The 144,179-nt window shown below is 29.5% G+C and overlaps 5 protein-coding genes across 14 annotated transcripts; 3 read left to right on the top strand and 2 right to left on the bottom strand.

Moving 5' to 3' along the window:
* Window positions 1–6,409: 6,409 nt before the first annotated feature.
* Window positions 6,410–17,801, bottom strand: LOC107451252 (uncharacterized). The gene is made up of 5 exons (XM_016067295.4): window positions 17,425–17,801; window positions 15,514–15,711; window positions 14,320–14,453; window positions 11,006–11,272; window positions 6,410–8,704 (listed from the first exon to the last, which is right to left on the bottom strand). Exons 1-5 carry the CDS (start codon window positions 17,485–17,487, stop codon window positions 6,502–6,504), a joined length of 2,865 nt encoding a protein of 954 aa, XP_015922781.3. The 5' UTR covers window positions 17,488–17,801; the 3' UTR covers window positions 6,410–6,501.
* A 213-nt stretch (window positions 17,802–18,014) lies between these two features.
* LOC107451246 (SPRY domain-containing protein 3) lies at window positions 18,015–38,459 on the top strand. Of its 2 annotated transcripts, none has more exons than XM_043043054.3 (10): window positions 18,015–18,154; window positions 19,752–19,863; window positions 21,336–21,536; window positions 23,558–23,705; window positions 25,971–26,156; window positions 26,948–27,097; window positions 27,180–27,237; window positions 29,871–29,933; window positions 32,297–32,490; window positions 36,750–38,459. In XM_043043054.3, exons 2-10 carry the CDS (start codon window positions 19,808–19,810, stop codon window positions 36,882–36,884), a joined length of 1,191 nt encoding a protein of 396 aa, XP_042898988.2. In that variant the 5' UTR covers window positions 18,015–18,154; window positions 19,752–19,807; the 3' UTR covers window positions 36,885–38,459. The 2 variants fall into 2 exon arrangements, with proteins under 2 accessions (XP_042898988.2, XP_042898989.2); XM_043043055.3 differs by having other exon boundaries at window positions 18,135–18,462.
* A 10,737-nt stretch (window positions 38,460–49,196) lies between these two features.
* Window positions 49,197–83,799, bottom strand: LOC107451244 (uncharacterized). The gene is made up of 2 exons (XM_016067282.4): window positions 83,634–83,799; window positions 49,197–51,798 (listed from the first exon to the last, which is right to left on the bottom strand). Exon 2 carries the CDS (start codon window positions 51,731–51,733, stop codon window positions 50,312–50,314), a length of 1,422 nt encoding a protein of 473 aa, XP_015922768.3. The 5' UTR covers window positions 51,734–51,798; window positions 83,634–83,799; the 3' UTR covers window positions 49,197–50,311.
* On the top strand, window positions 60,972–139,748 carry LOC107451227 (uncharacterized). 9 transcript variants are annotated; one of them, XM_071186181.2, is made up of 18 exons: window positions 60,972–61,067; window positions 104,091–104,151; window positions 106,949–107,041; window positions 108,147–108,212; window positions 116,021–116,281; window positions 116,903–117,140; window positions 118,083–118,243; window positions 118,329–118,464; window positions 119,027–120,301; window positions 122,638–123,034; window positions 124,882–125,010; window positions 126,350–126,456; window positions 128,157–128,223; window positions 129,726–129,807; window positions 131,238–131,427; window positions 133,412–133,552; window positions 134,760–134,872; window positions 139,101–139,748. In XM_071186181.2, coding segments are annotated over exons 4-18 (3,369 nt in total). In that variant the 5' UTR covers window positions 60,972–61,067; window positions 104,091–104,151; window positions 106,949–107,041; window positions 108,147–108,210; the 3' UTR covers window positions 139,171–139,748. The 9 variants fall into 9 exon arrangements, with proteins under 9 accessions (XP_071042282.2, XP_042898990.2, XP_071042276.2 ...); XM_043043056.3 differs by lacking the exon at window positions 60,972–61,067 and adding an exon at window positions 97,908–98,131; XM_071186180.2 differs by lacking the exon at window positions 60,972–61,067 and adding an exon at window positions 98,180–98,308.
* Window positions 69,665–79,275, top strand: LOC147804970 (uncharacterized). The gene is made up of 2 exons (XM_087151548.1): window positions 69,665–70,060; window positions 79,258–79,275. The coding sequence occupies exons 1-2, from the start codon at window positions 69,665–69,667 to the stop codon at window positions 79,273–79,275; spliced, it is 414 nt and encodes a 137-aa protein (XP_087007674.1).
* Window positions 139,749–144,179: the final 4,431 nt, after the last annotated feature.

The following is a 144,179-nucleotide window of genomic DNA, read 5'->3' as shown; positions in this document are numbered from 1 at the left end:
GCTACAAGATCCTAAATGGGAAAGCGAGTTCTGTCCCATGTCTGCAAAACCTCCTGTTCATGTTGAACTGGTCCTAATATTCAAATATTTTGTTATGTTTGACTTATATAAACCTAACTTATATTGTAAAGCATAAGTAAATCAATATTAAATTTCAGATTTTGAGATATTTCATTTAAGGTGACGGACGAAATATGATGGGGGAATGGCGTTTACGTTTGTAGTTTTGAACCGAAAAGGAGCTATAACTATTCTCTCTTCCCAAAAGAATATCACCGTTTTCGAGTGCTTGTTAATTTCTTTATTCTGTTCCAGTGGTTGGAAGTAGCGCACTACAAGTCGTGAAACTACTGTAGTCGCTACTTTTTTTCGTAGTTTGTAGTACAGTGGTGTTACTTTTTTTAAAAAAAAGCAGTGTAGTGAACAGTGCGATACAAAGAAAAAAAAAACACAGTAGTTGCAGATTCCTGACAACTTCTTTCTGCGTTAGTTTAGTAAAGAAACAGGGTTCTAACACAACGAACTTTTAGAATTTAAAGGGTACAAATCATCGTGGGTCTGTCAGTGCAATTTTGTATGCCCCTTTGACTGTGAGTTAACAAGAATTGTGTATTTAGAGACACATGAAAGTAATATTTCAGCTAGCCATTACGAATAGAATAATAAATAATTAATTACTTGGGTCACACTTTCACATGCAAATGTGCTTCATTTTTTAGAGGAAATAAAAGAGCATTAAACATTTCATGAAATTACTATTACTTGATAATTTCCTAACATTTCTCAAATTAAATATTCGCTGTCGAGAAAGGCATAAAAAACTGAAGGTTTATATGAACAAATAGGAAGATAAAAAATGTTTTAGAATACAAATACTGGCTCGTGTAAACATGAAGAAATATTTCTTAATGATTTCTTATTTTTACTGTAAGTCAATTTTTTTTTATTCAAATCCATTTTAGACGTAGGTGTAAATTAAGCTCGACTCCTTAAAGTAGTGAAATAGCTATTACATTTCGAAAGCAGCTTGCTGTCACTACCTTTAAAAAAAAAGTAGTTGTAGCAGTTGTTAACTACATTTGTAGTAAAGTAGTTATAGTAAACTACAAAAAAATGTAGTTTTTCCGACCACTGCTCTGTTCATTAGGTTTTCGGTCCAGTTCATGGCGTGAGAAATCTCGAATCCTGGCACTTTTGTACAACATTATGAAACCAAATATACTACGTTCGTCACACTATATCAGTTAATTCTCAGTAGCTATTTACGGGTGAATTTACCTAAATTAGTTAATCCATTTTTAAGACTGATAGTGTGGAAATCTTAAAACAGGTGCTGTGCTTGGCCTTGTTAAGCTTAGTGCAAAAACAATGCCCAACAAAAGATGACCACTTGTAATTTAATTCTACACACATAGGATTACTAGACAATTCAACACACAATGAAAGTTTTAAAAGGGAAATATTTTATTGTTTGATGTTAAAGTAGGGTAACTGAAAAATATATTATTTGAATAAAAAACTCGCTCTTTATGGACGTGCAGCATTAATAAAACATAAAATTTGCGCTTCTTAAAAAAAAAAAAGCCTTTCAGTTAATGCGGATTAGAACGAAACTAAGTATTGTTTTAAAAATGTCAACCAATAACGTTTATTTTATTTTATAACCGTCGTTAAACAGCCGAACCAAATTTTGAGTTTAGGGCTACCAATGTTAAACTCTGTAGCCTTGTAGTTCATTTACGTCGCACTAGAGCTGCACAATGGGCTATTGGGGACGGTCTGGGAAACATCCCTCAGGACGATCCGAAGACATGCCATCACAATTTTGATCCTCTGCAGAGGGGATGGCACCCCCGCTTCGGTAGCCCGACGACCTGCACGCGAAGTCGAGCACTTTACGGTAGTACAGTTTAACGAGGACCAATACCGCCCACCCTCGGTCCCTACGCAGGCTGATCCAAGTGGTCACCCACCCACACACTGACCGCAGCCAGTGATGCTTGACTTCGGTGATCTGCTGGGAACCGTGTCTGAACGATCAGTCCACTGCGGGACCTGTAGCCTTGTAATTTAGAAAACAAGGGATCCCTAATCAAGTAGTAGGAGAAATTTTTGCTTTCGTGGTGGTCTTTTAGATGGAACTAACCCGCACTTGCGTTACACAGAGAGGTAAACCTCGAAAACCTCCCATAATTAGCCTGGAAGCAAGGGGACTCAAACCCATGATCGGTCCACCGCTGTAGTCAGTGGAAGCCGGTTCTGGAATTCATATCGACGAGCCATCGCTGAGGTTCGAACCCGGTTAACTTCATTGGGAGGCGAAGGCTTTATACCCTAAGCCACCACGGCTCATTTATTTTTGTTGCCAGTGAGCAAACAAGGATCACATGTCCTTAAACCTAGGAAAATCTGCGAAATTAATTTTCATTTTAACACTGTCAGGTGCGCATTAGCATGGAAGATCGAATCTCCTTTAGATTGCCTTCTTCCTTTAAATAAGGCAGACATTTCTTGTTTTATATAAATTCTCACCTCACGAAATAAAATTTGGTTTTCTTCCTATCAAATTAAATTTTCTCTAAGCACTAAAGCAGAAAAGGATGGTCATTTTAACTGTTTAAACACCGAATTAATAGCGTTTTAATAAACAGATTCATCTAAGTAAAAAAATTTATATTTCAAGAGTATTTGAAAAAAAAAAATTTCAATGCATAAATTCATTCTTTTTTATTTTACATTTTAAATAGTGCACATGATGTAGTGTAATATATTGTGTAAAGTAAAACAAAAAATCCACTTCATAATAATCAACAGATAAAGTTTATTCTACATATAAAAATATACTCATTGTTTCATGACAATTGTATCTTAATTCAAATATAAGTCAAGTTTTCATTATAATAACAATAAATAAAAGGACAAAGCCAATCACTTTTGAAATAATTATAATAAATGTCTTTATGTTGAAATAATTATTATAAATATATTGGTAACAGAAAGAAGTATAATGATTTATTTTTAGAGTGATATAGAATATAATTTTGATTGTTTATGTCATTTTTTGATATTCTATGAAATGCAAATAAAGTTACTTAACTAAGATACTACCTAAATGTTTCCAAACTTTGTTACAGTAATTTGCTTACATAGTAATCCATTAATATATTTTAAAAGCTTATAAAACAAAAAAATTCACTTTGAATTGTATTTCTCAGAACAGTGTTCTTCGAAAATTAAAGTGATCTACTAAAATTGAATTATTATTAAAAATGGCTAATAACTATGAAATATATTGAACAATGTAATGACTACCTATTTAATTTCAGAAATAAAAGAGCAACAAAAAAATCACTGAAAATACGAAAACAAAACTCCTTAAAAAAAAAAATTTCAGTTTAAAATTAGCAAAAATATTGAATCAGGAAAGGACAAAATAAATATATTAAGAAAAAAAAATAATAATAATTTTGTAAGCCCCTATTTTACTCAAAAAGTCATATAAGTAAAATATTTCACTGTTGAGTTTTGCTTCACAATTTAACATTACAAAAAACGAAGTTGTTCAGGAAAACAAACATGTTGCCCAGAACTCAGTTTGAAAATAACAATAAAAATTTTAATAAATAAATGTATCACACTATAGAAATAGTTAAGTAAGTAGTTGTGCAGTTATAGTTTAGTAACTAGTTATATAAGAAGTAGGAGATAAAATTATACATTAGAAGCAGGTTATACAGAATACATATATCGCAAAAAAAAAAAAGAAAGAAAGAAAGAGAATGAATTTATTAATGATATTTAGATTCTAAATTAATAAAAGTAAAAGATTGAAATCAATGCTTAGACAATTTTTGAAAACAATTATTGAAAAAAAAAATGAGACAGTAATATTTAAATAAATTCATAATTTGTAGAATGATAATTTGTAACATACATGATTTACTTTGGCAAATGTTAGTTAAAAATTAGATTGAAAACTAATGCACAGTGTGCCAATAAATAAAAAAATTACCACTCTTAATGAATTACTTTGGCAAATGTTAGTTAAAAATTAGATTGAAAACTAATGCACAGTGTGCCAATAAAAAAAAATTACCACTCTTAATAACTTTTGATCTAATGATTGGATTTTCACGTTTTAGGAATCATTCTTAATAATTCGGGGGTGATTTCAAATATGCTAATTATTTAGTGCAGAAGATATTTTAAGTTGCGAAATCAGACACAAAAAGGGACTCTCTCTGAATAAACCTACTTTTTTTTCCGATGGATTCTTATTCCAAAGGTCCAAGCCTTGGACCCCCTAACTTTAATTTTATCGTTTGCGTATATCGTCATATCTCAAGAACTTATCTAAATCTAAATTTTAGTAAATTTTTACTATTTTTAATTACTTAATAAAAGTCGCAAAACTTTAGAATTTTAAGATACATAAATTTTTACATAATTTTAAAGTATCTACATTGGGAGGTCAAAACTTAGGACTGCTGTCCTCACCAAACTATTTGAACCATATTTTCCGAATCGCGACTACTCCCTATTGTTAAAGGGTAAGAAATTCAAATAAAAAAAAGGTATGTTTATTCTGAGAAAGCACATTCTTGCGTCTGATTTCACACCTTAAAATATCGTTTCAAAATAAAATAATCATACCTTAAAATATCAAAATAATTAGCATATTTGAAGTGACCCCCTTGAAAAATTAAAATGAGTTCTAAAATGTGAAGATTCGATCATTAGATCGAAAGTTATTCGGGGTGGTCCATTTTTTCATTTTGCGCACTGTATGGTGTGCAGAATACAAAAAAGAACACCACAATGATTTGAGGAGCTCACTTTAAATATGTTAATTGATTTGGGCACACAGTATTTTAAGTATGAAATAGGGCATAAAAATGTGTTTTTTTTCTTCCCCTGAATAAATATACCTTTTTTGGAAGAAAAAAAAAAAAAAAACAGATTTAGATTTTTGTTTCTCAAGACATGATTTCAATGGCCATGAGAACAGTAGAAAGTTTAGAATCTGCATTTATTGCATATTTTGCCATATGTTTCAGGAAATATTGAAATGAACAAAAATATTTTTGATCACATTTATTAAACTAATTTACTCAAAGGTACTTTTTGCAAGGCAAAAGGACCAGAACAAACAAAAGTGGCTGCTTCCACCTGTTCATTACTGGTATAAAGCAAAAAGACCAGGACTCTCTCTATCTCTTCCTGGTGACAGGCAAACCAACACCTGCTTATCCCGACTGGCCAGTGGACACCTGAAAAGTCTCGCATTTTCTGCAAATCAAAAGATCTTTCCTCTTTGCCCTAAATGCCAACAAAACCAGGCATCACCTGAGCACATCTTGAACAGTTTAGGGCTGGACTGGAACGACATTCATTCCTCTCCCATTCTGGTTTCGGATTTTCTTAATATCAACGGATTCATTGATCTGGTCTGACCCCGTCAGACCAGATGGGAGTTAGCAACAACAACAACTCAAAGGTACTTCCATTTAAAAATCATTTTTAATTATTTATTATTTTTCATACTTTATGTTACTCAACTTTAATTATAAGTAAAAAATGTTTTGAATCCTAAGGTAAAAAAGAATTCACATTATTTCAAACTATGCGATATTAAATGATAAAATCCGAAATTTGAATGCAATCGATTTAATAATTCTTGAGGAATGAGGACTTCAAAGAAGGACATTTTGACACTTCACCACTTAGAAACTATTCAACAAAATACATTCAAATTTTGGAATTTGTCATTAAAAATTACATATTTTAAATTAATGTAAAAATTTTTGTACTTTTCAACTCAAACATTTTTTTAAATGCAATTGCTTTGAGCAGTTATGTTTAAATTTAGAAATTTATCATTTGAAATTATGTAAATTAAATTAAAAATTAATGTAAAAATTTGTCTACCTTACAATTGAAAAATTAATTTCTAAATGAAATTACTTTTAACAGTTATGTTCTAATTTTGGAAATACTCATTTAAAATGATATAAAAATATCTTTGCAGCAACTGAAAAATTATTCTTTAAATGAAATTACTTTTAGATAAACGAGTTTAAAAATTGTGTGCAAAAATAAATTTGTTCTTTTAAATATTTAGGGTGATATGGCAAACTATAAAATAGCCAAATTTAACATAAAGAGTTCAAACTTTCTGCCACCCTCATGACTGATCTATTGGGACCATAATTTGTAAGTCAAGAATCCAAATTGCCTGGGAAAAAAAACATACATAAATATTTTTTTTTGGACTACCTATTAAAAGCCAACTTTTTCTGAATAATCAGAAAAATTAGGTTTTTCTGCCTGATTTTGTACCCTAAAATATCACCCACACAAATCAATTAACACATTTTAGGTCAAACCAATAAAATCTGATCATTTGACCAAAAGTTATTCAGACGCTAAATTTTTTTCTTATTTTGCACACTGTACACAATGATTCGTAACACTTTTAAAAATCAAATCTACATTTCGCTGTTATAACTGCTTCTTTGAGGTAGAATTTCTAAGAGTCTGTAAAGATAGTTTTTTTCTCTTCATGTCACCGATAGATTGAAAACCGATTAATTTATTATTGACTATTTTTCTCTTGAAGAGAGGGCTGGCCGATTTCGAAAACTTTCCAAAAGAATAGAGCGCATACTCGAGAGAAGAGTCCGCAGACAAATTATTTAAGTTCTTCAAAAAAGTTCCTAAAGCAGGCTTGAAAATTTGAGGTGATACCATCGTTCTTTCCTTTAATTTCAAGAAAATTTGGTTTAAAAGCTCTGTTACAGCCTGCTCGTCTGACGCTAAATTGCTAACGGAAGGGCAGGGTGGTGGCGGCGGAGGAGGGGCCGGAACGATCGCAGTTTCGGCTGAACCGTGAGGCAAATGGGAAATGTTATCTTCCATGTTTACTAACTGCTGGCTTAATTGGGAACTGACTGGATGATTTAAGGAAATGGATTGATGATTACTGCCGGCTAACTGGGAAAGTAAACCGTGTTGAGGAATGGCAACATCCTGCGAATGAATAGGAGAGTGATGATCCAAGACTGATGTTTCTATTAAAGATCCATTTTGCAAAGAAAGTGACGAGTTGGGTTCGTTGAGAACACTGGGATGACTTAACTCTGAGCTTTGCACCATTGTTGCACATGATGGATTTTCTTCAAGGAAAAAGTCATTGTCACCACATGCTTCCAAATCCGGCAATATCTCCGGAGTAGGACACGGCTCCTCCATAGCGGATTCAACCGCTTTTGTAATTATATCACTACTAGATTCACTTTCTATCGCTTGCCCCGTAGCCAAATGCAGGAGGGAGTTTTTCTCTTCGACCGTGTTAGGGGGGATGCAGTCGTAGATAGGAACTGGAAAGTTGCGGAACACCAGAAGCTGGTGTTTGCAAGGAGCACCAGATTTGCCTGTCCTGCACTCGCACATGCCTAGAGTAATGTCCACTTGATATGTCGTATCTTTCGTATCGTTGTGCACTTCGTATTCGTTCTCCGAATTCTGAGTAATCGTGTAAGCTTCTCGAGGCAGCTCGATAAAAAGAAAGCGAGACAATCGAACCGAATCGAAACGACTGTTGGCCAAATCGATGAGTTTTCTTTCGTAATAAGTATCGAGCCTCGACAAAAAATCTACGATTTGCAAGGGGTTGTAAGTCCTAGTTCGGCTTAAAATCGGATCTTTCAGCACTATCATAGCAGCCTCCCAAAAGAATGAGACATCAGTTGCTGCTTTAGGTATAATATAGTTTCTATAAACAAGAGACCATTCGTGCCTGATGCTGTACAGATGGTTTAAATAATCTAAACAACAAGAATAGGATTTCACTAAATTATCATTAATTACGTAAGCATAATTCATCTCCAATTCTTCAACAGTTTGGGAGAACAATATGACTTTGACTTTTGAAAATAAATGCGACCTGTGATCTTTCTTAATTGCATTTTTCCGATCGGAAAGGAAAGTCCACGTGGCTTGAAGGAGATGCGACAGACAAATTAATAACTGGGATTTAGGAAAAATCTCTTTTAGACACTGTCTTTCTGTTTCGTCGTCATGCGTGAAAAATATATCTGGACCATCCTTCTTATTGTAGAAACAGCCATTGGGCAATATTTGCTTCCATATCTCAAGAGCAGTCTTAAAATAAATACTTTCAGTGGACGTGGTAACTAAGCAACCAACTGGAATTGCGCCAATGCAGCTATATGTCACTAACAAAAAAACTCTGCAATTGTTTGATTCTTCCAATTCCCCATAGCTATCAATAAATATTATCTCACCACTATTCTTCACAAGATTATGTATACGATGCATTAATGGCGTGCATAATGCCATAACTGTATTATTTTCTATCAGTTGCATACCAGCAAAACCTCCACTCTCGCAAAACTTGCACAGCAAATCTTCTAACTGAATGGACATTTCTTTCAGATCAATCACTGAATTTTCCAGTCTACGTTTCTTTTTAGATTTTTTATCAGGATTGCTTAAAGAGTCTTGCGATAAAGTCGCAGAGTGCAAAGCATCGTTTTGGTGCGAGTTGAAAGAAGAATTTTCAAAACTCGAGAGAGTAGTCAATGGTTTTTTGTCAGGCAGGTTTGTAGTTGGATTATTTTGAACATCATCTTTCTCCCCATTACATAAGTTACCTTGCTTCCTTACTATTTTATAATAAAGCCTAAAAATAAAAAGCAAATTTTAAATTAATCAAATACTTTGCAAATGATTCATTGCAACTACACAAAATTTCACACAATGCATTTCTACACAAAAGGAATATATGAAAAAGTCTGATATAAATACACATTTCGAGATGTAGTTACAGATAAATTAATATAATTTCCCTACTAACACAGATATTCAAGTTAGTCATATGATACCAAATGCGAGCTTTTAGTCCCCAGTCTTTTTCAATTATTAGGTTTACATCCCCTTACACCTACCCATCACTTGATAGGAAACATGGTTAATACCTCCGTGAATGTAAACCTCCCGCAATTCCCAGAAGAAGAAGAAAAAAAAAAGAAGAAGAAAGCAATGCTTACCTGTAAGGTACGAGGACCCATGGAGTTGATATATTCACAATTAATCATCTATCAAGTGTCTGAATAAATGTTTCATTTATGTGAACACCTCAAAAATTGTATTTCTGTTTTCTTTTTTTTTTTTACCTCAGATGTATTAAATGCAGTCTTCAAATTGAAAAGAAAATAAAAGAAATTTTCAATGGCGAAGAAGCATTAAGAGCATTTCAGACCTCATTTCAGCTTGTAGAGTCTAACTTGTATCCAGATTAAAATATGCCACTGCCTGAATAAGCAGTATCATTTTCTCTTATTTCTTTGCAAAGATAAGGTGACAAGATCAAGATTGATTATTTAGTAGTGAAATAACCTTACAATATTCTTAGTTATGGATCAGGCAAAAAAATTTACATACTTTAAAAACGGTGAAAAGTTGCATATTTTTTTCTTGCAATTTAAAGCAGAAAAAGATTTTTTTTTCTCTCTCAAATGTAGAAAAGATAGCTTCCTGTTTGAAAAGATAGGAAATAACTTTTCATGGCAAAAATGACTGTCCACGTCCAGGTACGGCGAATGTACATAATGGGTTATTCATAGAAGATTCGAGGGGAATTTAAAATATGTCCTTATCGACAGGCTTCGGTTTTGCAAGCTTGTCCATAACAGGAGGTTGCACTGTATATGTTACTGGCAAAGTTTGAAACCCGGCATTCCATAGAATGCCTAGGCATTGTATATAATGTAGGATATTTTTAGGCAAGCTATGAAATATGAGAAGTATTACATACTTTCCATAGGCATTGTATATAATATCTAAGCATTCTATAGAATAAGAAATGCTATTTAGGCAAAGTATGAAAAAAAAACCTCCTGATGAGGTTATTATGTAAATGATTTGCATTTCTCAAAAATAGAAATTTTATTCTGAAAAAAATAATGAGAGTGCCATTAAAAAAAATGTTATTCAAAATGCATAAAGAAAAATAAAAGTTGTACAAAACATAATTGATGCCTTTCTTATTAAGGAAAACAAAATTTCCATATAAAAAGGGCAAAGTGCAACTGACAAATTCTGAGCTTAAGGCGCACATTAAAAGTCAGGAGCCTTGCCAAGTGATATTCGAAAAGAATTACAGATGTATTTTATACTTTGTCGGTTTATCATTAGATATTCTATAGAATGCCTAGGAAATGTGTGAAATATAAATCGTTTCATACATTGCCGGCTAGTTTTAGGCATTATATACAATGCCTAGGCATTCTATAAAATGCCGGTTTTCAAACTTTGCTGGTAACATATATATTAAAACAACTTTTCAGTAATTTATAATTCCAGTCTAGTTTAAAGAATAGTATTAGTTTCCAAGGTATACCAGGTATATGAAAACTAAAAAGCAACAATAGGAAGGAAAATAAAGTTAATGAATTTCTTCAGAAATTAAAATAAGAGTAACACGTAAATATTTTACATCAATGAGTATAGTAAAACTTTATTTTGAAATTATATAAAGAACTTTTAGAAATTAAGATAAAAATTTATTAATACTACTAAATAAAAAAAATCCTCGATTGTATTCCCAATTGCAAATAGTAAAAATTTTAAAAATCAAAGAAAATATGAATCATAAATCAAAGAATATAAGAATCAGGTCAAATATTCATATTTTTACATATGAATATTCACACTGATTCTTAATAAGACAAATGGATTTTAAAATACCATGTAAAACTAAAACAAAATAGATAGCTTTTTAATTGTTCTGAAAATCTTTTAATTTTCTTATATTATATAAAATTTAATTTGATTAAATTTTAGCTACTTATAACTCTTATTGCTTAACAGTTGTATTGGACAATTTTAGTTTATTCTATTTTATCCAGTTTCTACCCGACAAAATGCCAAACCCTAAATTAATTATGAATGAATAAATCAGTACTGACAAATGCATTCTTACCTATAACAGAATTGGGGATCCGGCAACAAAGCTCTATCGTGACATATTTTCTCAAAATTTTCACCATGCTCCAATAATAAATCATACTTATGCATATCTAAAGCTGTGGCAGGATTATGTCCAAACTTAAACAAAGTTAATATCTTTTCTTTCACATCAGGAAGGACACTTCGATGTTTTAGAATTTCTGGTGTAAGAATAGCATGGTTGTGGCAGAAATCCATCTGAATTACAGTTGGGTGGTCAGGTAAATGAGGATCCTTCGATCTATTTTTTAAAAATGATAATTTTTAGACTTTACAAACAATCAAAAGAGCAAAAGCAAATATAACAATATTAACTTACTGTTGTTATGGAGTTTCATTAAACTTGATATTTTTTAGGAAAACTGATTCGAAAATTAATTTAAAAAAAATTTAGCACTAACTTAATACATAATTTTTATACATATATTTTGAATATTCTTCATACACAACTTACATAGATATTTTCCCCTCTCCCTCTCTCTCAATATATATGTTACTGTGAATGACCGAAATCAAAGACACCAAAAATTAAGAAATTCCAAAGACTGAAAATCAAAATATGGAAATAATAAAATTAAAGCACAAACTGAAACAATTTGTACTTTAAAAAGATTAATATGAAGATATAAAATAGAATGCAAAAGTATAATACAATTATTAATTATGATTATTTGAAACTCTAAAAGAAGAATTTACAAAGTCAATTAACAGCACAATCTTCAAACTATAAATATGTCTACAACACTAAGACAATCAGACAGAGACTATGTAAATAAAAATTATTCACAAAAAATATGTTATTAAAAATGAAAGTTAATTTACACTTGCCATACAATAATATTTTTAAAGAATAGAATAAATTCTTAAGCAGCCTCAACTAGAAATTGTTGGAAATTATAATTTTTTATTTTACAAAATTTCTGTTAAATAAAGAAAATTAATTTCAATATTTAAAAATCATTTATTTGCTTTTAGCTTATATATCTGGAGAGTGACAAAATTTCTTTTACTGAGAAACTGTAACTGTAATTGAGTAGGTTTAGGAATTGAAATTAGTTATCCTTTTTCTCCTATCAACAACTTTTCACTTTTTTTTTTTTTTTAAAGAGAAAAAATCTAAAATAATCTGCAGTGACTGGGACAATCTGCAACATCAGTTGCCATGCAGAACACTTTTTGCTACCAGGTGTGTTATAATAAAGAAAACATTTAAACTACAAGCTGTGAAAGAAAAATTAGTAGTTAATACATTTTGTGCATACATGAAACAAGAAAATTTTAATTGTCATTTTGATGTAACAGAGAAACAGTTATGTATAAAAAAAGAGCATTTGTGAAATTAATTAATGTACAATAATAGATACAAATAATGTGGAAATAATATATATATTTTTTAAATTATGTGACAAGAGTGTGGCAATTTTTAAAAATTATGTGTACTGACTGCTGATAACCAAGTAAAAAATTAAAATAGAAAAAAAAGTTTATATATGAAAAAAAGAACACACTTTTCCTTTCCTTCTTTACTTGATTACAATTTTTCAGTAATTACAGAAAAGATTTTAGCTAAGTAACACTATATCCATGTACAACATCTCAGTCATTTTAAAAGTAAAGTTAGTCTAGAAGATGAACATTCATTCAAACTTTGGTCTTTGCTAAGTAAAAATTTAGCCTTAATAAAGCACAATTTTTTAACAATAAATTGAATTAATGCTCTCTTCTGTACTAAATTAGAAAATACAGAGAGCATTTGTTTTGTCTTTCTTGTAAATTTTGAGACTGCCTCCGCATTCTAGAATCTAGTTAAGTCCAGCTAAGCAATAATAGTCAGGGATAAGTGACTGAAGTATTCTTAGAATTGAAGTTACATCAGAAAAAACTAGTAAAAGAAGATATTTTGCTGAAAAATAAAAGTCATGCAGATATTTGACAATTATGCAACTAATTGCAACATTTGGCAACTGTGGACATTAAATAAACATCAAGTGATAAGCATCATAAAATATTTAAAGATAATTATATTCAAGTACCATAAGTAGAGAAAATCATACGATAAATTAATTGAGAACAGTACATTCAACACTAAAGTACAGTGCGTCCACAAAAAAAATAATGGATTACCTTGAATAACTTTTGATCTAATGATAGGATCTACACATTCTAATACTCATTCTTAATAGTTTCAGGTGACTTCAAATATGCAAAATAATTAGTGCAGACAACGTTTTAAGTTACAAAATCAGACACAAAAACATGCTTTCTTTGAATAAACATAAGTTTTTTTAAACAAATTCGGATCTCTGACAACCGAAATATGAGGGGTAGAGTCATAATTTGGGAAATGTGGTCCCCATAGTTTGGTCAGGAGAGCTATCCAAAGTATGGGCACCTTACTTTACGTATTTTACTCTTTTGTATTTCATGATGTAACAGGAACTTTTTAAGCAACTTGAAAGATTTTTGCACACAATTATAAAATTTGTGCACCCACAAACAATTGCGAGCTAAAATAAATTTCAGAAAATACTTAATATTGTTTTACTATTTTATCTAATGAATCACAAAAGTTTGAAAAGTCAGGTTGGCAATTTTTTACATCATTTTAAAGTATGTAAATTAACAAGGCAAAATACAAAATTTTAGCAAATTTGGTCGAATAGTTTCTGAAATATTGAATTTCTAAGAAGTTGTATGTTTAAAATTTTATTTTGCATGAACTATTCAACCAATTTTGCTAAAATTTTGTATTCTGCCATGTAAAATTACATACTTTACAGTGACGTAAACATGCATACTTTACAAATCAAAACTTTTTCAACTATTATTAAATAAAATAATAAAAAATATAATAAATATTTACAAAAATTTATTTTTGCATGGAATAACCTTTAGACAAAGGAATGTTATAATTGTGTGAAATTTTTTTTTAATTCGCTATAAAAGTTCTCAAGATATGGCGAAATACGCAAAAAGTAAAACGAACACTATGGGGTCTAAGCTTCGGATCGCTCTCCTGACCATGCTATGGTAACTATATTTCCAAGATTGCAGCTACCTCTACGTTTTGAGAGTCAGAAATTCGAATCCGATGAAAGAAGGCATGTTTATTCAGAGAAAGCACCTTTTTTGTGTCTGATTTCTTAACTTTAAATGTTGTCTACCCTAACTAATTAGCATGTTTGAGATCACCCTCTTAAGAAGGAGTCCTAAAACATGAAGATCTGATCATTAGAACAAAAGTTATCCAAGATGGTGCACAGTATATAGGTATAGATTAAAACAAACCTGCTCTTTCTTTCTGTTACAACTCGTTTTATAGTGATACACATTTTTGCAGGACAATCTGTATTTTTGCATGATTCTCTCTCTCTAGATTTTTCACTTCTTGGACGAGTATTGTGTTGACAACGCAAATCAATCTAATAATAAAAAGTATATTTAATAATAAATTACTTTAACAATCACATTAAAAGTTTATTTCAATACGTTTCCACTCATAGTAAATTTAAATATAAGTTTGAGATTGCACAAAAATAGAGAATTTAGATTTCTTGGGGGAAATATTTACTTCGCTCTATTTTCTGAAAAATAATTTTTTTCATTAAAAAATGAAACAAAGGCTTTGAATTAAATTAAATTTTTGAATTATATTTTTAAAGAACTAATCGTTTATTGAAAAAATTTCTTTTTATACATTTAACACTTTTTTTAGCTTGATTGACTATTTAAGGAATAACTTTATGACACAGTAGAACCTCAATCGATTGCTTCTCATAGAACCATATGGAAACAACATAGTATAGGAAATTATTAATGTGAGAAAAAGACCAACATAAACCACCATAAAATATAAAATAATGACTTAAATAATTTAAGAAAAGTAAGAAAAAAGTAATGAACTTGACTTAAAAATAAATAAATTTGCAATAAGTATTAAAAAAATTTCTAGCACTCAATTATACAACTCAAATAGCAGTGCAATACACAGGCTTTAGATCCTTAGACAATTTTATGAACTCATTTGCAAATCAGAACACTATTGCAGTCACAAACAGAATCTCTGTATCCCCTCTGTGAGGTACACTCCTATCTATATAAGCTTTACGACGAAACCCTGCAACTTTCAACATGATTCTTCCAGTAGAACTCCATAAATTTTATTCCTATTGCATTGAAACTTGGATTTTTTAGAACTATCATTTAGTTGCCATGATTATTGCCAAGTCAGCACAAAAACGTTGCCAAACAGAGTCTTCCATAATGAATACTTTATGCGTTATTTTCTCTCTTAATTACATTAGAATTACCTGACTTTCTTGCAAATTTTCAAATTAAACTGTTTATTTAGGGTTCACCTCAGATATTTAGTCTTACAATGAAAGAATATTCACAAAATTATACACACATTTACAAATTAGTAACAATATCGATGGGTGATAAAGAAAAGACATGGATGTCAAAGAAAAATAACAGAAATACCTTAAAAACATTTTTTGTTCCACAGTGAGGAAAAGTTCTTTCAACTCTCATAGTACATTTAGAGTGCATTTGAAAGTCTTCAAGCCATTTATGAGCATAAGTACTGTTCCTACCGTCTGTTCGAAGACGGGTCTTGAAATTAATATTGTCTCCATCAAAACTACAAACCACATATTCATAATCTCCAGGTAAAAATGACTAAAAGAAAAAAAAATTGTTTCATAAAGTTGGAATTTTAAATTATATTTAAAATAAAAATGAATAAAAATGGATATTTTAAATTATGTTTTACAGCAGTGATCTCACAATTAACTGCTAGAAGATTGTCACATTTCTGCAGATTTTATCACATTTTCAGTTTAAACTTTATTTAAAGCAATTCTACCCTTACATTTAATTTTGTATGTGAGACAAAAACAAGCATAGATAAGGTGCACATAAAAAATTAATATCATGAAAAAAACATGCAGGATTTAATTATTGGTCACCTTATTTTTTTTCTTCTTTTAAGAACAGAAAATTTAACTTTTTATCCATTAATTACTCTTACCTATTGCTTAAGCATATTAAACAATGTATATATGTTAAACATACAATTGTATGTTAACATTGTATGTTAAACATACAATATTAAACATACCTTAAAATAAAACATCAAAAATCAAATTGATTATCAATTTGTTTTCATTGATTACCCATTTAGAATGTCCACAAAGTACAGGATCAATTAATAGAAAGGGGCCAAGTTTGTCACTAATTGCAAAACACAGACAAGTAAATAATTATACCACCAGTTTTTCATCAATATACATTTAAATGATCTCTTAAATACAATCATCACATCAATTTATTTTAACCAGTATTTATTTTATGTAACATATTAGTTGAACTTAAATAAAGGTGACTTCCATCATTTAAATGAGTGAACCAATTATTATTTTCTTCCAAATACAAACGAGATACTCAAAATTTTGAGAGAATCCGATTTCAACAAAGGATATAATAATTTTAAAACATAATTCTCCTTATAATAACTGCGATTTTTGTATCAAATGATTTTGGAAAGTAGTAAATAAAGCTTAATTGATTTTATCCCACTTTTGAAATAAAGTGGGATAAAATAATTTGCATGTTTTCAAATCTGCGTTTAGAATAATATCAATGAAAACATTGTTCAACAATCACTTGCATAAATCCATGCAGAACAAAGCATTTAGTTCTTTTTTTTTAAAGTTAAAATATCAATTAAGTTATAAAATATGCATCATATATTGGACTGGCATAAAGCAAATAATTAAATTACATAACCAGTTTTCCTTATTTGATTGTGATTGGCATACATATCAGACGATGTATTGATTTAGAAATGCCCTTTGTTAAAATATACAAGAACCGATTCTAAGTAAAAATTTATTAAACTATGGACGAATGCATTTGACTGAAATTACATACTAATTTACCAGTTTCATTTATTAAACAGTTAATCTATTAATAAAAGTTCAAGGTATTTAGAAAGAAATTGTTCAAGAATAAGTATATGCACATTTGATAAACATAAAGTAATTAAAAATATGTCAAAGTTAATCCAACTATACATAGTTTGTTTTATTATGGTTCCATAAGTGCAAGTACACCAGGGAAAAACATTCATTTATAAATGTGCTTGCCTAAAAATATGAAGAACTTCAGTCTAAACCAGCTATGAGACCAATGATTAATCTAGGTACTCAATTTTTCCAGGCATAAACATACAACTTATTTTATTTTAATTTGATAAATGCAAGTTAAAGTATATCGGGTTGATATATTCAATGATAAGTGTATTTTATTGGGACTTGATACTTGGGTGCATCGAAATAAACACTAAAAAAGCAAATCTGCATTGAAAATAATTTCTGTGGAAGTAATTACCCGTAAGACATTGAAATGTTCAGTTTCTGGATTACAAAACTTGCATTTAGTAATAGTTGACATAGCTGTGAAGAATTAAATAATAACTTTTCATAATGATCTATGATTCTGAAAGCAATTAAATATTTTTAAAAGCCTTGGGGAGAGAGTTTTATTTGCAAGATTATTTTTATAATAACTCATAGTTAATTCCTCCATTGTTTCATAAATTATCATCCGATTCATAATATCATACTAGTAAAGAACGGAAACAATCTGAGAAATCATGCCAAAATTCTTCTATTTTGTAAACAAGCTAAAGAAAAAGTAAAACATAGAATTATTCCATTCATTTATTGGCCCACATTTGCTAAGCAGTTTAATGTGCTACTTTGATTGGTTGATATTCAGTCATGTGATTTAAAATGTGGAGTTCTGAAAGAGATTTAGTGACGGAATAGTTACATTTGAATAAATGCTTGTAATCTTTATGCACTTAACTTGTATTTATTTGCTAATTAGAATTTTCTTCCTAAAATATGTAGCTAAACGGTTTAAATTTTTTTTTATAATTGCTAGGTATTCTTTTTGAAAAGGCTCGTAAATAAATGTATTGATAAAAATTTACAGAAATAAATCTGATCTAAAACTGCAACTGCATATGTTTGCACAGCATGAAACAAAATAAAAATAAACCAGTGGGATAAAAAAGAAATTCGTCTTGTGGTTTTGTGCCAGATAATATAATGATGTAATAACTTTGTTTATCAAATGTATTTGACATTGACTTAATATTCATAATATGTTTTTCTTAACTTGTTACCTTAATCGATCGAATGTTGCCACTTTCTTTATTATTCATGTAGCTGAATTAAGATATTGATCTAATCATAGCAATGTACTACTAATACTAATGATGAAAAACTACGATTTTGTTCGTAGTATTTTTGTCATAAAATATTCTTTTTCCTATATTACTTTACGAGCATTTAGTTTTAGACTAAGCCATGACCATTGTCAGAGGAATATTACTTCTCAATACTATGTTTTATATTAATGGTATCTAATGTAGCTCTCGAAATTTTCTTTTAAAATATCAGTATATGGTTATAAATAATTTTATTATTGTAAATGAAATCTTTATGCATTTAAATGCTGACAATATTTATAATTAATTAAAACGTGCTTTGTTTTCTGGGGGAAGAAAACAAAAACAATAAAATCATTTACTGATATGTTAAAGTTGTTGGGGATATTTCCGTATCGTGATCTGTCACGCCGACTACAATCGCCAAAGTGCCAAATTGTTTTTAAACAGGAAAATTGAAAAAAAGAAAAAAAACATGTAGAAGTTTGCTGGGGGGGGGGGGGTATGAGTTATACATTAGAGTTGGTCCCTTTCTGTGATGTTTTTTTTTAGCTTTTGGCATTCCACTGCTCCGTAGTTGCCAAGACACGGTGATTATTCTGCCACAAATCACGATACGGAAATATCCTCTTGCAGTTGATACAAGGAGTATTTAAATAAAGTCACTTTATAATTTATTAAATGACTAATTTTGACAACTAAAGAATAATATTGTTTGCCATAACAATATAAATGTATAATAACAACTATAAATGCATGTAGACCTAAAATATTTTCTTTGAACACAATTTCATACACATGTTTACTGTTTGCAAACTCTATAGTTTTCAGAGTTTATTTTTTTCAGACAGCACACTTCTTTTTACAATATATATCTGCTACACACTGTGAATGTCAGACTTCAGGGAATTATGTTAAATGTTTATGAAAGTTTACGTGTTATTAATCGAAGATTTTCATATTTCATCATAATTGTGTACATGTCATATCGTTGAGGATATTTGCGTATCGTGATCTGTCATGCCGACTACAATCGTCAAGGTGCCAAATCGATTTTAAACTTACAAATTTAATTTTTAAAAAAACGTGTACATGTGTACCTAGTTGTGGCTACGAGTTATACCTTTCAAGTTGGAACCTTTCTGTGATGTTTATTTTTAGTTTCTCGCGGGTCGTTTCCAAGACTTGCCGATTATTATTCTGCAGATCACAATATGGAAATCTCCGCTAATCTTTATTGTAAATTTTCATTTAAGTTCTCTTTATTAGCTTTTTTTTTAAAAAATAGTTTTCAAGGCATACATTAATGGCTTAGTGAAAATGCATACGGAATAGTTAATTTATTCATTTCAAAATATTTGTAAAGGTGTCATTTTTTGAAAAATTCTTATACAAATTTGGTTTCTGCATTTTTTTTAATAAGCGTTTATTTGTATAGTAGGTTCAACAATTTCATTTATTAATTTTGTGTTTTGTACAGATGTACTTTTAAACTTTATGTACGAATGGATGGTGATTTAAAAAATCTCTTTATGGATGGCCGATCTATATTATAAAGCTGAAAGACTTGAGATTTTCGGTGATCAAATTAGGTAATTATAATTCTGTTTCTTAGTTCAAAGGCTTTTTTTTAAAGCATGTTTCTCCTGTGCCATCTTTATCTATTTTATTTATAATTTTTATTCCTTTTGTTTTCAATGATATTTGCTAACATATTATGATGTTTCACTTAATATTTTTAAATCTTTTTTTTTTCTTTTTGTGATGTAATGCAGTTTCAAATTTAAATTTTTCAAATCTCTTTAGTTTTATTTGTTAAAATTTTTTTAATAGCTTATAGCCTGGTAGCAGACCCAGATAAAATGAGAAACTTTCCATAAACAAATTATCTCCTTTAAAATGCTTTCTACATGCATAGATTAACTCTTATGGCTACTTTCAACCTTTTTGTTGCTATCTCATTTCAGTGAAATTTGTTTGAAAATCACAGACTTTTTTTTTAAAATATTTAATTTAAACTCTATATTGATTCATACCACAGGAATGAGTCTGGTAAAAAAAAAGAAGCTGAAAATAGAAATTCAAAAATTTTATCTGCAAAAACGCTTTTTAAAAAATTAAAAAAAAATCCTGAAATTTGGACAAAAAAAAAATGCATGAAAGGAAGCATTTATCCACAGAATGTTATCAACATTTTCATAAAAATATTGGTGCAATATTTTATTTATTTATTTAAATTGTGTGATTTTTAAATCACACGAATCTTGGCATTTAATTTTAAAAAATTGCGTGAATATGAATTTTGATGTTTAATTTTAAAATCGTATAAATGATAATTCTGATGCATAATTTTTAAGTCACTTGAACACAAATCGTAATAGTGACTTTTTAATTGTGTAAATATGAAACAACATTCTTCATCTTAAATTACATTTGCATTAGTAAGATAAGGCATAAGAATGAATCTTTTCTATTATCCCTGGGAATTCAAAAAAGACAAAAAATATTTGAAGAGGCGGATTTTTTTCTCTTTTAGTAATAGTAAAAAGTTTTCCACGATAATGACGAAATTCCCAAAAACTGTGTTCACATTCCTGTGGCAGAATTTTTTGGGCTTTCTGCGACTTCCCTAGCACTAATAATTTGCTTTAAAATACTTTTAATTACAACAATTACTAATTTTAAGTAACAGAAACGTTGTGTTTACGGAATTGTTGCTAAAACCTTAATGTTAATTTAACTGAAATTTTATACCATAATATTTAAAAAAAAGTGAATTAATACCTATAAAGTTTGTTATAAAATAAACAAAATATTAAAACATAAATGTTTAAAAAAAATTTATCAAGAGTTATTGAAAAGTTAAGCTTATTCCTTATCTGCAGAGAAGTTTCAAGTTATTCCTACTGTGAATGAAGATTGACTTTTTTTATATTTCACACAACAAAACATTTAAAAAAAAATTTACACTTACATTATTGTTTAGTTACTGTTATCTCCTTACAATTTTATGAAATTTCTTTCCTCATCCGAATTAATTGGACCATTTATCAAATTGTTACAGATATGCTCCTGATGAATCTGGGCGAGTTGGTATGTTCATTCATAATTTTGGTTTAAAACCAGAATGCAATTATTTTGAGGTACTCATTGAAGATATTGGTACTACTGGTGGAATTGCTATAGGCCTGGTATCTTCTAAGCATCCTTTAGATCAATATCCAGGTTATGTACCTGATTCTATAGGATATATAAGTGAGGGAAGGTAATTTATTTTAATATTATTTTCTTAGTACCCTATTCAAAAAAATTTTTGTTACTTCTTTTCATGTAATGATTATAGACATTTAAAAAAAAAAAGCCTAATTTGACTGTAGCAAACATTAAAAAAAAAATTCAATATTTTCTAAAATTTTACCTCTCTATATTTTTCTTGAATTTAACAATTTAAAATTTTAACAACTCAGTATCTAACATGAAATTGATCTTATATCATATCAGTGATTGACGTGTATTAAGCCATATTCATAGTAGGGATGCATCGAATATTCGGCCCTTTTGGTTAGCGGAATAATGGGCTAAATATTCAAATGAATGTTTGGCTGAATATTCGGCAAAGTATTATTCGGAAAAGTATTTTTTGATAATTTTTTGTGGGGGGGGGGAGGAATTTGAATAGATTTAACAAAGAATAATCTAAAATCATATTTTTTACTAGTATATATTATTAGAAATTTGTTTTTACACATATTTGTTAAGTTCTAAAACTTGTTCATTTGTGTTTTAAAAGAAAAATAGAAAAGCGAAATTTGAAGAATTGAAACTAAATTACTTTATATACTGAACCATGGGTTTTGTAATGGTGAATTTTTAAAAAAAATTAGATTCAGGCAAGTCAATTTTGGCCTTTTTTGTTCGTCGTTTATTTTCTCGAAATTGACAACTTTTTTTAATTACTTATTTATTTGTTTCATTTTTAATTTTTTTTCTGTATTAACTATAACGCAGAATTTTAATGGAGCATTTCTATTAAACACTATTCTTTCACTGTCACTTTTTTCCTGTATGGTAAGACAACATAGAAAACCGACAACATAGAAAACTGTGATTCTCAATGTTAAAGTTGTATTTCAGAATTTTCTGTTTCTAGTTAACTTTTTTCTTAACTTTTCTTTTTTATCAGCATTTTTTAGAGAATATATCTAATAAACGTTATTCTTTTATAGTTGATTTTTCTAAAAATATGGCATCATAAAAAAGTTAAGTTTAGAGTTTTAGCATTAAATCTTTCGTTTAAAAATTAAAAATGGTTTTGTTTTGGTTTCTGTCTAGCTTTTTCTTTTTCAGAAAGCTTTTGTTTTTTTAGACATTTTTATTGTGACACAGCCATTAAAAGGGTTTCTATTAGATATTAAACTTCCCTTTTTCTTGAAAATATTGGACAGCTGAGATGTTCAGCCTTTAAAATTTTCTTTCAAAAATTAAGATCAATTTTTATGTTTTCTTTTGTATATAATCTCTTTATGGGTGTTTTTATATTAGAGCTGCAGTTTTAAAAGCGTTTCTGATAGACATGACCTCTTTTAATGTTTAATGGATAATGTCTTTCTGGAAAATATTATTTTTAGCATTAAAAATTTGTTTTAAGGTCTAAGACGATATTTTTTCTATTTATCTTTTTTCAGCTCTACAACTTTAGTTTTTTGATAACTGTTAGTCAGTTTTTATTTATCTTAAATATTTCTAATTATTGTAATATCTAATTTTCTTTATTATCTTAAACATTTTTATTTTAAAAAAAATTTTCTTTACCCCATGCCAATAATGCAGCTAATTTTTGATTATTTTTAAATAATGATTAAACTTATTTAGATATAAAAAATAATATTTATTAATGTTTTTTTTTTTTAAAGTGTTTTCTGTCGATATTTTTGCCAAATATATTCATACAAATTCAGCCAAGGGAATATTCAGCCAAATCACTTCGTTTCACCCCTCATTCTCAGTGCAAATAACCTTTATTGCTAGACAATAAATACTTTGTTTTTTTGACAAACAATTAGACCTATTTATCTTGTTGTAAATATATGATAAGATATTTACAAAACATAATTATGACGAAAATTAGCCGCATTTGTTTTAATGCATATTTTTATTGTGTATGTATATTGATTGTGAAATGCAGACCCACAAATGCTTACACCTACATCCTGATTAAAAATATGAATTGCCATGATGATGGAACTCATAGTATAAAGGTCAACTGTGTTGCTTTTATTTCTTTAGGCTTTACAAAGACACACCTAAAGTGATTGGAATCGGTCCGAAATTTTATTGCCAAGATCGCTTAGGATGTGGTCTGAAGTTTAAATCTTCACCTGAAGATACTCAAGAGAATGAAGCAGCTGTTTTCTTCACAAAAAACGGAAAAGAAGTAAGATTATTTCTAATAGTGCAGTAGATATATTTTTGGTGATTATTGTTGAAGATCCTTGAACATTTCTTACGTTATTTGTTAAATTTCCTGTTTTAAACATGCAATTTTAGAATTATCGGCTAAAGATTCTTTTTTTTTTGTGCATTGAATGTTTGTAATTATTATTATTTTTTTTTGTTGAATTAATATCTATTTTGGATTGTTCTATATTGAAGCACCACACTGTAAGTTATTCATTGTTATCTTACTTATTTATGTGTCAATATAGTTTGAAAAAGTTCCTTGTGAGTTCTCTAAAAATAAAGAGATAGCAAACTACTGCAAAAGGTTGTTGTTGCAGCATGAGTAAGACAAGTTGTCACTTCATCAAATAAAAATAAATAAAAGAAATTTTCAAATTGTTAAGGGTTTTTAAATCTAAGAAATAGGTCCATAAAATAATAGCAACCAGGCAAATCAGCCTCCAAAGAAACCAATGTTTGATTTTATTCCCTAAATAATTTTTCAAGACATTAATAATTATATTTCCAGGGTTGTTCATTATAGACCTTAAAGGCATTAGATAGGTCACTATATCCTATCAGCAATATAGAGCATAGTATTTTACCCTAAAAAAATCGTTTTTTTAGAAACTTATAATATTTTATTTGTGTAATTTTTTTCATTTAAAAACAAATCTAATTCTCTAAGAAACATATTTCAGCTGAAACAAATAGTTCTCAGTTAAATTTGCACATTCTATAAATCAGTTTTTTTTTTTTACTCCTGCTGTGAACTGAACTTACTTAAGGACATGGTACAGTTCCCAATAGAACACTGAAGTCAAGCATCATTGGCTGCACTTAATAAGGGAGTTGCGACCACTTTGATCAACCTGCGTAGGGACGGAGGGTGGGCAGTATAGGTCCTTGTTAAACTGTTCTACCGGCTCGACTTTGCATGCAGATCATTGGGCTGCCATAGCAGGAGAACCATCCCTTATGCAGAGGATCAAAATTGCTATACAGTCAAACCCCGCTATAGTGAACATTCAAGGGACCGAAATTTCGGTTCACTATAACCGGGAGTTCACTATATCCGTTACGCAGGCAATTTCACTAATGGTTCCCAAACTCCTCCCTTTTATTACATTATATTCACATAAATGACTGAAAAATATTATGTAGTAGCAAAAAATATGTTATTTTTCATCACTCTTCGTCTTGCTTACAAAAAAAAATTTGTAATCTTTAGCTGATGAGCAATTCTCAACATCAGATATGGAAACACTTCCCGACTCTCAGATAATTTTTCCTGAATTTCTGTTATTCCGCTTTTTGAACCTGTCTAACCTGCCATACGAGCACATTAAAGTAGTTTCTATAGATGGTTTTAAAAATCGGTATATGTATTTATTTTGAAGTAGAAATTTCAAAATTATTTGCAAAGAAAATGGGGGGGAAATAGTCGAAGACAGAAAAAAGTTCATTATATCCAACTTCCTCACTTTTTTGGTTCACTATATCCACTAAAAATAACATTATACGTGTATAGCAAGGTACGGGGCCGAGCATTTCATTCACTATATCCGGGAGTTCACTATAAACCGTGTCCACTATAGCGGGGTTTGACTGTATTATGACTTCAGATCATCCTCAGGGGTGTTTCCCAGACTGTTGCCAGCAGCCCATTGTACAACTCTAGTGCGACGTAAATTAAGTACCTACCAACCTAGTACCATGGATTGGTTTTGAAATTAGCAATATTCTCTCATTTTATAAATCTTGCATGACCTATTAATTTTGTATTGAAATGATCAAAATTTTTAAAGCAACTGGGAAATGACCTCTCAGAAAGTTAAATAGCTGCCAGAAAACGGATAACAAAAACAATATGGATTTATCAGAAAATTGGGTGAATAGCAGACAAGCAGGGCAGAATTTTTTTATTTATTTTAATAACAAATCCCACCTTGAATGAACCCTGATATACTTTTGAACCTTGATATACTTGAATGAACCTTGATCTCATTCTTTTTTTTTTTTAATTTGATAATAGAGTATAGCAAAACTGATTCTATTATTTTATAAAATTTTGTTTATTGAAGTTTTTTAAAGTACTTATATTGGACATTTAAAAAAAAAATATTTTATGTCTTTTAAAAGTTTTCATTATGGATTTTATATTCTATTATCCATTTTAATTTCTTCTAATTCCTATTCCTCTCCTTTAATCTCAATTTTTAGCTCCTTACATAAAAATTTTAATACTTTTATATTTCAGATTGGCCAAACTGTTTGTACCATGCCAGCTGGTGGACTTTACCCTGCTGTTGGTCTTAATGCCTTTGGAGCTCAACTTTTTTACATTGGACGATCTAAGTGGACACCCGAGGAAGATATGTCTATGTGCATAGACAGTAACGAAGAAGAGTGGTCTAGATTGCATGATATCAAACTCAATGGCTCAGTGAGTGTCGAGTATATTAAACTGATGGGTTGGTAATATGAATGGTGTTTTCTACTCTAGGGTGCGCTGTCAGCTCTTGACTGCCTATACTTCCAGGTTACTCTTTTAGGTGTGTTTTGAAGCTATTTGGCTCACAATGTCATAATTGTGTTTTGAAAATCTCTTGAATAGTATTTCTTGTATATGTCTATTTGTTACCTGATTTATTATTTGTGTTTAAAAGAAAAATCAAAGACTTGTTGTTTCAATACATAACAATCGTCGTTTGAAAAAGGACTAGTTATAAAACATTTTTCACTTTGTTATCAATATAATATCTAAATGATAATTTGTAAAATGAACTTAATCTCACTGCTCAAACAACTTGCTGACTCTGAGGCACGATGGTGCACGACTCGCACTGAGAACAAACAGTTATAGACGAGTAAAAAGAGGCCAGATCAGAACTGCCGAAAGTGCAATTTCTTTCAAAATCTAGCAACCATGTCACCTTTTTTAACAATACGTCTCCAAAAAACCAAAGCAAACTTTCACTTCAAACACACCAGAATTACTTAATATCTTATGAAATACAGCAGATTTGAGCTCTGAAATTATTTCTCTTATTAAAATCATAATTATCTGCTTGAAAATATCACCTCGTATAATGAGCTGTAGTAAGCAGGTTGTATATTTTCTAACTGGAAGTAGAGGAGGTCAAGAGCTCGAGATTGTTGTTTACATTTATCTTGAAAACACCATCCATTTCTATAAGTGTTACCTGGTTTAATATGCTTGCTTGCTCTTTATAGATATTAGAATATGCCGGTCGAGGTAAAAGTATCATTGATGTTGGTTTAGCTCAAGCCAAATATCCTTTAGATACTACGCACCATTATTTTGAAATTGAAATTTTAGATCCAGGAGAAAACTGCTATATTGCTATAGGTCTAGCTAGAAAAGTAAACTATTTTTTTGTTGCTTGCATTTTTATAGGTAATAAAATAACAAATGTGTTATTGATTATAAATTAATTTTCATTAGGATTATCCGAAATACAGGCATCCAGGCTGGAATAAAGGGTCAATAGCTTACCATGCAGGTAAATTGTCATAAAACTATATTCTGAATTGTACTTTTATAATTCACTAATATATTAATACTTCAATGCATTAATGTCAATGCCACTTAGAAACATGTTCTTTAGAAACTGTTCAGGGTTCCCACGGTACTTGAAAATCCTTGAATTTTGTTGAAAAAAAATCAGGGCCCTGAAAAGTCCTTGAACTCTGCTGTAGGGTACCTGAAAAGTATTTGATTTTTTAGGAATTAAAATAATACTTATCTTTTTATAAAAAAGCAGTAAAAAAATATTAAATAAATTCGAAGGAAAATTATAGAAATTTTGATAGATGCAATTTTTAATGCTTGAAGTGAAAAGGTGCTAAAGAAGATTCCAAAACTTTTTTCTCCTAAATTTTCACACCCGATTATTGTTCATCTCTCTGATGTTTTGAAAGCTGAAATTTCTAGCAAATTTTAGGTTTTGTGGTCATAATTTTCGAATGATATATAGTGTTTAATGGATTTGGAAATGTGTTCAATGTGTTAACTCCATTATTACAACAGGTTTATATTGTTATCCTATTTATTCTTTTAATTTACGTACGAAGGGTAATTAATTTTTTAAAATTTATAACCAAATTTTTACGTTTAGTTTTTACTGCTAATAAATAAAATTTTGTTCTGCTGGATTCATTGATTATGAATAAACATTGTGATTCACATTAAACTTATTCTCGATTCACGGATTGGAATTCATATAAAATGTTCTATGAATTGCGATTTAAATGAAAGTGATTAATGAATCACATATTGAATATTACTTTAAAGTGATTTGCAAATTACACATCAGGATTCACACATCATGATTTCAATTTAAGTTATTTCTGAATCATATAATGTGATACGTATTTAAGTAATTTCAGAATCATGCCTAATAATTTTCATTCTAGTAGTTTACAAATCACGCTTTGCGATTCACAAAAGAGAGATAGAAGAATTATCACTTGCAATTCTCGTCAAAATGATTTAAGAATCACACATAGCTTTTCTATATTAAGCACCTTTCGATTCATAAATTGCAGTTTGCATCATAATGATTACAATTCACATGAAAACTATTAGCTAATCACACAACAGAATTCATATTGAAGTGATTTATGTATCACACATTTTGATTTACGTCTTGTTAGTTCGTGCGTTTTGTATCATTAGGTATTTATATTGTTCCGATTTAAGATGCATTAACCACAATTCAATTTAAATTTACAAATCACACATTGCGATACGTTATTAACGTATTCTTTGAGACTTACTTCACCTTTCTTATAATTTTGATTTACATATAGTATATCTAGATTCGTATAAATGCGATTTGAAAATAACGCTTAGTAAAAATTAATCAGATTAACAAAATTTTAAAAATTGCGCTTCACATTTTATGGATATACTTTAAAGAAAATAAAGCTTGATATGTCTTAATTAGTTTTCCGTAAAATATTGTTCTACAATAGATTTTATTATGTTCGAAATACATTACTCATTTTCTGAAGTAACAAAATAGTAATTTGTTATTAAAATTGAAACAGATATGTTAAATAGGTATATTTTGATATTTTATCTAATTATATACATTTCCTGTAACCTAAAATTTGATATAACATATTAAAAAGAAGTATTTATGTTTTATCAGCCGTGCAATTACGCAAACATTATAAATTATTTACTATGCTTGTTTAATGTAATAATATGCATTATTCATTCACTCAATTTCATTAATTCTAATTCACTTCATTAAATTTTTCAAAAAAAGTTTCACTGATGTTAGTTTTCAAATTTTGGCTTTTATCCCATGTCAATTGGAGTTTTTTTTTTTTTTTTTCAGTCTACTGGAATTTTTCAAAGTGGTTTGAAAACAGCAATTTAACTATCAGCCATTTGTATTATTAGATGATAAATTTAATAAATATTTTTTTGTTGTTGTCAAATAAGCATTGTGCTTTAAAAATATACAATTTCTGCTTCTACGTAATTGTAAAATCTAGTTGACGTGTAATTTAGCATATAATTGTAATATTGAATAGGTCCTTGAAAGTCATTGAAAAGTTCTTGAATTTTTTTAAAAAAATGAGTGGGAACCCTGCTGTTGCGAAAAAAAATTCCCGAACTTGTTAAATTTTTCCATTTTTTTCCACCTAACTATAAAGTTGGCATATTTCAGAAAAATGTTCTAAAAACAGACATTTTCTCAAAATGGCAATAAACTAGATTTCTAGACCGATTTTTTTTTTTTGTTGTTGCAGTTTTAAACTGATAATTTTATTAAGTTAATTTTATTGCTGATTTGTTAATATATTTACTGCTTGTCAAGTTTTACATTTTGCCATAGTAAAGTTTTATGTTATTTTTTATGCCATAATGTTTAAATAAAATATATTCAATCTGAAAAAAAAAAAAGGAAAATGTTAAAAACTTAATTCAAAATGTCAGCAAATTTTCAGTAGCAAGATTTTTTTTTTTTTGAGACAAATGTATGCTTTTATTACTTATATGCATAATACTATTAAATGTTAGGAACAATTTTTGCTTTTTCTCCTTTCTCAATATTCTTTCAATGTTTTGGAATGATTTGCAAATAAAAAAATTTTTAATTTTGTTTTTATTTTTGTGCAGATGATGGGAAAATATTTGTCGGTAGTGGTGTTGGAGATCCTTTTGGGCCTCGTTGTTATAAGGGTTTGTATTATTCTCTGAATTATAATGTTTTGAAATTCAATTCTTTTTGTAATGTGTTTTTATGTATAGTTACTTTTAGGAAAGTGCTTCTTTGAAAACAGCATAAAATAAATTCTTTTAATTTTTTATCTCCTTTATTTGAAAAAGAATCTGAATCTATCAATCATCTTAATAATGCAATCAAATATAAACTATGTGAATATGAAAGGAGACACCGATAATCAAATATTTTTTTTTTTTTAATTTAACAGGGTTCCCACGGTACTTGAAAGTCCTTGAATTTGGTTGAAAAATATCAGGGCCCTGAAAAGTCCTTGAATTCTGTCATAGGGTACTTGAAAAGTACTTGATTTTTTAGGAATTAAAATACTACTAATTTTTCTTCCAAAAAAGTAGTAACAAAATAATAAATTCAAAGGAAAATTATAGAAATTCTGATTGATGCAGTTATTAATGCTTGAAGTGAAAAGGGGTTAAAGAAGATGCAAAACTTTTCTCTCCTAGATTTTTCAGGCTCTGATGTTTTAAAAGCTAAAATTTCTAGCAAATTTTAGGTTTTTTAGTCATAGTTTTCGAATAATATATAGTGTTTAATGGATTTAGAAATATGTTCAATGTGTTAACTCTATTATTACAACAGGTTAATATTGTTCTTTTAAGTACAAAGTATAATTAATTTTTTTATCATTTATTATCAAACTTTTACTGTTAGTTTTTACTGCTAATAAATAAAATTTAGTTCTACAGGTTTCATTGATTATGAATAAACATCATAATTCACATTAAAAAGATTCTTGATTTACGGATCGGAAATCATATGAAATGCTTTACGAATTGCGGTTTAACTGAAAGTGATTAATGAATCACATGTCAAATATTACTTTAAAGTGATTTGCAAATTACTCATCAGAATTTATATTAGGAAATTGAATGAATGTATAATATGCTTTATACATTCATTCAGTTTCATTAATTCTAATTCACTTCATTGAATTTTCATGAAAAATTTCACTGATGCTGGTTTGTATTGTTGGAGTTTTTTTTTTTTTTTTTTTTTTTTGTCAATTGAAAATTTTTTCTAGGTGTTTTGAAACAACAATGTAACTATCAGCCATTTGTATTGTTAGCTGATAAATTTAATTTAAAAATATACAATTTCTGCTTCTACGTAATTGGAAAATCTGGTTGACATGTACTTTAGCATATAACAATAATACTGAATAGGTCCTTGAAAAATTTGATTTTAAGTCCTTGAAAGTCATTGAAAATGAAAAGTCCTTGAATTTTTTTAAAAAAATTGCGTGGGAACCCAGTTTAAATAATTGTAATTTAACTGTATTGAGATTTTGAAAGTTGGATGATATTCAGGGCTGCCCCCCCCCCCCCCCCCCCGCCATGGCAGAGGATGGCGACATTGTCGGTGAATGTTACTGAGTTCTTGCAGAAAGATTTTTCCTTTGGGAAGTAAAAAATTTTGGTTTTCTTTTCTGCAGAAATTTTCTAAAAAGTTTATCTTTTCTACAGAATTATATTCAAAATATGCCTTTCTCGTGCATCTGAGTGGAAAAAAATGCTTGTGATTTTTCTATTCTCATTTGAGAATAATGAAAAATAAAGAGTAAAAATGAAAAAAATTTCGTTTTCTTTCCTGCAACTGATCTTGAAATAAAAACACGCATTTAGTAACCTTTTCTTGAAGACTCCCTTTCGTTTGATTTTGCTGTCAATCATACCCCCCTATAATTACTGCTACAAATTTCAAAAATTTTTTAATGTGTTGATGATTTTTCAAAATGCCAAAAATTAAATAGTAGGGGGAAAGTGTTTTCCCCCTACAAAATGCAAGAATATCGCCCATGGTAGAATTTAAAAAAATAATTCATATTCAATTAAAAAAATTATTTTGTTTGATCCGAAAAGTTTTTTTTTTTTCTTTCATGATGACTTTAAATTAGTAACAGTATATTTGCTATTTTTAAAAGTGTCTTGCAGAAAGATATTAGTATTAGAATAAATTCTGCCACAGGGTCAGCTACTACGCTTTTATTCAAAATATTTTCTAGAGTGGTAGGCAGATAATAACTAAAGTTTTAAAAAATTTTGGTAATTTTGCAAATATTTTGAATGCCTTACCATAAGAGGACAAAGTGGGGTTTTATATGAATGTTTGAACCAATTACATGTAGTAGTGTATAAAATTTCATGTCTGAAAAATTAATAATAAAATGTGTACCACCAGTTACAAAAATTGGGGAAATTCTATAAAATTAGTCTTGAAAAATCATGAAAAAATTTTTACATTGTTCTGTAATGTATGCCATAGTTTTGACTACTTTATAGATTGTATTTAACTCTTGTTCTAGGTGACATAATGGGATGTGGAATTATGTTCCCCCGAGACTTTGTTTGTTACTTTGACTGTGATGAAACGAGTGAAAATGGTCCGTCTTCCTTAAATGCAGACTTCGATGATGAATTGTCGGGGTCTCTGAGTGAATCTGAAGATGAGGAATGGTGGAAAGCAAAAGAAAATATTGAATTTGGTGTTAACATACAGGTTTCTAAAATTAGATTTTCATAATCATGTTTGAGCAGTTTTTTTCATCATCAGTAGTTTAAAACGATAAATCACATGCCACCAACATACTAAAGCCACTGTTTATGAATCACCAATGCTGAAAACACTGCAAATACTTGCAGCAGTTATTAAATCCGAAATGTGTGTAATGAACTTAATTATAGATTAGGTGTTTGTCATATAGTATAGAAGATCCCACATTTAATAATTATATTGTTCGCGTTATTTTATTTAAATATCACTAGATATGCCAAAATGTCTATATACCACAAAAAAGTGATTCTGAAGTACTGTCAAACACTTTTTTATCTTTAAACTTTATAAAAAGTGGCTGAACGTATTTATTATTTCAACACCAATTTATTTGTTGTTTTTTTTTTTTAATTCCTATTACGTTAAAATGTATAACTTTAAACACATAAAAAATTTATAATAACTATTGAAAAATACAGTAGAGTCCCGATTATCCGAGCCCCAGTTATCCGAGTTTCCGCTTTAACCGAGCTATCAAATATTTCAAGGATTTTTTTTGTTCTAGTTTATTTTTAAAAAACCGCTGAAAAATAAATCTGAATTTTATCTTCCAAACACTCAGAAAAACAAAATCCAACAACTTGGTCTGATGAAAATATCGTTAATATCGTCAATAATGATAATGAATCTAGCGAAGATGATGAAGACAGTGATTATTAAAATCAACATATAAAAATCTCTCATACAGATGGACTAAAAGCTATCGAATGTACTATTGAATATATAGAACAACAAAAAGAGGCGACACCAGCCTTCCTGTTATCCCTAAAAAAGGCGAAAATTACTACAGAAAAGCGCCAAAGTTACGTAGAACAAAAAACGATTAAGGACTTTTTTTAAGTAAAAACTATTTAATTCTCGTAAAGTATGCTTTTTAAATGTTTTTAAGCAAGCTTTTTAATTATAATATGAATTGTATGTGGTATACTCGTATACATTTTGTATTTCTTAAATATATTACATTTACACCTTCTCTTTTTCTTTCCGTTTTTATACTCTTCGCTTTAACCGAGTTTTTCAGTTATCCGAGTCTGTTGCGGTCCCCATTAACTCGAATAATCGGGACTCTACTGTAATCACAAAACAAATAATTGCATTTCTGCAACATTATACAAAATTGCAAAACATTGATATTTGGATTTTTACAAAATTGTGAAAAACGTTAGAAAGATTCCCATAATCTAAAATTTGAATTAGAGTAATATTCCTGTGAAACAAGCAACAAATTGAATTTCTATTCTAAAAATCAACTCAGTGTCGCTATCTATTAGAAAAAGGTTAAACAAAATTTGTAGAGTAATATGTTGTAAGATTGCAATTATAGCTGAAAGCGTCCTTCAAAACTCTCTTTAGAAAATACTTCTTTTTGTCAATGGTTAGAAGGAGCTCACTGCAAATTGGTGATCAGAAGTAGCACATTGCAAGTAATGAAACTACTGTAGTTGCTACATTTAAAAAAAAAATGTAGTGTTGTGAGCATATATGGCAGTACTTTTACTTTCGTTACTTGTACCGCCGGTACAAGTAAAAAGTACGTACTTTTACTTGTACTTCGTTACTTTTTAAATTTAGTACTTTTACTTGTACTTTCGTTACTTTTTTAGGGAAAAAGTACAAGTATTTGTAACGGAAATGTCGAATGAAATCGTTACTTTTTTCTGAAACTCAGTAAGCTTTCTAAAAAATTTTAATATCTAATTATTCATAAAAATTTTATATTTCATATAAATTTTAATATCTAATTTTCAATTTATAAAATAACATTTTATATTTATTTGAAACATTTTTCATTCATTTAAATATGTTAATTAAAAATTTTGTTAACAATGTGTGCGCATTGGATGCTTTTTTAAATAATTTAAGTCACTAATTTCATATTACTATTACAAAAAATTTGGACACAAGTTTTACATTTTTTAACGTTAAAGTATTAAATTATAAAAACAATGCTTTATTTAATGGAGATGTAGAATGCATTAAAAAAAATCTAAAATATTATAATTTTTTTAATTTTGCAACAAAATATTTTTTTTGAATTATATTAAACGTAACATATATACTATTACGTAAACGTATTAGTTATTCATTTCATAAAATTTTAAAATGAAACTTTTGTTTATAATTTTTGGATTTAGTATTGCACATCGTGGATAATTAGTTATTAGTTATTTATTTCATAAAATTTTAAAATAAAACATTTGTTCATAATTTGCACATCATTACAAATCCAAAAATTACCATTATGAAATATTTTAAAATAAAAAAAATTTATAGTTAAAAACAAAATATAATTTGTAGTTTATTGGATTTATAGGGGTTTCCTGTATATGAATCTATTTTTTTAAAATTTATTTTCTAACATAAGTTGTAATGTTTATCAAATTTGTCGAACAAGGTAATTTATTTATAAAATAAAGCTTCCGAAAATAAAAACAAAATTAAAATTTTTTTTTATAGTTCTAATATTAACATAAATCTAAGCTCCTTTTTATATGTAAACAGATAATTTTGATTTCTGGTTTGGCTCCTGGGTATTTCAAATGTTCACTATTGCAGGAGCTTTTTAACATTCGAATTAGATTTTATTCCGTAATAATATGATTTCTACCACTTTCATCTTTTTTTTTTCATTTAAATAAGTTAACAAATATTTATTTTGAATTAGCAAATATAAATTTTTATTTAAATAAAAAAAGACTCTCTTTAAATTAATATAAACTAGGGAAAGAAGAAAGAGCTGTCGTTTTCGTAAATTTTGATATTCGTTTCTCATTAATCAACTATATTGAGGTTTATTAATTATAATTGTGTACTATAAGTCGCACCAACGATATTTTAAAGTTAGAGGAACTTGCTTACTCGTAAATATTTAAACAGTTTATTTCTTTTCTTTGAACCAGTTTTCAAATTTTAGATAAAATTTCTTTTTCGTGCAAATCCATAAAAAGTTTGATATTAAAATTATATTTGATTTTAAAATTATATTATACGATTATATTATAAAATTATATTATAATATTCTTCCGAATTTAAAAATAAATTAATGTCCATAACTTTCAAAATTAAAAATAATTAAATAAATAACAACAATTTTGCAAAAACATTAAAGAACATAGGAATATTATTCAATAAAATTTTAGGTTACTTTGAATTTTCAATTTCCTAGAAATGTACTTTTAAATTGTTACTTTTTTTGTTTAGTACTTGTACTTTTACTTGTACTTTTTAAAATAAGAACTTTTTACTCGTTACTTTTTTTAAAAATACTTGTACTTTTACTCGTTACTTTTTAAAAGTAACGTTGCCATATATGGTTGTGAGTAGTGTGATACAAAAAAATAACAGGGATTTGTAACAATTCCTGGCAACTTCTTTTAATGTTAGTTTAGCAAAGAAGCAAGATACAAACACAGCTAATTTTTTTAATCTGATGAGTACAAACGTATGCAGGGCCAGCAACAGATGCAATGAAAATTACTCTGTTGCTGAACATTAACAAGAATTATCTAATAAGAATCGCATATAATTGATATTTAAACTACCCTTTATGAATAATACTAATTTATCGCTTGGGTCACACTTTCAAATGCAAATGTACACTCGTGAAACATTGATGTTATTTCAATGTGCTTAATTTCTCAACAAAAAAAAGAGCATTAAACACTTTACGAAATTGCAAATATTTGATAATTTTCTAGCATTACTTAATTAAATATTTGCTGTCAAAAAAGGCATTAAAAATTAAAAGTTAAACGAACAAATTTGAACTAAAATGTTTTAGGTTCTGGCTTGTGTAAACATGGAGATACCTCCTAATGAGTCCTCATGTTTAATATAAGCCAATTTTTTATTTAAAACTATTTTGAACATGAATGAAAATTAAGATTCCCCAGTACAGTTCATTTCCTTAAAGTAGTTACTACATTTTGAAAGTAGTGAAGTAATCAGTACATTAAAAAAAAAATTGTAGTTTATTAAATTTGTAATTAAGAATTTTTAATAAATTTGTAATTAAGTGAACTATAAAAATAATGCAGTTGATAATAAATAATTTATTGAAAGATTTGGCTATGCAAGGCTGTTTATTTTATAACTGTCATTGAACGGCCGACCCAATTTTATGTTTACGACTACCAATGTTAAGAAATTGTGAATATTTTAATACCTGTCATAGTACTATTCTAATGAATGTGCACCCATTTCAGGTGTTTTTTACTCGTAATGGTAAAACCATTGGCCAGAAAGATGTATGCATTCCAAAGGGTGGATTTTACCCAACTATTGGAATGCTAAGCAGCGATGAGAAAGTGAAAGTCGACTTGCATCCTTTAACTGGTTGAAATTGTTTTTTCCCCTGCTGCATTATAGTTTTCAGGTGCTTTCTAAGTCACATCCTTCATCATCAGGTGCTTATTTTTCCCTCCTTTTTCATTCAGGTAATCAAATGTCGTATTCTGTTTCTATACCAAATATGTTTCACAGAATGAAGATTATTTTAGAATTTTATTTTTGTATATTTTGAGTTGGGGAGAAGAAATTGACATCTATTTTTTATCGTATTTGAAACCTCTAGTCATTAGAGTTTCTTAATTATTTTTGATTATGAATCACTAGTTTTATACTCTTTAGCATTACTTTTTTTTAAAGCAACAGGATGATTAACTACCATAATTAACCGAATTCACAGAGTAAATCTGCTTTAATTCAAATTTTTTCTGCGACTTAATGCAGCCAGACAGATATTATTGTTCTAAAAATTTCAGATTCATCTAACGTGCATAATTTTTAAATATAAAATCCTTAACAATTTACACAAAAACGTTATGTTGTTTAAACTTAAGTTCAATTTTATGCAGTGACACTAAAAATGGAATGAATTCTTTTACAGTTAAGTCCACCAAGTAATAGAATAACTTTTTGTTCTTTGTTTTGTTCTCAATTCAATTTTGTGGTTTTTATTATAAACAAGTTAACAGATATTTTAAAAAGGAGTCTCGGTGATTCCTACCCCAGTTTGTATATTTGCTTTATAAAAATAAAACTTAGATGCTAAGTTATCTGCATACGGATACGGTTGCTGCTGCTGTGCTGAAAAATTTATTTTGTAAAACAGATTGTGTAAACTTTTTCCATACATATGAAAAAGTGATGACCTGTTGCTTTAAAAAAAATCATGAATTTTTCTTCTTTAACTATTAATAACTTTTTAAAATTAAACTTTTACAGTTATTAATGTTTAACTTGACCTACGTAATCATTACAAATTTGGTTTAGCATCCTCAAACATTTTTTTTTAATCCAATCTTTTTATTAGTCAAAGAAAATAAAAATTTGTTCTTATTTTCTGAGGATTCAAATTTATGTAATTTTGTAATAATAATACTTGTTCTATTGTATAATCAAGTATCTTATTATGTTATTATGCAAAACATTTTTAACTGTTTGTAGTTTTATTTCTGTATATCATGGTAATCATTATTTTGCTCATTGAATAATGTCATATATTTTAACATAAGGGAACTTCTTAAAAGGTGATTCAAAAGGCAGTGTTCTAAATTCTATTCATATTTACGTTGTATGCACTAAATGTTCACTATTGATCAATATATTTTTCTATCTAACAAAACTATAATAAAACTAACACTATAAAAACTTTTTCCATCAAAATTTAGTTCATTGGATTACTTTGGTTAATTTATGAGAAAAGCTATTGGCGTTTATTGCTTGGACAATTATTTATTTCACTTGTAGCAGTGGTTGGAAGTAGTTTCGCCCCAAGTAGCGAAACTACTGTAGTCACTATTTTTTAAAAGAAGTAGTGTAGTGAGTAGTGCGATACAAAAAAACAGTAATTTGCAGCAATTCCTGGCAACAACTTTTAACGTTAGTTAAATAAAGTTCAAACAAAAAAAAAATTTCGAATCTGATTGGTAAAAATCCCAACAGCGTGCGCAATCCAAATGCCTCCTCTGTGGCCGAGCATTAATAAGATCTACGTCTGATGCTTGGAGAAATTAGTCGAGTTGTTCTTAAGAAATCGAATTTTAAATATCTCACTTTTTTAAAATTTGATTTCACAAGAACTATAAAGTACATTTTTGTGTCTGATTTCGTTACTTAAAATATTATGTGCATTAATGAATAAGCATATTTGTGGTCACCCCTTCAAACCATTCAGATTGAGTCCTAGAACATGAAGATCCAATCATTAGATCAAAAGTTATTCAGGATGATCTGTTTTTTATTTTTTGCGCTGTACTTTATTTCTTGGATATAAAAAGCATTGATGACTCAAATCACAAGTATTTGATAATTTACTGGCATTTCTTAAACTGCTGTCGAGAAAAGCATAGAGTTTGAAAGTTAAAAGAACAAATTTGTGAAAAGTGCTTTAGAATAAAAAACTATTTTGTGTAAGCATGTCTTCTAAAAGTAGCAAAGTAGTGACTACATTTCAAAAGTAGTTTGTAGTTGCTACATTTAAAACAAAGAAGTTGTAGTTAACTAGAAAGAAAATGTAGTTTTTCCAACCACTGACTTGTAGTAAGAAAATATTTGAATACCTGAAAACTATTTTAAGATTAAATAAGTTTTTGGTTCTTACAAGAAATTAGGCAAGGGTCTTCCTCAAGAAATTGGTTAAAGTTCTTACTTAAATCAATTTCTTGTTTCAATAACAACACAGTTTCGTATGCAATCTTTTGGACATGCATCCAAGCACTAAATTGCTTTTTCTAAAAATCTTTCACCTAGTAATTCAACTTTTCAAGTAATGCTATTTGTCTAGATTATTATCAGGTAACCTTCTTATTTAAACCTTATATTTATTCTTATTTGTTAACAACTAAACACTTTAAAAAAAATTATTATTATTTTTTTTTTTTTGTAACATTGGGTCAGTTATCAGGAATGTCCAGAATTGGCATCTTTTGATTTTAAAATTTTTTTAAAGATATTTTATAAATCTTTTGCAATAATTTACATTAATTCCTGTTTATAGACAGTATTATAAATTGACTTTAACATTTTGACTGTAAATTAAACTAAATCTTGTTTTTTTTTTTTTCCAACGACAAAAAACTGGATGTATTGGCCATTTTCCTTCTCCTAGTACGAAGTAACCTTCATGTGAAATTGGAGAAGGCATGTCACCTGGGCTGTGTTGAGGAATGGTGTTACTCATTTACCCAGGGAGCACGTATGCATTAAAGATGCCAGGGAAACGAGTAACACTACTCCCCAGCTTAATTGTTGTCACAGCTTAAAGTTTAGAGCTGTCTTGTGCTTTTCACCTTTTGAGAATTTCTTCTAAACATATGCAGTTTTTTATAAAGTTGTTAATAAACTTTTGCATTTAAAGCTACTTAGTAGTGTGTTATGTCGCGAGATAATCATGATAATTTTGTTGCCAAAAATCGGTTGAAACTTCATCTCAATACGATTGAGTTACACTGATTTGAAAAATTGCCAACCGTCAAAGCTTTGCCACTCAAACCCTTCTGAGTCCATACTAAACAGTTTAGAAGAAAACTGTGCTAATAATTACAGTGCTGAGGGTTGGTTGAGCTGTTTCAGTGAGTTTTGGAAGCATTAAAAAAAATCAAATTAAAGGTAGTGTACAGACATACAATTGAGATTTCCTGCAATGCATTTTTAATTCTTGCCTAATTTTATTTCATTGTGAACTCTGCCAGATTAGATGCAAAGTGTTTCAGTTTGTAAAATAGTAAAAAAAAAATTTCTTTATTTTTACACTTTTATCAATATATTGATTAAATTTCACCAAGTTTAATCAAGTTAAGAAATATATTCCAAAACCTATAAAAGTTAGTAATAGTTTTAGAAATAGATTGTTGGAGGAAAGTTTTTTTTTTTTTTTTTTTTTCTTAATGAAATTAAATCATAGGTCATATCATTATAGTATATATATATACAATAATATTTTTAAAATAAAATTATCCATTATGGAAAACAACAGAAACATTTTGGGAAATGCCTTTTTTTTTAAGTCAATTAATTCTAATACATATCATATGTGTTAAGATTTTTTTTTTTTTTTTAAATACTAGCTGAGTTTGAAAACTAAAGTTATAAGATTTAGAATTTTCATATTAAGACACTATTCATTGCTTTTGAGCTTTTTAACTGACTTTTTTTTTTTTTTTAAGAAAATAACTTTTTTCTTTTAATGTTTTTATGGCATTGAGAATTTTCTATGTAATAAATAATAAATTCAAGATTTTATAATTAATAATGAATGGCAATGGTTGTTTAAAGTTTAATGAAAACTTTTTTGTACCTCTTTGTAAATTTTTTCATTTTTTAAAAGTATTTAAATAATTAAAAATGGTTTTCAAAAATTATTTTTGACTCATCATAATCAATTGAAGAAACAGGCTATTATAAAAAAACGTGTATTTGACTTTATAATTTGTCAATTTGAGAATGTAATGTCATATAAAACATGTAGTATGTCTGATTTCCAGATTTTACACCATTAAACTTTTATCTTAAAACAATAAGTCATCTTGTATAGGGCTCACAATAATTTAATTAAAAGAAGATAAAAATTGGAACCTGTTTTTTTTTTTTTTCATTAAAAATATTTGTTTATCATATCTCTGATTATGTTATAATTCCATTATAAAGTAGGTAATTCTTAAAAATAAACTTTCATTCCAGTATTTTTTATGGGAATTGTAATTTTATATGTTAAGCAAATTACTTTCTAGCCCCATTGTTTTTGAAAAAAAATTTTTTTTTTTTTTAAAGGAAGTGAGTAGTCTTTTATTTTCCTCTTATGTTGCATTGTGGGATTGTTAAACGTGTAACTTATTTTTCTAAATGTGATACTTTCATGATAACATTCACTGTGAGGTTTTCTGTTTTAAGATAACCATAATCATTAAATTACTTATTCTCATCTGCATGTATATATTGTGAATTCTCAGACGATTTAGCCGAGGTTGGTGCATAAATGCTTTGTGTATTTCAATATGATTCATACAATGATGACAGATTCAACAGATTAACCACATTCTTAGTCAGATTCAATTTTTGTCAAATGAAATACTGATCAAGACTATTTTAATTTTGCTTTAGTAATCCCTTATTTGTAGTAAATTTCTTTTTCCTATTTAGGAATGACCCTTTACTTTTAGTAACTTTTTCAAATTTTTAAATTTTTTTAACTGTTACTTTTTTTACATTAAGACAAATAAACTGAGATCCCTAATTCAAAGCAATCAACGAGATTGGTTAAACTAGAATTGTTCATCTTTTTATGGGGAAAAATACAAAAAAAGTTTCAATTTTAAAGTTGAATGACGAGTGATAAAAGTATGAAATGAAAAGTATATTGATAGTGTGACTTCTATACATAATTTTTGTTAGTAGTTAAAAAAGTTACTATCACATTGCTACCAAAATGACTATTAAATCAAGTTTAGAAACTACTGGAACTTTAACGAAAAATTTGGTATAAATTTTCATGGAAAAAAAAAACTAATGTGATCTAATCAGTGATAGTTCAGAAATTTACATTGTTCTGCTGACAGCATATTCATTTAAACATTTTATTGGTAGAATTGATTGCTCTCCGTTTTGGGGTACTCTTTAAGGGGGATTCTGTTTTACAACTTTTTTTGTGACTGATATCAAAATGTGGACTACATTTGTAAATAGTTTTTAAAAAAAAATTATGTATAAAATTATTTAAGTTGAATTTTTTCAGCAATACACTATTTATTTGATACATTTAACACTAATTATTACTCTCTCGTTGGAGAACCTGTCAAATTATTGTTTCGAAAAATGTTTTAATTATTGTTTTTATTTAAATTTGGTGGAATAGTAAAATAATTAAAATTTTAAAAGGACTGTAAAATCATTCAAATTGAAATTTAAAAATTCTTTTTGGTTTTAGAGCATGAAGTTAGTAAAATTTAACTGCATAAATGTGTGAAACAATAAATTCATGAACTTCATAAAATTTAATTTTAATGCTAAATTCTCTTACCACTTCTGCTTTCCTTTCTAAAATAATTTCTTTCTGACCTTCAAGTTTTATCTTGTAAATAATGCAAGCATACAATTAATAACTAAACATTATGATTGCATAAATTAAAAATCTTCAGACTTGTAAGAGTAGAGTGTAAATATGAATTACATGTAAAAGCAAATTTTGCAATTAAGTCAATCTGAGGTAGTTGGGCTTTAGTTTTTTACCTTCTTATTCTAATGATGTGGATTGCTTTATATTACTTTAAAATGATAACTTAAAAAAAATTCAAAAAAAATTTTTTTTTAAATTGATTTAGATTTAAATTTATAATGCAAAAATCCATAGGAATTTGTTGGAAAATTACTGATTCTTATTTTTATTTAAGATTTCGATTTGTCTGTGTTTGAATTAAAAAGGGGTCATTGTATGAAGCGTGTCATTAAAAGTTTATTTCTTTTTCTGTGCTTTGTGGATATGCAGTTGATCTGATAGTTTGTTTTGAAACTATTATAGTACTCTGATGTTTCAATATTGGTGATACAAGTAAGTTTTAAAGGTGTTTTTTTTTTTCCTAAAAATTGGGGCTTCAGTATTAGAAAGTAACAATTGTATATTCCATCGATAGCTTCTACATTCCTTCATATTTCGGCAGCATATCATTATGTCAATAAAAGAAAAAAAGTAGTTCATCATCAGTGTCAAAATATTTACAAGTTGGAACTGATGAAGTATCATCCCTGTTAGCTTCATACAACAATCAATAACCTTCTGCTGTTTTTTCTTTCCTTCAAATGACAGCAAAACATAAAAATTTCTTTCAAATTACATTATGTTCCCACAAATAGACAGTTTTGTTGTTATGAAAAGCTTTTCCACAAAAGCTTTACTTGATAAAGCTTTAAATCAAATGTTATTTTAAGACTGATAGTGTCCTCTTTTGTAAATTCTTTTCAACTTACTTTGTACCCAATGTATAAAATCATAATATGTTTTAATACATATGTATTATTTATATATGCTGCTCATAATGAAAAGTATATCTCCAATGTGAAATCTTAATTATTATGTGAATAAAAACCCATTATTAAAACAATTATATATAATAAAACGTTATTCTATCAATGAAGATTTTTGAAGTGAAGTTGATGGGGTTTTTTTTTCTTCGGATTAACAATTACTTAAAACTTATTCATAGTTTGGATTAAATTTATGTCATTCTTATGTGTATAGAATTAGTTTAGAAATTATTTCAATTGTTTAATATGTAGTTTTTAAAGAAGGAAATCAAAATTTTATGTCTAATTAAGTTTTTTTTTTATTTTTTAGTTTTATTGATAGTTTCTGTTTATAGTTTATACTTCTCCAATAATCAGAATTTTTATTTGGTTTTTCTTCTGTCTAAATATTTTGCCTTGGATTAATAGTAAACTAGCTATCTAAATTTATGAAAAAATTATAATGAGTGTTTATCAAAACTAGTTTTTAATTTATAGATTGAGTTTTAATTTAAGAATTCATCTTAATAAGATTTCAGTCCAGTTTGGAATCTTTAATCAATAAGTGCTACCATAATGTGTTATTTCTTTTCTCAAAATCTCAGTATGGTAGCAATAAATTTGCTACTTTTTGAATTTGTGTAGCCATCTTGAGATGGATACAATGTTGAATATTTTTGCTAAGAGTAAATAGTTTATGAACTACTTGCGTGATGTCTAGCCTATTGTGAAAAGTATAAATTACTATAAATTAAATTACTATAAAATAATAAATTACTAAGTACAGTTAACATAACTTTTAAGTTTAATTTTTTTATGAAATCATCCTTATATAGTCTAAATACAATAGTTCAAACTTAAAGGAAAAAAAGCTCTGTAACTAAAAATTATACTAAAGTTTTTTTAATTATTTTTTTTAACAATACAATGACCTTATTAATTATATCTAAAAATGTGAATGGTTTTCAACTTTCCTAAAGTTTGAATTGCAAATAAAGGTATATCTTGAGTTAATATTAACTTGAAGATTTATAATTATTTTAATTTTGTATCCTGCATATATGTACCTAAAATTAAATATGTAATTTGCAAAATTACTTTTGCAGTTAACCATGGTTTAAACTGTGGATCGATTTCTTAAAAAAAAGATTTGTCGTCTATCGTAACTACATTCTATTTCTTGTTTCATATGCATTTTAGAATATGTTCGATCAATGGTTGTTAGTATGCATTATTATATTTAATGTTAAGTTTTATTATAAGATAATTAAAAAGTTATTTCTATTATTACTATTTTTCCCATTCACACAGTAATGTGCTCAATGTAATGTCAACTGTTAGATTTAATTTTATTATTTTCAAAACTTTTAAATTGCAATGTCAATTAGTAAACGTATTGCAATGTCATTATGCTGGTATTTAACCTTTTCATTTTAACCGAAACCGGGTTTTAAAAAATAAAATTATTTTCGAAACAGCATTTTTAAAAATTTATTTTAAGCTTTTTGGACCCAACTTCTAATGTCTGGATCAACATTTAGCACAATTTTTATCACTTAAAAAATGTTTTAATGTTTAATTTTTTATGTCTGTATACCTAACAAATCTATGTATAATTCGATTTACCCTCATTGGTTGGAGTTTTCAAGTAGAATGAAAAATTATAAGCAGGGATGAGATTCTTCCGCGGATTCGCGGATTTCCGCTTTTTTTCAGATTTTTCCATTTTTCCCGCTAATTTCCGCTTAAATTTTTTTTTGCACAAGTTAAAATACTTTATGAGGAATTTAATTTTTCGCGGAGGGAAATTATTGAAGTCCCTTTTCTTATTTATTTACGCACTTATTTTCTTATTAATTATATTTATTTATGATTTTCAAAGATAAACAGAAAATTCAATCTACGCCCTAGCTGCTAACCCTTCCGCATTTTTACTTATTTTAGCTATTTTCTCCGATTTCACGCACAGAAAATAAGATTTTCTGTATTTTTTATCCGTCGGCTGGATAGCTCGTATTTTCGTAATTCAGACGTCGCTGCATCTTGTATTCTGGCGTGAAAACAAACAAAAAAAGAGGAAAAAAATAGAGGTGGATTTGCGGTGAAAATATTTATTTGCTCATTTAATTAATCTAGTAAATTTTTATTTATTATGTCTAAACAAAAACAATACAAACAAGCCTTTTAGAAATCACAACTCTGCAAATATCTCGATTTTTATTCACGCGATTTTAATATCAATCATCGATTTTCGTATTTACCTGATTTAAAAGTTGCACATTGCTATTCTTATTTACGCTATTTAAATATCGTATATTACGACATTAAAAAATCCAATCTCGTGTTTTGTATTTATGCATTTTTAAAATCGCGATTTTATTATCAATTCTCGATTTTCGTATTTACCTGATTTAAAAGTTGAACGTTGCGATTCTTACTTACGAGATTTAAAAAATCAATATCGCGATTTGTATTTACGAGATTTTAAAGCCCTATGTAGCAATTCGTATTCACGCGAGCTTAAAATCCAATATCGTGATTCGTTTTTGTGGTTGTAATATCGCGCAATTTAAAAATTATGCATCGTGATCAAGAAATTAAAAAATCATGATTTGTATTTTCGCGTTTTTTAAATTCGATGTAGAGTTTCATATTTACGTGATTTAAAAGTCTCATATCGGGATTTATATTCACATGGTTTACAAGTTTAAAAATCGCACTCATTTTGTCACATTTTTGTTTATATATATATATATATATATATATTTTATTTTTTTTTATTATTTTTTTTTTTTTTTTATTTCCTCTTTTATACTTTCTGATTACTCTCATCCCTGTATAAGAAAGGTCAGGAATTCAATTCAAGTTGCCTTTTAGATATATTTTAGATACATCTTATTATATGATATATATTATTGTATGATATATATTATTATATAGAGTATTTTGTTTCTTGACAAAATAGTAAAGAAATACATTATAAAAATACTTTACAATATGCAAAAAATGGTAAAAATTAAAATTACTGTTTTCTATGCAATGATTAAAAATATTAAGTCTAATTAATTTAAAATAAATATATATATATCTTACTTACCATACATCTTAAAGTGTTTCTTTCATAGATGGCAGCACTGAATTTTAATGTGATAGTTAAAGCTGAAAGCAAAAATTTTTTTTTTCTTCTTCTTAACAATTTTTGTCAACTGTTAGATTAGTAAACCTAATTTTAACATTGTATTTTTTTTTTTTTTTTTTTTTTTTTAAATTTTATTTTATTTTATTTTGGTAGATTTGTTTTCGTTTTCCTTTTTTAATTTTACAATTACATTATATTTTTTTCAATTTTTTGTTTTTTAGAGGCCTTGAGGCATTATTAAGAATAATTTTTATCTTATAAATATTCTTTATTTTGAAATGTCTCTTGTAAAGGAATGCGGCCTGAAAATAATCTTTTTGTTTATTTCATCAAAATTTATTGTATTTCTAATTATATATATCTGTGAGATTAATACAATACTTACTTTCAAGCTTTATATTTTGAAGTAAAAATCGTATCTTCTACCATTATTTAAAGCTCCAGCCTCAGGAGGTTAAATCATGTTTTAAAGCATTCAATTATTCATAAATATTTATTTATTTATTTTTTCAATGAAATAAACATTTGAAATTTACCATAGAATCAGAGTCAGTTTTGATGTTTTTTGTGATGTTTAAAAATAAGAAATGCTGCTTCATCGGGTAATTTTTATATTCTTTTTCCCAAATGGCTCCACATTTTATGAGTTGATATTGTACTCAACAATATACTAATGTTTAATTGCTATTAACATTCATTCATTTCATTATGAGCATTATATTGTTTTTATTGTGGATCATAATTAACCATGTGATTGTTATAAATATTGAATGAAAAAAGATGTATTAACCCTGGCTACTTAAATGTTATTGTTTTGCGTATCTGCACTAACCAAAGAAGAACACAACCACTTATTCTTTTGGATGTGTCTGGATTTTATGTGTTTCAGGAAGACTGTTGTTTCTATAAATATATTTATGTAATTCAAAAGTATATTTATTTCTTAAATCAAAGAATTAATAAATTTATTATACCATTTTAGTTTCTGGTGACATTTTTTTTTTTTTTTTATGTCTGAAACTTTTATCTGTGATGTACCATTCATAATTAAATTCCCCTCACTGAAAGAACAAAGAAATACAGGAATGGCACAGATTAATGATCAGTTTTAATTTATATTTTTGAAACTCTAACGCATATTACCGTAAGCAAAAACGAAATTTAAAAAAACATGTCAAATTATTATTATTTATTTTTGATTTCAAATATCCCAAAGTGTGGCATCTTTTGTTACTACTTAAGCATCTAGTCTAATATCAAGTCAATTACATCTAGGCTCTTTAACATAATCCTCAATTAATCTTTTGAATCAAAGAATTAATTTATTACACCATTTTAGTTTCTGGCGACAGGTTTTTTTTTATATATGATATTTTATATTTGTCTGTGTTAAATCATTCATAGTTAAATTGCTTTTACTGAAAGATCAAAAAATACAGGAATGCCACAAATTAATGAACAATTTTTAATTTATATTTTCAAAACTCTAATGCTTATTACTGAAAGTAAAAATAAAATTAAAGAAAAATACGTTAAATTAGTATTATTTATCTTTAGTTTCAAATATCCCGATGTGTGTTACACCTTAAGTATGTAGCCTGGAATCAAGTTAATTAAATCGAATCTGCTTTAACGTAATCCTCATCTAATCTTTACAACTACAAATTTTTTATCACAGCACAAAACCCTACAAGAATTATGTTAAAATTAGGTACTTGCACTTTCAGAAGAAGAAGATCTCGGATACCCACACATGTGACCTATGACGTCAGCTCCAGTTGTTTGTTTATAAGCAAAATGGCGTGCTAAAATTGAGCTAAGTTTCTTCCTATAAGTCAGAATGTTAATTAATATGAAATTGATTAAATACAGCGCCGTATCGAGCATCGAATTTGTTGAAATAAAATTATTTCTCGTCTGCGTCTTTTACTTAATTTAGATTTATTATTTGTTTATGTGTTTTTTTGTATCCTTCATATATTTTTGTTTTGTGTACCTGGCAACTTCGATGCATGATTAGTTGGTTTAAATTCTGCTTGGCCTCATGCCTGTCTTTGTGTTAAGTAAGAAATATATAGTGAAAGAATTGAAATCTTTGTGTAAGAATATAGAATGTGTCACTTAAGAGAATTGATATTTGACGAGCTTGGCTTACTCGAAATAGAATTGAAAGAACTGTTGCAAACATAAACAAATGCCTTGCTTCAACAACCAATCAGGATACCCACTTGTAGGTATCTTATTTAAGTTTCAATTAATAATGTCTAAATTATTCATACTGACAAAACTTCATTAACAATTATTAATAATATATAACTTTAACCGTACATAATAACGAGATTTATTACTTTAACCGTAACATATATATTGCCATAAGCTTATCTTCATCAGTAAATATACAAAATCACATGCTTTTTTCCCTACTATTTTAAAAGTTGAATTTGTTAAATGTTTGTTAGTCTGAAAACATAGTGTGAAAGAATTAAATATATTAATTTTCGCTATTTGGTTTAAATTTTTTTTTTCCGAAGGCTCCGTTGTCATATCTACTGATGCTTTTTTGCGAATAACTGCTGTGAGTTGGCAACAGTTACTCATGACTGTTGGGTCAAATTTAGCCTATCTTAAGCCAGCGCTGTCTATGCTTATTTTGAAAATAGCGAAGTTTTTTGAGACTGAAAAGCGTTTATGGGCTAATTTTTTAATATTTAAAAACTTACTCCAATGCTGCATTACCTCGGCTCATAAAAATTTTCAAAAACTGAAGAATAAGGCAGTTATTTTGTTAATTATCATCAAGGAGGGAAAATGTCGCTAAATTTACAATTTTTAAATAAGTTTAATAACTTTAAACTAAATTTAAGTAACTTGTCTGTTCTATAACCCACATAATTCTTCACGGCAAGATCATAAATATACTAAAATCATCGCTTTGCATAAGCTGTGGCTTTTTTTTATTTTGCTTGGCGACGAACCTTCGAAAATCCCCTCTCTGTCGGCGTCGCATCTCATACGTTCGGCGTTTTCGTGACCGTTGGTCGGCGTTGCGTGCCATGCGATGAAGAGAAAAATAGCATCATTGAAATTAAATTCGTCGCTACTTACACCTCTCTTTAAATCCCGCGATTATTTTTGTATTTTGAGAATATTGCGCAACTAGTCCCCCTTTCTTCACAATTTTCGCCGTGAGATTCCCCGCCTTAAATTGAAATCAAACTCATTTTGTACTTTTTGTTATTTCACTTTCATTGGTGTTACCACTGCATGTCTAAATAGTTATGATGTATAAGGTTGGAAAATTATTTTCCAAAATATTTTTTACCTCTCTCTTAAGCACCTTAAAGCAATAGTGTTAATAAATATAGTATTTTTTTTTTAATGTAAAATTTGGGTGAATTGCAGGGAATGCAGGAGATTAGTGATCGGGACATCACATATTTCACCACCAATCAAGCAAAAAAGTGCTTGCTGGCAAAAATATTTTGCATTTTCGAATTTAGAATTTAAAAAAATATCTTAATTTTCAGCAATAAAAAAAGCTCTCTTTTTGGGGTCGAAAATTCGGAAGAAAAAAAATTCGATACAGAGAAAAGGTGTAAGAGACTTCGAATTATTTTACATCCTGCTTCATTATGCAGTCAAATTTAACTCTGCCAATCTTTTTTTAATCTGAGCGCTTAATGTATCTTTATATTTCAAAATTATAGGGTCTTTGACTGTGAATTTCATGTAGTTCTCTAGGCACTCGATCTCCATTTTGGATGGACAAGCACTGCGGTAATGGTTGAGTTGGGCCAGTTCTTTCTTCATGGCAGTATTTGTTCTAATGGAATAGTGTAAAGATTTCAGTGCATAGTGGTTTGTGACACTCAAAGTGTTATTTGTGAGGAAGAAACTCTTTTGAGCAAAACCAGGCGGCGTGAAATTCGACGATCTTATTAAATGCCGTAACATATATGAATATTCTGGAACACTTTCATCTGATTCTTCACCAAAACTATCAAAAAAATACACATTTGGCGCCGATATGGAAGCAAACTGAAAAATGTTCGGAGAGTATTTTTTTGCTTGTTTAAACAATACTGGCCAAGAGCTCGCTTTAATTGGTATAATGGCTTCGTCTAAATCTAAGTTAACTACGACCTTGTGCGTCAAGATGTGATTGTAAAAGCAATCGTTGTAAATAGCCATTTCGTATCGCCGTTTTTGCCAGACATTTTGCTCTGATTTTTCATTGGCTACCTCTTGGGAGTCTAACAGAGAGATGTATTTAATAGTTACTTTACCTTGTTCTTCATAGTGTTTCAGAACATTCAGCACTTTAAAGGGTACTTTGTAGACGTAAACTGCAACTTTATCAGCTCCTAGGAGAAATTGGAGCTCTAACCACTCTAACAGTTTTACTGTTATATCATATTTAAAATTTAAAGGCTTAAGGCAAACCATAAAATCCCTCTGAATTCTAGATTTTGAATGTGTTTTGTTTAATAGCAGGATACTACTGGAGTGTTTACATGGCGTTGTTGTTACTGTTATGGCTGATGGTGAGATAGTTTTATCAACTTCACAGGATAGTAAGAAAGGTCTGTAGTACTGGTTAGGTGTTGCCATATCCCAAGAAGTAATCCACAGTTCTTGAAAGTCGAGTTGGTATGAATAGACGTTTTCATCGTTTGTCCAGGTGTTGCAAAATATCCTTTGACGGAACATTCCTTTGGACATGGCTATTATACGAATAAATCGTTTTCCTTTTATTCTATCGTCTATATAAGCTGAATATACATAAAGATTAGTATGATCTATTTTTTGCCATTCATTTTTGATGGTTGAGATGATTAGAGTATGATTGAAATTTTGGCATTTTGTGCTTTCTTTTATATTGTTTTTATTGCTGTAAACTACAATGCTTGGAATTCCTACGCTCTTCTCGCTGCCAAATAAGAACTTGCAACATTTCCACGTGTAAAGTGAATTTAGATAACTATGAATTACGTACAAAACTGAACACGTCAATATTAGATTTATTATAAAGCAGCATTGGCGTTTCTTCATCTTTTAATCTCAGGGATATTTATTCACAGCATACGTCCGATGATAATTTCAATCATCTTATACACCTGTAAAATAAAATGAAAATGATCATTCTTTCGGAAATATAACAAAATCAAACTCTAAATTCTGTGCGTACAATTCTGATTGTGCACAATTGGTTTATCTGTTAAAATCTGATTAAAAGTTTTAAAATTTCACCTTTACTTTTGTTTTTGAAAACTTTTTAATTTCATATTTACTTCAAAACCTCAATATTCACTGTTCAAATGATTAATACGTGTTTAAAGCATCGTGCGGAATTAATGCAACCGCAGACGTAGGCGAAATGTTCAAAGTAAAAATTGCTGTTTTAAATATCATTATAACCTTTTTGAAACGGAAATTTTTTCCCATATAAATTCCTTGTCTTTAAGTCGATTTGTATACAATAATTCAATTTAAATGGAGAATTTGGGTATCTTATTTATAAGTAGTGCACGGATTTGGACGACCTAAAATTCCCTCAAAATGCATAAAATGTCCTTAAAAATGTTCTATTATTTAAGAGAAAATAAAAACAAGCAATTTTTTCCTGTTTAAAATTACTTTCATTCTGTCAAAATTTATAAAGCAATGTAATACATACAGTACATTCATTAAAGTTTGAAATAAATATTATGTGCTAAAATAGTAAGAAAAAAGAGAAAGAAATTGAGTTGAGAACACTTTCATTTTGCTTCGCATTTAATGTGATAAAAATGACCCAAAATCAAAGAAATAATGAAAAATATAGAAAAAGGAATACCCCCAAAAACTTAAAAATGCTCTTCAATGCCCCCATTTAAAAAAAATGCTCTAAATGGAGAAAAAATATCCAGAAATACAACTATCGTCTAAGTCCGGGATTACCTACAAGATTAAAATTTGATTGATAAGAGCATGTCGCTAATTCTTATTCCACCGTTGTTAAAATATCCAATTTGGTAATAATTTATTAGTGAATAAAATATTAAAACTTTTTTTCTATTCCTCATTACATGTCGGACGTTTTTATTCTCTTTTTTTTAAATAATAATTTGGGGTAATTAGTCCTCTAAATACCATTTTCTTTTCTTTTCTCGAAAAATTTAAAATAATAAATAAATAAGTTCTAAAAGTTTTGTACAAATCAGCAATATAGCAGCTATTTTTTAATTTTATCAAAAAAAATCTCTTAAATAACCTTATTTTAATCAAAAGAAACATAATTTGTTAAATGAATCTAAAGGTTCTAAAGGTACATCTTAAGGTTTATTTCTATTTTCAGTTTTAAACTTTTGTTGTTCATTAAAATACTAAGTTTTATTTATTTATTAAGCGTAATATTAGATTTCAATTTTGTGCCACTTACTATAGATTTTATTTGATAACCGTCGTTGTTGAACAGCCGTCCCAATTTTCAGCTTTACAAATGTTCAACTAAGTAGCCTTGTAATTTTGAACCCAATTCAGAAGACAAGGGAACTCCTAGATGAAGTATCGGGAGAAATTTGCCTTCGCGGAGAACTTTTTGATGAAACTAACCCGCATTTGCGTTACATTGGAAGGAAAACCTCGAAGACATCCCGCGGTTATCCTGACGAGGACTCTAACCCATGATCTATCTACCACTGAGGAGTTTTACGTCAGCACTGTGGTCGATGCAAGCCGGATGCGAACAACCAGCCATTTGCTGGGATTCGAACCCGGTTCACCTCATTGGAAGGCGAACGCTCACTTACTATCCATTAGAGTAGAATTAATTCCAATATAAAAGATGATAATGTAACTTATTTTAATCAAAAAATAGTAATATAGTAAAAGTTTGTGAAAATCGTTGGTAAATCTAAAGAAATAAGGGAGAAAAAGTTACAAAACTTAAAACAATTTTGCAATTGTGAATCTTCAATAGCAATTGTATTATACTGTTCGCCAATCTTAATTACAAAGACATAAATTTAATAATTAAATGGTTATTGCGAATTTGACCCGAACTAAGTTACTACTCCATTTCTAAAGATTAGCCGTTGTCTTAAGAGGCTTATTTTTCCGAATAAGAACAAAATCTTCGACCTTTTGAATTACTAATTCCATCGAAAATCTAAAATAAATGTTTTATAAATCTGTTCTATTTGGATCATTAGTTTTTACTTCCCTTAAAAACAAAATAACTTAGTTTATAGTCAATTAAACAAGTACTTCTAAACTAATAATTATATTTTTTCTCTGGAATATTTTGACATCAATAATACTATATTTATTTTTCCATTTAAAAAAAAAAGCCTCCGCATAAATCTCTCCTAAGCCCAAAATAGACGTATAATGCTTCCTTTTGTTTATGATTATCAAAATCATTCTAACTTCACACCTGATGTATTTTCACGGAGTTAGTGATTTAAGAAAACACGAAATACACGAAAATCATCCAAGTGATACATACTTAAAAATGCCTTTAGCTCACATTTAAAGTTTTATAGCTCCACAATGGTCATGGAATGCTGTATATCTTCTGTATTTATTATGACAAAATTAGATGAAGAAAAAAGAAATGAATAATCTTCATTAAAAACAAATGTTTAGTATTAATGAAGAAAAAAAAATGGCGAAATTCTAAAAACTATGATAAATATTATCAGCAAGTTCTGTTTTTGCAACTTCTTTATGGGAGAAGCCTCCATTGAGTCTGTTTAACGACACGAAGATTTTGGAGCCCGCTCCGAATTTTTATCACTTTTGAGAAGTTTTTCGGTTTATAAATCGTTAAACTATTAATTTTTCAATTGATTCAAATAAAAATTTTCACTTGAAATCGTTATTTCTTATTTATTAGTAATTATTTTTTGTCAATACTTTAAATAATTCTTTCAGAAAATTAAACTGCAATAAAAAAGTTAAAATCGTATAAAAATACAAAACACAATTCACTATTTTAAGAAACCTGGGGTTATTCCTAATGAATGTGAATTGATCGTTCTACTTTTAAAAAACCAATCAAATTCTCAATTTTTTAATATATATTTTATAAGAATTTTTATTTTGATGAAAATGTGACAAAAAATATTGTCGGCTTCAGCGTTAAAAATTATTTTAAATTAAAAAGAAAAGTTTATTTAAAAAATGATTGAATTCAACACAAAATTATTTGCTTAAAAGAAAAAAGGAAAGAGTATCTCCACTTTTCTCTTAAGATGAAAACCAATTCAACTTTTCAGTTTGTTTTCGAACGGCATTGTCAAAACAGTTAGGAGCAGGTTCCAAAGGCTCCGTGTCGTGGGACAGACCCATTCTTTAAATAAAAATTCAAAAGCGTTAATAAAGAAGAGTTTATCAGTTCGGGATAAATTAAAAGAATATGGTGAATGAGGCTAAATTTCAAAATTCAGTTTTTACAGTCTGACTCTTGAAAAATAAATTATAAGTTTATATGCCATTGCGGAGGTACTTGTACTTCAAGAAGAAGATCTCGGATACCCACACATGTGACCTATTACGTCACCGCCAGTTGACTGTTTTTAAGCAAAAGGGCGTGTTACAGTTGAACTAAGTTTCTTTCCAAAAGTTGGAATGTTAATTACCGTGAAGTTAATTTAATACAGCGCCGTAGCACACATTGAATTTGTTGAAATGTAATTCCTTCTAGCCTACATCTTTTACTTAATTTAGATTTATTATTTGTTTATGTATTTTATCGTAACCATGGTATATTTTGTTTTGTATGCCTGTCAACTTCGATGCATAATTAGTTCGTTTAAGTTTTACATGGTTCCATGTCTGTCTTTATGTTAAGTAAGAAATATATAGTGAAAGAATTAAAATCTTTGTGATAGAATCTTTGTGCAAGAATACAAAATGTGTCACTTAAGAGAATTGATACTTGACGGGCTTGGCTTACTCGAAATAGAATGCAAAGAACAGTTGCGAACATAAATAAATGCCACGTTTCAACAACCAATAGGATCGAGATACTTACACTACATCACATGCAGGTATCCCATTATTTAATTCTAAATATTAATTTTATTTATATGTTGATTAAGAATCAGCAAAAATCTGCTTTATAGTACTCATATTACAGGTACATACATACTAAACGAGTACTATATACTATACCAGAACTATATATATTGTTCGTACAGATATACTAAAAAATAAGCATATGCTGAGTTGAGATTTTTTAAAAAATCATTTGGAATTTCGAATCTTCTCGTGTAAAAAAAAAAAAAAAAAAAGGCCTGCTGGAATTTGTTTTGCTTTTGTTAATTACCTGAAAAATTTTTTTAATAAGTCATATTTTATTAAATAATTTATTAAATTTAGAAAACAAAACAAACAGTATTTTTTGAGCTTTCTGTTCTATAAATGGCGCAAATTAATCGTTTGCTTAGTTAAAACTTTTTTGTTGAATAAAATAGCAAGATTTTACTCAGTTTTGAATGTCAAGTTTTCGAAATAATTTTCCAACTTTCTTTCCTTAATAAAATAAGACAGCTAGGAATTTTTGGAAAATTGTCCTGATAATTCTTACTTTATTAATTAATAATCTATTAAAGATAGAAAATGAACTATATTTTTTGAGCATACGATTTTTATTAGTGGCATGTAATAGCTGTTTTTCTTAATTTAAACTTTTAATGTTGAAAAAAATTAGAAGTACATTTCATATAGATGTAAATAGCAATTTTATGAAATTTCTAATTCCAAATATTTCTTGTCGAATAATAACAGCCAAGCGAGCAGTTTTTGATTAAAACAGTCTAAATAATACTTATTTTATTAAAAAGTAACTTTCTAAATTAAGAAAAGAAAACGAGTAATAATTTTTAGGCAAACGATACTTGGCGTGAAAAATCGTTTTCTTTAAGTTTTAATATTGAAAAAGATTAAACTTAACAATATATTTTATGTCACATACATTGTACTTCAGTAACTGTTCAAAAAATGAGTAAAATTTGAAAGTTCAACTTTTACAGAACAACAACTTTAAAATACTATTTTTTAAAAAAACTATTCCTCCGACGAAAGCAACTAGGCGCCTTTTGGTCTTTATATTCTGATCATTTGAACGCAATCATCCTCTCGGCGGGTCTCTGTATTTTTGGCACCAAGCGCGGTGTAAAAAATAAACAGGCGTTTTATTTGATTTGGTAATTTTCGAATGCTTTTCTTTTTTTTGTTTTCAGATCCTCTAATGCCCTTTCAAACGATTATCACGTCTCGGTGGGGATTGCTGTCTCCAATCTTCTGCACCAGAAGAAATCTCTATACTTAGTATTTTCTATCTATTTTTTTTCAATCTAAGTACTGAAATTGTTGGAATCTTGTCAAAATGGTCAGTGGGTCAAGAGTAACAGCAACATTAATCCCTCCTCCCCTGTTGATAGTGATCTTTCGCCAAGCGTAAGGCAAGGGAATGCAGGGGCAAAAAAAAAAAAAAGTTTTCCATTAAGCTTTTAAAGAATATTTGCCGGAGGGATGGGTGGCCATATTTTTCATCAATAAATACAAAAGAATGGCGCCATTTCTTTTTTCTGGCGTAATATGACTTATGTTATTATGATTGCTATGTGTATCTCCTTACTGTGATTTAGTTTGCTGATCATTTGTTGTCTGCAGTGCATCAATGTTTTTGTTTATTCAATTATCTCCGTCAATGTATCATCCGTTTCTAGTGTTTCGTTTACGATTTTGGATTTTATGTGCAGAATGACCTGCTTTTTTCTATCGCATGCTGTGTTTTGTGTCTCTGTTATTTTGAAGCGGAAATATATTTTAGAGCATCTTACCCTAGATTATAATTTAGGTTACAAGATTAATATGATATTTGAATTTTCTATTATTTTTTAGTGTTTGAAATCAGCCTGGTACTTCCAAATCTGGCAAACATTTAAAAAAAATTACTTAAATCCAAGAATTAATATGGGACTCTAAAAATCCATTTATAATCTAAATATATTAAAAACACGTAGCCCTGCCTAAAAATTTAGAAGGCCAGACAAAAACATTTGAATTTTTACTTATTTTTAACGCTTGAAATTAGCTTGATGCTTCTAAATCTCACAAACATTAAGATATATATATATATATGTAGAAATTCATTAATTATTGTGAGAAATCTAAAAAATACCTCTACAATCATCTACAGATATTAATAACACGTACTCCTGCATAAGAGTTTAGAAGATAAGCTTAAAAATGATATTGAATATTTACTTATTTTAAACGTTTGAAATCAGTCTGATACCTCAAAATCTGCTAATATTAAAAATAAAAGATTACTATGAATTAATTTTTTTAGAAATTCTTAAAATACTCATATTGTTGTCAACTATATAAATAACATTAAGCCTCTTTAAGAATGAAAAATTTTGAATTTTCGCTTATTTTTAATGTTTGAAATTAGCCTGATGGTACAAAACATGGTAAGCATTAAAATAAAAATAAAACTATTTAATGGACTTTTCTAGAAAATCTTTTAATATTCATATTGTCATTAACTATTCATGTAGAGCCGTGTGGCTTAGAAGGTAGAGAGTTTACCTTCCGATGAGGTAAACCGGGTTCGAAACTCAGCGATGGCTGGTCGATACAAATTCCTCACCCGGCTAGAACCGAGTACAGTGCTGACATAAATCCTCAGTGGTAAACCGATCATGGGTTAGAGTCCCCTTGCCGTTAGGCTGACCCTGGGAGGTTTTCATGGTTTTCCTCCCCATGAAACGCAAATGTGGGTTAGTTCCATCAAAAAGTCCTCCACGAAGACAACTTTCTCCCAATACTTGATCCAGGAGTTCCCTTGTCTTCTGGATTGGGTTCAAAATTACAAGGCTATGGAGTTGAACATTAGTAGTCGTAAACCCAAAATGGGATCGGCTGTTCAACGATGGTTGTAAAATGTAAAAAAACTATGCATGTAATTAACACGAAGCCTATTTTAGAATAAAACATTTGAATTTTCATTCATTTTTAATGTTTGATACTTCAAAAGTCAGGCAACATTAAAAAAGAAACTATTAATAATTTTTTTTGAAAATCTTAAAATGCTTATATTATTCTCAACTGTATAAATGACATAAAGCTTATTTAAAAATGAAACATTAGAATCTTCATTCGTTATTACTGTTTGATATCAGCCTGGATAGTTCTAGATCTCGTAAACTTTTAATAATTACGACCTAAATCTTTTAATAAATAAAAAAAGGTCCAAAAATAATCATATAATCATGAAATATAAGTAAGACGAACCCCTGGATAAGAGTTAAATAGACGGGACTGAGACATCTGCAGCTTGATTCTTTTTTAATATTTAAAGTCAGTTTAATATTTCAAAATCTGATAACCGCTGAAAACAACAAAAAATACCAGATACATCTATTAATTAGTAAACGAAAACTAAAATTACTTATTTAATCATCTAACTTAAATTTTCCTGCTTTCAATACATGTCTAATTTGCATTTAGAAAATCGCTTAGTAAATACCTCCGTCACACATTTTCACAAAAAAAATTATAATCATTTCAAGAATTGAATAATTTTTTTGCATTTTATAATACGTTCCTATAAACTTCAGGAATTTTTCAAATTAAACTTAAAGTTTAAGGGTCTGATTCTAAAAAAAAATAATTTTTTAGTTATCATAATATTTTATATTAGAACTGTGGAGTTAGTCGTTAAAATATTTGAATCCGACTTTTTTGAATTTTTCGCAATCAAAAAATATGTTGTAAAAAGTACACTTGTACAAAATATTGAAATTGTTCAAAGCAATTCTAAGAAAAGAGATTATTATAACAAGATTGTTTAAATTTCTAGGAGCAAAGAGACTATAAATGATCTGTCATTTAAATTTGCATAATTATTTAATTAAATTTTCATCTTAGCTAAACGAAAGTGGAAATTATTTATCAAAAAATAACTTATTAATAAATTTGTTTATTAATAAATTCGTTTATCAATAAATTTATTTATTAACGTAATAATTCAATCTAATCAATTAATCAATCATAAGCTCTTAAATGTACAAATGTGCTAAACTGAGTAGTTATAATTTAAATAAATGTCTTATTTAATTTTTTTTAAATATTTTTGGTAATTTGGGTAATATTTTTGTTTACATGATTATATATATATTTGTCTCAATAATTTTCATAAGTTCAAAAAAATTGATTCTCCTTTTAACCAAAGGATCTAACATCCTTTAACTAACTGGAGTCAGAATCGCGCCGATTTTTTTAACCCTGGCTCCCCAAATGCGACTCCTTAACTCCGACTCTACATGCATGTTTTCAATTATTATTCAAAATATTACTTAAAAGGTATGATTTAATCATTAACTCTTTAACGCAGATGTAACACAGGGTGTTCCTTTTATATTTATGTTTTTTTCTGCCTCTCCAATTATAAGTAAAAATATATTTGTGTGTTTTTATAATTGTTTAAGTAGTCTTATTGTTAATTAAAAAAATTTGTTAGATTATCGGAAATACATTTGTAAAAAAATTTAAAATTTAAAAAACGTAAGAGGTTTTTCCTTTTCATTCACATTAAAAAATTTATCAATAATTGATTTTGCATATTAAAGAAATTTCAATGACGAATAACTGTTTCTCTTATATATAAATAACTGCAAATTTGAAACATTATTGTTTGGAAGTGAGCCGTGTTTAAAAGATTTTACCTTTTAAGTGTAAAAAGACACCGGTGTTTTATGCTGTATTTCATAATCATAAATTGTTTAATAGTAAAATATAATATTTTTTACTTCTTTTGGCCTAAATTAATACAAAAAAGTATTAAAAAAATGTTTAATAAAAATTCTGCGTTAAAGGGTTAAAAGGTTTTAATAAAAAGCTTTAACACTTATTTAAGATGCGTTACTCGCATACATCTTATAATTATGCGATAAAAAGTAAAATAAAGATTAATTGAAAACCCTTTTAATACTATATATTATTTAAAGTTAATTCTATAAAGAGGTCATAAACATTTAATATATTCCCGTTTCATTTTACTTTCTAGTCATCGAACAATAGATCTTTAATTGTTGACAGCTTAAATAGACAAAACAAATCCACATCCGTCAACTTCATAAACAACGAAAGAATATTAAATGATTATTTAAATAGCCCTCATTTATGCCGTGACGATAAAAGGCCACCGAAACCTCTCTTGTCTCGCTTTTAACCTCTAGTCATTTTTTTCCCTCTTTCCAATAAGCCTACTGTTCACTGGATGTTTCTTTTCGACACTTGAAATTCACGCATGGTAGACGGTGGACGCATGGTAGACGGTTCACGCATGCTTATGGTATTTTTCACAATGTAAATCATGCTTTATCGTGTAAGTATAGTTTTGTTTTTGTTTCCTTCGAAACTCATTTTTAACTATACTTATTCTAAACGTTCATTGAATATTAAACCATAGGATAACACTTTAAAGCTTTTTTAAAGGAATTATTTTAAATAATTTCACATTTTGCATAAATTGCTGCCTATTACTGTAAAATAAAAATTTCTACAATGATAGACAATATCTTATTCACATTTCGGAAGATAAATTAAGCATATTTTTTAGAATAATTTCACTTCCCCCCTTTTTTTACAGTAAAAGTTTAAAATTGAGACTTAGAAAACTATTAAGAAAGCCATCATTTTCCTCGAACAAGAAAAAAATATTCTCAAGTTGTTTTTATTTATTTATTTTGGTTAAAATGAGGCATATAAATAAACTGATCATCGTCCTCCTAAAACTAAAAATTTTGGTAGCAAAATTTCAAAAAGAACATTCAAGAACTCTCATTTTTTACATTTCTAATGATTTAAAAGAAATATTTCTGTTGGAGAATGTTTACGAAGGATTTCTGTTTTTAGAATATTAAATTGAAAAGGCAAAACGATGAATTTTCAAGGATCTGAAAATAAGTTTTTTTAGCAATCTTTTAGAGTTAGGAGAACGCTGGTCAGCTTATTATTAGGAAACTTTTTAGACTGTATTGCATTCTACAGCAATATTTTGCAAGTTGCACAACTTTTATGAAAGCTATTGTTTAACAAAATGTGTTATTTGAGCAACAAAAGTTTAAAGTTAAAAAGAAGAAAATTTTAAATTCATTTTAAAATGATTTAAAAAAGCTGCAATAATTTTGATTAAAATTAGGTATATTAAAAAGCATTTTAGATTACAATTAGTTTGACAGTAATTGTTTGCATCTTGTATGAAATTTCAAAGCTAATTTAAATTAATTACATGAGTTTAAAATTAAAAATTAGCAAAAGATTCCAAAATTCATCATTTTTATCGATGAAAGAAAAAGAAATTCATTTGGCAAGTTGTGTTATTTTTGTTCGAAGTAAGACATGTAAAGACACTTTTTAAATTAAAATTTATTCTAAAGCAATAGATTGTGCATTGTGCGAAATTTGAAAGTCATTTTTAACAAATGTCAGACTTTATTGAACAACAACAGCTTAAAGCTGGAAATAAGAAAATGATTTTGGAAAGCCGCCATTTTATTTTAAAAGATGTTTTACAGATCTTAGAATAATTCAAAATGTATTAATTTTGATTAAAATAAGATGTGTGAGGACAGATTTTAGATGACAATGCAATTAGATTGTATGCTGTACAAGATTTGAGAGCTAATTTAAGCAACTTTCTGAGAATAATTCCTCACCGAAAACTGGTTTATTATATTTTATTTTATTGAGAAACAAAATTTTTATTTTGAAAATTAGAAAAAGATGAAAAAATCCATCATTTTTTTCGAAAAAAGAAAAAAAATTGAGAAGCTGCACTTTTTTTGTTTAAAACAAGGTGCATAAAAGCACTTTTTAAATTAAAACTTATTCTACAGTAATAGGTTGTACAATGTGCCAAAAAAAAAAAAAAAAAAAAAGATGGACTACTCGGAATAACTTTTGATTAATGGTTGGATCTTCACGTTCTAGGATTTCATCTTAATGGTTCGAGGCGGTGTTCTCAAATATTCTAATTATTTAGTGTAATTTCTAATTATATAGAAACGTACTTTCTCTGAATAAACATACCTTTTTATCGATGAATTCGGGTTTCTGACTCCCAAAATATAGTGGGCAGCCACAATCTGGAAAATATGGTACTATAGTTTAGTCAGGAGAGTTGCCCAAAGTTTTGAACCCTTAATGTTAATTTAGTTTATGCGTATTTCGTCATATCTCGAGAACTTTTTAAGCGAATTGAAAACTCTTTTCACACACTTTTTTTCGTTTGCACAAAGTTAAGTCCATGCAAACAATAAATTTTAGTAAATATTTACTGTTCATTATTATTTTACTTAATAACAGTCATAACATTTTTAAATTGTTGGATATATAAATTTTTATATAATTTAAAAGTATCTAATTGTACATGAAAAAATACAAAATTTGAGCGAAATCTGTAGCATAGTTCCTAAGAAATCGAATTTTAAATATATGGCTTCTTTTAAATTTTAAGAAATATGCGACTTTTTTAAAATTCAATTTCTGAGGGACTATTCAACCGATATTGTTCAAATTTTCTATTTTGACATGTAAAATTACATGCTTTAAAATGATGTAAAAAATTTTATACTTTGCAAATCAAAATTTTTGCGACCATTAATTAATAAAGTAATGAAAAATGATAAAGACTTACTAAGTTATTTTTGTATGAAAAATTTTTTGGATAAACGATTTTTATAGTTGTATGCAAAAATGTTTCAATTCGCTCGACGAAATACGTAAAAAATAAAAGTAACATTAAAGTGTCTAAACCTTGCAGCGCTCTCCTGACCAAACTATTGTGACCCTATTTTCCGAATTGCTGCTACCTCCTATATTTCTGGGATCAAAAATCCGAATCCGCTGAAGAAAAGGTATTTTTATTCAGAGAAAGTACGTTTTTGTTTCATATTTCGTAACTTAAGATATCGTTCTAAATTATTAATTAGCATATTTGAAGTCACCCCCTCGAGCCATTAAGTTCTAGTACGTGAAGATTCGATCATTAGATCAAAAATTATTCTTCATGGTAATCCGTTTTTGTTTTTCGTTTTTTTTTTTTTTTTTTTTTTTTTTTTTTTTGCATACTTTACATTGCAACTTTTTTAACAAAATGCCTCCCTTTATTGAACTCTAAAAGTTTTAAGTTTAAAATGTTCAAAATAAGAAAATGGTTTTAGAATGTGTTTTACGATGGTAGAATAATTTAAAGCATTGGATTAATTTTGATTGCAATATGTATGAGAATTGATTTTGGATCACATTGTATACTATTGCAAATAGATTGTATGCTGTGCAAGATTTAAGAACTAATTTTAGCATATTTTTAGAATAATTTATCACCCCAAAAAGTTCTCATTTTTTGTTGAGCAAGAAATTTTCAAATTCGAAATTACAAAAAAGAATTTAAACAGACGCCATTTTTAAAAACATTTCTCTATTTTAGAGAAATTTGATGTGTTGTATTATTTTTCATTCAGATAATGTTTATTAAGACACTTTTTAGACTGCAATTTATTCAACAGAAATAGATTATTAGTTGTGCAAATATTGAAAACTGATCATAAAATATTTCTTATTAAAAAATATAAATTACCTTTCTTACGCATTAATAAAACTAGACACTTTTAACTTTTGTCTCATAAAATTTTCTGCTCCCGTTTTTTTTAAAATTCATTTTTATTATTCAGAATGCAATGGTACGAATTTTAAAAGACTTACAACAGTATCTTGATGAACTTTGATAGGGTTTTTCTCAAAGGAAATACTTTTAGCAATAAACTCACCACTGCAAGGTAAGCAAATTTGGGAAAAAGTCGTGTGAAAATAAACTCTCAAATATGATATATATGTTACTGTAAATGACAGAAATTGGTGGTTGTTGACTTCCACCGGTGAATGTCCGAAACATATACTAGGTCTAGTTAAGTGCCACTGCCTGGTATACATTTGCCCGGTATGCCCTACATCAATGTTTTTAATGTTCAAGTGCCACTGTCCGAGCCTCGATGGCTCAGGGGATAGAGCGTTCCCCTTCCAATGAGGTGAACCGGGATTCGATCCCGGCGATGGCTGGTCGATACGAATTCCGCATCCGGCTTGCACCGACCACAGTGCCGACGTGAAATATCCTCAGTGAAAGACGGATCATCGGTTAGAGTCCCCTTGCCGTCAGGCTAACCGTGGGAAGTTTCCGTGGTCTTCCTCCCCATGTAACGGAAATGCGGGTTAGTTCCACCAAAAAGTCCTCCACGAAGGCAAATTTCTCTCAGTACTTGATCCAGGAGTTTCCTTGTCTTCTGGATTGGGTTCAAAATTGCAAGGATACGGAGGGGAACATTAGCTGTCGTAAACCCATAAAATTGGGTCGATTGTTCAACGACGGTTATAAAATAAAATAAAAAGTGCCATTGCCCAGTATGCATTTAACCGGTTTGTCCGAACACCGATGTTTCTCCTAATCTATCCTCAGCAGATATTAAAATATCGAATCAATATAATTATACCAATGAATAAATCAATATAAAATCATATTTAACAAATATTTCGGACATTCACTCAAAGCGACGATGTTGATTGTTCACATTCACCCGTGAAAGTCGGCATTCTCCTAATTTCAGTCATTCACAGTCGCATATCTATTTTAAACATGTTTAGATTCTGTATATCCAGTACCAAATAAATATATGTTTTCATGTCTTAAATTAAACTTAATCACTTCGGAAGATGTAAAAAATTTTGTGTCATTAGATTATCAACTAATAATGCCACAAAAGTATCTGAATTATGCCGGAAAAAGTGTTTCTTAGCAATGAGAGTAACGCTGCAGGGGTAAAGTAAGGTAAAGAGGCACAGTTCGCGAACGGAGAAAAAAAACAGAACATAAAAATTTAAATTCGTATATCACAAGATAATTCCGTGCAACAAATAACTTTCAGTAAATGCTAATTATTTTTTATTATTTTATTTAATAATAGTCAAAAATATTTTGAATAGTAAGGTATTAAGTTTTTTACATAATTTTAAAGAAGGTTATTTTCGATGACGAAATACAAATATTGATTGAAGTCGGTCGAATAGCTCCTGAGAAATCAAATTTTAAAAAAAAACTTTTAGATTTAAAATTCAAATTCTCCGAAATTATTGGACCGTTTCCCCCCCCCCCCTCAAATCTTGGGTTCTGCCATTTAAAATTATATTCTTTAAAATGATGTAAAATTTTTTTATACCGTTCTATTCAAAATTCTTTCTACTATTATTAAATAGAATAATACAAAATTATAAATATTTACTAAAAGTTATTTTTTGAAGGGAATTATTTTGGATAGATAAATGAATTTTATAATTGTGTGTAAAAAAATTTCAATTCGCATAAAAAGTTCTCGAGATGTGGTTAAATACACAAAAAGTAAAATTAACATTAAGGGTTCCAAACTTTGCATAGTTTTTCTGACCAAACTATTGGGACGTGACTAATTAATTTGCTTATTTGAGGTCACCCCCTCGAACCATTAAGATTGAGTCCTAGAACGTGAAAATCTGATCTTTTTAGATTAAAAGTTATCCAGGGTAGTCCGATTTTTTTTCCTACCTTATTTTAATCAAAAATAATAATAGTCCGATTTTGTCTTCTTTTTTGTGCACTGTATACTTAAGATTGAAGTTATATTTAAATTTTTAACAATGTTTGCGGTACAATAGGAAGATGTTTGTGTATTTTTTACATTAAATTAAATCAACTCATGTCTTTAATATCTATATTACCAACCAATCATGAGAACCTCTCAAAAAGATCTAATTTATGCAAGTAAAAGTGTTCCATAGCAATAGCAGTAACGATACAGGGGAAACAAATTTAGAACAGTATAGTAGTAGAAGTAGTATACAACACATTCCTATACAATCATATTTAGAATATGTTGTAAGCGTGTTATATCTTGCGTTGAACTAAATTATATCAAGAACTTCTAAGTGTTAATCAAAAATCTCGCGATTTGTACCTGTAAATACGTTTCGCAGCAGTAAGAGTAACGCTGCAGAGAAAACAAATTTAGGAGAAAAATACAGTACAGAGATACACTTAAACTTGAAATTAAGTTATGTTCAACTCTTTTGCGATGTATATGGACACTGCGTAAAATAAAATTTAGCAAAAAAACGGTGTATTTTAATAATTTTTGATTTAATATCAGATATTTACTTAGTAAAATTCGCACTAAATGTTTCGGTAAGTTTACTAATAAGCTAATTAATTAGTTCTTATTAAAATATGCTAAATAGTACGGCTATGCTATTATGTAAATATTCTACCAGCAGACGATATTTTAAATTACGAAATAGGACACAAAAACTGTTATCGTTTTAAATAAACATAACTTTTTCTTTTTGGCTTCGATTAATTACCCATAAAAAAAAATGTGGTTAGTATAGTCGTAATTTTTGAAAATATAATTCTACAGACAGAAGAGAGGGCAAAAACTTGAATACTTTTATGTTAGTTTTTCTTTCTGTGTTCTTCGCCCAATTTCTTGGGCTATTTAAGCGAATTCATTTATTCAAAAGAAAGGCAAAATATAATTTTTGAAAATTAGAGTTCGAACTTGGCAGAAAAATATCATACGTTAGCCAGTCGAACTATTGAGACTGCATCATAACAATCCAATGACTAGATCAAAAGTTTTGAAAATGTTCTTTTTTTCATTTTAAGTGCTGCACAAAAAAAAAAAACAAGATAGTTATTTCTACAATAATAAAATTCTACCACATGCTTCTTATTTTATCATTTTCAAAGGGAAATTTTTAAAAAATTTATTATTTAAACTTTGCAGTAGGAAAAGGAGATGAAGTAAAATATCATGTTAATGAATTAAAAGGGTTCCAAAAAAGCAGATACACAATGAAACCTCTCTGGAGCGACCACTCTCCGTTCCACAGTAAAATGGTCGCTCTTAGAGGTTAACCTCCATTGACTTCAAAACTGATATCGAAGGTACATGATTTTTTGCAACTGATTTTAATTTTAGTCAGTGTCATTCTTCTCTTGGTGCGGAAATGCCACTTGTGTTGGCGTCATGAAAACTGGATCCATGAATAAAATTTAGCGGCAATCAAAACGATTTCGACTGACATAATTATGTGTAAAAACCAAATTTACCGATTATGAACGATAACGATATTTTAAATTAATAAGCAATTACTAGTGGACTGCACCCCCTGCTCGCCAACGCTCGCCAACCCCCGAAAATTGCTACGCAATCTTATATGGTTTGCTTCGAAAACCAAGCTCGCTTCGCTCGCTACTATCTTAGGTACATTGCTAATGCACAAAATTCGAAGAATTCAAAACAATCATTCAAATCCATATGACAACTTTCTTTAAAAAAAAAATTGCATCTTTTTAGTAAATACTAAGACATTAAAATAAATTTGAATTCAAATAAAGACTCATTGACTGAGACTCATTTTTCAATGAATAACTAATAACTATAATAAAACAAATAAATTTCGTGATATAAATCAAAAATCGTCAAATAAATTCGTAATATATAAATTCGTGAAAAAAAGCGCTTTCGACAAAATACTAAAATAGAGATCTATAGACAAAGACTATCACTTCTGCCTAGCTTAATAGTATGAGATTGCCACAGCTGAATTGTTATTTCAGTTTACGTTTTTAAAAGCGCTATATGTTGAGCCAACCCAGCTAGATTTGGCATGTGACATTTTTAGCGGCAATCATGGGTCGATTTTATAGCGTTGCCACTCGGGGAGTTGTAATGAGGCTTTCTTTTGTCGTCGTGCAAGAGAAATATATATATAGATGTTTCTTGCTTACGTTTCCATTTTATTTTATATCATAAAAGTAAGTTAGCTTTAAAAGAGGAGAAGAGGTGTGCTTTTTTTTCTAAAATAACTTTTTTTTTCCTAATTTAGCTTTTAACTCTAAAGGTAAAATATTGAAAGCATCATCTTTCGTGCACTCTGACTGCAACATGAGGTTATATCGTCAAAAAGAGCTCTCTAAATAAGTGGCTCTTTTATCTACTTATTTGTTTTGTTAAATTTTATATAATATATTTTGTTTTGTTAGCTTTTATATATTTTTATGTTTCTTAATTTGACCTTTTCCGCATTGGGTGCAGATGTTTGTTTGGTAGCTGGGAGAGGTTTTAATGGTCTCTCCAAGAGGTTTTCTTCAAAACAAAGTCAAGGGAAAGAATTCCGTCCCTCCCGAAAGTGGTCGCAAATAGAGGTGGTTATTCCCTGGGGATTTCACTGAATAAGGAATTAGAACATTCACTTTTTGATTTTTTAATAAATGTACATATTATAATTTCTATTTAACTAAAACATCCCATACAATGCTGCTTCGTTTTGATTTAGGCTACCAACTAAAATTGGGTACTTATTCGGTGATTTGAATCACCCATTTGAAACCCATTCGAATCAGTTGTTTACTTTTATTTTATGAAATTTCTGAACTTTCGAATAGTGACCCAAATCACTTTATCCGGTTCAGTGACTCATATAAAGAGATTTAGGGAATCAGCGGTTCGAATAAGTTGATTCGAGTCAAATGATTCAATGATTAGTAGCTTTAATAATTCGAATCTGTGCTTTGAATAGGGATTCGAATCATTTGATCTGAATCAATTATTCGATACCAACTGATCAAAAATCTCGCGATAGGATCTACACTCTATAACAAAAAAATCGACGCACCAAAAAGCAATCATCCGATTGCTTTGAAATTTCGTATGTATGAATGTTTTGAACAGATATGCAAATGATTAAAATTTGGTGTCCAATGTACAAATAGTTTGATCTCTGGCGCATCGGAACTGCGCATCCAGGAGACGTAATAAGGAGCAGTTCTTCAACGGTTGTTAAAACTTTCGGTTTGATTGCGATTCAGATTACCTTTCAACAACTTAAAAAATGCCTCGCTGCTGGATTCGCGCTCATTACGAGCAACTTTCAGAGTTTGACAGAGGTCGTATCATTGGATTGAAAGATGCCGGTTGGACAAATCGGAGAATCGCTCATCATTTGAGTCGAAGCGATGCGGCGATTCGAAGATGCTGGCAAGGATGGGTGGAAAATGGCAGAGTTCAGCGTCAGGATAGTAGCGGTCGACCTAGGGCTACAACAGAGCGTGAGGACAGAGTGATTGTCCGAGCAGCTGTCACAGCGCCTTCTTCATCTCTATTAACCATCAGACGTTCCACTCAAACACCAATGTTCACCATGACCATTCACAGACGGATGAGAGAGCTAAATCTACGCTCGCGGCGATCGTTACGCCACCTGCCACTCACACCTGAACACTGCCGAGTCAGATTACAGTGGTGCATGGCTCGATCAGACTGGAATGATGCCGACTGGGGACGTATAGTCTTTAGCGACGAATCCCTCTTCCAACTGTGTCCTGACGATCATCTAAGACGTGTTTGGAGACGCACAGGGCAGAGGGGGGATCCCGCCTTCACTATTGCAAGCCACACCGGCCTTCAACAAGACATTATGGTCTGAGGTGCCATTTCCTTTGACAGTCGGATCCCTTTGGTCTGACAATCGCTTGGGGGGGGGGTAGATTTTGATATTATTATTATTATTATTATTTAACTATGCAAGCACAGTAAAAAAATTGAATATGTTGATTATTCTGTTACACTGAATAAAATCACTGTACATATGCTACCATGAATGACCAAATTCAAGAGAAATTCGACATTCGTCAGTGAAAACTGGTGAATGTCGACAATCACATAGTCGCCTTGGTGAGTGTCCAAAATATTTGTTATATCCGATTTAATATTAATTTATTCTCTGATATTGTTATATTTATTCAATATTTAAATATCTGCTGAGGATGGATTAGGAGAAACATCAGTGTCAGGAGTACCGGTTAAATGCATAAGACGCTGACATTTTTGGATTTAAAAACATTGTTATAAAATATTTGCTTTATTCCTTAAAGTTTTCGAATTCGTTCTCTTTGGAAAAAGGAGATTTATAAATAGCTTGCAAAAGTTTGCAAGCAATCATAAGTGGATTCTCCGAAATTAGGTGAAATTCTGCAGATTCTTCTCCTTGGACGACTACTAATTTTCTTCCACGCTTATTGCTCAACACCCACTCTAAAATCTTGTCTTCCAGTCTCTTAATTTGCTTCTTATTTACGTATTATTTACAGATGATTTTTGCCTTTTTAAAACTACTACTACTATAACTACAGACTATAACTACAGACACAGATATTGTAAGTTAATCAATTTGAAAATAGAAATGTATGCTACTACGGACACAACAACTTTGCTTTTCAAGAAAAAAATGAGGATTTATGAAATGAAAAGGTACAATATTAATATTGTTGTACCGGCGTTTTGGTTCGCAAAATATGTCAAAAACTTATACCGGCATAGTCTAACCACGCTACATTCGTGCCCGACTTCTGGCAAGTTTAGTTTAAACCATTTATCTAAATCATTCAGTTGTATTTAAACCAACCAGTAGTATTTAAACCGCTCAGTTGTATCTGAACTGATCAGTTGCATCAAAACTAATCAGTTGCCTTTAATACGTTCCTTTGTATCTAACCAAGCTGATTAGTAGCCTCTAAACCGATCTGTTATATCTAAATTGATCAGTTGTATTTAAACCGTTCAGTTATAACCAAACCACTAAATTGTATCTAAACTGATCTATTGCATCTAAACCGTTTGGTTGCATGTAAACCACTCAGTTGTATTTAAATACTTAGGTTATGTCTAATATAAACAGTTTTTGAGCGACCGTCATTTATTTATTTTTTACTTAAATGAATTCAAAACTATCGCCACTTTTAATATTTCTAAAAACAAGACTTGAAAACTTACACCACTTGTCCTGTTGAAAGATAAATAAAATTGGCATTTTTCTGCCATAAAAAAATAGCATCAATATATTTTCCCCAACTTTTTAAAACAAGAAACATTTTCCCCCAAAACTGTTCTGCAAGCTTGTAAAAAATTTAAAAGTTCGTTAGATTTAACATCTTATTTGAATATTTGGTTGAAAGCCAACAGATACTTGGTAATATTATGTTTTTCTTTTATTTATATTTTTCTTTCTTTTTTTTAATAAATCTCGAAACCACGCTAAATTCCAAGTGATAAAATCGGAGCTTCTGATCTCTATACGAGAAAAGTTTTGTCTCTTCTTTTAAAATCTTAAAAAGCATAAGAATTCAGAAGTATAAAAAAAAAACTCATATATAAATCAAAAGAAAAGAACGTTTGTAAAAGCAAAAAATAAAAATTTAAATCGAATGTATAGAATAAAACACGCATACCCGCAGAATAAAGTCGCCCTGATCGATATTCTATATATATTTTGAAGATGATCGATAAAAAATAGAACTCGAACTATGGATTAAAGAATAAAATCTCCTTCAAGTGTACATACGATCAAAATAGAAATTCATTTTAATAATTTTTATAATACGTTCACATGGAAGAGTATTATATTATAAAAATGAAGTAATTAATTTCTAAATAGTCTAATTTAGTATTTTTGAAGCTCGTAGAAAAGAGGATCTGTGCTTATATCATCCATAAGTTTAAAATTATTGCTGAAATTATAGTTTGTAGTAGTTAAAAATAAAACTTTAAACAACTTCTTAGACTAACTTCCTTTTTTAAAGAATGATTTGTACAAAAAAAAATTCCCCACATTTTTTTAAAATTGTTTTAAAACAAACGTCAATTAATTCTAAATTAAATACTTTTTGTAATTAAAAACTTCCATTTTGTACAACTAAATCAACTTCTATTTCCTAAAAATTTAAGATTTAATTCTGCTATAAATTGGAAATATTACAGATGATTGTGGAAAACGATGTATGTATTATTTACTGTCCATAAATATGAAATTATTTACGAACTTCTGATTATAAAAGTTAAGTCTATATAAAAAGAAATGATTTATTATTGATACACTTAGTATTCATTACATTATTTCAAAACTATGATCAGTAAATTTTAAATTAATTTTTTTTTTTTTACATTAGCTATGAAATTCCATTTTGTGCAGTTACTTTAATGCGAACATTTTCAAACGATTTAAGATTGAATTGAGTCAAAAATTGCAAATATTACAGATTATTACAGAAAATACATATGAATTCTATATACTATAATCTTTATATACTATAATTTTTATACATTATAATTTTTATGTATTATAATTTTTATATATTATAATTTTTATGTACTTAAGATTAAATTATTTAGAAGTTCAGATTTATGATAACATGAATTAAAAATAAAGCTTTTCGTAAAGATTCCCTCATTAACTTTCTCGCTTTCATAACTTTCTTAGCACTTTATATATTATTTAAAAACTATCATCATTAAATTTTAAATTAAATTTTTTATATTAGCTAAGAAATTCCATTTTGTGCAGTTAATTTAATGCGTACATTTTCAAACGATTTAAGATTGAATTGAGTCAAAAATGGCAAATATTACAGATTATTACAGAAAATATATATGAATTCTATATACTATAATTTTAATATACTATAATTCCTATACATTTTAATTTTTATGTGTGCAAGATTAAATTATTTTGAAATTTTGATTTATAATTAATTAATATATTATAGTTCAACTGATTGATACGTAGGCAAGAATTTCTAATTTTGTGGAAATATATATATATATATATATATATATATATATATATATATATATATATATATATATATATATATATATATATATATATATATATATATATATATATATATATATATATATATATATATATATATATATATATATATATATATATATATATATATATATATATATATATATGTAGACTTTCCACAAAATAAGAAATTCTTGCCTACGCATCAATCAGTTGAACTATAATATATTAGAAATTTAAAAATTACACATTTTTCAAAATTATTTATACAAATATTGCAGATATAGTTCTAGTTCTTTGGGAAATATTCCTGAAATTCTTCTTTATATATTGATGGCAGACATATATTGGTGAATCATTTTATAAACTAAACTAATAAATAAATTAAATTAATTAATAAATTATCTAAACTTTTTTATAAATGCAACCATTTTCATTGAAATCAAAATTAATTATAGCACATATGTTGTTTTACTTTTCAACACGTGAAGCTCTTTTGCTATTTATTCCTTTTTTTTAATATTATTAAATTTGTAAACGTACTTTTTCGAAACTTTCGTTTCCTAAAGAAACTCGGTATAAATAATTTATAATGACCAAGAATCATTGCAACTCGCTCTTGTATCGGTACTTTTTCGAAATTAAAAACGATCAACTTTAATCACGCGTAAAATAAACGGCTTAAACAAAAATTTTAATATATAAAAAACATTTTCTTGTATAAAAATTATTCACAAAAAGAATCGTCATAGTGATGAAAATATTAAATTAGATTCCTGTTAAGGGATTTCTTTCCATTAAAGACTAAATACACAACAGTTCATGTTTCCTTCAATCGGAAAATAAGCCCTAATTAATTAGTTTAAATAAAAAAATGAAATCAGATATATTTTTGTTTTATATCTAAGAAACGTTTACAATGTTAGCTCACAATTGGGAAAGAACTTTTTTCTTTTTATGCACCAGGCTTTCACATTTCTTCGATTATTAAAAGCACATAGTTATTAAAAATATATACTTATTTAAATTGATAAATTTATATTTGCATTACCTTTTGAGAAATATAATAGTTTTGTTATTTTTATCAAAGTAATTTTTCAGAATAAACACTTTTTTTGAGCTTTTTATACAAATATTGCAGATATAGTTCCAGTTTTCAGAAAAATATACACAAAAGTTTTTTTATATATTTATGACAGATTATTTCTTTTTATAAATCTATTCCCTGAAATCAAAGTTTGTTATAGAACACATATTGTCTTACATAGTCAAAAAACTTGTGAATTCGTAGTTTTCATGTGATTTTTATTTAAAATTTATTCCATTGCAATTTCCTTTGTTTTCTTCATTTATTTAACAGTATCTTTTTAAATAGAATTAGAAACATTTTATGAGAAAAATGATAATAATTGCTATTGTAGACAAACTATTCATTGATTTTTGTCAGCAAAACAAAAAAAGTAGAATAATTTTAATATATCATTTTAATTGTAATGAATTAAAATAAATACTTCGGCAGGAAGCAATTTGGATGTTTTAAAGTTTTATTAAAATATTTTTATGATCAAGTGAAGGAAGAAGAGAATAAAACTATATCCCGTTTATTATGTTGTTGAGTTGGCAAAAAAGCTGTTGCAATTTTCTTAAAATTTAACATTTATTTAGTCTTAAGGATGGAATGCTATAGGATAGCTTGCTGGTGGTCGTTGTCTGACCACCACACCTTAAGAGTAATTTTATGTATCCCTGAGGTGACTTAAGTAGATAGAGCGCTCTCCCCCCGATGAGGAGACCCGGGGTTCGAATCCAGTCGATACGAATTCCGCACCCGGCTCGCACCAACCACAGTGTTGACGTAAAATATCTTCATTGGTAGGCAAATCATGGGTTAGAGTACCCATGCCGTTAGACTGACCGTGAAAGGTTTTCATGGTTTTTCTCTCCATGTAACGCAGATGCAGGTGGGCTAGTTCCATTAAAAAGTCCTCGACGAAGGCAAATTTTTCCCACTACTTGATCCAGGAGCTCCCTTGTCTTCTGAATTGGGTTTGAAATGACAAGACTACGGAGTTGAGCACTGGTGGGCTTATGCCTACCGAAATTGGGTCGGCTGTTCAACGACGGTTAAATATGTGTATCCCCAGTAGCGAAAGTGAACAGAAATGTCACTCCCAGTTGCAGACTTTGCAACCACTACTGGTATACATGCATTTCACAGAACCATCTCATAGATGGATCATAGGTTAGAGTCCTCTTGTCGTCATGCTTACCGTGGCAGGTTTTTGCGGTTTTCCTCTCCATGCAGCGCAAATAATGGCGAGTTCCATCAAAAAAGTCCACCACTAGGTTAATTTTTTCGCAATTCAGAAGTTCGTTTGGCTTCTGAATTAGGTTCGAAATTACAAGGCTATTATTAATCATTCCGAAAAAGGTAGCTGCTCGTTAGCAATTGTCAAGCAGTGTATTTGCGAACATGTTTATAGAATTAGAAACATTCTTTATAAATTTTTTTTATCCAATTGATTGAGAATTTTGAATTAATCAAATGAATTTTTAAAACCACACGAAATATCTCTCTTCCAATTTAAAATATATAATATTAAATTTTTTATACTAATTGAATTTATGCGAACATAATATTCTATATAAAAATTATCTGAACCATAATTAGTACTCACGAACAGTACTATGCAAAATTAAATCCTCAAATATTTCGTAAATTTTTAAAATTATTTTGTGTTAAATCAAGTGAAAAAAATTGTTTTGTGATTTCCTTACAGCCAATTATAATTTTATGAATTCTTCTTTTATTTATTTACTAAGCTAGGTGTGCACAACCTGTGGCCCTCAAAAACTACTGTGCACTTTTTTTTTTTTTTTTGAGAAATAAAAAAAAAATGCTGAAAATTTTGAATCGCAGATTTGAGTCATCACATTTTGACCAGCTCCATTTACCTAGATTCTATTGTAAATTTGTGTTTCTCGATCGCTTTTCCGCCATAATTGCTTCAGAATTTTGTAATTGTAATTGCCGTAATTGCTCCAATATTTTTAATATGATATTAAGATGCAAATTTGAGTAATCACTTTTTGTCTCTCATTATTTTCACCGATTTCATCTCAAATCCAAGTAATGTTTCTTATGAATTTTGTTCAATCAAAATATTTAATTTGAATTTGTATTAATCATCAAAATATGTATTTATTGATTTATTTTTTATACTTTTATACTTTCATTCTGTGAAAGAAAAACGTCTTTTTTTTTCTTAAGTTTGAATTTATTTTTAAGTGATTGTCCTGTCACTTAGCGCAAGAAAAAAAAAAACAATTTCTTTAAACTAATTTTTATATTTTTTTGAATATATAAATTTTTGATAAAAAGACAAATTATTTTTTAAAAAAAGTATCAGATTTTACATTTTTGAATGAAACTTAATAATAAAAAAAAATTTTAAAAATTAGAAGTTCACGATTTTCTGAAAATGTAACTGATATATTTTAGGTTTACTAATAAAAAAAATCATTAAATTTTGCTAGTCTGAATTTTAGGTTTACTTATAAAAAAAAAATAGTGCTTATGTTTATAGAAAAATTTTGTTATTTGCCGTAAAATGCTCAAATGCGCGTGCTGCCCCCTTATTATTCAACCTGCTGTGCAAGTGGCACCCCTAATTGTACTTAGCCTAAGCCTTCATTTATTAATACTTTATTTAAATCAATTGAATACAGCATTAGCTTGTCTTCCTCTTTTTTCCTATTCTTTCTTTATTCCCTCAATAAATCAAGTTATCATTTATATTTTGTTTTATAACAGTCGTTAAACAACTATCCCAATTCTTTGGGTTTACGACTACTAATGTTCAACTCCATATCCTTGCAATTTTGAACCCAATCCAGAAGACAAGGGAACTCCTGGATCAAGTATTGGGAGGAAACTGCCTGCGTGGTGGACTTCTTGATAAAACTAGGCAACATTTGCATTACACGGAGAAGACAACCACGAAAACCTCCCACGGTTTGCCTGACGACAAGGAAGCTCTAATCCATGATCCGTCTACCACTGAGGATATTTCACGTCAGCACTGTGGTCGGTGCGAGATGGAGGCGGAATTCGTATCGACCCACCATCGTTGAGATTTGAACCCTGTTCACCTCATTCGAAGACGAGCGCTCCAACCCCTGAGCCATCCCGGCTCTACCATTTATATTAACGTTTACAGCTGTAAGTCTATATTCCCTTTCTTCAGACTAACAAAACTTGATAAACACGTAAAAAAATGTAATCATAAACTGCGGTACCGTCAATTTTAACTTTATAAACGCATTCTATTTATTTTTAAACTGATTCACCAATTCATTAATATGCTGAGAGCCTACTTTACTAATTCATTAATTAGCTACTTCACTAATTTACTGGGTCACTTATATACCGATTCACTTATATGTTAATTCACAAATATTTTAGGCTTAGTTACTTTTATTTTCTTCCTTTCTCTGTATTTTTTTCTTAAGTAACACGTTACATCATCAGGGATTACTAAAAGAATCTTGATATAAATAATTCATACTAACCAAGAATCATAGCGACGATCTCCTGTAACAGTATTTTTTCGAAATTAAAAATGATAAACTTTAACCACGTATAAAATAAACTGCTTAAACAAAAATATAAAAAAAGATTAAAAAATGTACTCCTATAAAAATATATTTACAAATTGTTGTCATAGTGATGAAAATATTAAATTAGCTAATGTATTTATTTTGAGGACTATATACACAACAGTTTATGCATCATTCAATCGAAAAATAAGACCTAATTAATTAGTTTCAGTAAAAAAAATATTAAATAAGATATTTATGTATAATAACTTACAGTTTTTTCAGTTCTCATTTGGGAAAAAACTTTTTTCAATTTTATTAATCCGCTCATCATATTTCTTTGTTTTGACATGGTTATTAAAAATTGATAAATTCAAATTTGCAGTATTGAAAAAATGAAATAATTTTATTCTTTTTTCTCAGGAATAGTTTTAGATTCGATTTAAACTGAATTCGGAAATCTTCGACCATTATTTCTGAGAAATCTCTTTTAAAGTGTACGATGACTGTTTTTTGCGAAAATCTCAACATTTAAAAAAAAAAAAAGATGGATTTCGTATTTAATCATAATTTTAAAAACTCGATTCTGAGAAACAATCAGACAGATTGTATTCATCTAACATTAAAAAATGTTGTTTTACAATAAGAATAATTGTATCACAATCAAGGATTTAGTTTCAAAAGTTAAATAAGTCTAAATTTGTATAATTAAAGCCTTCTCATATCTTCTTGTAGTTCGTTTTTTTTTTCCTTTAAAAAATCCTATTTTCTTTAAAAATCCTTATTCTTTTAATCCTTAAAACCCCTTAATCCTTCTTAAATCTTTTCCTTAAGAAATCCTTTTAATTTTTTAGTAATTTCAAAATTTTGGTGGAGCACTATTTGCATTGCAGAAAGTACACTGTTGTTGGTAACTACTATTTTGTTACAGTATTTTACTTTCATAGCATTATTTTTCATCACTATATAACAATATTTTTATCATCTAAAGGACTTAGATTTCTAGCCAAGCCCTTTATTTGATACTAAATATTGCGCACACTAAATTTGCTCATAAATATGAATAACGACGAAAGAAGAACAACGTGAAGAATTAGACGCCTTCTGCTACTTTGACATCCAATAACCATACTCACTGTTAATTAAAAAAATTTATGCAAATGCTTGTTTTTTTGTTGTTGTTTTTTTAAAAATTAATATTCCGCATGTCATTAAATATTTTTTACATCATGTTTTAGGTCATTGGACAAGGTTAAATTAATTTACAAGAATCTATGTAGTATTTTTTTTAATATTTTAATAAATTTTTATTAGTTTCAGATCATTAAAATAGAATGTCGATTTGATAAAAAAAAGGAGCATTTTAAACACTTCCTTTTTTTGCTTTTAATTAATGTTCTAAATCTGCAAAAGCTGGTCGTGATATATATGTTGTGTATTGAAAAGATAGCGTAGCTAAAAGAACGACTCGTGATTGGTACGCCGAGTTTAAAAATGGGAATCAGCCCTATTAGCGCAAAGATCGCTGCTTGTGTTATATTTTTCAATTTGTGCTTCTTGCATTACATTGCTTCTTAATTTTGTATCATTCAGCACAAAATTTATAAATTTTTATATTATATTTTCAAAGAAACAGAAAACATGTTTGCTAAACTATAAGTTATACTAGTATTGATAAGTTATCCTGATATTATACACTCTATAACAAAAAAATCGACACACCAAGAATGCACTAAGACGCGCAAAATTGGCGACTGATCAGGCTGGAATGATGTCGACTGGGGACGTATAGTCTTTAGCGACGAATCCCGCTTCCAACTGTGTCCTGACGATCATCGAAGACGCGTTTGGAGACGCACAGGGCAGAGGGGGGATCCCGCCTTCACTATTGCACGCCACACCGGCCCTCAACAAGGCATTATGGTCTGGGGTGCCATTTCCTTTGACAGCCGGACCCCTTTGGTGGTCATTAGAGGAACACTTACTGCACAGCGGTACGTCGACGACATCCTTAGACCAGTTTTGCTACCGTTCCTTTTGCAACGCCCTGGGCTGGTTTTTCAGCAGGACAATGCCAGACCACATGCGACACGTGTTGCTATGAACTGTCTGCAAGCTTGTCAAACTCTTCCTTGACCTGCCAGATCACCAGATCTCTCTCCCATCGAGCATGTCTGGGATATGATGGGAAGGCGATTGCATCTGGCACGGAATGTTGATGATCTCGTTCGACAATTGGATCGAATTTGGCAGGAAATACCGCAAGAAATCATCCGTGAGCTTTATCGGTCTATGTCACGCCGTGTGGAAGCTTGTATCCATGCTAGAGGCGGGTCAACACCTTATTGAACTTGTTACTGTAACTCTGCAATAAATCTTTAATCATTTACTATTCTGTACATTGTCTTTCTATCCACCAATTTTCGTTTCAATCGGACAACTCCTTCTTGGTGCGTCGATTTTTTTGTTATAGAGTGTATTTCTTAGCTTTTTGGATTGCAGTTTGCAGGATTTAAGATCAAATAAAAAAGTCTATATAAATATACAGGATGTTTCACAAATCACTCCGGAATATGGAAGGCTTATAGCAAACAAAGAATTTCCGATACAACAACAAATTTCATTTCATCTGATAAAGAAACAATGCAAGTTTCTTTTTTTCTTCATAAATGTTCAAATATCCCAATCAATCCTTCGTTGTAATTCTCTTAAATCACGAGGCATAGGGGGGACACGAGCACATAATCTTTAATGTAACCCCGTAAAAAATAACAGGGAGTTGAATTTGGAGAGAACAGTGACTATTATGGAAGAAGTAGCTTGTTGTCGTCCGATTTTAGTTCAATCAACACCCCCTGGAAGAGAGAAGGCCTCCACACGGATCAATTTAGTAGTCCGACGTAACGAACATAAACTACGTAGTGATGGGATAAGAATGATGTCAGAAGGTTCGGGCTTCTAAAGAATCGTATTATTTGCTTATGATAACCTGTGCGGAGGCCTTTTCTCTTCTGGGAGTTGCTTCTTCAATCCAACGATTAGGAAGCTCGTTATTTAGAAAACCATGACCATCCGTCTGATAATGGAGGACACCACATCTTGTTGAAAAAGTAAAAACGCATACTCTTCCTGTATTTGTGCCACTAACTGCATTAGCAGCATATCAACGAGGAAACACAACCGTATTCGCTACTATTGATCGTGACATGTTGCAGCGATCGTGGTAAGAATTTGACTTAAAATATGAAGTCTGCCACATCGTTAAAGGTTCACATATTGGACATTTGAGAAAAAAATAGAAAAGAAAAATGCTACGTATCTTTATCAAGTAAAATAAAAAAAAAATTTGATGTGTTGGTGATATTTTGTTTGTTATAGGTTTTCCAACCCGCTGAAGGAACAGAGACACGTCTTGTATAATGATAAGCACAAAATATCGTGGTTCACAAATTTTTTATTATGAAAATAATTGCGTCATTAGTTTTTATTTATCTTTAAAGAAATAAATCACCCTAGAATGATGAAGTGGACGGTAATAAGTTAAGTATGTATACTGAAGTGCACAAAACAGCAAATGACCAGAATAACTTTTAATCTAATGGTCAAATTCTCACGTACTGTAACTTAATATTAATGATTCGAGATCCTAAACTTAAATAGGCTAATTAATTCGTGCAGAAGATATTTTAGGTTACAAAACGAAACACAGAAATCTACTCCGCTGTTTTAAATAAAATATTGGGGAGGGGGGCAGGTAGTCGCAGAGGTGTAGTCAACTCAGTTTTTTTCCCTTCCTTACAATTTGATCTCAGAGTGACTGGGGGCTTCTCGACCCCATTTTAAATTTTAGGTAAGTTAAAAGTTAATAATCCACAGCGTTTGGCATTAGATTGTTAAATTTTATATTAATTTAATTTTGAAATATTGAATAAAGTTTTTCAAATGTAACTCAGGATAACAATGTAACTCAATATATTCATAACTTTTCATTCGATTTTTCTTAAAAATTTCATGGTACATATTGTTATTATAGTTTCTATTAAACTTATGTTTTTGATCACGTTTATTTATTGATTTTTTATTTATTATTATTTTATTTTATTTTATTTTATTTAACTTTAATTTATGTTATTTCATTTTTTATTGGTTAAATATTAAGTATTTCTAAATGTATTTTTAATATAATATTTTACCATTTTGTCAAAAGTAGTTTTAAAAAAATAATAATCTATATTCAAGGCAATCAATAATTAATTTTAGACACCACCTGTCTGTTGAATCTGTAGAAGTTATGAGGTCCGTAAGCATCAAATGAAACTAGGACAATCTATAAAAGAGAACAACAATTTATTCTGAAATTCATTTTTCGCGAATTCGGCACCACTCTAAAGCTGCCCTCGTGGACATACGTCCCCCCCCCCCCGATAGCTGAGCCTCTGGGTAACAGCAATCTGGAAAATATGGTCCCAATAGTTTAATCAGAAAAGCGGTTGAAAGGTTGAACCTTTTACTGCAAATTTTACCTTTTTGCGTACTTTGCTATATCTTGGTAATATTTCAAGCAAATTGAAAAGATATGTATTGACAAACCACTATGTAAGACAAACCACTTAATGCTAATTTTATTTCTTGCGTATTTCCCAAAATATCTTGAGATTTATATCTTGATTTCTATATCTTGAAAACTTAGTAAACGAATTGAAAAGTTTTTGCATACAATTATAAAATTCGTTTATTCAAAGATAATTCCAAAATAGACGAAATGCTGTCATGAGTCAGCCAATAGTTGTTTTTTCCCAATAAGCAGACCTGATCCTATAATAGTTAATCATGCATTTGGTTAAATTTACTATTTTCGTAGAATATTATAAAAGAAAAATTGCTTTTATACACATGAAAATACTGCTTACACTAGGCTCTTATTTTTTGCTAATTTTGCAAGGAATTTTTAACGAGAGCTATTTTGAATAATATTTAATTCGAAAAATGAAATCATAATTATTTTTCTAAAATTGCAAAAAGCAACAACACAAATTAACTTGAAATAAAATATTAACGTGATGATTATTAACCTGAAGCATTTCCCGATTAAAAAAATGAAAACAAATATAAAGAGGTTGAGAATACGAATGTAATAATAGAATCATCAGCTTATGAAAATAAAAGTTGCACTATATTAACACTCTAGAATTACCCAAGAATATTAATCCGCCAATGAAAATGTAATTCGTGTTAAAATAAATAAATATCTAGCATAAAAAATATAAAACAATCTTTCCGAAATAAGTTGCGTGCTATGAATCTACGTATAATAATGATATTTATTAAATTTTGCTTATTTGACAAATTATATGTACAAATTCAAAACTATTTTTATTAGCTAATTTAACTTTTCTGCAATTTAAAAAGCATTGCAATTTACTAAATGAATGCATTTATTATTTAGTTATCAAATGCAATAAAATAAATGTATTTAAATGGAGAAGAAAAATTATTTTCTATGTTTCTATGTATTAAAATAAACTATTTTACGTAAATTCTTAAAAATATTCAACTTATGTAATACTAGTTTCCAGCTTTATCAAATGAAAATCTTCATTAAATAATACCTTACCTGAATTCCCACGTTACCTAACGATGCAAGATGATATTATCTTTTATAGTCCCTTCAACTAATTAGCATTTTATGTATCAAAATTTCAATTTATTTTATTAATATTGACTAAAATATACCAGGTGGTTATTTTTCTACGCGAACTATTCTTTCTTTTTTTTTCTTCTTCTTCTTATCCTTAACTTTAACGGAGGCGTTTATTCGCCTCCGCCTTTATACGCCCACAGAATCTTTAGCAATACCCTGGAAAATTCGAAACTCTCGCTCCATTTCGCCAGATCACAATTTAAGCTACATATAAAGAGCAGCGATTTCAGCAAAATGAACCCTTTCTCAAAAATCGTTTTCTTTTTCTTTTTAGGTGAAGCTTAGTTGTTTTTTCTCAAGAAAAATCGTTTTCAAACCACCACTCGATCACTCTGAAAAAAAAAATATCTAGAAGTAATTTTTTTTATAAATATTTACAACAGAATTGAGAGGTAAATATTTTTCAGGTTTTAATATTTAATTAATATGCAACATCTAATTAGAATGAGCTTTTGTTTCATTAAAATTAATTAAAAAAGTTAATTTTAAGCCTCGGATAGTTTTTGTTTTTTATTCTGAAGAAGCTTTTAGATTAAATCAGTTATATGTATAGATGTTTTAATAAAATTAGATTACATAATTTTGATGTAACAAAATATAATCGAAGTTCAAAAGAAAAAAGATGTTCTTGAAGTTGCTTCATTTTTTTAGTTTGTCTAAAAAACTAATTTCTGGGAGCAGTAGTCAAGAATTGAATAAACAGCTTCGTTGAATGATTCACAAAATTTGGCGTTTAGTGTATAAAAAATGATCTTACACCGGCACTTAACCGCTTTTACTCTAAAATATGTTTGTTCACATTTAGTTATTTATTTTACTTTAACTCAGTTTATTTATTTTTATTTATTTATTTTAATTTAACTCAATTTATTTATTTTTATTTATTTATTTTATTTTTATTTATTCTGTTTTATTTTTATTTATTTTATTCTTATTTATTTTGTTTTATTTTTATTTATTTATTTAAATCAATAATTTTCAATTTAAGTCACTGGTGTCTCGAATTTCACGCATGAAGTAATCTTCATAGAAGACTGATTTTCTTTTTTATTAAAAACGGAGATTTTTTTTATGATTCAATTTTTATTGTTTCACAGTATAGGGTTTTGTGTAAAATAACACACCTGGTGGTCTTACTGATTTTCTGGTACATAAGGACACTTTTGTTGAAATTCTGAATGACAGTTTTGCCAAACTGAAATTTATTGAATTTCTGTGTTACAAAAACTCAATTCACTCTATTACTTCCTTCAAGTATTTGTGGGCTTGTTTAAAAACCTTAAATTAAAAAAAAATTTTATTAACCAGCTTTATGTCGCATGGTCTGGGAGGCCAGATATGTTCACCAAAAACGGAAAAAGACACGACCAGGTACTTTTTTCTACATATATTTTATAAAAAATAAATCATATTTTCCTGCCGTTCTATTATATTTTTTCCTGCATCTGCCATTCCCCCCTCCTCAAAATCAGCCTTAAGTGCAGAGACCTATCAGGAATTTTTCCAGTGCTCTAAATAATCAGTCAGGGTCATTTTTAAAATAAATAAATAAAGGAAATTTAGATTCAATTGAAAATCACTTATACTCTATCATTCAAATCATTATTTATCATTCATGCTAATCTGTTGCCGATCTCTATAATATAACTCAAAAATATTTCATTCTTAAGTGACTATTACCATATGGTTTCAGTCACTTAACATATATACTTAAGAATATATATACTTAAAAATATATATACTTAAGAATATATATACTTAAAAATATATATACTTAAGAATATATATACTTAAAAATATATATACTTAAGAATATATATACTTAAGAATTAAGAATATATAAGAAGACTATAACCTTATTCTTATAGTCACTAGATCTATATAAACATTTTCGTCGAAGAAGTAATAGCGCTTTATTGTAACTAATTAAGACTACAACGAAACAATTAACGCTTCTCAGGACAGAGAATGGCAATAGATACAAAGGCCGCTGAACTTTTGTTTTTGCATAGGCACGAAAGTCCGGAACGAAAGACTTGTTTATTCGAGTTCACAAACTAATCTCTGTGTGTCTTTCTATCTCTCAGGCATCGAATAAAAGAGAGTGGGGGGAACTGGGGAGGGGAATCTTTTCTGCATCACCTCTTGGTAATAAATACCCGAATCTCATTACAGCGTCGCGCATTCAATTTGTGACGCTTTGTTTTTTACTGACGTGATAATAATTAGAAGGTATGTTTTAACCAGTGTCTTATCGACGTAGGGTCATACTCCAAAATGCCTGCCGGTAGGGGAGGGGGAGGGCAATTTCGTCGCTAAAAATGCAGTCTCGCCTGCAGGTGCTTACAAATCGTTTTCGTTCAAAACGATCGTCTGCAGATTTTCTCAGGATGTTCTAAATGACATTTTTATGTGTGAGGTTGTCATCGTGATGAGAAATTGTTCAAACAAGACAAGTTCTTTTTTTTGTTGTCATTCTTATTTAAATCGGTTCAAGCATTAGTCCTCAATCTTGAATTTCGTAAGGTGGTTGTATGACGTTGGATACTTCAATACGGCTCGTTTTTTATTTTATTTATTTATTTAAAGAGAAAGAGGAAGGAAGATCAACATTTTTAGAACACTATTTTGTTTTCACATTGTTATCCATATTTTGTGATTCCTTTCTCTAAGAACAACGCTCTTAAAATATTCTCATAACAATATCTTTATTACAATGTTATGTTATTATTACAATATTATTATTATACAATATTAAAATGACAATATTATAATTACACCATTATTATTACATTATACAAGTTCTATCGAACAATATTAATAATAATCAAATTTCAATGCATGAGATAAGTTTATTTTTAGCATGGTTCTTTTTATTTTTAGAGCAATCTGATATTCTTCAAAACCATCAAATACTTTGTGATTCTTTTTTTTTAAGAACAACTCACTTATAACAATGTCTTAACAATATTATAATTACAATGTTTTTTGTAACAATATAAAATGTGTATCGAACAATACTAATAATAATCAAATTTCAATGAATGAGATAAGTTTATTTTCAGCATTTTTTTAAAATTTTTTTAGAATCTTCTGAAATTCTTCAAAACGATCAGATACTTCGTTTCTTTTTCTCTGAACAAGTAAATCATAATAATGTCATGGCAATAATTACAATGTTATTATTACATTATACAATTTGTATCGAACAATATTAGTAATAATCAAATTTCAATGAATAAGATAAGCTTATTTTTAGATTTTTTTTTTTTAGAATCATCAGAAATTCTTCAAAACTATCAGATACTTAGACATACTTGATTCATAATATCATAACAATATACTTATAATATAATGTTTGAGTCGAACAATTATAATAATAATTAAATTTCAATAAATGATTCTATTTTTAAAAATTTTTTGTTTCATTTGGAATCATTGAAAATTTTTCAAAACCTTTATACAATTGCACTTTGTGATCCTTTTTTCTGAGAAGAACTGGTTCACAATAATGTGATAATGATAACAATATAATAACAGTATAGTGTCTGTGTCGAACAATAGCGATAAAAATCAAATTTAAATTACTGGCTTTATTTTTAAGAATTTTTTCTTTTAGATTCGTATAAAATTTTCAAAATCTTCACATTAAGTGGATAATAAAGTTTAAACTCAAATTTATCATTAAAATTAATTTAGCCGTGGGGGGAGGTAATTTTCTCAAGAACAAGAAGTATTAGTTTTATATAAACAGCTGGCCTATAAATGTCATTGTCTTCAGTCAAGATTCGATTCAGAGCCCTTCGGATTCGTAGTAGCATGCTCTAACCTACATAGTTGTACGGTAGTAGTCCAGAGCGAGTCAGGAATCTTTATATAGTAGCCGTCGCAATGACACTTCATGATGTTTTAATTTCCAATATCAATGGTACAAAGATTGCAATTTGAAAAATATGGTCCTAATATCCTATAGCTTAGTCAGGATATTGGTAATTTTAATATCACTCTTTGCTTATTTCACTGCATTTTTAAAAACTTTCATGGTAATAGAATATGAATAGATATAAAGTTTCCAAACTTTCCCTGGCTTGGGTTATTCCACTATCGTGGGCAGAGCATCCCACTACATACCCGGAGGTTCTAGGTTCGAAACCTGACAGCAGCCAACGATCATCTCTCACATACTTCCAATCCCCATCACCTTTGAGACTTTGCTTTTTGCTCAAAAATGAGCATATGCTATTTTAATCATGAATGCATAGAGTTTTTAGTTTCGATTTTCGTTTGTTGTTGCCATAAGCCATTAAGGCCCTGAAGCTGCGATTGTTCTTGTTTTCCAGTGCCGCCATCTGTGACCAAGAATTCAACTTCTGCCACACCCATACCCGCTTACAGGGCGGACCCATTCATATGTCCATTCATTCATCCACAGATCGTAATTTTAACCTGAACCAGAGAACGACCTATCTCCAATCCAGTACCCCTAGAGTTAAAATTTGTTATGGGAACATGGCGGACTTTGTGGCCCGACAGATTTAGCGTGCACCAATCACCATTCACTATACGGGAAGTTTTCGGTCTAGTGGATTCGCACTACCGTTCTCACGAACGTAAGTCCAGCGCCCTACCAACCAGGCTACCCTGGCCCTGATTGTCATTTGTTTTGGTGGTATTTTGACGCTTTTTTCCTCAATTTTGAGAATTCCTTTTTTTCTTAAAGCATTTAATAAATCACTTTGCACATATTATAACATGTATACAATTATACTATATTACATATGTAGCCTAATTTATTCAAATTCAATTCTAATTTTATTATTATTTCTCAAAAATTTAAATTAAATATTGAAGTAAAGAGATACATTTGATATAAATTAAAATATACCAACGAATAACATTAATTTACATCAGAAATTATAATTAATCCATTTTATATGAAATATTCATGGATTTCAAATGAAAATTATATTCTATGAAATAAAATTTACGGTGATGTAAATATCAAAATAATATAAATTAGCAATTTAATTAGAGCATAACATCGCTAGCTTGCAACAAATTATCTTTAAACTTTCATAAAATAATTTTAAAACTCAATATATGATCCAAATATTTTTTGAAATTCATGACTATTGAATTCGTTAGATATTATTCTTTTATACAACTGAACATAAAGAAATTTAATTATAACGAATCTCATTTCAGTTAAAAATATTGAAATGCATCTACTTGCGTATTACCTCTCCTAATTTAATTTGATGTTTAGAACAAATTTTAAGAGAAATATTTGATTTTTGTATTAAAAAGACTATTGAATGTCTAAATTTGCTTTGTTTAAAACGAACTAGTATTATATTCAGCATAATTTTATATTCTATAGCTGTAATGAGATAAATTAATCAGTTTTATCAATTTTTTTTTAATAGAAATATGTTTTAAATATTTACAATATTAGGAACTTTTAAAAGAAAATTCGCAAGTAATGTCAAATAAATCAAAATATATGCATTAACATTTTACATAAAATGTTTTTCTTCTACAATTCCTGGTATATTTTTTAGGTGGTGTTTGATTAGATGATTTTGGATATTTATTAGATGACAACAAATTTAGCTTATTTAAAACTAAATAAATGCATGCTAAAATAGCAAGTGATAACCAACTAATACCAAAGTCACAATTTTCAACAATAATTTGTGAAGTCGTGGTGGCTCAGGGAATAGAGCGATGAAGTGATCCCTCACAATGAAGTGACCCAGGTTCGAATCTCCAGCAATTGTTGACTGGTATGAATTATGCACTCTGCTCGCAGTGGCCCAGTACGGATCCTTAGAGGTAGACGGTTCATGGTTTTGAACTCCCGTCGGGCTAATCGCGGAAGGATATCGTAGTTTTTCTAACCATGTCACGCAAATGCGGGTCAGGAGTTCCCTTGTCTTCTGGATCGAGTTCAAAATTTCTAGGCTACGATGTTCAACATTTAAAGTAGTAAAATCAGAATTCTGCTCCCGGCTCGCAATGTCTCGGTACCAATCCTCAGTGTCAGACAGATCACAGTTTAAAGTTCCCTTGATCTTACCGTAAGAGGTTTTCATGGTTTTCCTCTCCATGTAACGCAAATGAGGGTTAGTTACATCAAAAAGTCCTTCTCGAAAGCAAGTTCTCCCAATGCTTGATCCAAGAGTTTCCTTGTCTTCTGGGTTGGATTCTAAATAGTTGATAGTTGTAAACTTGGAATTGGTTTGGCTATTTAAAGCAATTTATAAAATAAAATAATATTTTGTTTTGTGTTATTAATAAAATCTTGTCGAAAACTTTTTATTTTATTTGAAATGTTATATAAAATATGGAAATGTTATTCGAAATACCGAAAAATATAATTAAAATATAAAATTATGTGAAATTACAAGAAGAAAGTTATTTTTACAGTTGTATACATCAGTACAATTTAAATAAATAAATAATGATAGAAAAATAAGAAATTTATGAACAAAAATAATTACATTGAGTTTATGATGCAATTTTAGTATCATCATTACATTGAGTCCATGAACACTAACAGGTTTATATCACTATAATTTCTTTCTACATTTTTTTAAAAAAAATATGAATAATTTTTAAACTAAGAATTTTTTTATTCGCATTTGTTCAATTAACATAATACTTTCAGTTTTATAATTTCTTATTTTCATTTAATAGTAAATGAATAAAAAACGGGATTTTTGAGAAAATGTGAAAAAAAGAAGAAAATACTAACAAAACAATGCTTAACTTTTTTAAAGTCAAAAATTATCATTGAAAATTAATTCAAGTTCAAACCCCAACTAAACTGGATAGAGCAAAAGTAATTTTTTTCCTCATAAGTGTGTCCCGCAGTGGACTGATCGTTAAGACACGGTTCCCAGCAGATCACCGAAGTCAAGCATCACTGGCTACGGTCAGTGTGCGGGTGGGTGACCACTTGGGTCAGTCTGCGTAGGGACCGAGGGTGTGCGGTATTGGTCCTCGTTAAACTGTGCTACCGTAAAGTGCTCGACTTCGCGCGCAGGTCGTCGGGCTACCGAAGCGGGGGTGCCATCCCCTCCGCAGAGGATCAAAATTGTGATGGTATGTCTTCGGATCATCCTCCGGGATGTTTCCCAGACCGTCGCCAATAGCCCATTGTGCAGCTCTAGTGCGACGCAAATTAACAACAACAACAAATCCTCATAAGTGTTATAGTGTCCTGCTTAAAACAGTAATGGAACACTTGAGTATAATGTTTGAGATAAAAAAAAAAGCAATGTACGCAAACTAATATTTAAAAAGAAAATTTTTGATTTCAAAAATAAGAGGATAATATTTACATATTATATGCTCGTAAAACCTGATAAAATTTTGATTTAACATCATTTTTAAACAGTTGATGCATCCAAGGGATTAAAGTTCTTTTTATTGATGTCCATTAATTTAAAATTGCAATTTTTGATCTTAATCAAAATTTTGTAAGTTTTGTAGTCGCATAGAATGATGCTTTTTTTTTGCGAATAATATGCTATCATCATAACTGATGTGAGTTGGCAACAGTTACTCACGACTGTTAGAGGGCACGTTTGGCCTATCTTTAGCCAGCGCCCCTAAGCTAATTCTGAAAATGGCGCAAAACTTCAATATGGAGAAAGGCCACAATTCTGAGAAAATGAAAAGCGTTTGTGGTCTAATTAAATAATATTTAAAATTATACTCCAATGCTGTATTATCTGGGCTAATAGAATTCGCAAAAACTGGGAAATAAGGCATTGATTTTGATAATTTTTATGTAAATATAAAAATGTAACTAACTTGATTAACTCGATTTTTTAAAAAAAGTTTAATAACTTTTATAATATTTTAGTTATTTGTCCGTTCTAAAGCCTAGAAAATTATTTACAGCAAGATGGCATATAGTTTAAAATCATAGCTTTGATACAAGTGTAAGGCACTTAAACTGTGGCTTTTTTTTTTTTAAATTTTCCTTGGAGAACAAGATTCTACAAACCTTGTTAAACTTGAAGAATGTCACCAAAAAATGAGCAAGCTGGCGTAATTATGCAACTTTTTTTTTCGCTCTTAAGCAAGAACAGCATTGTTAGATCAATAATGTAAGGGGGAAAACAGTTTTAAAGTTGATTAGATAGTACAAGTTTCAATCGATTAGGTACATCAAGTAGTACATTGATAGCGTTAAACAATCTTAAACGCAAAACCTTACACAATATAGCAGACTATAAACATTTCCCCCCTTCTCTTTTAAACGTCTGAGTAACGTGTCTGCCTGATAATGGTTAACGTCTGACTGATAATGATTACTAGAAGTAAAGAGTTATTGTCTGAAGCAAAAAACAAGTATAAACATTTTAATCTTCATCAATGCGCCCACGGCTCATCATATTACAAAACACTTCCTTTTTTGTCATTTGAAACGAGCACCAAAAATGTAGGCATGCATAATTAAACAAACAGTTTGAAGAACTGCTACTGACGCTGTACTTCTTTTTCCTACATTTCTTTTTTTTTTTTCATTGACGTTCTTGTTTTAGAATATCAAAATAAGCTTTATGATTTTTTTCCATTAGTTATTTCTAACCAAACAATAACTGGGGAAGGAGATTTAACTTAGAAGTGTACAAGATTTATAAACAACCCGATATTATTAAATACATAAAAAATAAATGGAATGAATTGGATGGTGATTCGAATGAGTGATGACAATACAATAAAAAAGATGTTGCTTTTTAGACCCACTTGGAACAAGAAAGTGGGGAAGGCTGCGGTTGAGATGAGCTGACTCGGTGGAGTCTGATTTTCTTGCAATTAATGAAAAGAATTGGAGATCAAAGATAAATCGAAAGTCGTTATGGAGAAATCTTTAGAGGAAGGCATTGGCCCACATTGGGCTGTCTGGCCAACTATGATGATGATTTCTAACTGACCCTAAGTATATGTTTTACAGAACTTTTGTTAATTATAACCGCCTACGGGAAAATGGAACTTAGGCTAGGTGATATAATTCATTTTCACTAAAAAATATATATCTCTCCCAGAACAATCAAATGAACTTCATACATTTTCCATTTATTATTCAGTCTTAACCTTACGTACCTTAAACAGTGTAGGGGGTTAATCACATTTTTTTTCTTGCAAGTCGATAAAAATTTGTTGTTGACAAATTTTTATACATTAAAAAACTCACCTAACTTAAAGAAAATTATATATTACTATTATTAATTTTTGTATTTTACATATTAACTCACATATCTTTTAAATTAAATTGAAAACTATTTGGGTCTTCCGAAATGGAACTAAAGTTTCATTTACTTTTGGGTTAAAATCGTAAATTGGAATTTTTTTAAAGCATAGATATAAAACAAATTTTAGTTTTTATGTTAAAAAATATTAAATATAATAGTGAAAAAAATGTGAGTCTATTATGTTCCCTTAATTTACATGGAAAATCTTAATTTTTATTAATAAATACGCATATATGTGTAAAAATGAGCATTTATGCGTAATAAAAAATAAGCGTAATGCGTAAACAATGAAACAATTTCATGAATCAACATAATTTGCAAACTAATCTTAAGTTAAGGTTATTAAGTGGATAAGATTAAGGTTTTGATGTAGATTTCGAGATGGATTAAGGTTTTGATGTTGATTCCTGGATGGGTAGAGGTTTTCATGACGATTTTGAGATGGATTAAGGTTTTCGTGTAGATTCTGAGATGGATTAAGGTCTTCATGTAGTTTCCGAGATCGATTAAGGTTTTGATGTAGATTCTGGGATGCATTAAGGTTTCATGTTGATTCCTGGATGGATCTAGGTTTTCATGTAGATTCTGGAAAGGCTTAAGGTTTTGGTGTAGATTCCGCGATGGAATAAAATTTTCATACAGATTCCAAGATTCTTTTAGGTTTTGATGTAGATTCTGGGAGGGATTAAGGTTTTCATACAGATTCCAAGATTCATTTAGGTTTTGATGTAGATTCTGGGATGCATTAAGGTTTCATGTTGATTCCTGGATGGATCTAGGTTTTCATGTAGATTCTGGAAAGGCTTAAGGTTTTGGTGTAGATTCCGCGATGGAATAAAATTTTCATACAGATTCCAAGATTCTTTTAGGTTTTGATGTAGATTCTGGGAGGGATTAAGGTTTTCATACAGATTCCAAGATTCATTTAGGTTTTGATGTAGATTCTGGGATGCATTAAGGTTTCATGTTGATTCCTGGATGGATCTAGGTTTTCATGTAGATTCTGGAAAGGCTTAAGGTTTTGGTGTAGATTCCGCGATGGAATAAGGTTTTCATACAGATTCCAAGATGCATTTAGGTTTTGGTGTAGATTCCGCGATGGAATAAGGTTTTCATACAGATTCCAAGATCCATTTAGGTTTAGATGTAGATTCTGGGAGGGATTAAGGTTTTCATGTAGATTCCTAGATGGAATAAGGTTTTGATGTAGATTCTATTCTGGGATGGATTGGGGTTTTCATGAAAATTTTGTGATAGATTAAGGTTTTCATAGAGATTCAGGAGAACCTAAAAGATACAGTTTATACGATATTTTTTACATTATTTTACATTCTGAACTTAACATTATGGAAGTTAGAACTGAAATTTATGCTTTAAAAAATTAAAAAATCTACGTTTTTGACCCCAAATAAAGAATTTTTACGTTTATTCTGAGAGATTAAAATAATTTTCTATCTGACTACCATATTTTTTTTTTTTATTGACTTGAAATTGTAAATTTCGAGAAAAAGTTTTTCGTGGTAAGATACATGCTTTGATGTTTTACATATTGCTTGCTAAATCACGAAAATATTTCTGTTATAATTTATTTTTAATGCAAAAGAACGATTCCCTCCCAATTGCATCAAAGTAAACTTAATTTTTATTTATTTTTTTTTTTTTACTGTTTATACAATTGATGTTTTAAAAAAATACCAAACAGTAATAAAATTAAAAAAATTTTTTTTTTTAAAAAGACACGAAAATGTGATGTACAAAATTCTCATTTTATGCAGAATAAACAAATGTCTTTTTTAAAAATAATTTTTATTTTAGCTGACTGTTCAACATACTAAAATATACGCGCTTAAGCGTTAAAAAAATACGCGTTTAAGCTTTTAAAAGGCCCATTTCCCATTTGAGTTTACCAATTCAATAACCACCGTGTCTTTCAATCGTAAGAATTTCATTCTATTAATCATGGAAAATATTTTGAAAGTATGGAAAAAAAAACATTTTCTCCGAAATTCGCTCTGAAGTTGTTTATTCATAATAAAAATAATAGCAAATATTTCTTTTCAGTTCTTTTATAGTTAAAAACAAAATCATTCTTTCTATGAATCCTACAATTTCAAATAAAAATTTCGTTTTTTTGTTTTCGTTATTTTGATTTTAGTTATATAAGCAGCCATTGAATATTTAAAGTACAATACATTTTAAATTTGTTCAGTGTGCTGCCAATTTTGCTTTTAAACTGGTTTTTATTCATTTTTAAATGATTGATTACTCTGAGTAAAAAATGTCTGCATGATTTTAACATTTTAATAAAAAAAATAAAGATGTTATTGTAATATATTTTTTTGTAAACAATGAAGTGGAATGAATTAATAAATCTCAGAAAATACCCGGATGTCCGCCTATATGCGTCACATCCGTTCGGTTGAAGTTAAATTTCCGCATTGAAGAGAAAAATAAAGACACCTTATTTTTTCAGCGAAAACTTTTTGAATAATTTAATTATATTTAAAAAATATTTTTGTCTATAGAATAAAATTTTGTCAGTGCACTAGTTTTAATTTTTATAGTTCAATACAAAACAATTCTGTAAATTTTGCATAAAACCTACACATTTTACTTAAAAAAAGCACAGTTAATAATTGGGTACTTGTAAATGGAGAAGAAGAAGACAGCTGAAATCACATGATTATGCATAATCACATGGTTGTGCATGGCGTGTTAACGTTACAGCTATTGGGCTTGTTTTATTATCACGCTGAATTAATTTTCAGATCAGATTTATGAGATACCTGTAACCGACCTCACAAGTGTGTGTATCGAATCTAATTGGTTGCATAATGTCACGATTTGCTCAAGCATGACGTCACTTGCAGGTATCCAATTGCAGACAAATAGAAGACTTTTTCAAAAGCTTTTTCTTCCTTCTTTTTTTTTCAAACTCAGCCTGAAATAAATTTTAAACGAATATAAAAAGATATATCGATATTTCTTACATTTTTATTTATTAATTTATTATTATTTTTTCTTCATTTTTTAACTCATTCTTTTCGGATTTGTATAACTATAAATTTTTAACATTTTCTTAAACTTTTTATTGCTTGCTTTTCGTCAAATAGCAATCTTTTATCAAGCATAAATATTAATGCATTTTTTAAAAGTATTTATTTGCTTTTGATTTCTTAAAAAAATTACTTTTTTTATAAAATATAAAAATTTTATTTAATAGCTCATTCTTTTCAATTCTATTTCATTTTAAAATTAAAACATAGACACAAATACAAACAATATTATCTGAAATTCCGCAAATAGCAATCCAAAATCAAGAATAAATATTAATGCATTTTTTTTTAATTTAACTTATTTTATTCAGATTTCATTTTTCAAATAGTAACTTTTAATAAGAAATGAAACATTATATATATCTTTTTTATTTCAATTAGGTTTCCATTTTTAAATTTTAAAAACTTTTCATTTTTTGCTTTTCCTCAAATTGCAATCCACTAAAAAGCATTAATATGAGATGAATTTGTTTGCTACTGACTTCTTTTTAAATAATAACTAGTTGAAATAAGTAAAACACTTACTCATTCTTTTCAGTTTTAACAAATTTTAAACTTAAAATATATTTGTAAATGAAACTTTTTAATATTTGCTTTTCGTTAACTAGTAATCTATCATAAAACATTATTAAAACACATATTTATATTTTCATTTCTTTCTTTCCGATTTATTTTTAAAATTAGAAAGAGTAATAATTAAACCACTTTATTTTATAACTCATGCCTTAAAGTTATAACGAATTTGAAGTAGTTTCGAAAATAAAACTTTTTATTATTATTATTGTTTTTTTACATGGCTATACCAATCCATCATAGAACGTAAATATTAAAAAAGCAGTTTTATAATTGTAATCATTTTTTTCCGATTTCTTTTTAAAATTCGAAGTAATAATAAACAATGAACTTTCCTTAATAATTCCTGTCGTTTACTTATATCAAATTTTGAATTTAAATTTTTGTTCTAAATTTTTTGTATATTTGCTTAACGTCTGCTTTTTATTAATTTCTGCTATTAGGCAGAAACATTAAAGTTTTTTTTTTCATCGTGTTTATTTGTTTCTCAATTTTTTTTTTTGATAAGAATTTTTAATAATAAGGAATGCACTTTATTTAATAAGTCACTCTCTTTCAGTTCGATCTGAATTTAAAACATTTCTTAAACTTTTTATTACCTACTTTTTCACGAATAGCTGATTAGATTAGCTGATTTTTTAGCTGATATAGAAAGCTTGAAATACGTTAAATTAAATTTTTAATGTATTTTTTCAATTGCAATAATTTTCCTCTCGTTATCTTAAGTAGTAACTTTTAAAATACTAAATTTAATAACTCATGCTTTTCATTTTTGTTGCTTACCTCATGTGCTCTAGCTTACTTATGATTTTCAGAGATTTTATCTCATGTTTTTTCCGCTTATCTAATTTTAAAAATTTTCTGAAACTCCTCCCCCCCCCTTAAATAATAATCAACTATATGGCGCGAATAAGACATAATATTTAATTTCTTTTATTTGCTTCTAATTTTTTAATGAACAATAGCTTTTCGTCGTAAATAAAACACTTGGGGAATGCGTTACCGAAGAAAAAAAAATTATATATATATATAAAACAATTTTCTCTTAAGTCCAATAAATGACACTGAAACAAGATATATAAAATAACACAGCTCGCTGTTTATCACAGAAAAGAATGATTTATTTCAAAAAGTGGCGAAAATCAAAAAGAAATATCACAGCATGTCATCAAACGATTTATCTTCCGTATAGGATAAAAATGTTTTTAGTGCTTTTCGTCGCTTGTTTCGAATTCGAGTTTTGATAAAAAAGGGGGGAGAGAAAGAAACTAAAGCATGGTTTCGGTCTTAGTTTCAGTATCGCATTCAGAGTTTCCGGTCCGACCGACCGGAAGTAGGTGTCATCGCGATTCGCATCGCGACTTCGCAGAAAACGCGGTCAATAAAGGGGTTAACGCTATCGATCTGCAAAACGGCGCTGCATCTATACTTGTCTGTGACATCATGCGCTATGCACCCCATGTGATCATATTTACAATTATGGCAGACATGAGGTGAAACTGATGGTCATTAGGTAAACATGTCATTTTTCTTTCAAATTTTATGTATTTTCTGGCAATTTGTGACGTATAATGTGTTACAATTGCTCATTGGTGTATTCCTTAACTTGTCAAATCATCCGGATCGTGGCTCGATCGCTAAAGAATGAAAATTTTTGTTGTTGCTATCCGTGATGTAAGATCCAATTTAGGCATGTCTGTGTGTTTCTTACTTTTTTCTTTTGCTTTCTCATCTAAACTGTCTAGTTGGATAAATTAAATGAAGCAGTGCGCTGCATCTTTATTCAATCGTTTTATTTTCTTCTTTTTTAAATAAATATTCTATACACTACGTTTTATAACTGAATGTTTATGGAATAAATTTCAAACGTTTTTTTTACATATTCAAAATGAGTGTTTACACTGGATTTATTTAAGTTAATGAGGAGAAAAAAAATGTCTTTATTATTTTGTATATACCTGATTAAGAAAAGATTATGTAATTGTTGTTCTATCAGTTAATAATAAAGATTGAGTTTGTATCTTTATTCAACATGTATTTATCAATTTTTACTTGGATATTAAAAAACTCTCCACATCAAAATACACCACGTACCTCTATTGTATTAAAAGCAATTTATGTAATAATAAAATTAAAGTTTATTCATATGCAATTTACTGTGCAATATTAAAATCTTATCTGAAATATATTTTTCATAATTGCATCTTAAATCGGGCAGATCGGTAAGTTGCTTGTTTTATGTGTAGGTTGGGTTATGTGCATAAATGAACTGAATTATTAAATATTAGTTATATCTTAATTTATTTTAAATTTTTTCGATTTTCAGACATTTAAAATTGAATTCTACTTCTAATTTGTATTCATTATTTTCAATCCTCATAAATAAATACTGGTTTTTGATATTCTAGTTATTGGACTTAATTTTTAAAATATTTATTCTCTAAACCTATTTTCTTCAGTTGTATTTTAAGCTAGGCTTACAATAATGTCCATTCCTGTGTAACATTTTGGCGAAATGTACATAATTAATAAAATAGATATTTTTTTAAGTGACTAATATCTTTATTTTGGTAATCTTTATTTAGAAATTTTGTATGAAATTCTCCGTACCAAATTGTGCATTGATTTTTATGTTCTTTACATTCAATTAAAGATATACTTTTGTGTATTTGAATTATGTATTCTAATATGGTAACATTTATTCTCTCAATTTACTTTTACTGTTGTTCTTCATTCTGTTTTATTATTGCATCAATTCACATTTATATGTATGAATATTTAAATTGTCCAATGCTGAGTAATTTATAATCATTTTTGGGATTTTGCTATTCAGATATTTTACATATCAGGGAACTTCATATTATTTCAATATTATTTCAATATATATTCAATATTCATTCCTTGGTCCAGGGAGGGAAAATTTTCTTGCATTTTTTTAATTAGTGTTTTAACGTAATTGAAATCTTTAAAATTTAATTTTAAGCAATGGATATCCTGGTGTTTTAGTCGGCTTTTCAAAACCCAAAATTTTACATAAATCGGGGGGCTACTTATACACCTGTAAAACAGTCAGATATTAATGGATCGTGAAATATCGATGCACTATATACAATTAGATAGATATGAATAACACTGTATCAATTTACCCACTTCAAAAACTATTTTAATGTGATATATATACAATTAGCTATAAATCTTTCATCATATTACCTTTAAGTAATGATTTTTTTAGAACACTTTAAATTATATTTAAAAAAATTAAGAAGAAAAGTCAAGATAATTTGTTCATCAGTATTTCAAAATATATAGCACTATGAAAACTTTTAAGAGGTACCGTAACGATTCTAGAACATCTTCTATGTTGGATTCAATAAACGTTATGCATCTTTATTTAAGGGCAAATGTATCAATATGCATTGATTTTAACTTCGGAAAAATTTTGCAGACTTAATAATTTTTTTTAATTTAAAGAATTTTTATATTTGTATCTTTCAGCGGTCAACTTATACCACTTATAAACATTGTTAGGTATAGAATCCCGCATGCATGTCTTAAGAGGATACATTAGAAAAGATTCTCAGCTTTTGCAGATACTTTCTTAATATTTTTTGTAATATTAAAAAAAGTATTCATACAAAAAAATGAAAAGTTTGCACAAAATAAAAGAAGCAGAGGACAGCATAATTATAATTTAGTTGTATGGATGCTTCTACTGAAAAGAAGAGATAAAACTGCTCGTTTAGCCCAAAAATTAGTGATCCCATGGTTACGGACGAGCAAACAACTGGACATGATTATCGCTTTATAACAAAAATAGTGACAGTAAGAAATCTTTTAATGTAATTTTGTTTGCTAATGAAATATATTTGCCCAAGTTTAACACAAAAAGTTAAATATGGATTTCGCGGTGAGGAACTACATGGGCAAAATTATTAATATTCCTTGATTCTTAATATAATAATAATTAACAGTAAACGTACCAACACTTTACAATGCAGTGATTTTAACATTAAATATACCATAACTGGTCTTTTGACCAGTTATGGTATGCTTACTGTTAACATCGCTGCAGTTCTTTGATTTCATTTTTGTTTATAACTACTTATATTAATTTTTCTCTAATGTTCTGAATGTTAATGTGCATGTATATATATATAATTTTTTTTCCTTCCTTTTTTTTGTCAGGACTAATTAAATATGTTAAATAGTTAAATGTTTGTCGTTTTTGTAATGTTATGAAAGCAGTATGTACTAAAAAAATATGAGTTTGCAGATACTTTTGGATTGTGTGCGCAGATACTTAAAAGTTAAGTTTTATCTTACTATGCTTAAAACAGCGAGATAGCAAGTTTCATATCAGATCTTTGCTTTTTTTCGTTATTCGTCGGGGTCGATTTAAAAAGCAAAATTTACAGTAACTAATTTTATAGTAACGAAGAGTTGAATGTGAATTTAACAAACAAAATTGTTTTCGTAATGGTCTCTAAAAGGATTAAGTTTTATTTCAATTGTCTCTGTAACTAAACCTGTATCAGTGCAATAAAAAATGTGATTTTTTAATTGAGTCATTTTATTTGTATCTGTCCGTTTGTTGTTAATAAATAAAGACAGTAAGGTAGCAACTTAAAATCTCTCAAAAAATGATAACATTGTTACAAAACATAAATAATTACCAAATATTTAACTTTTATTTTAGAAACAAATCCTGCAGTTTCATTAAGAGGATGCTATACCGGAAAAACTTTTCAATGCAAATTCTGTTTCATCCCCCCATTGTTATATTAAAATTTTAAGTAGGAAAAAATGAGTTCAGATACCTTGCATAGGCCCTTTTTCAGATGTTGAAAAGAAAAATTTCAAAATATTAAAATGAAAGCAAATTATGGTCGAACTTTTCTACAATGTAATCCTAAGTAATCCTCTCATAATTTGCATTTTGATATTTGTTTTTAAAAAAATTTCTGAGTTTAAAATATTATGGTTTACTCAATTTTTCAAAACTTAATGTTTTAAATTGCTTATGGAAGTAAAGAAAATTTGCCGCGAATGGATTCTCCTGTCTCTTAAATACTCAAGGAAAAATTTTTAAATCTTTCTAAAAAAAAGCCTGGGTCAATAAGAAAAAAACCGAAATAAACTGGGCTTTTTTTATTAATAAAAAAAAAACAGGTTTTTCAAACTTTTTTTCCAGGATAATTTCATTTCCACGATAAATTTCAAACATTATTTTTTGTACATTATTTATTAAACATAATTTTTTATTAATAAAAATTTATCCATATAATGATCAAATGTTATAGGTCTTAGTATCAGAGAGAAAATTTATTAGATAGTATAAGACTTAGTATTAGATTTATATTTTGGCAAACAATTTAAATAAAAAGTTTGGAACCAAAGGAAAGCAAAAAAGAAAGTCTAAAAATATGTTAGCAAAAACAGCACTTCATCAGCGGCTGCCTGCTCGTGCATGTGCAATGTGTTAGCAGACAGTACGTCTCCTGATGAAGTACTGTTTTTGCTAACATACATGTCTTAAAAATTTTCTTTTGCTTATTTTTGATTTATAACTTTTTATTTAAATTTCTTACATAAGACAAATTTGCATTTAGCACTTTTCCATTGTGACTTGTTATTTTAATGTTTTTATTCTTAAATTTTTTTTATCTTAAAATCAGGGTTGGTAAAATCAGGGTTGGCAAGACCGTCCTGGCAAAAACAGGTTTTTGCCAAGCAAATTGGCAAAAAGTGGCAAAAACCTATATTTTCCAAGATGAGAGGACAAAAACACATTTTTGATACAACATTATTCCTAAAATTGAAATATATACTATAAATATAAATAATTACAAAAAAATTAACAAAATTATTATTCCATAATTAAATGATAATGTAATAATATGTCATTTTAGTAGTTTAAAACATTATTGATTGGAAAATTTGTGATTATTCTTTTTTTTCCAGTGAAATGAGCTTATTTTAAATTAATATAACTATAATTTGCATAAAATATCTATCAATATATGTAAATTATTGTACAAATAATAATTTTTTATAATAAATAATAATATTATACAAATAATAATATTTATTTATTTATAAAAAAACATTTATTTTAGGATTCTAAAATGAAAAGAGATCACAAACTTTCAATCTTTTAAAAATTATTACGATTATATTAATTATTAATATGTTAAAAATAATTTTTTCATGTAATGTATCAAAATTATTATTCCTTATGATTGATTTAAATTTGTTTCATGTATTTTGTAATAATATTTAATCAGCAATTTAGATAATTTGGTTTTTGCCGGTTTTTACCAGGTTTTTGCCACTGTCCTAGCAAAAAACCCTTTTTGCCGGCAAAAACTCCAACCCTGCTTAAAATTTGTTTAAAACAATTTTATACTTCAATTGGATTTATATTTTGTACTAACTACTTTTGGAGTGACCTTAATATATGATATGCAAAACGTTACTCCTACTTGTATTTTTTACATTTGCTTTCTATGTAGGCTGTTAAGATACCAATTTAGAAGCATTATAGTGTGCATAAATATAGAAATAAAATTGATTGAGTTCAGTGGAGGGACACCAAATTCATGATACTCCTGGAAAAAGCACCTCTGTTGAATATCCCCAGTATCATTTGCAGGCCCCACAACTTTAAATTTTTTTTCTTTGATTTAACAAAAAATTTAACAGGATGTCTGCTAACATTGTAGTTTGTTTTGCTCACAGAAGTTTATGGTGGACTACTTATCAGAAATCACCAAAACTTGGCAATTATTCTAGCGTTTTCTCAGTATGGAATCTTGTTGTAGTTGTTACACCTACTTAACTTTATGTGTATCGTGAGCCGCGGTGGCTCAGGGGATAGAGCGTTTGCCCTCCAATGAGGTGAACCATGTTCGAATCCCGGAAATGGCTGATCGATATGAATTCCGCATCCGGCTTGCACAGACCACGGTGCTGACATAAAATATTCTCAGGTTAGATGGGTCATGTGTTAGAGGCCCCTTGCCATCAGACTAACCGTGTGAGGCTTTCATGGTTTTTCTGTCCATGTAATGCAAATGCGGGTTAGTGCCATCAAAAAGATCTTCACAAAAACAAATTTCTCTCAACAGGTACTTGATCCAAGAGTGCCCTTGTCTTCTGGATTGTGTTCTAAATGACAAGACTACAGAGTTGAACGTTAGTAGTCGCAAACCCGAAATTGGGTCGGCTGTTCAACGCCGGTTATAAAATAAAATATATTTGTCATGGTTTTTCAATTATTTCACCAAGTTTTGAAGGAATCACCATTCTAAGATAAATTACATTTATTATATTCAAGTATGTGTGTGCTGCATGTTGCTTTTATGCTTAACATGCTATTGTTAAAAAATTGTTGTACCAGCGCTTAAGCTTCAATTCAACTTGTTATCTATGAATAAGGTATTCATCTCAGAATATTTTCTTTCTTTTTGCAGGGTTCATGTATCATGGAAAATGCAGGAATCCTAAGATTTCAACTGAATTCCTATGAGTAATGTAAGTTAATATACTAGTTAAGCATTTATTGATTTTTTTTAATTCATATTTCACTATTATATTTATATAATTATTACTTATTTAATTAATATTTTATTCCTTTTTATTAATTAATATATGAATGTTTTTTTTTAATGAAACTTATATACAGGTTACTTGTATTAAAAGTAGTGCTTAAAAATAAAAAAAAATGATGTTAAATACCATTTTAATTACTTTGGGAAATTCGGCATTAAAATTTATAGAAGTATCAGGTCAGAATACATTTTAAAAATTATTTTTTCAGTTAAAGAGTAATTTATCTTATGACCATACAAAAGGATTCTTTTCATATTTTCAATCACTTTTAGGATAAAAACAGTAGAACCTCGATGAAACATTTTGCGAGGGACTATTCATTACGAACTATCGATGTGAGAAAACAATGAATCTAAACTAAAAATATCAAATAATAATGACTAGAAAAGTATGAAAATTAATAAATTTACACTAAGTATAAAAAATATTAATTGAAAAAATTATGTACATTCTTCAAAAATATTTACAATGCGAAAGAAGGCTAGATAAATATATTTATTTCTTTAAAGTATTTGGTAATTTTTGGTTTCTCTTTCTACTCAGCACAAGCAGTAAATTTTTGATATTTGTTACAGATTGCTGTTCATTTTATGAAAGTTCATATGAATACTAAAAGTTCCCTATTTTTTTAAAGGGTTCAAGGGCTTATACAAATGTTTGCCATAATTGGTTGTGTTAAGTTTAGTCTTCATCAGCTTCTGCAACCATTTCTTGAACCCACAACGTCAAAAGTTTAAACTTTTTTATCAACTGGTGCATATAAATCAAACCTGTTGTTTGAGGTGTTTTACCCAAACTGTAAGAAATCCACATCTTCTTCATTATTAGCATCTGGAATAACTGTATTCTTTTTCTTTCAGAACAAACTTTAGTATTTTTTTAATGTTGGCAGAATATTTGAATGATGGATGTGGGAATTAGCTAATTTCAAATATTAACATTATAAAAATAACATTTGTGATGGGACCCTTAAAACAATACGATATATATGGGAAGGTGCAAGAACGATAGAGAGGTTTGACGGTTATAAAATGTTCTTTATTTTCTTTGAAAGCATATTCTCTTACCGTGCAAATTTAGCAACAAAAAAAAAAATAAAACTTTAAACTGATATATTTTATGTAAAAGAATTTGAAATATTTAATAAATAAAAATTATTGTAATGTCCATAAATTTGCTCTATTCTTTAAAACATAATTACCAACTAAGCAATTAATTCTTAATGAACCAAGTGATTGATACATGCAGCAATTTTCTTTCGATTACAATCAATTTAGATGATTTTATTTATCTCTCATTATGCAAATTAATGACTCATAGCTTATGGAATAGCGCATTCCTTAGTGGTCTTGATTGTGAGACATGGTTCCCAGTAGATCACCAAATTTATGCATAACTGGCAGTAGTCAGTGAGTGGGTAGATGATCATTTTAATCAGTCAGCTTAGAGGGTAAGGGTGTGCAGTATCAGTAATCATTTAATTGTTGTACTGTAATGTGCTCGATTTTGCTTGCAGGTCTTTAGACTCCCGAAGCAGGGGGAGCCATCCTCTTCGGAAAACTTCAAAATTATGATTACTCGACTTCGGATTGTCCTCGAGGATGCCTCCCAGACTATTGTCACACACACGCACAACTCAATTTTGACTTAAATAAAATGAAAGTGAAGTGACTTTTTAAACACTAATAATAATTATTGAAAAAAACAACTGAAAATGTTTTTGCTATTGTCTTTAAAGGGTGTCAATTCAACTTGCGGGGAAAGTCCGTGTCAACCTTCATCTATCAAAAAGTGCCCCAAGATTGAATTGAGTTAGCATGTCTTATGTACTAGTGAATTGATGTTTAACTATCATAGTGGTAGTTACGCCACAATTCTCCCCCACAAGAATTATAGCAAGGATTGAATTTGATGAAGTGGTGAGAGTATTAAGTTTACCGAGTTGTCGTGAGAGCTGTATTAAATTCATGACTGCGTGCGTGGTCTCTCTTGTGTTGCAATTAGCAGTTGAGTGTGTGCAGAATCCTGTTGTGTATAAATGAGACTGAGAGGCAACAGTTTGGGGAAGAGGATGACGTGGTCACAAATAGCAAGTCAACTGTTCAACATGAACAGTCGATCGAAGCGGGCGTTCCTTTCGATGAAGACAAGTTTATATCCCGTCTGGGTCACCGATGTGGGGAAAGAGCTTTCGACTATGTCGAACTTCATCTATCGAAAGGCACCCCGGGTAGACGGATCATGGGTTAGTGTCCCCTTGCCGTCTGGCTAACCGTTGGAGGTTTTTGTGGTTTTCCTTTCCATGTAACCCAAATGCTGGTTAGTTCCTTTAAAAAATCTTCCACTAAGGCAAATTTCTTCCAATTCTTGATCCAGGAGTTCCCTTTTCTTCTGGATTGGGCTCAAAATGACAGGGCTACGGAGTTGAACATTAGCAGTCATAAACCCAAAAATTTGGGTTGGCAGTTCAATGATGGTTATATAATAAAATAAAAGGTACCCAAGATTGAAATGAGTTAGCATGTCTTATATACTTGTGAATTGATGTTTAAGCGATAATTACATAGTGATAATTACACCACAAACTGTTCAAAGATTACATAGATTTTTTCTTTGCTAATATAACTTTTTATGTTTAGTTTAGAAGGAAGAAAAAATACCTTTTTTGAATATTGAAATTTCATTTTTTTAACATTAAATTATATATTTTTTGTTCCAGGGTAATGCATTTCTACAACTTCTTGTTGTTTAGTATTCAAGTCAAGCCCAAAAATGCTTCAAAAAGAAAAATAGGTGGATGGAGAAAGCTTAGGTATATTTTTTTGAAATATTTTTGATACATTAACCCTTTTGACCCGACTTTTGCAGCATTGAAATTTAAATATAAAAAGGAGTTTACGTTAATGCTAACATATTGAAATAAGCATACTATAAGTTTAAAGTTTTCCACTTTTCCCCGAAATCTCCTGGGACAATATGTCCCAATTGTCTTGAATATTCTAAAAATATCTATATATTGCATGGAAATAAATAATATAAATGCATCGAATTATTTATTCTTACCGCTAGTTATAGATACCCAAAGTTGCCGTTATAAAATAATCAAAACAAAAACCGAAATTTTGTCCTTTAATTTTTTTATCAATAATGGGATATATTGTCCCACTGGTAAGTACAATTAGGACACTTTATCCCACAAAACAAATTGTGTCAAAATTTCTGATACTTAAATAGGTACAATTATTAATAAGTACTCAATAAGAACAAGCAACTATTTTTTTTCAAAATATAACAAAAATATAGTTGAACTTACCTAAAAAAAATATGTAAATTAAAACTAAATTGACTGGAGTGCTCGTAAACAGAAGACCTCCATTTTGAATATGAGAGTGTTGCCAAGTTCCTTTAGTCGTATTTTTATTCCCTAATGCCTAAAGAACCGTGAAAACATAAAAACACCGTTCAAAATTGGAATATGTTTATCCATTAGGGAATAAAGTTTAATCTTTTTTGGACTTATATATCCCATTCGGGTCGAAAGGGTTGAGTAAATATATTTTAGTTGTCATTTCTACAAATGTATGTCAGTACTACTTTTTGGTTTAAGATAAAGTTTACATATTTTAAGAATTTAAAAAAAAACTATATGACTTTTCATGGATGTCAGTAAAGCTTTGAAAAAAAATATCTTTTGTTGATGTAATTCATAAAATAAATGCAAGAATCACTGGGTATTGTACATATTAAGTTAAATAGTCTTCATTTTTATGTATTTTACAAATTTGATTTATAAGTATTTTCTTTGTTATTATGCATTGTATTTATTGTTTATTTTGTTTTATTTTAAAGCTTTTTTATTTTGTTTATTATGTTTTAACAATTTTCACTGCACTTAAATATTATATGACATTCTTTAGAAAACGGCACTTTATGGACCAGAACAGGAATTTGCTGAAAGTTTTGTAAGCCAAAACATTAAAAATGTAAGTTTTTTTTTTAAGAGAAAGAGAAAAACATTAACTTCACTTTTAGCTTAGTTATTTACTTTCAAGCTTCTTCTTTACTCTCTGCTTTTTCATCTGTTTTGCTTTTATTTTTTATTTTATTTCAATCAGATGCTTCAATGAATTACACAATGCTCTTAGCTTTGCCTGAATTTTTCTTCTCATTATCAGTTATGTAGCTTTTGAATGAGAAAAAAAAACAATTTTATATTGCTAATTCTTTTACTCATTTTTGATAAGTATTTCTAGTGTGAATTTTACAGTTATAAGGGGAAGACCACTGCGATTGCCTGAAGAATTAATTTTCTAATTAAATCTGTATTTATAAAATTCAAAGTCATTCGTCACTAATTCTGCTACGGACTAAGAAAGATAAAAATTTAGAATGTGTGCTCTTTATGAGATAATTAGAGAAAATAAAGTTTCATTTTGATATTTTGTAATTATCAAGTAATTTAAAAATTGTTGAGGATCAAATTCAGTTATTATGTAATATTACACATTTTGATTTACGGTGTTAAGAGAACGTAAAAATGCCATTTTTGGTTAGGAAGCGACCTTTTTATCACCCTTCAACAGTAATGCTAAATAACTTGTTTCCACCCAGATACAAGTCTCAAATTTAGTTCACGTATTCTTTGTGAGATAAATAACAGCAAAAAAAAAGTGTTTTTTTTGATAATTACTGGGGTGAATGGAGCATAATTAACACTAAATTGACAGTGATCACGTTTTCACCTCGACAGAAGTTCCAAATTTAGATTTATTTTTATGAGGCATGTAAAAAACTGAAAAAGCTTTATTTTTATATCTTTAGTTATTTGGGGGTAATCCAGATAATTGGACAGTTATGTTTAATAACATGTTTCCTCAGATTATCGAGCATTTAGCGCAGTTTATCATTGCCTGGCTTTTGTGCCATTAAACCTCGAAGAGGTGAATTTATGCAGTTAGATGACTGTGGATCCGAGAAATGGGGAGTTTGTGTGGGTGAGCCAACTCTCCACCCCAGGCGAGTCAAAGAAAGATTTACGGCCATCCGATTTGTGCTTAAAATACTAGTGCTGAGGACTCTGAGCTGTGATGTCGAGGAGAGCAGAAACAATTCGTAAAAGACAACGAGGAACCAACTGGTAATCGTAGACAGCTAGTTTAATAATAAAATAACAACTATGCATGTAAAGCTCTATAAAACTTAAATAAGTGTGGTCAATAAAATAAACATGTCAAACGGAGACTTTTTAAAGAGTATGCTTTATGTGTTAATAGCGTAATATCTTCAATTTTCATCCAATTCATTGAAAAGTTTAGCAAAGGCATTTATGGTATATTCCATTACATGCAGTTTTGAGGTCGGGATAGCCTAGTTGGTAGCCATCCCCACTCTCTGCTTAGTAAATGGTGCCTAGTGCATGTTAAATCTGTTGGGTCGCAAAGACCTCCATGTTTCCAAACAAATCAGTATCTGGGATGAATGAATGGCTATTGTGTGATGTGTGGATGAATGAATGGCTGTATGAATGAATCTGCCCTTTAAAACGGGATGTGACGTGTCTGTGACTGAAGCTGTATTCTTGGCCGTAAAAGGCTTCACTGAAAAATAAACGCTCCTTCTGCCTTAAATTCACTTGGTTTCACCAAGCGGGCTTGCTGGTATTGGCCAGGGGCATAAGAAACAACAATACATCGTTTTTTTTTGTTTTTTTTTGAAGTTATTTTTTACAAAAAAAAATTATCTCAGTTTATTAAATATAAGACTTGATAATACACTCCGTGATTCTCCATGTTTTTTTTTTTATTATTAAAAAAAAATGTAGTGGGCAAATTAAAGATTTATCAATTAGCACTCTGCGTGTGATTTGGATTTTCCATGTTATAAATGCTTAGTGGCCAAATCTATTTCCTTTTTGTACTAGTTAACTTGATAATATATGAATCATATTGAATTTTAGTCTTCACCTTAACAAAAAGTAAAAAAGATTCATTGCAATTCACATAGCATGCTTAATGATTGGTGCGGAGTACATTTTTTGAATCTAACTAGTTCAATCAGATGGTGGATTTTAAATGTGTTTAACATTTTAATGTAACACATAATAAAGTCAAACCTTCTTATTCTATTTATGAGCTGAGACATTCGTTGATGCCACACAATGTGTTAAGTTACGTTAAATAGTGCTCTTTGTTGTGTAACTGAAATAACAGTTCTTCCACTTACATTCACATTTGTACTTTTGCCGGTTGAAATCACTTTTTCAAACCTTCAATGAGCAGATAATTCAAATTTGTAGCATAGCTACCATTATAATTATTCAGTTCCAGTTACCTGGACATTCTATTCTATCTGGAGGTATCTTTAGACGTTGATAGCTACACCCACATTGGGGATCAACCGGATGTGATCCGTACGTGTCTAGCTCAACTGAAACGCCCACTTCGATTCGAACACACCTAGTTCGATAGACGGTCCACAGTTGACTTGCTATTGGTGGCTGCACCATTGTCCTCCTCTCAGTGTTGCTATTAAGTTTCTATCACACACAATGGGCGCCTGCGCACACTTGATTGTTAATAGCAACACAGTGGCTATGCCCACAACCGCGATCTTAATATGGCTCTCACAGCTTCTCTCAAAATGGTGTTGAATTAACGAGAGGTATCCATTCAACGAATTTTATCACAGATTAAATTCTGGTGAGGAAGTAATGTAGCGTAGCTAACACTACAATTATTGAACTTCAATTCACTAGTATGAGATGTGTTAGGAGGTATCTTATAATAGAGGACGGTTGACATAGCCTAGTCCCACAAAACATTCTGTTTTAGAATATGAAAAATATTCTAAAACAGAATAGGTAAATCTTAAAATACATAATTGGGGTCCTATTAAGGTCAGTAAAAATATTATTGTTAGTTTATTAATGTAAATGCAATGAGTTTAAGAAAAACTTTAATTTTGATAATCTTGCAGTGGTATTCCCCTTAAATCTTTTATTTTTGTTGCTCAGAAATTAAATGTATTTCAAATAAGATAAAATAGCATTATTGAATGCATTTGTGAGATGTCTTTTAATATCTTTTCTGATGTTACAATCCCAAATTGTACTATTTTTTTTTAATATAAATAAATTATGTATACACATATAACTTATTTAATAATATGTTGAAACTTTAATCTGTCATTGTTTTATCTGTACTTGAGCTGCAGTGGTTCAGTGATAAAAGGCACTCTGAGTTATTGGGAATAACTAGGATTCAATGGCGTCCTAAAGCCCACCCAGCTTTAGATCGGTACCAGCCTGTCTGGGAAGTAAAAGCGGCACTGATGCTTGTTCACGAAACTGTGACCCCTGGCCTATATTAGGCTTTTGCAAAAATGGTTTAAATTTTTTTTAAAACCTTCATTGTATTTTAAATGTACTGACTGAATTAACCTTTTTGGAAACGACTAGTACATCCATTGCATCCTAAGTCTGTTTTTTTTTTTTTTTTAAACATATCTTTGGCTTATGAGAAATCATGTTGGTAGCGTTTTTTAAAAGTGCGTTTTTCATTGGGTGTTTTTTAAAAGTGCTTAATTTTCCTTTTTCGAAAATGAGATTTTTCTTTACCGTGTCGATTTTCGTCATGTATTATGCAAAAGTGTGTTTTTCACATTGTTCTATTTAACATTTTTGCAATTCATTCAACCTCAATCCACTTCAGCGTACCGTCGGTCCGTAGTGTATAAACTGCCAATCATTTTACGTATGTTAGATGAAATACTTGCGGGTCTGCATGTACGCCTACTGAGCTGGTATGGCTGGGTTCGGTGAAATTACTGCAGTCTCGTGTGCATTTTGCAAGATATTCTGAATTTCAGGCTTAATTTGCCACCCTCTGATATCGAACCGAAAAATCTCTCGATCATTTTATGATTGCTAATATAATCAAGAAAAGAGTTCTTTGTCAGAAACTAGTTATTCTATAATGGCTAATATAATCCACTAGTTATTCTATAATGGCTCATATAATTAAGAAAAGAGTTCTTTGTCAGAAACTATTTATTCTATCATGATCTTGTAAAGTCTTTGAAAATTATTTTGTATTTTGTTAATGTATATAGTGCTTACAAATATTTTTTGAGTGCTTAAAAAGTATTTAAAAGGTGCTTATTTTTTATTGAAAGGTTTGACTACTCACCCTGGTAATATGTTATATAATGTTGAGAGACTCATTCTGACGACAAAACAAATATAATTTCACAAAAAAATAAAAAAAATCTTTGTCCTTATATATTAAATACTTTTAAAGCAAGAAATAAAGAGTTTAGGTTACAACTGTTGCTCCAGCTATTTCAGAAAAATCAGGTTACGAAGGTTAGTTACTTAATCAAATAAAGCTGTAGATGATTGAAACTGCCTTTAAAAAAATAGTTTTTATGTACAATGAACAAAAAAGAAGAAAAGGGAATGCCCTGAATTTGGATCTAATGATCGAATTTAAATGTACTGGGACTCATTCTTAATGGTTCAAAGAGGTGATCTCAAATATGATAATTCTTTGAAGCAGACTATATTTTAAATAAAGAAATTTATCTGGATAAACACTAGGGCGTATCGAAAAAATCGAAATTTCTTAAATCTTTTTGCGGTAGTGCGGAAAAGATGTGAATTCCTATTATTAAAAAATGAGCGAAATCTTAAAACTCTGGGATGATATCTTCTGTTGCCTCAATGGGCCTAAAGCTCCAAAAATTGGACTAATAATGATTAAAGTACAAAAATTATTACCTAACCACAGATTTCGTTGATCGGTTTGAGGTAGCACTTAAAAGATACAATATTTTAAAAACAACAACTATAAAAATTTTTAGAATTACAAATTAATATCTTCTGCCGCCTCATTGGCATCTAATTTTGGAAATTTCGACGCATTTTGGTACTGTATACGCATTTACTGCTTGCACACTGCACAATCGAGACAGACGGGATTTTGCGCTCTGCCAAAAAAAGTAGAATAACCTTATTTTGAACCCAAGAAACAAATTGTCTCAAAATCAAAGGAAAATCATTCCACTATATATGGCATTTATTTTGATGAACGACATGACAAAACTTTAACATCAGAAGCACACGAAGGCAAGCAGTTCCAAAGAACAATTGTAAAAGCTCATTACTGTATTCTATCGGAGCCTGATTCTACGTACATGGGACATGTTACGCCTGTAAGTGGATCTAGTCTTCATATATCTAATAGCATTTACGAATATGTAACAGGTGATTTATTGGACGATTTTAGTAACCTTTCTGTTCTCGGATGTGACGGCACTGTAGTGAACACAGGAGTGTTTGATGGTGTAATTTGCAGGCTTGAATGGAAACTTCAGAGACCATTACAATGGATTATATGCTTACTTCATTTCAATGAGTTGCCATTACGACACCTATTTGAGTCTATTGACGGCAAGTCATCTGGCCCCACATCTTACACAGGAGACATTGGACGGAACCTCAAAGGATGCGAAAAACTTTCAATTGTTACTTTTAATAGCATCGAATGCGAGATGCCAGATATTGATCCCACCACTCTCAGTTCAGGTTAGAAATACTTATTAAACATTTGCACCGCCGTTAGTTCTGGTGTTTGTTGTTCAGATATAGCTAACCGGGAACCAGGAGCATTGAATTTGGCTCGCTGGCTAACAACTGCTAATCGAATACTGAGGTTATATATATCTACATTAGACCCCTCAAACGAGTTGCTAACTTTAGTTGTATTCATTCCAAGAGTCTACGCACCCTCATGGTTCCGAATAAAGATTCATCATTCCATTAAAGATGGTACTAGACACCTGTGACATTTCATCTATTCCTCTCGCTACTTGCCTAAAAAGTATCGTGACGTAATCGAACCAATTATTTCTCGCAACGCTTACTTTGAAGATCCAAAAAACATGCTTTTGGCCATGTTAACGGATGAGAGGTGTCATATTAGGACCCTTGCAGCTCGGTGGATTATTAAGGCAAGGGAAGTTAGCACAGAAGGAAATTGTGTTCGCAGATTCGTCATTCCTGCTCTTAACTTTGAAGCAGCAGACTATGTAGATCTCATTGACTGGCAAGCTTGTTATGTGACATCGCCTCCCGTTCTCAGAGAGATTAGTTCTAAAGAACTTCTGAAGATGATAAAGGACGGTATGCCAATGGACTGCTGGGATTTTATTAAATTTCCTTCACACACACAAGCAGTGGAGCGGATTGTGAAACTAGTTACTGCAGCTTCGGGAAAAACAGTTGGGCCGCTGAGCAAGGATAGATTGATTAAAGCGACACTAGAGTCCAGAAAACATATGTCAAAATTGGAGACAAACAATTATTACAAACAGTAATGCTTTTGTCATTCGTATGTTTAAGAGGCAAAATAAAGTCTCGCTTCCCAATAAAATGAAGTAAATGTAAAGTTTATTTACTTAAAATTTTGCCTTTATTTTCTAAAATTTTAAGGCGATGAGGCAGCCGAAGATAGTAAAATATTATTCTAAAATTTTTTATGGTTGTATTTGTTACAGAATAGCAACTTGTAAACACTATCCCAAACCGATAAACGAAATAAGGGTTTGTTTATTATTTTTTTTATTATAATGATTTTTAGTCTAATTTTCGGCCCATTGAGGCGACAGAAGATATTGACCCAGAGTTTTGATATTCCGCACAATTTTTAATGATGGGTGTTCACATCTTTTCCCCACTACCGCAAAAAGATCTAAGAAATTTCGATTTTTTCGATACGCCCTAATAAACACATCTTTTAACGGTGAATTTAAGTTCCTCGCTCTCCTAATATTGGGTTTAGCCGCTATCTGGGAAACTTAGTCCCATACGTTTGCAAATATTAAATAGTATAGCAAGGTTATGCACAAAAACGTTTCGTCGTTTATATTTAATTTGAATTTTATACTATCGCTCTAACAAGATGCTTATGCTATACCCAATAAAGAAATAAGAAAGGAATTTAATGGAATATTAAAATAAAATCTTTTCATTTTAAAGGAAGAAATTGACAGAATTGTAATTTATGGTGTTCCGATTTGTGTTGATTAAATTTTTAAAAAAAAATTATTTAAAGGAAATTTATAACTTTATCTTCACAGGTATTTTGCAGACACATAAAACAATAATCTGAAAAATGAACATTAAATGTCTTTTGTTTAGTATAGTTTTTTTTTCGTTTAAAAAAACGAAACAGAAATCTTTTTCTTATTTTTCACAATTAAAAACTGAAAAATCTTGTCTTTTTTTGTTTCGTCTTTACTTTTTACTTACAGTTTTTTTGCTAGCAGTTTTTTCTTTCCATTTGTTGTTTACTTAAAAAGAATCTGAGATGATTCTGCAGGTGTAGTGACAATTTGCCGCTTGATTTGCCGGACTGCAACAATATCCATATTTTTACAATTAGAAATCTGAGTCCGTCAAAAATAAGGCATGTCAGAGAAAGTGCGTTGTTATGTCTGATTGGAAACTTAGGATATCATATGTACTAATTAATTAGCTTATTTGAACCATTAATATTGAGTTCTGGTACTTGTAAATCGGATTATTAGATAAAAAATTATTTAGGTTGTTCCTTTGCTCTATGCAAACTTTATTCTACTATTCTCTGATCTTTATATGCTCCTATAACAAAACGTAAATTATAAACAAAAATATTTTTCTCATTGTTAACTCTATCACTGTCTCAACATTTTAAAATTATATTGAACTTAAACTCAAAAGTTTTCTAAAATCTGAGGATGTTTTTTATTTTAGGGTTAAAACAGGGTATAATGCAGTATCTCGCTTGGCCTCCCTGCTTGGTTTTTGTTGCAAGGATGTGACCAACATGACGGAAAGTTCCACAATTGAAGTCACGGTACTGCCTGTACCTGTTGAATCTATGCTATATTATTATGGCAGTATATCCAGGGAGACAGCAGAATGGATTCTCTGGGATCGGGGCTGTCGAGATGGCATGTATCTATTGAGAGAAAGCAATTCAGATTATGTACTCTCACTCTGTTATCAAAAAAGGTAACCATTTATTGTACCTTTCTTTTACTGTACCTATTTTTTTATTTAAATAATTCTTAATGGATTATTGTAACTTGTGTTGAAATGTTTTGTGAAATTCTAATATTTTGTCAATACCAACTATATTTATTATGTTGTGGGAATTAGTATTATAGCCACGATCAGTTACTTTCAATAATTATGGATGGTTATAATAAATTATACTCTGGAAGCTGTTGAAGTACTGTGGAATTCCCGAATGTTTTGTAAACATTATCAGAAATATATATAAAAATAGGTCAGGATAGCCTATTGGTACGGTGTTAGGCCTATGCCTAAGAGATGGTGAGTTTGATCAGTGCTGGTTGAAGGCTCCCCGCATAGCAAATGGTGACTGCTGTGCATGAAAGCTGTCGAGTCACAAAGTCCTCCCTGTTCTCGTGACACATTATATCTCTGGGAGTGCTGTATTGAATGTTGATCGTTCTCTGGTTCAGATCAAAATTACAATTCGCGGATGTATGAATGGGGTCACCCTGTAAACGAGCTTTGACGTGCGTCTCAGCCCGTTTATGGGGCAGATGTAAGTGACGTGAGGTGTATTTGCAAAATAAAGCTAATGACATATATTTTTTGTTGTAGTGTTCTTCATTATCGAATCAAGAAACTTAGCAGTGGTGAGGTTGGGCTGTGTGGTGTACCAAGACAAAAATTTGCAGGTCCCGTAGAATTAGTTCAAGGTGTTGAGGGCTTGGCCTGTAAACCAACATTGCCTTGTAATAAATCCTTAGACTCTGTTCTACCATTGACACACTGGGGTGTCACGGAAGAGGTCATTCGAAAAGCAATACTCAGAAAAGCCAAGGAATGGGGAATCGACGTAAGTACATCATTTCCATTTTGAATCTGATAAAATTTAACTGCATTTACTTTGGCTAGCGATTCCCAAAAGGTGTTCCGCAGATCCCCTGGAGTTTTGTAGAAGGATTCCGAGGGCTTAAGTTTTTTTCCCTATCCATTAATGCTTATATTATTTCAAATCAATTGTCCATCATTGATTTAATTTCGGTTGTTTACCTGAAATTATTTGTGTAAAATGACAGTGGAAAAAATAGCAAAAATTAAAAATTTCAATAATAATGCATTGAATAAATTATGAAAATAACATGAATTTTTAAAAAATATGTATTTCTCATTGAGCCTTTCAATTCAAAATAAAACAACTAATTTCTTAAATAAAGAATTATGTTCCTTTGATTATAATTTTCAATATTTATAGGTTTTTTCTTTTTTAAATTCATTTTCAGCAAACATATACACCAAAATTTCTTTCTTTTTTTCCGTATCCATCTATTCGTTGTTTCTAGTTAACTTTTTATTATAATGCCGGTATTCACCAAAATGACCTCAACTATTTAGTGTTAGACTACTACTGGAAACAAATAGGATCCTGATTATCTAATATCTACGTAACTCAAAGATATTTATTTCTCCTCTACAAGCCTCTTTCACGCATAAAAAAACGTAAATACTTTTAAAATAATTAGTTAATAGGAGAAAACAGTATTACTTAATGATAGATTTGCCATTTATAACATATGGAGGTAAGTAGAGTTTGTAAACAGAAAGACTGGTTTCTCTTTCTGTGGAAAGAAACTATATCATTTGCTATACTGGACAAACTTTGTAAAGCTATATTATGTTGTAATAAAATGCAACTTTCCCCTTTTTCATTGGAGCGAGCTTCTCCTCATAGTCTGCCGCTTATTTTGCTTGCGTCGAACTAGTTTACCTTATTTATTTTCCATTCATTTATTTACAGGAAGATAAGCTTGATACTAGTTTAACAGAGAGCTATAGTGATATAAAACTTCTTATCACTAAAACCTTGCATGAAATACAACCCTGGTTCCACGGTATTTTGTCGAGAGTCGAGGCCGAACAGGCTATTGAGGACAGCGGTCATAAAGATGGAAAATTTTTGTAAGTATTTTTCTGTTGGATTATTTTTTTAAAAAATTATTTTATGTTTAATTAGTGTCAACTTTTAATCAAAATTTCATTTCAGAGTTCGAGAACGTGACGACAGTAGTTATGCTCTTTGTCTGAGTCACTCTGGTCGTATCAAACACTATAAAATCGATGTTTTGCCATCAGGAGAATTTGCTATTCAAGATGGTCAAAGATTCCCCAGCATCATGGCTGTAAATATATTTCATTTTTGCTTTGCTATGAATTTGAAACCAGCTTCATGTACTCATTATTATCTCAGTTGATTGATATACTCTCTTGCTCTTTTGCTAATATGCAAATTTCTGAAAATGTTTTATATTCAATTCAAAATATTTCTATGTAATTGAAAGCTGTTTTGATAGAAATACTTGTGTCAAATACTGTCAATCAAGTTTATCAATACTGAAAAATCAGTTTTAACTGCAAATTTATAAATATGTCAGTTATAAATTACTTGACGTTCTTATTACCAATGTATGTTGATTATTATACATTTTTGAATAAAGTTAAAACGAAATGAATAAAGATGATGGTGCATAAGTGAACATACTATATTTTCAGTTCTATGAACAAAAACCTTCCCTTAATGCTAATAAATTTTAAAAGATATTTTTTTTTGGTTGCTATTTAAAATATAGTGAGAAATAAAATTTATTAGCATAATTCTTTGCTGTGGTGAATTGACAAAAATTAGTATCTATCAAAATCAGTTTAATAACATTTTACATTTTCTGAAACCAAAACTCTTTTCAGCTCGTAAGTCACTACACTTTGTTCAGTGATGGTTTATGGTGTTCTCTTCAAGATCCTTGTGTTGTTCCTCCCCGCAGATCAAGTGATAATACCTCTTCACAGTCTAGAACTCGAAGCTCAGACATCAACACCGATAGGACTAGTAATCATCATCAAAGTGGTGGAGGAACTCTTGAGCGTAATAAATCCTCATCACTCCGCCAAGGGGCTACAAACAGTGAGGGTGGCTCACCTCCCTCCAAAGCTAGTCGTTTTTTAAACAGCCTGAATCAACGGAAGCTGTTTTCTAAGATATTTTCATCCGTAGCTCCTCAATTCTCTTCTCAGACTTTGCCTCAAAATGCAAATAATACAAATCCATCCACTTCTAATATACGTTCGTGCTTGTATCCATCTCTCAGTGATGACAACCTCGAAAGTGGTGATCTCTCTCGTTCTGTGCATGCCCGAATCTCCCCCGAACTGATCGGTACCCATCCCTCGACTCCTCCCACGAGTTCGAGAAAGAGTTCATTTTCATCTGTAGTCGGCGACGTTAGTTTTAAGGAAGGTAAAAAGGGAAACATACAAAAAGCTTCAAGCTTCGATTTTTTACCCGCGTTTCTTTCTCTATTCATTTACGGAGACGGTACTATGACTTCCGACAGGAAAGTTAAAAAAGGAACTCCCGAATCCTGCCACAGAAAAACTAAAATCGAAAGAGATAAAGTAAATGATGCAACTTCCAATTGCAATGGTGCAACGGTACACAGTTTATCCAGAATAATATCGGAAGAGTCTAAGAGATCACACAAGACAATGCCGGTCCCCGCCCCTCGGTTATCTCTGGCCAGGAAACTGAGCAGGAGGACCGGCCCCGTATACGCCAATCGAGAAGCGTTGGCTGCGACCGGCCGTTCAATCAGCTTGGGAGAAAATGCTTCGAGCATAGAAGAGAATGTAACAAACAAAACAGTTCAAAACGGTCTGCCTATTCCTCAGTCATTCATTAGAAGTGCCTCTTCTCCATCAGTTGTTTCACATTCCAAAGTAAAGGCTCAGTTACCCGCCGTACCGACGCGCCTCTCGACTTCGGAAGGCTGTGAGCCCATCATCTCGTGCATTACTTCTGTAATTAATGAAAGCTGTAGAGCGTCGTCTCTAAACGGTCATCTAAACAGTCATCCAGTGCCAAAGCCCAGGAAGAAAATCCCTGTTCAAGAAAGTGACACTAGTTGTGAGTCTTGTGCCTCTGTAGATAGTAGCACCTCACCCACCTTAACGGAAATTTCAGAAGTAAGTACTCCAAGTTTGCTAAATTTACATAATGCTTTTTTTAGCAGCTATAGATTTTTACATAGTTTTAAAATATGAACGTAATGTTAAACTTGCTTTAACTATTTGGTTGCCATTGGAAAGCAAAAATTTCTTATTGATTCCAATCCTTTAAAAAATATATCCTTCTACAAATTCTTTTTTATTTTATTTAATGGAGTTAATTACTGAATAAGCAATTCACAACCATGCTGGAAGCTTGCAACCACGCTTTTTTATTGTTAAGGAAAAGTCTACTTCCAAGTGTGCAGGTATACAAATTTCAGGGTTGGAGTTTTTGCCAGGACAGTGGCAAAAACCTGGTAAAAACCGGCAAAAACTGGTAAAAACCGGCAAAAACCAAATTATCTAAATTGCTGATTAAATATTATTACAAAATACTTGAAACAAATTTAAATCAGTCATAAGGAATAATAATTTTGATACATTACATGAAAAAATTATTTTTTTAACATATTAATAATTAATATACCTAAGGGTAATAATTTTTAAAAGATTGAAAGTTTTTGATCTCTTTTCATTTTAGAATCCTAAAATAAATATTTTTACAAATAAATATTATTATTTGTATGATACTATTATTTATTATAAAAAATTATTATTTGTACAATAATTAACTACACATGTTGATAGATATTTTATGCTTTAAATTATATTTGTATTAATTTAAAAATAAGTTCATTTCACTGCAAAAAAGAGAATAATCACAAATTTTCCAATCAATAATGTTTTAAACTACTAAAATGATTCATTATCATTTAATTATGGAATAATAGTTTTGTTAATTTTTTTGTAATTATTTATATTCATAGTATATATTTCAATTTAGGAATAATTTTGTATCAAAAATGTGTTTTTGTCCTCTCATCTTGGAAAATATAGGTTTTTGCCACTTTGCTTGGCAAAAACCTGTTTTTGCCAGGACGGTTTTTACCGGTATTTACCATGGTTTTTTCCACCTGCGGCAAAATCTTGCCAACCCTGACAAATTTATTAAGATTTAATTGCTCAGTAACTATTTGACTAATTGTTCTCAAATTTTGTATTTTGCCATTTAAAATTACATTCTTTGAAATAATGTAAAAATTTTTATGTCTGACATTTCAAAACTTTTTCTGACTAGTATTAAATAAAATAATGAAACATAGCAAATGAAAAATATTTTTTGTATAGAATTATCTTTGAATAATCATTTTATAGTTGTATGAAAAGAGTTTTTGATTTGTTTGAAATGTTCACAAGGTGTGGCAATTATGCAAAATGTAATATAAACATTACATGATCTAAGCTTTCTGAGATTCTCATGACCAAACTATTATGTGTCTGATATTGTAACTTAAAATTTCATCTACGCTAAATAATTAGCATAGTTAAGATGAAGACCTTAAACCATCAAGATTGAGTTCTAGTACGTGAAAATTCAATTATTTGATCAAAAGTCATTTTTTTACTAAAAGGCGCTTTGCGTGATAAATTTTTTAATAGCCAAGCACTGAGGTATAATAAAAAATGAATGAATAACTCTGATAAACTTTAATACGACTTTTTCAAAATTTGATTTTTCAGGTACTATTTGACTGATTGCAATCAAATTTTGTCGTTGAAAATTCATTTTTAACATTTGGTAAAAAATTTTATAATTTACAATTAGAAATTTTTCATCTATTATTTGAAATAATAAATATTTACTGAAAGTTATAATTTGCGTAGAATTATCTTTGGATAAACAAATTTTATAATTGTGTGCAAAAATCTTTCAATTTACTTAAAAACTTTTCCAGATATGGCAAAATATGCAAAAAGTAAAATTAACAATAAGTGGTTCTGACTTGAGGCTGCTGTACTGACCAAACTAATAGGACCACATTTCCCGAATTACGGCTAACCTAATTTGGGGGTCAGAAATCCGATGAAAAAAGGTATGTTTATTCGTCGATTCAAATTCCGCATCCGACTCGCACCGACCACAGTGCTGACAGGAAGTATCCTCGGTGGTTAGCAGATCTTGGGATAGATCTCCCCTTGCCGTCAGGTTAACCGTGGGAGATTTTCGTGGTCTTCCTCTCCATGCAATGCAAATGCGTTATTTCCATAAAAAGTCAAAGGCAAATTTCTCCCAATACTTGATCCCGTAGTTCCCTTGTCTTCTGGATTGGGTTCAAAATTGCAAGGCTACATAGTTGAACATCATGGTCTAGCTTGCAACTAGACCTTGAGGAATAAGCCACACACACTATTTTCTTTATTTCACATATTGTACATTTTCAAATGCTCTTAATTGTAATAATTCTTTTCAGTTTGGACAAGAGTCGTTCAGTGAAGACATATTTCCCAGTGATATTGTTGCTGATGAAATTGATCTCCTGCAAGATTCTACACCACTCATTGAAATGGAATCTCTCCATTCCACCAATCCTGATCTCCAAAATGAAACAAATGGTGTCTCATTGCAAGATACATTCATGCAGTGTGATTTTGAAAGCAGCAGGACACAAACAAAGCTCTCTTCAGGTGGTAAACCACCTTGTGATGTAAGTGAACTGTCAGTAGTATCATGTGACAGCAACATTTATGCTACTCTTAGTGGCAGCAGTGATGTTATTTGTCTGCTTAGCAATGATGTTCCATCACCGCCGTCTTCCACTCCTGCTAATGCTACAACTCATTGTCCCGAGGGTATTTTAATTGATTTAGGTAAAATATTAGTTTCAATTTTACCTTCTGTTTCAGAGTCTTTTTTTTGCAATGTTTTTACTGTTTGGATTTATTTTATGATTTTTTTCCCTTCCTAAAATGCTTTATTGGGGATCTGAATCTTTCTTTAAACAGCTATTTTTATGCCATATTAGAATTTCATATTTTTAATATTTTTTGCACTTTACGATTTAAGAAAAAAAAATTTCAATGTGGTTTTGAATAATGTATTTTTACACTAGCAATTTATAAGATTGTAACAATTTTATGAAAATATCAAAAGAAATGGAATTAAATCTTCATTTTAATTCTAAATGTTTTTTTTTTTTTTTTTTTTTGAAAGTTCTAAAACACCTATGATTTAATGTCCTTTGAAAAGAAAGAAGGCCATCTCAGATTTCCATTTTTTAATTGGAGAAAAACTAAGAAGCACGCTTTCAACAATTCTTAAAATTTCACACCTGAAAAAACCTCTTCTATCTGGATCTGGTTTCTTTGCAAACGTTTTTTTTTTTTTTTTTTTTTTTTTTTTTTTTTTTTTTTTTTTTGATTTTTACTTTACATGAAATATTGCTAATTTTTGAGAAAGACAGATACCAATTGTCACTTGTGCCATTGATATCAATAAAAAAATGCTATAACCAATCAAGTAATAATGCAATTATGCTAATTAAAATCTGTTGACACAGCAGTACATTTTTTTTCAAAGTAGATTTTAAAATCATGAAATTGTTAAAAATTATAACTATATCATTTGAAAATGCTTTATAAATATTTTAATTTATGATTTCTTAAAAATTTCTTTAATTTAAGTTAATTTTTTAAACACAAAATAAGTTGAATTGAATCTTGATTTAAACCAAGCTGATTTGAAGCAACAAATCCTGGTGTGAACCAGGATGAGGCGAATCCTAGCGCTGATAATAAAGAACATTTAATTATAATACAAAGATTAAGAATTTTTGATTTAAGGCTTACTGATTAATGTGTTAGGATAAGTGTTAAGTGAAAAATAAATACAGTAGAATCCTGATTATCCCAGTTAATGTGGGCCACGACTAGTTCGGATAACAGAAAAACTCTGTTAAACACAAGAGTATAAAAAGAAAAGAAAAACAGTAGTTATAAGTGTAATGTATTTAATAAATACAAAATTTATACGAGTGCACCACTTTCAGTTCACATTATAATTAAAAAGCTTGCTTAAAAACACTTAAAGAGCATACTTTAGGAAAATGGAAGAGTTTTTACTTTAAGTCCTTAATTGGTTTTTTTGACATTGCTTTGACACTTTTCTGCAGCAATGTTTCACCATTTTTTGGGGGATAACAGGAATGCTGGTGTCTTCTCTCTTGTTCTATATATTCAATAGCACTTTCGATAGCTTTTAGTCCATCTGTATGAGAGATTTTTATATTTTGATTTTCATCGTCACTGTCTTCATAATTTTTGCTAGATTAATTTTTATTATTGACAATATTAACGATCATTTCATCTGATCAAGTTGCTGGATTATCGTTTTTCTGCATTTTAGGAAGATAAAATTCAGAATATTTTTCGGTGGTAGCTTTAAAAATAGAGAATAAATTAGAACAAAAAAAAACTTAAAATATTTTATAGCTTGCTTAAAGCGGAAGCTCAGATAATTGGGACTCTACTGTATTTTGTATCTCCAAAAATTAAGAATGTATCTTAACTTTCTGTAACATTTTATGTTTTCTCTGAAACTACAGGTTTTTATTATTACTTAATTACTGTTTCCAACTGACTTATGTTTTATGTTTCAATTCATGTTTCTAATGTCTTCTGTTATCAATTGACTTATTTCTTATGTTTCCTCTTTTCAGACATTAGTGATAATGATCTGAATACTCTGTCCAATGAGGAATCTGAATTGGCTTATCTCACATTGAGACAATGTCGAAGAGGTCCTTTAAATCTTGACCAGAAATCAATAGATTTAAAAGAAAAAATTGGTAAAACATTTTTTTTATTTTCTGTTCCCTTTTTTGTTCCAAGTATATAACACTAAAGTTAACTTTTAGTTTTGTTTTAATGGAAAACAAGTTGTTTTATGTTATTAAAAAGATTTAGTTTAAAGTGGTAATAAACTATTAGAAATTTTAATGTCTGAAAGCTGTCGATTCAAAGTCCAAAAAGTGAAATTTTTTGTCTAGTTTATAATGACTACAAATATTTCTTGAAGATCTCCATTTCTCTAATTTTCTATTAAATGACGTATAGTTTAAAAAAAAAAAATTCTTTTTCAATTAGTGTTAATTATTTTTATGACATAAATTACAAGGTATGGGGAGGAAAGATCACTCACATTCAAACAATAAATCAATTTTAAAAAAGTTGATTTTAAATCACAAAAATGTTTAAATTAAAATACAATAGGGAACCGATTATCCAGAACGATCGGGACCATCGCTATTCCGGATAACTGATTTTTTTGGTTTTCCGAATCGCTACAAAAAGCAGTTTTTTTTATTGTTAAACCCAACTGAAAAAAAAATATTTGGAAATAATCTTAAAAAGAAGAAAAAACGATGAAGTAATGCACTAATGATTATTTCCAAAATGATGGTAAGGTAAACATCTTTCAAAAAAGACAGAAAAATCCTAAAATCTAATGAGGAAAAAAAAATTATTATTTTTTTTTTTTAAAAAAATGGCTGGAAAATGTGTCGAATTTCGTTCCGGTTTTTTGGTTTTCTGGTTTCCCGATAACGGGTTCTGTACTGTAATTAGATAAGTTTTTTGCACAAAATTAAGAAATTTCTCTCTGATATAATAGTATTGCTAAAGCGATTCAATGAAAAAATTTCATTTTTTATTCATTCATTTAATATTTTAAAAATAATTAGTAGAATTTCTAATCATTAAACATTTTCATTTATTTATTAAGTCTCGAGGTTCTGCGAAAAGATTATTGATCATTTAAGGTTCCATAACCAAAAAAAAAAAAAAAAAATTGGGAATCACTGATATAGAAAGAGAAGTTAAATGGGACAACTAAAAGATATTTTTAAGAAGAAGGTATATTTTAAGATAAAGACTGTTGTCAATAAAAATAATAAAGCTGCTATAAGTGAACTAACAAACTGCCTTCTTCTTCTACTTACAATATTCAAATAACTATTTCTGTTTAATGATGCTTATGACAGTTTTATAAGTGATTCATTGCTATTAATTTGTGCCATAAACTGGTATGATGTTATACCACTTTGTAGTAGTACTAAAATACTAACTCTATTCATAAATGTATTTATGAAATCTTTCTTTAATACTTATGTTTTTTTCTTTCTTTAGGTACTGGCATTTTTTGTGATGTTTTCAGGGGAGTCTTTTCCTCTGGTCCTGTGGAAGTGCAATTTGCAATAAAAACTCTCAAGTGCAATAGTGTGCCTAATCCAAAAGTAAATAAAGTTATTTTAACTTGTACATTTGACTATTAAAAAAAAATTTTTTTTACAGTTAAACCTTATAAAAGATTTATACCAACCTTCAATTCTATAAAATATGGAATTTTTGAAAGGGATCTTTCTTTATCAGATTTACTTTTGGGTTAATGTAAAAGAAAACAGATCATAGTGCATCTTAATTGTAGTAGTGAAACATATTAGCTGTCTAATGATGGTGATCACTTCTAATTCCTGCTTGTTTATCTGAAACTATTATGTTACATAATTTTCAGTGTATATGAGTGTCAATGTTTTGAGTTTTGAAACTGATTTTGTGATCAAAATGTGAGTTAACTTAAATGAGATTTTTTATTTTAATAATTTATCTGTGCAAAACAAGTTGATTTTGTTTATGAAATAAGAAATATGTTTCAACTCTTTAAAGTTTAATTACGGGTCCATTCCCTTCTCTCTTGAAATTAAACATCCATTAATTTATATTTTTTTAAAGAGTTTACCGTTTTTTTTATTCAAGGCTGAGGAGATTTTTTTTTATTTGGCTTAGAAAGTTTTACGAATTTCATAGTGAAAATACGAATATATAATAGAAGAAATAATATGCTAGAAACTTCTTGCAACATTTTAGTTTTAACTTTTTGCTAAATAGGTACAATCGTATGCTATTTCATGAATTTGCATGTTTAATTATACCACTTACCAATATTTTAAAAGCCTTAGACCGAGATAGCCTGTTTCATAGGGTGTTGGGCCCATGTCCAAGAGGTCGTCTCAGTTCAATTCCAGCTGGCTGAATTGTAGATGGTGTAATAAATAGTATCTAGTGCACATTAAATCTATCAGGTAACAAAGTCCTCAAAGTTCCGATAACAAATACCTCTGGGGGTACTGATTGGTTATTCTCTGGTGTAGGTCAAAATTACGATCTGTAGATATTTGAGGGGGTCTGCCCTTTAAAACGGCTGTGGTGTGTATGGCTGAAATCATATTCTTGGCTGTAGATGGCACCACTGGAAGACAAGAAATACCATGGTTTAAGTGGTTTGCTTAAATTAGCGTGGTTTCATCAAGCAGGCTTGCTGATATTTGGCAAGTGGCATTAGAAACAGCAACAATTGCATCTCTTTTTATACAGAGGGTGCGTAGCGTTTTTAAAAAGTGCTTAAAGGTGCTTATTTTTAATATACATTTTTTAAAAGCCCTTAAAAATGTTTTTATTTTTTTTTTATTTCGGGGTTTGTAAAAAGTACTTCATTTTCTATCTTTTAAAAAGAAATTATTTTCATTACCGTATTGATTGCATTTCTAAATTACAAAAAAATTGTGATTTTCATAATGTTATCTGCATTATTTATCAAAGACTACTTATTTTATCATGATTATGTAAACTTCTTTAAAATGTTTTGAATTTTATTGATTTTATGTTTATAAATTAAAAACTTTAAACAATAGAACAAAAATTAATTTTTATTACTACACGGATCCTAATTATGATTTTTTTTTCGGGCGGGGGGGAGTGATTAAAAATATTTTTGAGTGCTTATAAAGGTAATTATTTTTTGTTGAAAAATCTGGCTAAGCACCCTGTTATAAGACTGATAAATCATTTGGTTTGTCACTTTTAGTGATTAGAAAGTATTTATTTTCTTGTTTGATGCTTTCATTGAGATTATATGTATTTCATTTTCTTTTTATAGAGTGAAATTTTGAAAGAAGCTCAAACAATGATTGCTCTTGACCATCCACATATAGTGAGATTGATTGGTAAGTTAATAATCCAAAATAATTAAGCATATTGTTATTGTTGATTTGCTTATTATTTTTATTATTGTCTGCATTGTATCTCAAAACAAGGGTTTTTTTTTATAAATATTCTTTAAAAATGGCTTAATTGCTACTAAGAATTCATTTAGAATATTTTTATTATTTTTTGTCTTGCTAATCTATATTATATAAAACGCTAATACGTACGTATGTATGTATCAATAAAACCGATGATAATTCTTTTCTCGCGCTGGCAACAGTTTTCATTTTTAATTGATTGGATTTGGCGCGCAAGAGCACGTAGTGAGCAACCAGATAACAATAACCAGAGTGAGCATTATCAGGTTGTTCAATTCAAATTCATGCACTAAAAACATGACAATATTTAATTTAAACTCAATTAGGAATTAATTAATTAATTGAAGTGAGAATGCTTTAAAAGGCCGCTGTTGAATTGATATTTTTCTACTGGGAGCTACCTAAACGTCTAAAAAACGTTTAAGTGTTTGTATTGAATGCATTGAATCTTTTTATATTCCGCGTTTATTTATGCATTGAATTTTCACGCTTTAAATTGCAGAATATTAGTGAAGCAATATTTGATAATTTATTTTGCTAATATAATTCTTATTTAGCTAATGTTTTGATTTTTTCACCATGTACAATCTAAATCGCTAATATACTTTTTTAAAAGCCAATAAGAGAATTGGTAGAATTCTTCTACATAAGTACAATACTATGTCTTTGATGATAATATATTATGTCTTTGTGCTAGAACATTGTGTTCATTGGTGAGCGAGCGCAGTGAGCCATGGTTCACGGCGTGAACCACATAGGATTGCGTAGCAATTCTCGGGGGTTGGCGAGCGTTAGCGAGCAGGGGACGGGGCCTCCTAGTAAATAAATATTTTACTAAAACTTATTTTTTGTTAATTAGATATAGCTCTCTATTTTTTAAGCAGGCTTCTTAATTTTGCCCATCTTAAATAAAACTATTTCAAAAAGAAACCCATTTCATGGAAAAATAGCTAAATTGGCATGTTTTTAATTTATAATTGAAATTGTTTATTTCTTTTCCTAAAAATGTTACTCACTTTAATTTTAAAATTAAAATAGTATAAAAAAATCCTTATTTTCTTATTTACTAATTTGTATCTAATATTTAGAAGCACCTTAAAATTGAATTTTTTATATTCAAAATAATATGTTAGAATGTTAGTTTTTTATGTGTAAGAGCAAGCAGCTTTTAAAAACATTTTATATTTTGCTCATTTTTACAAATATTTGAAAGTTTTGCTAATGTTTAGCATCTTTATATATGTGTGTGTGTGTTTTGAAAAGAAAAAAGAAATTTAAATAGTTTGTTTTTCTTGCATAATTTGTTAACCTAAAAGTTGCTCAAATTTTCACCTTGAAATTGTGCCACCCATATAACAGTTTTTAATTTGATTGCCACTATTGTTTTTTTCCACCATTGAAAGTCATAAACTTTATGATTGTAGGTGTATCTGAAAGCAGCTGTTTTATGTTAGTAATGGAGCTTGCTCCATTAGGTCCACTTAGCAAATACCTGAAAATCCATAGGTAAAAACACATTACTATTTTTTATTAGAGAGATTTTGCACTCCCCTCCTGCCAGTTATCTAACATCCTTCCATCTAACTAGGTCAAAACTGTGAGATTTTACTCAGTAATTATAATCAAATGTAAGAGAAAGAAGTTAACCAGATGGAGAGTGAGGCAAAATCTCTCTACAACTTATTGTTGTTGAAGTATTAACAAAATGTCTACCAGAAGTCATTACACCCTGAGGAGTGAGGGTGAAATATTTAATTATCAAATTTTTATTCGATAATTTTTGATCCACAATTATCAAATCATCTGAAATTATTAAAATTGTATTTACTTAACCTTTTTGACCCATCTTTTGCTGCATTAAAATTTAAGTATGAAAAGCAGTTTGTGTTAATGCTGATATATTAAAATAAGTATACTATAAGTTTGAAATTTTCCTGGAAATCTCCTGAGACAATCTGTCTCAAATCATCTTGAATATTGTAAAAATGCCTATATGGGTAATAAATAATGAAAATAATATAAATGCATTAAATTATGTATTCTTATTGAAGTTGTAGAAACCAGAAGTAGCCGTTTTAAAATAATAAAAAAAAAACTAAAATTTTGTCTTAAAATATTTAAAACAATATTTAAATTTATTAGCATGCTGAGGATGGCGTGCATCAATGAATTATCTATTCTTACTGCAAGTTGTAGAAGCCAGAAGTTCCCGTTATGAAATAAGCATAACAAAAACTAAAATTTTGTGTCATGACATTTAAGAATAATAAAATAATTTATTAACATGCTGAGGATGGCATGCATCAATGAATGCCCAACTATTTTATATATTAATAAAATTGCTCTACATCCGTGCTTAGCGTGTTAATGAAACTAATACATTGAGCTGATTAAAACAATTTTAAAAACGTCCATACTTCGTTATTATTTTCCTCTTTATCTACCAAAATTTCTATGAACACCTGTTAGGGAATAAAATTTCATAAATGTAGGGTTGAAAAATGGCTAATTTTGCAATAGAGCTAATTGTCTTAATCTAACTCCATTGTTTTATGATTAGCGCAGATTTGAAATTAGCCGTTAATTTATTAGTATAACTGTTTTTTATTTGTATAGCTGTCAATCAAAAAAAATACTTTTATGCGTATTAATAAAAAGAAAAAGGTTCTTATAATAATATGAAAACAGTTAATACGCTCATTAATGGTTGTGGAACCGCAATCTGCTTGACTCTGCCTCACTAAGAATGGATTATGCCACCATAACATTACATATAAAATTTATTAAGTTATTATTCAGAAATATTATTTTCAAAATGACCCTTTAAAACTTTTCGATTTATTTTTTCTCTAACGTTTCTTAATGTTTTACTAAACACATATTTTCTTGTATTAACTAGAATAAACCCATTTTTATGATTCTAAATTTCTTTTCAGCGAAATCAGCATTTGTGAAATTCTTTTATTGATGCTTCAAGTTGCATCTGCTATGGAGTATTTAGAGAGCAAACAATTTGTTCATCGAGATTTAGCAGCCAGAAATGTTCTTTTAGTTAATGAAAGTTTTGTCAAAATTAGTGACTTTGGAATGTCAAGAGCTTTAGGTCTTGGAAAAGAATACTACAGGGTAAATTCATTATTCATTTCTTCTTCTTTTAAATCATGATGAGTGTTTACAGCTCGCGCAAATTTTGTGAAGAAAAGCAAGGATGTTGCCTAGAAACTACAGGGCATGTGATTTTTTCGCAAAATTTGGCATTTATCTCTTCGTCCGTGAATCGAAAGTTATAATCCGATAACATTTTAACTGCCATCTAAAATTTAAAGTAAGAATTAAATTCTAAAATGTAAATTTTGAAATCTTCGCTAAATCGTGCTAAGAAGACGTTTTCATAAATGGGGACTCTTCCAAAAAAAAAAAATTTCGTTTCTTGGATTTTTATCACTTTTAATATTTGAAACTACTCTAGAATCCGCTAAAATCGCTATTCGTTGTATGGAAAATATGATGGTAACAACTGATAGATATGTTTATTTTGCTATTTTATTTTACATATTTTTTTCACCAAATTAACAGAAGATAACAATCCTTATAAAGCAACATTTTATCCTTACAGAGTTTTTAATGTGCTTAAATTACACGAATATAGTTTACATTTTTGACTAACCAATTGAGACATCACTTGAAATTAATGACTAATCATTAAGCAAAGTGTATTTTCAACATATTATTTGTCCTGCAGTCGACTGATCGTAAAGACACTGATCCCAGTAGCACAACGATGTCTAGCATAACGGGCTGCAATCAGTAAGCGGGTGGGTGACCACTTGGAGCAGCCTTCGCAGGGATCAAGATTGTGCGGTATCGGTCCTCGTTAAACTGTTCTGCCGGAAAAGTGCTCGTCTTCACATGCAGGTGGTCGGGCTACCAAAGCAGGGAAGCCATCCCGTCTGCAGAGGATAAAAACTACCAGGGCATGTCTTTTGATCATCTCTAGGGATGTTTCTCAGACCGTCAGCGATAGCCCATTGTGCGCCATAAGTAAGGTAGCTGCCTACCAATATATTATTTACCTCTACAACTTACCAAATTTTTACTAAATTAAGAAGACGGGAGCATTACTAAAGCATTAGAATAGACACTAATACTAGTATGAGTTTTATCGGGGTAGATACAGTACGAAGAAAAAAGTCAAGCGGGAAAAAGTCAGAGTTTTATCAAGCTGGGAAAATCAAGAAAATGTCAGCAAAAATTAATTACTCTGGTTTGAGGCACCTAATAGTTTGGCTTTTTTTTTTCTTAAAAAGTTTTTGAAAATTTTGAAACATATTTTTTAATGTTCGATTTCAATTCAATTTGCTGAAATAAATATCTACTAAAAGATTTTTTTAGCAAAAAGTGCATTTAACATTTATGAAAAGAGGTTGAAATAAAAAAAATTTTTTTGTCTGAAACATTGAGCTAACGATATTTCATTATAGCAATTACATTGACTGACAATTAACGTTTCCCACAATGACTTGAAGTTGCTCTTAGATACCCTTAATCTGTCATATTTAACAGCATAAAGTAAAATGTATGTGTTGTCTATTATATATCTTTACTGCTATTTTCCTGAATTTTTTTTACGGAATATGTTTGTTTAGTTTATGCTTATAATAATTTTTTTTTTTATTGAAAATTATTTATTTTTCACTTAAATAGCAAGAAAAAAGTTTGCATACTATTTTTATGAACATGAATTAACTATGAAATTTATCCTGTCAGTTACAAAAGTCACAAAAAATTTCATAAAATGTGACCAATTAAAACGAGTAATTTTTTTCTTCGTGTTTGTGGCTACTTTTGATTGGTTACTTTTTGATGAATCTATTTGTAATACTTGAGGCAATATTTTGAGTCCGTTTTTTTTTCTTTCTTCCATTTATTCATTAATTTATTAGCATTTCTATTTATTTGATATTTCAAAATATGTTTTCATATAATGGCCGTTTTATAATGTCATCCAACTAAAGAAAAAAAATTCTGTTTTTCTTGTATACAATTTGATGTATGTTATCATTTAATCACATTTTATCCTGATGATAATGAAACATTTTGTTTTTATCAGGCGGAAACTGCTGGTAAATGGCCTCTTAAGTGGTATGCCCCTGAGTGCATTTATTACTTCAAATTCAGTAGTAAATCTGATGTGTGGAGCTTTGGAGTCACTTTGTGGGAAGCTGTATCTTATGGAGAAAAGCCTTATCATGTATGTTCCTGTATAAAATTTATGCAATTATATGTATATATATATATATATATATATTGAACCTGCATACAATAACCTCAATTTTAGTGGCTCTACTTGACTAAAATTTTGATTCAAATTTTTCCTGTCCTACAAAGAGCTCCTCTGAAAGCTGAGAACTTTTCAAGTTAATTACCTAATAATTTGTTGGACATCAATATTAGCTGTTTTTGCATGAAACCACATTAATTGTCTATGATCCCCAGTAGCAGAATGAACAAAGTTAATCTGCAACACTATCTTCATAAATTCAAATTTGTCTATGACACTAATACAAACAAAGATTATTATTGAAATAATTAGATTTAATCTTATGTGCACACTGCAAAATTGGGGCATGTAAGTAGATAAGAATTATAAGCAAAAAATTTAACATGTTTCATTTTAATTAACATTTTTTTACATTTTTAACTGAATGGATTAATTGAGATTTGAAAAAATGGAAAAGATATCATACAGTCATAACTATCTTACTAAAGCATCAACAAGCAACTTGTGATTTAAAAATTTTGAGTATAAGAATTTTAGAATTTTAACAATTTTCTTTGCTTTTAAATTCTCTACATTTATATATCAGCTGATATATAAATGTAGCAAATAATTTTTGTTAAGAAACCAAAACAGACATTAATTGATTAATTTCAGTTATATTAAGTTAATTATGGTTTGCTATTTTTCCTCTCAGTAGTTATTTTGCCTTCTTTTTTAAGCAATGAAAAATATTCTCTAAATGTTGAAATGTTTTTTTTTTATTTTTAAATTGATTGGAAAAATAATCTGCAGATGCAATGATAATCTACAGCAACCCACTACTAAATTTGATTGGAAAAATAATTCTGCCGATACTGTGGTAATCTACAGCACCCTCTGCCATGCTGGAGGGTATCTATTATTGGATCTGTGGTTGAACTAAATTATTTAAAAATTTTAGTTTGTTAAGTAAGCTAGATATATCTTAATATATATCATCTCACCGAATTAAGTACACTTATTAGTAATTAGATTTTTTTTAATTTAATAACATCTTTGAAGTACTTACAAAGTGATTCAATCTACTTTTTGAAATAAATGAAATTTTATTTCTTTTAAGTACTTAAAGAGTGATTGTATGTGGTGTTTTTAATAATCCTTATTTCTTTGAAGAACTTACTAAACCATAATATTTCAGGGAATGATTGGCAGAGATATTTTAAAAATGTTTGAACGGAATGAACGCTTAATGAAGCCAGAATCCTGCCCTGAATCAGCTTACAACTTAATGCGCAGGTGTTGGGAATACAAGTAAGTCAACAATTCATTCATGGGATCACTTTTGGGAGTCACGTAATTTTTTCCATTAACTTAGTGTTGAAGAAAACCTTTAGGAGAGACCATCAAAACCTCCCCCAGCGATCGGGCAAACCTCTGCACCAAATGTGGTAAAGATCAAATGAGGAGACACAAAAAATTATCATAACAAGAAATATTAACGAAGCAAATAAATGAATTCAAAATAACGTGAGTGGCTTTTATTTGGAGAGCTCTTTTTGACGATCTCTGAAAGAAAACGACACCCTTATTTAGGGCACTAAAGACGATGCTTACAATCATTTATTTTTAAAATTAAATTAGAAAAAAAAGTAACTCCTAGGCATTTTAAGCAAACAAACTTCTTTTCCCGTTTTAAAGCTAATTTTTCTGATCTAAAATTAAATGCTAACTTAAACAAAAAACTTAATTGCTTATTTGTTTAAAATAGTTCTATCATTCATAATTGGTAAATTTGTTTTTACTCATAACTAGGGGTCATTTTTATTGATGCTAAGTTTCATTCATTGGTCGAGTTTTCATGATGCCAGCACAAGTGGCATTGTTGCTCGAAGAAAATGACACTGACTAAAATTGAAATCGTGTATCTTCGATAACATTTTGAAGTCAATGTAGGTAACCCCTAAGAACGACCCACCTCCATTAACGACCCATTTACTGTGGAACGGAGAGTGATTGCTCCCAAGAGGTTTAACTGTATAATAATGACTTTGAAGTACATGTCATTAATTTTTGACCAAGAATTCTAAAAGTCAAATAATCTATACTATAGGGGTCACAAGATAGCAATAATAAGTAAGTTAAACCAGTTTGTTTCCCAGAGGAAACTGAGAGGAGGAAATTTAGGACTGGTTGAAATATCTTCGAGTTTCTTTTTGCAATCAAATGAGTTTTGATGTATGGAATATAGCATTTTGCGACAGTGACTCATCAGATTTTAAAAATGTTTTTGTTCTACCTGGATTCTAAAAGTATTCATTGAAGGTGGTCATTACATCAGGGTTGCCACAGGCTACTAAAATGCAACTATTTGCTACTATTTTCGGCCTTAGGCGACTATGGCGACTTTTTTTAAATGAAAAGGCTAAAAAAGCAACTATTTTCAGGAATAGGCGACTATTAGGAGACTTTTTTTACTCTTGGCGAAGTTTTTTCGCAAAAAGGTACGTTACTTTTCAGAACGTTAATAAAAGAAAGCAAACTTTTATACAATCATTTATGCCCAAAGAGCCAAAAATTTAAATTTCCATTGGATTTAATAAAATACTTGTTATATGTTCTCTCTGAGGGGCAGTTTTGTTATTTTTAATTGTTTTTTCCTTCTATTAACATTCATATTTTAGTGTAAGTCGACTTTTATTTAGGTACCTATTTTCTAATATGTATACCTTTTATATTTGTACAAACCTTTTTTTAATTGGAGCATAGTTAGGACTGGGCGATAAATCGATGTATCGCAAAATATCGATTTAGCACATCGATATCAGTAGGTCGATGTAGTGACTTTTGTTTTAGGCAATGCATCAGAAATCTGATTTAAGCCGCCGGAATTAGATTACAATCGCGGTTTAACGATTTAATATGCAAGGATCCTTTACTAGGCTAACGCTGTTACCGCACTAACGAAGACGATTTTGATTTCGTCTAGCTGCAGAGATTTTGCTATTAAGATGATGTTAGATTTGTGATGTTGAATGACGAAGAGTGAATTGAATCAGAACTCCCGGTTTCGTGCGAGGATCAGCATTGTAATATAGAACGCAATGCATAGTTTCTTTATGTCCATTTTTGTCTTTGGGATTTTGCGTTTTTTGAAGATTATTTTCAATGGGATCGTTGTGCATTTTATTTCGTCGGAAATAATTGTCGGGTTTCTTGTAAATTATTTTCAGTGAGACTTTTGCAGCGATCGTTTCGTTCTGCATTATTTCATACCATTTTTTTTTCTGTCTGGGTTTAACGATTCTTGTCAATTATTTTTAGTAAACCTACTGTTACTTTGCGATTGCTGCACAATCGCTGTTATCTTAAATTTTCGTTCTGAACTCAATAGATCAAATCATTGATATTTTTCAATTATTGTTTCTTATTTTAAGCGATTCAATTTAATAGGGGTATTTTGTATTTAACTTTGTTAAAGTTTGTTTTTTTAAATGCATTAAATGTAGTTAAGTATAATAATTTTATTGTTTTTCAACCAATAAATGCTCAGTAGTTTTTAATTATAAAAAAATTAAAATGAAGCTTACCTTTATTTAATTTGCTTTTATTTTTGAGAAAATGAAAACAAAGTTTTAAAGAAAATTGGCTATTAGTTAAAACAAATTTTTTTTTTAATTAAATAAAAAGTTTAATAATGTTTTGACGTTTTTAATAATTTAACATTAGTACTTAAAGTATTTTTTTTTTTATTTTTATTAAAATTCTTTCAATACTTGTTTGTTTTATAATTTGTTCGATAGTCAGTATCATTTTTAAACAAATAAATCTTAAGTCGATTTTATTTTCAAAAATGAAAATAACAATAAACAAGTAAAAATATTTTTGCATTTATTAAGTACAGAATTTGACCATTAGTTAATACTACTTTTTATTATTTTAAATAAGTAAATAAAAAAGGGTGTAATGATGTTTCAAAAGCATGTTTTCTTTTTCAACAAATAATAAAAAATAAAAAAATTTCTTTCTAAAGTGAACATTTCTTTGGTTTGTTTTTCACTTTCGTTTTTTTTTCTTCTTTTAATTTTTAATGCATGTACGTAAAATAATTTGTTACAATATTATTATTTTTAAACCAATAAATCTTAAATAATTTTTAATTTAAGAAAAATGAAATAATGCTTGGGTTTGCTTTTACTTTGACTTCTTTATTAATTTAATTGAAAAAATTAAGCAATGATATTGATGTCATAGTAGGATATGTTTAGAATTAATATATTCTTTTGTACTAGATTTATTGCTTTTTTATTTATTTTTGATTGATTTAAAGATTTCCCATAGGTAATTTTTGAACATATGCTAAATTGCGATACATCACTATATCGTGATGTCTAACTGACGATGGATTACGATTTAAAATTCCTGACATCACCCAGTCCTAATAATAGTATTTGACAATTAAGCTATAATTTTAGTTATTTGGCTACTATTTTTGATAATTTTTGTTCCTGTTCAGGCAACTATTTTCATAGTTTTAGGCAACTATTTTCATGCTTGAGGCTACTAAAGGCAACTATTTTTGTTCATTTTTTACTGTGGCAAACCTGCTACATGAGACTCGATGTATAAGTCTGTTATGTCTGTCTACCACTTATCAGCTTCTTTTGTCTTTCACCCACCAGTTTTTCAATAGAAAAATAATTCTTGAGACAGTTTTGTATAAATTTCTGAAGGATGCTAAATATTTAATTAACTGACAATTTAGTTGTTTCATAGATTTTAAAGCTAGATTTCTCAGTTTATGTAGCATAATATGTCATGGAAAAATTCTAATTTCAAGTACTTATTTAAATAAATCAGTGTTCAATTTTTACCACTGATCATTATAGTATATTATGAAAACTGGAAAGTAGAGTGTTTTCAAAATTCCACTTAACATGTTTATTTCTCAGGCAATGCATTTTTATATGTTTGGAACAATTTACAAAGCATCTTTTTATTCTTCAAAACTGCTATATTAAAATGTTTATTAAAAAGAATAGTTTTCAATTCTTCAAGATAACTGTTACATGTTATGGGAACTGGAAAATCAAGTGTGATAAAAATCCCCCTTAACCTGTTCATTTTTTAACATGTATGGGACATTTACAAAAAATCTTTTCTCCTTGTACCAATACTTTACTTTAAAGATTAATGTTCATTTTTTAAAGCTGCGTATAAAATTTTAAGAATGCTAGAAAGTTTTATTTTTAAAGTTCCACCTAACACATTAATTTTTTTAATGAAAAATTTTGAAAACATCTTCGTAAACTACTGAGTTAAAATACTTCGCTTTGGAAATTAGCGTTCAATTCTTAAAACTGACCATTAAGAAAAACTGGAAAATTTTATATTTCCAAAATTCCACATGGCATGTTTTTTTTTTCTTTCGTTGCAAATTTATGTATTTATAGACTTGTATTTAAATTTAGCATTTGATTTTAGAATAGATTTTAAATATTTTTTCATAACTATGTTTTAATTTTTATGATTTTTCTTTTAGAGCTGAAGATAGACCCACCTTTGCTGAAATTTATGAAATTTTGAAAGATTGCATAGGAACCAACGTATAAAGTGCACTTGCCAGTGTCATTAAAGTTCTCGCCTGTTTAAACATGTCCAGTGATGAGGGAGGAAATGAACGTGTCTGTTCTTTTTTTTTTTTTTAAATCCCAAATTCTCAGGAAGAACTATTTTTCATCCGGCTGTTCTATGTGTCTCAACTCTGAATCGTTCATTACAATTCATGAAAAACCATCTCTCATTTCATTGTGATCTGTGTGACTTGTAGTCCTAATATTATTTTTGTGGTATGTACAGAATTTTGCATTCCATGTGTGTGAACGCAGTTTGTAATAAAAAAAATGCCATTTGTTAAGTAAAACATGAATAAAATTAATAAAAAAAAAAATTGTTGTAAATAGAGGAAGGCAGAAGTGAAGTGTTTTGGGGAAACTGTTCTTCAGTTGTGCTTCTGAGAAGAGAGTGCTGAGCAGAATTAATTGAAGCTCTAGTCATTAGTTTTCATGCCATTTTTTACCTTCTGTGTTTGTTGTACAAGAAAGGATGTGTTTATTAAGAAATTATTTTCAATTATTTCAGTATACATAAGTGTTTTTTTATTGGACTAATAAAAAAAAGTGTTGAAAAATTGTTTATATTTATTTTTTTGCACAATTAACATACCAACAATAAATACGGGGGTGGTTTTTTTTTTAAGTGAGGGGCATTTTGTTGTGCACACTAATAGGTGACACTGGCGTCGTAGCGAGTGCTTGTGACGTGTCCCATCGTTTCTTGGAAACAATTGGGCTCAGTTGCAGCTGTGTAGGTAAACTGTGTTGTCAGTTTTGTGTCCTTAAAATGTTTCAATTTAACATATCCCCCACCATGCACAAAATGTGGTCAATGATGCGTTTTTAGTCTGCAAGAAACCTGTCTACTGAGCCAAAATCCCTTCCCTGCTGACGGAGAATTTGGCTATTCCATGACAATGACTCTCTCCGCAGCTCATACCTCAGATTTATTGGACTCTTTTCGTTGGGAAGTTTTGGACCACTCCTCCTTACAGCCCAGACCTTGCGCTGAGCAATTTTTATCTTTTCCGACATTTCAAACATCGTTTTGGCGGCAATGGTGACGACTACGTGAAAACAGCTGTGACCTCTTGTTTAAGGGGGTATGTTTGTATGAAGAAGGTATTCTGAATCTCGTTGTAAGGTATGATGAGTGTTTAAACAGGCGTGGCAACTATGCTGGAAAAAAAAAAAGAAAAACGTATGTAGAATCTAAAAATAAATTTGATCCATAAAAACTTTCTTCTGCTTTTTATTTTCAAACCATCCTTACTTAAAAAAACAACCTTTGTATATGCCAAGCTTGTCTTGCCAAACGAAGTCAATTTTTATACAGGGATTATAGGACAAACTACAATCCTTGGAAAAACTTAGGGGTGGTTGTGCGTACTATAAATGTATTTTTTGTATGGAAAGGTATGGTCTAAAGTGACATGCTGAAGCGAAAAATGTGTTTATTTACAAAATAAATGCAACGTATTTCTTTGCGACTCTACAATCACGCTATATGTTAAAAAAAAATAGTACCACCTCTGGAGGAATTAGCAAACACCTTAAAAGTAGAAAATAAGCAAGCATTTCACGCACGCTTGCAACCACAATGGATAGTTGTACAATAAGGTCCTCTGAGTCATTGGAAGTCTTATAAAAAGAAATCCAAGCTGGATAAATTTGGCGATTAGGATCCATCACGCGTAATCTATAAAATGAACTCATCCACTCTACCCTATGATTCTTTACATTTGTGCTTCTAAACATCACTTATATCCCCATACAAAAAATACCTGTTTTAGTGTGCTCAACCACCCCTCCAAGTTTGTCCCGTAATCGTTATTCGCCGAAGGCCACAGAATAGGTAGGTAAAGTATGGTATTTTATTTACGTCGCACTAGAGCTGCACAATGGGCTATAGGCGACGGTCTGGGAAACATCCCTGAGGATGATCCGAAGACACGCCATCACCATTTTGATCCTTTTCAGAGGGGATGGCGCCCCGCTTCGGTAGTCCGACGACCTGCACGCGAAGTCGAGTACTTTACGGTAGAACAGTTTAACGAGGACCCATACCGCACACCCTCTGTCCCAACGCAGACTAATCCAAGTGGTCACCCACCCGCACACTGACCGCAGCCAGTGATGCTTGACTTCGGTGATCTGCTGGGAACCGTGTCTGAACGATCAGTCCACTGCGGAACTAAAATTACATACATTTGCAGGCTTGTCTGCTCAATTTTAGCTTATAAACCTTTGTCAAGTAGAAGGACAGCTTGAACAATTCAGAGGACATCACGAAGAATACATTCAGAATCACGGCGGGAGTCGAACCCGCTACCTCCACACTTCGCACAGCGTTTGGCGGGTGATACCGCCCGGCTAGGGAGGCCCCATTTGGCTTTTTAAGTATAATCTTGCAAATAGCAGAAATATATAGCCGGAAACTTATCTGAATAAATTTAATCACATTTATTGCGTGTTTGTTAACATCTGGTTTCCCTAAAATGTGAATTTGCAGGTGGTATTTAAATAGGAGAAAATTGAACTCAAAAGTAAGAAGAGCCCGTTTTAAAAATTTCAACGTTAACAATATTTAAAACAAATATTGCTGTAAGTTTGTTTTCCCTCTTGAAATCTAGAAAAAGTATAAAAACCGAACAAATCTGTAAATCACTAAACATTTTCTGACTGATAATTTTGCTAAACGTGATTTTTAAATTAAAATCGATGCCGTAGTATGTAAAATCGATACTTCCGAAAGAAATTATCAGACATTTTCGAAATTGTAGTTTAATATTTATTTCGTTTTCAATTGAACATGTAAATTGTGCAAAAGTGTCAATGTTTTGTCCACAAGGTGGATTTCCATCGAATCGTTTTTTTAATCAATATTTAATTTAAAATTCTGGTGGTTGGTTGTTAGTTGTTAATTTACGTCGCACTAGAGCTGCACAATGGGCTATTGGCGACGGTCTAGGAAACATCCCTGAGGATGATCCGAAGACATGCCATCACAATTCTGATCCTCTGCAGAGGGGATGGCACCACCGCTTCGGTAGCCCAACGACCTGCACGCGAAGTCGAAGTCTAACGGTAAAAGTAGTTTCCAAGAATACAAGTTGCTGTTTTTTTTTTTTTTTTGTATCGTACTACTCACGACAGTACTTTGTCAAGAAAGTAATGCCCTACACTACAAACTGCGAAAAAAAGTAGCGACTACAGTAGTGTTCCTTTTAAATGAAGGTACCACAACGAACTTCCAAAAATGATTCATTGAAAGGTATCACTTACCTTGCTATGTTCTATATGTATAAGCAGTACGACCAACCTTTTTTATATATAGGTCCGGGGTTGGCGTCAATATACCTAATGACGACAGCCAATTTGAATAACAATAGAACATTTTATTGTTCTAATTAACAAATTGTGACGATGAATGAACAATGATGTCTACAAGTTCAGTGATGATGAAAAAGTTCGACTTCCACGCCTGAATACATACGCATATCTGTCCTCTGCGTAAGGAGTTACGGTTGCAGTTCGACAGCATAAGGAGTTACGGTTGCAGTTCGTAACAAGTAGTTTCACTACTTTGTAGTGCGCTTTTTCCGACCACTGATTTTAACAGAATATTAAATGTTCAGATTGGGTTTTAATAAGAATTGAATTTAAAGTTCAACAAATAATGAAATTAAGAAACAACTGTACGCTTTTTTTTTTTGCTTTTTTTTCATAGAAGAGTTGTCTGAAGGTTACAGATTCCGCACATCTTTCCTTCCCCTATTTGTTATGGGAACAAGGAGGACTTCGTGATCAGACAGATTTAACGTGCAACAGTCACCATTTACACTTCGGCCGACCCATTCTCACAAATGTAAGTTCATCCCCCTCCCAGCCAGGCTATCTTGGCCTATTAATCAATATGAAGGGGAAGAAAATAATATAATATTAAAATAATGCTTTTCTGTTTAGTCTTGATCATTTGAAATCTTCCATGTAAAATGAAATGCGATAGATTTTAAATAATTTCACAAATGACTATGTACCTGCTGATGTAAAATTGACTTTTTGAAAAACTTTTTTTTTTTGGTCGATCTCTTTTATTAAAAATATCCGAATTTTGGTGTTATTTAATTTTCTCTAATGCAGTCTCTTATCTCTAATACAGTCTCAGTTGTCAAAAATGACTATGATCCAAAGTGTTGCAAAATTCGTTTAAAATGAAAAATCAAACTAATAATGCTGTAAATTAAATGACGATAACCTCGGTGTCTAATTATTGTTCAGTTCGTTCGTGAATATCAGAAAGTTATTTGTAAACGTTTTCTTTTCACTGAAAATAACCTTATTTACAGACTTGGCAAAATGAATTAATGTCTTATGCATTCAACTAACCGTAACACAGTCTTAAATTTCAGAAGTCATTTAACTTTTGCATCCTTTAAGATACTAAACTTGTGATCCTATTAGCCAGGGGTGTAACCAGATTTTACTTCGGAAGGGGCCACGAAAAGTGCATTTTTGAGATTCGTTACCGAATATTTAGTAATGATGATCCTTAATGACTTATCCCCCTTTGTCAGAACCTAGTGAAAAATAAGGTAAAAATATACACATTAGAAAGTCACAAATTAATGCTTAAACGAGGGAAGGAAATAGAAACGATGCCTAACGAATCACTACTAAAGAAGGCGGTGCTAAAAGCATAAAAACTCTTTTCATTGCCAGAGAAAACAGAGTAAAATGAAGGGTGGTTATATAAAGCAACTCCATAGTTTTGACTCAGGGGAGAGAGCGCTAGCCTCCCAATGATTTAACCCAGGTTCGAATCCCAGTGATGTCTGGTTGATACGAATTTTCCGACCACAGTGCTGACTTAAAATATCATCAGTTGCAGACGAAATCATGGGTTAGAGTTCCCTTGCTGTCATGCTAACGGTAGGAGGTTTTTGTGGCTTACCTCTCCATGTAATGAAAATGTGGGTTAGTTCCATCAAAAAGTACTCCAACAA

This window comes from Parasteatoda tepidariorum, chromosome 9 (assembly GCF_982258835.1).
Source record: "Parasteatoda tepidariorum strain Cologne lab strain chromosome 9, Ptep-v5.0, whole genome shotgun sequence".
In the NCBI taxonomy this organism is placed as follows: Eukaryota; Metazoa; Arthropoda; class Arachnida; order Araneae; family Theridiidae; genus Parasteatoda; species Parasteatoda tepidariorum.
This window is presented reverse-complemented; position numbering and strand designations above follow the sequence as displayed.

Excerpts from the sequence above, each read along its gene's own strand:
- LOC107451252 (XM_016067295.4), bottom strand. The coding sequence starts at position 17,487 with ATGTCAACTATTACTAAATGCAAGTTTTGTAATCCAGAAACTGAACAT. Across the intron at positions 14,454-15,513 it reads GAACAAAAAATGTTTTTAAG|ATTGATTTGCGTTGTCAACA; the intron begins GTATTTCTGTTA and ends TTTTATTATTAG. Across the intron at positions 11,273-14,319 it reads GTAACAGAAAGAAAGAGCAG|ATCGAAGGATCCTCATTTAC; the intron begins GTTTGTTTTAAT and ends TTTAAAAAATAG.
- LOC107451246 (XM_043043054.3), top strand. The coding sequence starts at position 19,808 with ATGGCCGATCTATATTATAAAGCTGAAAGACTTGAGATTTTCGGTGAT. Across the intron at positions 21,537-23,557 it reads GGATATATAAGTGAGGGAAG|GCTTTACAAAGACACACCTA; the intron begins GTAATTTATTTT and ends TTATTTCTTTAG. Across the intron at positions 26,157-26,947 it reads ATATCAAACTCAATGGCTCA|ATATTAGAATATGCCGGTCG; the intron begins GTGAGTGTCGAG and ends TGCTCTTTATAG.
- LOC107451244 (XM_016067282.4), bottom strand. The coding sequence starts at position 51,733 with ATGAAGAAACGCCAATGCTGCTTTATAATAAATCTAATATTGACGTGT.
- LOC147804970 (XM_087151548.1), top strand. The coding sequence starts at position 69,665 with ATGCCTCGCTGCTGGATTCGCGCTCATTACGAGCAACTTTCAGAGTTT.
- LOC107451227 (XM_071186175.2), top strand. Across the intron at positions 118,244-118,328 it reads CATAAAGATGGAAAATTTTT|AGTTCGAGAACGTGACGACA; the intron begins GTAAGTATTTTT and ends ATTTCATTTCAG. Across the intron at positions 133,553-134,759 it reads ATGGAGAAAAGCCTTATCAT|GGAATGATTGGCAGAGATAT; the intron begins GTATGTTCCTGT and ends ATAATATTTCAG.